Raw genomic sequence first — 144,179 nt, 5'->3', positions numbered from 1 at the left:
TTTCCTAACAAATGGGGCGATGTCATTCTTTCTGACAGCAGCATAGAATTCCATTGTGTACAAATACCACAACTTGTTGATCCACTCATCAACTGAGGGACATCTAGGTTGGTTCCATATCTTTGCTATGGTGAATAGTGTGCAGTAGCATTCTTTCTCCACAAACCTGCCAGCATTTGTCATTGTCAGAGTTCAGAAATTGGCCATTCCAAATGGGGCAAGGTGGTATCTTAGGGTTGTTTTTATTTCCTTTTTGGCTATGGATGATGAGCATTTTCTCATTTTCATCTTCTTTTGATATGTTTCTCTTTAGTTCCCTTGCCCATTTAGTGATTGATTTGTTGGGTTTGGGGGGAATTAGTTTCTTCAGTTCCCTGTAGGTACTGGATATTAAGTATTTGTCTGATGTATTATTGGTAAATATCTTTTCCTGGTTAGTTGGCTGTCTTTCTACTTCAGTAGCTATGCCTTTGTCTGTGCAGAAACTTTTTTTTTTTTTTTTGCCAGTCCTGGGCTTGAGCTCAGGGTCTGAGCACTGTCCTTGGACTTTATTTTTTGCTCAAGGCTAGCACTCTACCACTTGAGCCTCAGCACCACTTCCGGCTTTTTTTCTACGTATGTGGTACTGAGGAATCAAACCCGGGCCTTCGTGCATGCTAGGCAAGCACTCTACCACTAGGCCAAATTCCCAGCCTGTGCAGAAACTTTTTATTTTTAGGTAGTTCCATTTGTCGAGTCTTTCTCCAATCTGTTGTGACCCTGGGAATCTGTTCAGGAAGTTTTTGCCTATGCCTATGAGTTCCAGTGTTTCTCCTACTCTATCATGTAGCAGTTTCAGGGTTTCAGGTCTGATATGGAGGTCTTTGATCCATTTTGAGTTAATGCTTGTTCATGGTGATAGGCTGGGATCAATTTTTAGTTTTCTGCATGTGGCTGTACAGGTTTGCCAGCACCAATAATTGAATAGGCTATATTTGTTTCACTGTATATCTCTAGCTCCTTTGTTAAATATAAGTTGACGATAGATATGTGGTTTTATTTCTGGTTCCATTGATCTTCTGGTCTATGTTTGTGACAATACCATGCTGTTTTTGTTATTATGACTCTATAGTAGTTTGAAGTCTGGTATTGTAATAACCACCTCCATTGCTTTTGCCTAGAGTTGCTTTGGCTATTCTAGGTCTTTTGTTGTTCCATATGAACCTTTGGATTACATCTTCTATTTCAGTAAAGAATGTCTTTGGGATTTTGATAGGGATTGCATTGAATTTGTATATTAATTTTGGCAGTATGGTCATTTTCATTGTGTTGGTTCTCCCTACCCATGAGCATGGGATGTCTTTCCATTTCCTAGTATCCTCTTTGATTTTGTTCTTTAGGCTTTTATAGTTTTCATTAAATAATTCCTTTATATCTTTGGTTAATTCCTAAATATTTTATTCTTCTGGGGGCTACTGCATATAGGATCATTTTCTTGATTTCTCCTTCTGTTTGTGTGTTGTTGGTGACAGAAAAGCTACTGACTTTTGAAGGTTGATTCTGTATCCTGCCACTTTGCCACTTTAGTTCTAGGAGTTTGGGAGTGGAGTTTATTGGTTATTCAGGTGTAGGATCATGTCATCTGCAAATAGGGATAGTTTAATTTCTTCTTTCCCTATGTGGATGCCTTTGATATCCTTCTCTTGCCTTATTGCTCTGGCGAAGGGTTCCAGCACTATATTGAAGAGAAGTGGAGAGTGTGGGCATTCCTGTCTTGTTCCTGATTTTAAAGTAAATGATTCTAGTCTTTCCCCATTTAGTATGATACTGGCTGTAGGTTTGTCATATAAGGCTTTAATTATTTTATGGAATGTACCTCCTATTCATGTTTTCCCCAGTGCTTTCAACATGAATGGATGCTGTATTTTGTCAAATTCCTTTTCAATATCCAGAGAAATTATCATATGATTTTTAACCTTAGCTCTATTGATATGATGTATTATATTAATTGATTTGTGAATGTTCAACTAGCTTTGCATCTGTGGCATGAAGCCTACTTGATTATAGTGTATAATCTTTTAAATTTGTTTCTGGATTCTGTTGTGTAGTATTTTATTGAGGAGCTTTGTGTCTGTGTTCATTAGAAAGATTGGTCTGTAGTTCTCTTTTTTTGTTGGATCTTTATCTAGTTTGGGGATGAATGTGATATTAGCTTCATAAAATGAATTTGGTATGGCTCCGCTGTTTTTATTCCACAGAAGAGTTTCAAGAGTATAGGTATTAATTCATCTTTGAAAGTCTTGTAGAATTCTGTAGTGAAATCGTCTGGACCTGGGCTCTTTTTGGTTGGCATGTCTCCATTGTTATGTGTTTTTTTAAACAAAATTTGCATTTTATTTAGATGGAAATAAAATGTACAAAATTTATTTTCTTCACCAAAAATAACAGCAATCTTTTTCTGTATTATTTCTAGATACACCACAAAACATTTTATTTTTGTAGGTTTTTCTTGTAAATCAAGACGAGGCAGTAGATATAATCACGGAAAAAGACAGAAGCAAACAGACAAGTAAGTTCCCTGTGTAGCTGGCCTTGGCTTCTGTCTTGACCATGAAGCAGAAGTGTTCAACATTTACTTGCTGAAAAGCTTATGAAAATGTAGGCTCAACAAAGGAATGTAAACAGCAACAATTAGATGTAAAGCAGCAAGGGCAAGTTCTTCCATTCCCACTTCAACTATGGCTTGTTTCTCTGAGTTGTTTTGATACACAAAATCTACTGAAACCTTTGGGTGAGCTTACAAATTTCTCTCTCTGGTAATTCCTTTAACTATCCACTACAGATTTTTCACCTTTGTGCTGGGTATTGAACCCAGAGCTTTGTGCACGCTTAGATAAGTGCTCTACCCCTGAACTACATCCCTGAGCCCCTGTTTTTTTGAAACAGGATCTCATGTAGACCAGGATAGTCTTGAACTTGATATCTTCCTGCCTCCACCTACCTAGTGCTGCCAAAACAGTTTTAACTCCAATCAGTCAAAAGCCAACGATGAGCTTCCTTGTAACATTTTATAAAATAAATCCCTTTTTCATACTTCCTCAAATTCATTTTTCAACAAAAGATGGATAACTACCTGACAACTAGATCCATGAATGTTGTATCTAAAATGACTTAACTCAAACAGTTCCACTGTGACACCATCAAAAGTGATGGCACTTTCAATACCATCTCAATTGAAATACCATTTCAATACCAACAGGTATTCAAAGCATGAAAATTCAAACAGGCTCTGCTTACATACACAGATTATCAATGGCTAGTATATTCATTTGAGGCCTAGAGGCAATGAAAGTCAGTGATTCAGTGGCTTACAACACTTTAATGACTTTTCTTCCAAACAGCAAATATAAGAAAGCCCATTTTATAAATCTTTTAAGTATTTTGAATGGTCTCTGAATTCTCTGTAGGAAGCTCTGACTTAGTTGTATAAAGTTTGATATATGTATCCACCATTAGATCCAGATCATGTTTTATATCAAAATTTATATTAAGCAAAGCCAAGTTACTTGACCTTTGATTTGTCAAAGTGTTCCTTAAGTATGCTTTGAGACTTTTTTGTCCATTTTCATTACGCTCATTTTCAACCTTCATCACAGGAAGAATGCACAGGACCTTCAGCAAGGCATACACATTAGGAAAAATCTTGATGTCCGGCAGGTGGAGGGCTTCATAAATGGTAGATGGAAGCACTATATCTTTCCCTCCAACAATGAAGCTCAGCTGAGAGGATGTCAGGGTTGGGTAAGTCACTTCTGTACATGTCAACATGGTGTTCCTCTGAAGTGTTGGATTTGAGCTGGCCCATGACTGAGGGAACCAGAGATAAGCATTTAAGAGCTTTGAAGTATTGTTCTGAAAATATATCTTTACGTTCCTGAACAATATGTCTCACTGTTGGAACACTTAGAGTTTCTTTATAGTAACTCTCCGAGGTTAGCTGAGATTCCACATTACCTTGCTGGGCCCTTCAGAATTTTCCAGGGAGTTTCATTTGGATATCAAGCTTGGTTACCAAATTTGTAGCTTCCTCAAACCAAAATTCATGATAAACTTCAGTGTTTTCCATCAGTTCATTGAGTGAGTGAAGCAGTGCCGTCAGACTACTGGCTGCAAAGAAGACATCAGATGTTTGCCCCGGGAGTTTTTTCCCAAAGGCTCTTGTAAAAGATAAGACATTTTTAAGAACAACAACAGTAACAATAAAATCAAAATCTATCATTGCACTACAAAGGACAAATGCCCGGTCAGCTATACAGTTGTTCCATCTAGTATTTGTGTCATTATTTATATCATCTAAACACAAAACAAGTGCGTGCAGGAGATCCACTAAAATTTCAAAGAGAATGGCAAATTTCCTTCAGTTCTTTGCCTCGTTCTTCACTATTCTGGAAAAGAACGGAAATTACATTGTCAAGTTCTAAAAGCGGTTGCAGTGATTGATGGAAAAACGAACAAACTTCCTCAATTGTTCCTAATGCAATGGATACCCCCATCACTGAGACTGACTTTGCCAACCACATGTTTAAGGCACAGAAAGAACAAAGTATATAAATAGCTTGAGGATAGTTCTCTAAAGGTCTAGATGCAACCATCTTCATTTTGGAAGAAAATCCACTAGATACAATGTAAGCCTGACCACGACATTACTCCATATTCAGTCCCCACTTCTCAGTTATTGTAGTATGAACTTTCACCACCAGAATTTCTGCATTGGCTTCATAAGGCAGAAAGCCCACAAATTCCTGTCTTAGGTTATGTGATTGTCAACAAACCTCACCAACAGGTGCCCTTCCCCGGCTATGTCCACCACATCATCATTGATAATGGAAAAGAAATGGGAGTCTCTTACTTCCCTGAGAGTTTCTTCCCAGATGCAGCTCTCACAGATCTCTAGCATCTGTTTCTGCTGTGGTTTAGACCAAAACAATGTGTAGTCTCACAGCGCTTTCTCAGGACCTCCTCACCAGAATTTTTCCGGCACTCCAGCAGTGCCTGAAAGTTATCAGGAGTAGTGAAGAGACCATCTGGGATTTCATCAGCTTCATGCCCATCCACGGGAATGTTTTGTTTTCCCATAAGAATCAAAATTTCAAATAGAGACTTCAGGTATTCCTTGTTTTCCTTCTTTTCAAGAGTTGAAGGTAAAATGTCTTCCTCCTGCTGGCCACCTGTTCAGAAGTTTCATGAATTTTTTTTCTGTTTCAGTGTCCTGATTTCATCTTCACTCTATGTCTGCTATGTGGATTATTCAAATGACTGGTAAGATCAAATATTGTTGGTATTGCATGAAGAACTGTCCTGTAAGGACTGGTTCTACAGATCATGGAGGTCTCAAAGTGTTTGGCACATAGTGGATAATGTTTATTCAGTTGATTGGGTGTTGTATCTTCCAAGTCTGCTCTCCTACAATTCTCCACCCACTTCTGGCATCTAGCCGGGTCCCGTGGGAACCTGAAGAAGGCCAGGTCAGACTGTACTCTTCTTCATACAGTTGCCCTCCCCGCCCCCAGCATCATTGCCAGGGAGCCAGGACAACTGGCTGGGGCGGCAGGGCTACGTGCAGGGAGGGCCTCCATTGTTATGTGTTTTAAAGATAGGTTCCTACTATGTTTTCAAGGCTGGCCTCAAATTCCAGGGTTCAAGCAAGCAATTCTGCCTCAGCTTCGTGTGTGTGTGTGTGTGTGTGTGTGTGTGTGTGTGTGTGTGTGTGTGTGTGTGTGTGTGTGTGTGTGTGTGTGTGTGCTGGTCCTGGGCCTTGAACTCAGGTGATATCCTTGAGCCTCTAAGGTGTGTAGGGAAGTCCCGAGCCACATACAGGAGCTGCCACTGTGAGTTACTATCAGATGAGATAAACCTAACTCCTCCCTTCCTTATGTTTAAGCCCCTTGCAGCTCTTTGCCTCTTCATGATTTCTGTCTTGGAATGAACAAAGAAACCTGAGTTGAGAGGCTTTTTTTTTCATTAAATTTTAGTTCTATATTCCCTTTGAGCAATTTTCCAAATTTTAAGTCCAGATACTGATAACAATGCAAAACAACTCTTGTCTCTAGACATGAAAATCAACTCTGTCTGGTGGTAGTTGAAGTGCCTCTCATCCACATGTTTTAATCTCCCCACCTCAACACACTTGTGGAACAAATCAATTTCACATCCATTTGTGAATTTATTTGTTTCGTTTTCTTTCTTTCTTTTTTCTTTTATTTTCTTATCTTTTTTTTTTTTTTTTCTGGTACCAGTCTTGGGGCTTTAACTCAAGGCCTGAGTGCTATCCCTGCACTTTCTTGCGTAAAGCTAGTACTCCTTGGGCCACAGCTCCATTTCTGGCATTTTCTGATAGTTATTAGAGATAGGAATCTCACAGACTTTACTCCCCAGCCTGGTTTTGAACCATGAGCGTTGGGTCCCAGCCTCCTTAGTAGCAAGGATTATAGGCATGAGTCACTGGCACCTGGTAACATTTCTTTATTTTTTATAACTGTGTGATTCTTTGCCTTTTCCTTTTACTAATTATAACATCAGCCTGGTTTCCTCATATGACGATTAGAAACTCACAGGTCTTGGTACTATGTTATTTAAGGTAGTCTCTCACTGAGTGCTGGTAGCTCATGCCTGTAATCTTAGCTATTCAGAAGGCTAAAATCTGAAGATTGTGGTTCACATTCAGCCAGGGTAGGAAAGTCTGTGAGACTCTTATCTACAAATAGCCACCAGAAAACCAGAAGTGGCACTGTGGCTCAAAGTAGTACAGCACTAGCCTCAAACAAAAGAACTCATAGACAACACCCAGGCTCTGAATTCAAGCTCTGTAACTAACCAAAAAAGGGCTGGGAGCATGGCCTAGTGGTAGAATGCTTGCCTAGCATGCACAACACCCTGGGTTCGATTCCTCAGTACCACATACATAGAAAAAGTCAAAAATGGTGCTGTGACTCAAGGGGTAGAGTGCTAGCCTTAAGAAAGCTCAAGGACAGTGCCCAGGATCTGAGTTCAAGTGCCAAGACTGGCAAAGAAGAAAGGTGGCCTCTGTAGAAGGTGATTGAGATAATATATGGGCTCCTTTGGTAAATAGTGAATGCTGAATGGAGTCAGGTGTTCCTGAAATAAGACTTTGTTCCTTTTTGATCCTGTTTCTCTGTCCTGTGAGAAGGCAGTTTTGGAGTTGACATCATGAAAGCATGACCCTCAGCAGATAAGCAACTTTGTGTACTTTTAGCTGCAGAACTGTGACAGTCATGTTTCTGCTCTTTATGAATTAGAACACAAATGAACTGAAAATGTCTTGTTGTAATGAGGTGTACAAAACTTCTAGCACATAATAATTTTATGTCTGGTAAGAACCATGACTTCATCTTTTCTAAAAATTCCCTTTAACAAATATATCCATTTTTTCTCCTGTTGTTAGGTTTTGAGCATGTGTGCATGTGTATGTCAGTACTGGGATTTGAATTCAGGTTCTTGTAGTTTTGCGTGGATTTTTCCACTCAGGCTAGAGTTCTGCCACTTGAGCCACACCTTCACTTCTGGCTTTTTGCTGGAGTCTTTTGGATTTGTCTGGCTGGGCTGGTTTCACATTTCAATTCCAGATCTCAACCTCCTGAATAGATAAGATTACAAGCCTGACTTATGTTTTTGAGTCAAATAGTTTCCTCCTCCAAGTTTATACAGATATTCTCCATATATATATACTTCTAGGATCCTTTTAAATTTTAACTTTTCTTATTTATGACATCCAGAATAGAATTTTGCTTATGGTGACTATGGAGATGAAATTTATTTTCTTTTTCCTATACAGAGCCAGTTTCATAGCACTACTTACTGAACTTTTTCTCCTCTGATTAGTAATTCTAGCGCTATTTTGTATTAAGATCCCTCAATGTTTGAGTCTGTTTCAGGGGTCTCAGTTTTGTTCCATTGATTTTTCCATCCCTGAACCAATATCATATTAACAGATTTCCTATAGCTTTATAAGAAAGCATGCTATCTAGCTAATCCTCCCACCATGTCCTTTGTGTTTACAATTACCATGGCTATTATTGAGACTTTACTTGTCTGTCTAATTTTTTTTTTGCCAGTCCAAGGGCTTGAACTCAGGGCCTGTGCACATCCTTGGGCTTTCTCAAGGCTAGAGCTCTACCACTTGGGCTACATTACCATTTCTTTTTCTACATATGTGGTACAGAGGAATTGAATCCTGGTCTTTGTGCATGCTAAGCAAGTACTCTACCATTAGGTTAAACTCCTAGCCCCTCTATTTAGTTTTCTAAATCAACTCATGAAGAACCTTAAAATACCCATAGATTTGTTTTTACTGTATTCACAGATTGCAGTGGGGAGAATTAATTTCTTTAAGGTTGATTGATTGATGCTGGGGATTGAACCCAGAGTCTAGCACATGCTAGGCCAGTGCTTTATCACTGAACTAAATCTCCAGTACAACTTTAAGAATTTGAGTATTGTTCCCAAATATGGTGTCTTCATTTGTTTCAATTTCTTATAACATTTATTCTAGAGTTTCATAAACCTTACACATTACTTTGCAGATCATTCACTAGCTTAATTCTTAGGTATTTTGTAGCTTTGTTATCATAAAGGTATTTTAGATATTTACTATGGATGTATAATAATATAATCGATTTTTGATATGTTGATGTTATGTCATGTAGATTAGAATCTTAATGTATGATTCCCTCTTAGCCATCTTAGATACTCAATCCTTCTTAGTTAAAGGACTCATTTTTAATCTTACCTATGGAAGATATTTTTTTTTTGCCAGTCCTGGGCTTGAGCTCAGGGCCTGAGCACTGTCCTTGGACTTTCTCAAGGCTAGAGCTCTACCACTTGAGCCTCAGAACCACTTCCGGCTTTTTTCTATATATGTGGTACCGAGGAATCGAACCCGGGTCTTCATGCATGCTAGGCAAGCACTTTAACCACTAGGCCAAACTCCCGGCCCCATATGGAAGATATTTTTTAATATACTGCTTTGCTAAATGTCAAGCATGTTTCAGACATTCAGTAAATATCCATTAAATAATGCCTAAAGGGGCCTTTTCATTTGAATAATTGTGTATTCCTCTATGATATGCAAATTTCATATTCAATTATGTTCACTTAACAAGATGATCTATACGTAGCCTACCTTCCAATTTGGCATGGATAAAAATCTAGTTAAAATAAATACTTGGACTAGCCTTGAAAGAAGGGCAGGAAAAACGGAATATTATAAAAATGATATCTGGAGGGAGATGAGAAGAAGGAGTTGTTGCTAGGCAACCGACTTCATTCCTAGCTGCTCCTGACCCCAATTCTAGAAGGGTCTGCTTTCCTTGCCTCCCATTAGGAAAGCACATTGTTGGCATTAAGTTCAGATGATGATAGAATGTTCCTTCTGCAAGTGTAGACTTGGATTGTTGAGATCTGACAGGAACCCCCAGGACACATGGTGAGGAAGCTCTAACAGATTGCTTCATTCAATAGGTGTTTCTGAATAGCAGTGGTGGGTTCTGCTTGGGTATTTGAAATGACTGTGTAGCCAGATACAAATGTAAGAACTGTGGGACTAGAGGCAGCTTCACTATATGAAGTAGAGACCTAATTTAATGAGTTGGCCACAGTGAGAAGTGAGCAGGGCTGTGGCTGAGTTATGGCAGAGGGTTTATAGAGAAGAGATGCCAAAGGATTTCAAACCATTACATTTTAGGGCAGCCTAATGATGTTTTGTTGTTGTTTTATTATTTTTATTTTTTGCCAGTCCTGGGCCTTGAACTCAGGGCCTGAGCATGGTCCTTGGGCTTTCCTCAAGGATAGCACTCTACCACTTCAGCCACAGCACCAATTCCAGCTTTTTTCTTTTTTTTCATATATTTTTATTGTAATTAATAGAAGGGATACATTATATTCACCAGATAGAAGGTGCATTACTTCACATACATTGATACCCTTTCTCATATCTTGGTCCCATTTCCCTCCACCCACCCTGACCCCTCATCTTGTTTTCTCCCCCTTCCTATCTGATTTCAAATAACCAAATAAGCATATATATAATATATCAGATAACAAGGTAAAACACTGTAACAATAAGATAACCAAGAGACAGCAAAAGAGATGAGAGATAACATAGTGCATTAAGGACAACAATCATTCATTATATGGCTTTTGTTTCTATATCCTAGAGGTCCTTTCATTTAGTGTCACATGTATCTAGGTTTTGCTCTATTGTAAATCTCTGCTAGGAGAGCCCAAGATTTCTACTGATTATGACAAATGAGGGAAACCATTGAGCCTATGTTCCTTTGAGTCTGGCTTACTTCACTTAATAGGATTTTCCCTAAGTCTTTCCATTTCCTTACAAATAGGGCAATGTTGTTCTTTCTGACAGCAGCATAGAATTCCATTCTGCATAAATACCACATCTTGTTGAGCCACTCATCAACTGAAGGACATCTGGGTTGGTTCCATATCTTTGCTATGGTAAATAGTGCTGCAGTGAACATCATTGTGCTAGTGGATTTAGTATGCCCTTGTTTCTGGACATTTGGGTAAATGCCAAGTAGTGGAATTACTTACAGCTTTTTTTCTATGTATGTGGTACTGAGAAATTGAACCCGGGACTTCGTGCATGCTAGGCAAGTGCTCTACTACTAGGCCAAACTCCCAGCCCTTGTTTTATATTTTTTTACTCCACATTCCAAAGCCTTAGGTGAACCTCATATCAACTGAAGTTGCTCTCTGGAGATGAACAAGATTTTAAGAATTTTTGTTGTTGTTGTTGTTGTTTTGTTTTGGCAATACCTGTCTAACACTTGCTAGACAGGAACTCTGCCACTGAGTCATTCCTCCAGACTTTTTTTTTGCAATGGTTATTTTTGAGATAGGATCTCACTTCTTGTCTGGGTGATTGTTTGAACTAAAATCCTGTAATCCTGTTTTTTTGGTTTTTTTTTCTTTACTTCTTGAATCCTGGGATAACAGCTGCCTGCCACCACATCCAGCTTCCTCTATTGAGATGGAGTCTTATGGACTGTTTTTCCCCAAGAGATGGCCCAAAACTGTGATCCTTCCAACCTCAGGCTCCTGAGTAGCTAGGTCTGTAGACATGAAACACAAAGGTCGGGCAAGGCTTCAAGATTTCAATGTTTTAAAAGCAGCTCAGGTTGCCAGGTGCTGGTGCCTAGCTAATTGGGAAGCTGAATTCTGGAGGATCAAAATTTCTAGTCTGGGCAGAAAAAACCCTTTGCATCCAAAATAACAAGCAAAATTCTGAACTAGAGGCATTTGCTTGCTTGCAAGAGCCAGGCTCTGAGTTCAAATCCTGGTACAGAGTAGGGAAGGAAAATGTCCAGGTGATTATGCTGTTAGCTGCACTGAATAAATCTAGGACACTTTTCCAAAATTAAGCTTGTATCTAAATCACCTGGAGAACTTGACTGAAATTAGATGCCTGGATTTAGGAATTTGCCTTTCAAACAGTTTCACAGGTAATGCTGAAGTCACCACTGAGTGGGGGAATCACACTTGAGATGATCTAATCTTCAATAGTGTTCTCAAACATGGATGAGCCTGGGAAGTCTTTCTGAAATACAGATATTAAAGCAGTAGTTTTTGGTAGGATGTGAAATTTTGTACTTCTAATAAGCTCCCAAGCAATGGCCAATGCTATTGGTCTGAAGACTCTGCTTAGCACATATTCTCTGACACACATCAACTTGAGACCTATGGGATGGGAACAGACAAACAGTCTCGAGCAGAGATTGCATGGTCAACATGGGAGAGGTGGTTACAGCCTGGATAAGTCAATGCAGAGGGTTTGTAGTGTGAGAAGAGGAGACTGGGGCCTGAATTCTTGAGAATTCCATCCCTTAAAGGAACAGATAAGCCAGGCCCAGTGGCTCACATCTGCTTAGCTACTCAGGAGGCTGAGATCCGAGGACCGTGGTTCCAAGTCAACTGGAACAAGAAAGTCAGTAAGACTTTTATCTCCAGTGAGCCACTAAAAACAAGCTGGAAGTGGAGCTGTGTCTCAAGTGGTAAAGCACTGGAGTTGAGCAAAAAAGCTCAAGGTCAGTGCCCAGGCCCTGAGTTCAAGCCTTAGGACCAGCACTTAAAAAGAAAGGAGGAGGGCCAGGAGTTTGGCCTAGTGGTAGAGTGCTTGCCTAGCATGCATGAAGACCCTGGTTCAATTCCTTGGTATCACATACATAGAAAAAAGCTGGAAGTGGTGCTGAGGCTCAAGTGGTAGAGCTCTAGTCTTGAGAAAGTCCAAGGACAGTGCTCAGGCCCTGAGCTCAAGCCCAGGACTGGCAAATAAATAAATAAAATAAAAATTCCTTTTTAAAAAAAGGAGGAGGGGAGAAGTGAGCAGAGGAAGAGATTACTGTCTAGAAGTAGATACATGAGAAGAATGGGGATGCAAGGTGTTAGTATTCTCCCCACCTGTGGTCCTCAGCCCCTCCCACTATATTTCCCAGGGTAGCTTGTAACCCCAGCTGTGTCAGTGGAATGCCCCCCTCCAACTGAATTCACCCTGCCCTAGAACTCCCACCAGGATAGGAAGGACCCCCACTCTCCACCCACCTGACCTCCCACCACTAGCCCCAGTCTACCTGGATGGGCACAGATGCCATGTTTCTCCCTCTCCCATACACAAGATGGCCCTCTTAATAAACTTCCTTATAATTTTCCTTCTGTCCTGCCTCTGTGTAGTCCCCTGGGATGTTTGCCTCATACAAGGCATCAGTGCTTTGAGGAAGAAGTTGGAAAAAGAGGTCAAAGAACATCAGAATGCATTAGACTTCGTAACTGGCCGCTGGCAGCCATTGTAAGGCAGAACATTCTTCTCTGGTCTTTTTTTCCCTTGTGTCCTACATCCCTAAATGCTAACTGACTTCAGTGGGTTTCTGTTGTGTCAAAGGTACTTAGACTCTTCCTTTCCTTCCTTCTTCCTTTTCTTCTCTTTCTTCTTCTTCTTTTTTTTTTTTTGCCAGTCCTGGGGACTGAACTGAGGGACTGAGCACTGTCATTGGGCTTTCTCATGGCTAGAACTCTACCACTTGAGCCATGGAACCACTTCCGGCTTTTTCTATGCACGTGGTACCGAGGAATTGAATCTGGGTCTTCATCCATGCTAGGCAAGCACTCTACCAGTAAGCCAAACTCCCGGCCCCACTTCTTTCCTTTCTTAGTCATTGTCTTTCTTTCTCTTTCTCCTTTCTGTTTTCTTCTTTCTTTCTTGATGACATTTCTTTCTTTCTTTCTTTCTTTTTTGCTAGTCCTGGGCCTTGAACTCAGGGCCTGGACACTGTCCTTGGGCTTTCTCAAAGCTAGAGCTCTACCGCTTGAGCCACAGAACTATTTCTGGCTTTTTTCTATGTATGTGGTACCGAGGAATCGAACCCGGGTCCTCTTGCATGCTAGGCAAGCACTCTACCACTAGGCTAAACTCCCGGCCATAATGGCCTTACCTCCTTTCATCTCTGTCCTCGGTCACCTAATCTTATCTTCAGGAGCTTATCTGATAATCACCTGCTCCATAATTTCTGAGCCTCTCTCTTCAAACTCTTTATATATATATTTTTTATTGTAATTAATAGAAGGGTTACATTGTATTCGTAAGATAGAAGATGCATTACTTCCCATACATTGATATCCTTTCTCATGTCTTGGTTCTTTTAAGCTTTCAGTAAAAGGCCTTATAAGTACATCATCATCATAGTTATCATCATCATAATCATCATCATCATCATCATCATATTTGCCCCTTTGTGATTCTCACACTGTACCCTAAAACACTCTATGTATAAGCAAAACCCTCTGTAATCTCTTGTGAACTGAACTTACATTTTCTGAAAGTTAAGGGATCAATTGTTTTGTGTGTACTGGTCCTGAGCTTGAACTCATGACCTGGACACTGTCCCTGAGCTTTTTTGCTCAAAGCTACAGCTCTACTATTTCAGTCACAGTCCCAATTTGGCTTTTTGCTGGCTAAATGAAGATAAGACTCTCATGAATTTTGAGTCAGGACCCTCAGACCTCAGCTTCTTGAGTAACTAGAATTATAGTAAGAACCGCCTATGGCTGGCTAAGGGAACAAATTTGATCAATGTCTCCTGGAGGACTTCCTTAGAGTAATTCTGAAGTGGAGATGTTCAAGTGACCCTTCAGATTTCTCCAGGAAAGGATGCTGTGGTTGCTAGGAAACTAACAATAGGTGTTAACCACACCTAGCATGAAAATGTTCCCGACCTAAAGCACTGTAATTATACTGAGAAGAATTTTTAGCTACTGTTCCATTATCTCTTAAAAAGTGAATGTGACAAATATTTATGGATTTTACACAGGCACAGAACTTGAAAAGTACCAATATACTTCTGTCATCTAGCTTAAAAGCTTTCTGACACTTCCTTCCCCCAAAACCAGGCAGACCAAGGTGCTTAATCTGACCTGCCCAGTCCAGTCTCCTTCCATGCCCTTTGGTCTCACCTGGATCCGCTCTGTCTCAGCACTACACCCACTTGGATCTTCCGAATCCCACCCTGTTCTTGCTGCCAGAGTTCCTCAAAGCCCAGTTCAACGGTGTTCTTCGTTCCAGGCAGGCAGAGTGCATTGCTCACTTTGTCTCATTTGAGGTGTACATGCATTTATGAGAGAAACATTTCTGAAAACAGATCCTGCCTCTGATTTGTCTGCAAAGACAATACAAGACAGATGGCAGCCAGGGCATCACACTAATTCATGTGTTCTCCTCACATTGGCAGGCAGAGGCTTTTACTCTGTTCCTAGGGACCAGGCACGTTTGGGAGTCCATGCTGGAACCTAGACCAGAGCTAGAGTTGCAGCAGGAGTTGGATTTTGAGCAGGAGCTAGGCTGGACCTCTGCTCCCTTAAGGAAGTCATGTCTTTAGAGCTGGGTGTGGTGTCTCATGCCTGTAATCCTAGCTACTCAGGATGCTGAGATCTGAGGATCACAGTTCAAAGCCAACTAAAGAATCTTAGATACTTATCTCCAATTAATCACTAGAAAAGGAAAAGTGGGGCTGTGGCTCAAAGGGGTAGGGTGGTAGCCTTGAGCTAAATAGCCCAGAGATCATGCCCCACAATAGACAAAAAAAAGTAGAAAAGAAAGAAAAAAGAAAAAGAAAAGAAAAGAAAGAAAGTAAATCATGTCTTTTGCAATCAAGTTCAGGAGCTTGAACTTAGAGGCTGGCTGCTTTTCCTTAGCTTTTTCACTCAGGCTGATGCTCTGCCACTTGAGCCACAACTTCACTCTGAGCTTTTTGTTGGTTAATTGGGGGATAAGAGTCTGAACTTTCCTGCTCAGGCTGACTTTGAACCTGACCCTCAGATCTCAGCCTCTAGAGTAGCTAGGATTACAGGCATCCAGCAATCAGGATTTCTAGATACCATTTCTATGCCATTTTCAGAACTAGTTGTGCATTGTGTGTTTCTTGGACTTGATCCTGACTGCACTATAGTGTAACCCATGGCTGCCTCAGGAGAAATTTGTTTTTTGTCCCTGGGTCCTGGGTACATCTTGTTTCCCTTCTTCTTGACCAGGTGTAACCTGTAGCTGTTGTCGGCTTGCCTCTACCATACAGCTTCTCCATTGATGACAACACTATCACAGCCAGTAATCCTTTTATTTAACAAATGTGTCCCTGACTTAATAAGTACAGAGTTGAGAATTTTAAATTTTAAAAAGCAGCTATTAATTATCCCCGAGTAATATTTAATTTTTAGTACATCTGCTTTATTACCTAATCACACAGTGGGAGATGCTCTCCTATATTCAGATTCAGGCTTTATTCAAGTTTTATTAAATTAAGATCTTCCCTGAAGGCAACTTCTCTACATCAATGGAACCTAGAAAGAGGGACACAGATAAGAGAAAATATACTTGGCTCATTCAGTTAAGGAAGCTGAGAAATCCCAAGACAGCCATCTTATCTTCAATCTAGAGACTCTGGGATGCTGATGACATGGCTCAGTCCAAGTTAAAACATCATACCACTAAAGAACTTAATAGTGTTTGGAGGTCCTGGGCTGAGGGTCTCAGGAACCCATCAGTACAGGTCCTGAGACCAAAGGCATGGAGATCCTGAAACTGTGTTTAGAGGCTACTCTAAACCAGGAAAGATAGGGAATTTGCTTTACTATGTCCTGCCTTCCTGCTCCTTTCACACCACCCACTTTGACAGTGAATCTTCCCACCCATTCCATCAATTCACAAGGCAGACTCCTCTGGAAATACTCTCAAAGACATACTTAGGAATAATGTTTCACTAGCGGTATTCCTTGATCCAGTCACACTGACTCCTAAAATTAGCCACTATTCCTGTTATAGGAATAAAGAGTTGTGCATGTCAGAGAAGGCTCTGACTAGCTGGCTGATTTCTTTTGCGTTTTTAAGAAGCATCAGTGATTTTGAGTGTGATTGATGCAGAGCAGTTTATAATCCTGAAAGATGCCATATTAAACATGCTATCCCATTTCTTGTTTTAGGCTACAACATAAGAACAATCATCAGAACAAACCGTAGATTGTTGGGAGGATTAAATGAGATGATGCCTAAAGAACTAATCTTGTTGACTTGTAAATAGAAAATACTCTACAGGTGTCATATAAGTGTTGTCATCGGCATTTGAGCAGGATACTGTTTACAAAATCTTCACATATAGTTATACCTAGAACTACTATAAATCTGAGATTCGCAGATAAGTGATGAACTAGGATCCTTTTTTTTTTTTTTTTGCCAGTCCAGGGGGCCCTGATACTATCCCGAGCTTTCTTAAGACTAATGTTCTATGACTTGAGCCACAGCCCACTTCTGGCCTTTTCTGTGTATGTGGAATGGAGGACTCAACCTCAGTGCTTCATGCATGCTAGGCCTACTACTAGGCCACACTCCCAGTCCAAGGGGATTCTTTTTAATGGCAGTGATAGAATTAGTTGATGTGGCCTGGCAAATAGTACCTCTTCCTCCTTCCCTTTCACCTCTTCTCCTTTTTGTGCCAGTATTAGGGCTTGAACTCAGGGTCTTGTGCTCTGTCTTGGCTTTTTCACTCTACCACCTGAGCCACACCTCCACTTCCAGCTTTTTGGTGATTAATTGGAAATAAGAGTCTCATTGACTTTTCTGCCTCAATTGCTTTCAACTAAGATCCTCAGATTTCAGACTCTTGAGTAGCTAGAATTATAGGTGTGAGCTACCTGTGCTAGGCTCTTTTCTTTTTTAATTTTTAAATTTTCTTTCATTGTTTTTTCTTCCAGTATCAAACTCCTGAATGCTCACACTCCAGACATACCATCACATTGGTTACAAACTGTACTTTTTATTATGCAGAGACACGGGCTCCAAACTTCCCTGCCAACAAACTGGTTTTAGAAAACATTACTTAAAGCAGTCTCAATATTTGGCCAAAGTAAATAATAGTGATAATAGTAGTGCTATCATCTAGAGTTAATTTTAGAAGCTTACAAGAAGACAAAATGATGTCTCTTTTTAAGAGTGAAACTTGGATAAAAAGTACTCAGATACGAATTTACTAACCATCATATCACCTATTGATTAAATTTCACAATCTAAGCATTCCTTTGGATGACTGCTATAAGAATTTAATACCTCCAGTCTTCTACCAGAGCCTCTTGCAATTTGGTTGCGCAGCAATCAAGTCAGACCTTCCAAAGACATACATACTCTGTAGAGGAAGGAGTTGGAGGGGAGTTTCATTTAGGAAAAAATAAAAAGGGAGAGCTATGTTTTCATTCAAAACCTAACTTCAAAAGTGAGATGCCTCATCTTTGAAATTCTAGCTACTCAGGAGTCTGATCTGACGATCATGGTTCAAAGCCAGTCTGGGCACCAAAAAGTCCATGAGACTCTTATCTGCAATTAATCACTAGAAAACCAGAACTGGCTCTGTGGTTCCAGGGATATGGCAATAGCCTTGAGCTGAAAAGGTCAGGGTCAGCACCCAGGTGCAGAGTTCAAGCCCCACACAAGTCCCATAACCAACAACAACAACAACAACAAAAAGCTGCATTCTGAGCTAAGCTCAAAGGGATATTGCTAACCTAGTATACACAAGACCTTAGGTCTGTTCCCCACAAGATAGGCTGCATCCAAGGTCAAGGTCATGACTCCCAGCATAAACTAAAAAGCTCTAGGTTCTCAAGGTCAATCACAGTGTTTATGTGATTCACCAACTTATTTTCAAAGTTAGTAGCAAAAGTCTATCAGCAAAAAGCCAGCCAAAGCATCCCATGAGGAAGGAGAAAGAAAGCAAGGAGTACAACTTGATTGTTCTAGTGATTGAAGAATTAATTGTGACAGAACTAATCTTTCAGTCTTCTATTGCATCTTAGCATTACTCAACTGTTAGTGTATTTCCTCTCCTTTTCAATATGTACACATACTGAAAAACAATCTTTGCTCACTTCCCCAGTGCCTCTGCAGAGGAACATCTCTTTGCCATATCAACAGGACAGGCAAGGATTATAACAGGAGGTCTGGTTATATTATGAGCTCCCAGTTCCCAGCCTATTGGGGAAAGTTAGAGAGAAACTTGTAAAAATGGTGAGAGTATCAAGAACTTAAGCACAACCAAAAGGTCATGTTTCCCTTAGGAAAACTCTAGAAGCATTCCTGTCTCTTTCAAAACTACTCTCACCCTCCCCCTTCCCCCTCCCCCCTCCCTCCTCCTCCTCCTCCTCCTCCTCCTCCTCCTCCTCCTCCTCCTCCTCCTCTTCTTCTTCTTCTTCTTCTTCTTCTTCTTCTTCTTCTTCTTCTTCTTCTTCTTCTTCTTCTTCTTCTACTTCTTCTCCTTCTCCTTCTAATGAGTTGGTGTCTCACTGTGTAGCTCAGGCTGGACTTAAAATAGTAATTATCCTAATCATTTATGACCTGGTTTGGGACAGCTCAGGAGACAGGGTGTTATGACCGTAGGCATGTACTACCACATTTGGCTATTTAAATTTTTAATTGATTTTGGTATTTATCTTGGAGCCACTTCAAAGGAATAAATCCATCTCATTTTTTAAAGTTGACTTAAAAATTTCCAGCGTATTCATGCTTTAGTGGCAGTTTTAGGGCTAAAAGCATGGCTGATGTGGTTTAGTACCTATTTAGCCAGCTTGAAATGGAGTTTAAGGCTCAGTACTGGGGAGGGGGAGCAGGATGGGGAAGAGAAATTGTTTTGTACCCAAAAGATTTAGAAGCAGTAAATCCAGGGTAGTTTCTGCCACACTCTCCCCAGTCTTTATAAGTATACACTTTAAATTAATAATTGTATGAGGAAATTAAAAACCGTAGACCAGTGGCTCCATTGTGAACAAGTGTCCAATCTTCCTGCTATTGATCACATCCTAGCCTCAAGGAACTCATGATCTGGTTTGGGGCAACAAGATAAACAAGAAATCACAATTCCAAAGATGTCAAAGTGAGAGAGAAAGAGAGGAAAAGCCTGACTGGCAATCAGAAGAAAGCTTCTGCATCCTTCACCATGGCCTTGAGGAGTTAGCGCATGCAGACTCCTTGGTATCACATCATTGTCCATTGCCCATAGAAAATGTGCACATGAACAATGGATTGATTTAACCTTAGAGGTGTGAACCAGAATGGGCATGCTATGAGAGCTCATGCAGGCTCTGACTGGCCAATATGGTGACAGGCTGTCCAGCAATTTTGAGAGTCACAAGTCACATAGCTCACTCCTAGAGACTCATTATTAACCCCATGCTCAATGCATCCTAGGTTGTACCCTCTCTTGGGACCTCTTCTATGTAGCAGGAGCTGTGCTTTTTTTTTTTTTTTTTTTTTTTTTTGCTAGTCATGGGGCTAACTCAGGGCCTGAGCGCTGTCCTTGGGCTTTTCTCAAGGCTAGAACTCTACCACTTGAGCCACAGCACCACTTCCAGCTTTTTCTCTGTATGTGGTACCAAGGAATTGAGCCCTGGTCTTCATGCATACTAAGCAAGCACTCTACCACTAGGCCAAACTCCCAGCACCTCTACTTATCTTTTTAAGCAATAAATATTTTACTGCTTTACTTCTCCCTCTGTGCCTTTGGGACCAAACAATAACACAGATAGACATAAATGAGCCTAGATGGTAAGTAAGCTAGGTCACCGTAAGGAAGTATAGCTGTGGCTTGGAACAGACAGGATTACATTCCCAAAATAATGCGACCAGATTGCCAAAAAGGAGCACTTCCTGATGAACCAGAGGAGGTACAAAAGGGTATACTTGTGGAAAGTGCTGAACTGGGGACAGGAAAGTATATATGACCAGGCCTCATCGTTTGGCCAGGTCTTGATTTAGTACTTCATCATTACTTCTCTTTCCCAGCTGACATGCACATCCATCCTGGCCTGTCTTGCTTTGCCCTTGAGTGTTCCTGTGCTCTCAGCTCTGTAGTTTACCTGCTTCTCACTCTGCAGCTTAGGTCCTTGGACTGCTGTGCACTCTGACCTCAGTTCCCCATCCAGCTCTTTTGGTCAAAGGCCACCAGTATCTTGTGCTGAAATAAGCAAATGTCACTAGCCACACCTGGGCAAACAACTCAGATGTGTTCACAAGAAAGGGAATGAACATTGCCATTTTACATGGAGAAGAAACCCGATTCATACATTTTGTGTGTTTCATGTAAGCAAATCTAAGGAAAAATCTGTCCCAAAAATGTTCTCCATTTCTTCCTATGGTTTAATAAATTGCTTTTCAATTACTCATTTTTTCTTTTCTAAAAGAAACCAAACATGACAGAGAAATCCCCCGAAATGAATTATGAATGATAGACTGCCAATAGTATTGAGTAACAGTTACTAAACTATTGGTAAGTGAATCTTTAGACATAGGGTATCAGGAGTCAACTTTCAGTCTCTATCAGCATCATGGAAGTCAATAAATCTTCTATGTTCTATAAGGCAGACTATGATCAAAACAAACATATTTAGTTCATGTGCATGCGAGGGGTAGGTAATAATGAGAGTCTAAATTAAATAATCATACTCTCTCCAAAATAAAGTGAATCATTATGCTCTTCTACTCCTTGAGACATTGCTCTACTTATGGCTTTTTGGTGGTTAATTGGAGATAAGAGTCTCACAGACTTTTCTGCCCTGGCTGGCTTTCAGCCAGGATTGTCAGATCTCTGCCTCCAGAATAGGTAGAATTACAGGCCTGAACCCACAGTGCCATGTTAACCAAATGTGAGTTTCTAAAACTACATCATCATAATTCTTTTATACCTTAAGTTGTTGCCATCCTTGGTCCAGTAATAAACGATACCATTTTTCTTCTAAAAGGTAAGGCCTACTTCTTATAACCATACCCAAACAGATACAAATTAAGATGACTGACTAATAAAAAATACAGCCAATTGCAGGGTACACAAAGGTAGATGAGGAAATGGCAGACAGACCATTGTGCTTTGTCTTTGCTCACTGGCAAACACTCGCTCACTGCCAACACCATATTTGGATTTTTGGGTGTGTGCTTGCTTATCTGAGATCATGTTGACATAGGCATGCATATTCTGAAGTTTTGAAAGATATGTGTGTGTATATGTGTGCGCGTGTCTGTGAGCGAGAGAGAGGTGGGGTATGTAAGACAGATATGCTCTGCTTATTGGTACATATTCCTTTTTAAAAAGCCTTGATAAGCCATGAAAAATTGGTCAATAGACAACTGTTTGATAGCAGTTTACTTTTTTCTTATGTTGTGATGTTGTGAATTCTTATTCTTCGTAAGAGATTCTATGCGGATACGTTGTTCTAGCCTTTGCCTAGGAAGGGTGCAGTTTTGACATTGATTGTTGAGTTTTAGCAAGATTGCACTGAGCTCTTTAGTCTGACATTAATGGGGTTTTTTTCCACGTATTATATTGCTAATGCCAACGTAAATTGATGAAGAGATTTTTTTTGGATGCTAAACTAGAAAGAATGTTTTCCTTCCACAGAGTCCTAGGAACACAGGAGCTAATGAGTCTACCATGGTCTCTTCCACATCAATGGTTCTTCAAGTAGTCACTCGCATAACTGCTGATAGATCATTATGCTCAAAGCAGATCAAAGACTATTAAAAATGAATGGTGAAGCACAGGCTCTTCAATTCTCAAGTATAAGGAATTATATCCATTGCAAGTAAATAGACTTCTTTCTAAAATTTTACTTTGGTGGCTTAAGCTTTTTCAGCTATGCTTAGAGATTATATTGTCAACTCTGCATGGTCCTTTGATTCTAAGAATCATAAATTAAAATACATTATTACACGGACATAGCAGAAAAACATGAATTTCTGAGTGTGGTGGTGTATATCTATAATCCCAGCACATAGGAGACAGAGGCAGGAAGATCTTGAGTAGGAGGCCATTCTAGGCTACATACCTACCAAGATCCTGTCTCAAAAAAATGAAAAGCTGGGAATGTAACTCAATCATAAACACTTCGTTTGGCATGTTCCAGACCCTCGGTTCCATCCCCTAGCACTAGAGAACAAACAAAAGAACATGTGAATAACTGATGTTCATATACTTGATTTCTAACAGTCTCTGTGATCCGTGTCTCCCACGGTGGTTGTGGAAAGCAGGTCAACAAGCTGAGAACCAGTCCCTTTGGCCAGGCTGGGAAAACACTCCCTCAATGTGTTGTCTACAGCTCTGCTGTTTGTGTAGCTTCACCAAGCCAGCCACCAGGTCACGTCTGGGTCTCAGCCTACCAGGCCTTTCCCACTGTCGACCAGCCTGGAGAGACACTCCAAGGATGCCTTGTCCCATTGTGCACCAGTGAACTCGCATTTTAACTTCAAAACAAAGAACTCCCCAGTAAATAAAGCCTGTTTAAAACCATTCATTCTCCTTAATCTACTCAACCACAAGGGGAATCAAAGCAGAGTCAAAGCGTAGCTCCATTCTCACGCTCCAGAGCTGGCTAACTTTTATCAGTGACCTGGAATTCTCAGTCAAAAGCCAATTCCTATAGGAAGGTTTGGCACCTGCACTGATTCAGAACGTAAGAAAATAGACTCCATAACTCCCTTCATTTTGCTCCTGACTATTCTCACTTGAGAAACATGCTGGCAGATCATAGTCTTCACAGCTATAACTTTTTTTGGTGGCATTCCTGGGGCTTGAACTCAGGGCTTGAGCATTGCCCTTGGGCTTCCTCGAAGCTAGGGCTCTGCTACTTGAGCCATAGCACCACGTTTGGATTTTTCTACTATGTGGTACGGAGGAATCGAACCCAGGTCTTCATGCATGCTTGGCAAGCACTCCACCACTCGGTCAAACTCCCAACCCATTTTTTTTCTTTTAAGTATTGCTGGGGATGGAACCCAGCACCTTGCCCATGCTAGGTAAGTACTCTTATTACTGAACTACATTCTTAGCCTAACACACGGTCTGCAGTATGCTAGAAGTCTTCTTCGACTTCAGCTTCCATTTATCTCTGGAGAAACATTGGTCTGTTCATTGGTGCCAATGCTCATGGTCAAAGATGAGACATGAACATGAATTTGGAGCAGCAGGACTTTCGCTCATTGAAATGCTCTCTTGACTTTGTTTCCTCATTGACCACTAGCTACTGGAAAGGGTAGGAAGCTGCTGCAACCTCTCAGCCACAGAACATGGAGTTCTGACATTGAAAGCCCAGTAAACAAAGATCAAGCCAACTGGGGAAAAGAGAAGCAGAAGGTGCACCCCTTCCCTCCACCCTCAATTGTTGCTGCAGAAACTTTCAAGACACCGTCCTGATCGTTCACCTCTCTCACCAAAGTAGTCAATGATGAGTGGTTGTGTTTTGAATTTTATACACTAGTAACTTCTACCGAACATGACTGTGTACTTACACCCATACATACACATACGTGTGTGTGTGTGTGTGTGTGTGTGTGTGTGTGTGTGTATACCTTTCCTCATGGCCTTAGAAATCATTCTAATTACCAGAGCAGTGGATTTTTACAAGTACAAGATAATGTGAAATTTAAGCTTAAGGGGTCCTAGATGGAAAAATAATCTGAAATGTGGTAGGAGAAATTGGAAGCTGGCGACCCTGGAATAGTGGGCCTTGGATGTCAGTGGAGAAACATTTCCAAGTTGGTGTCAGCTGTTATTGCCCCTGGGTCTTTTTCAAAGAAAAGTAAAAGAGAGAGAGAGAGAGAGAGAGAGAGAGAGAGAGAGAGAGAGAGAGAGAGAGAGAGAGAGAGAGAGAGAGAAAGGGAAGGAGGGAAGAAGAGGTAGGGAGGGAGAGAGAGAAAAGAAGACAGGAAGGAAAGAGGGAAGGAAGAAGAAAAGAAAAAAGAAATAAGAAGAGAGAGGAGAAAGGAATGTAGCCAAGATCAAATGCTTCATACCAATGGTGCCTGTGCCCCTGGGAGCAAGAAGGGAGGCCTTTTCCATTACAACACACTAAAGAACTTCCTGGGAGAAAGGCTGTTTCTTGATCTGAGCCTAGATATGGATCTATCTCAGAATCTGAGAGGAGGTTGTGGTTGTTAAAGATGACTTCATCTCTTCCTCATACACCTTTACACTGTGTAAACTCTCCAAGCTTAGGAAGCCGGAAGTTTGGAGACTGGTTCTGCTACTTTCCAGGTAACTTCTCTAAGTCCTGGGCTTCTCATTTGTGGGCTAAGTTAGCCAGACACAATCCTTTTGCGCAATCACATTTAAGAGGGAGAATTCTGCCTATGCTAGTAGATTTGGGGAGGAGTGATTGGGAGAGGCTGCAAAATGAGAAGGGCCAAGGTTGGCTTCATTTGACATACTTAAAAAGTACTGACAGTTATTGGAGGAAGTTAGACAAACATACTGGAAAAGGATGAAGAAAAGTCAAAATTCTGAGGAGGCTGGTTTATGGGAAATTGGAGAGAGTGGAGGAAAAGAGGAGAGATTGCTGGGGTTGCTGTGAGACATGGAAACTAAATGCGGGGCTGGGGGGAGCTGAGAAACTTGTAGGATTACTAAATTTCCCTTAGCATTTTAAAAGAGAGTTCAGTTAAATAAGCAAGGCATTTTATCAAATAGATTCTAAGACCATTTTAATAGCTTGTCCAAGAGTAAAATAAGAACCACCCAGTGGCCTGTTCAATTTCTCTCCCCAACCAGATTCTCAGCCCCAGCTCTGGATACCACTGCCACCCTGGCTACTTACAGGAAAAGTTTTAGTCATATTTGTCATTGAATTTATTTTCAGTGTTGCCTGCAGGTTCCAACTCTGGAGAAGGTTATGAAAGAATTACAGCCTCCTGGCAGCCTCTGAGGTGATTACCCATAAACTCTCTAGAAGCTTCTGTACAAAGCTCATTTATGCCCTTTGAAGCTTCTAGAGCCAAAGGAAACTTTAGCTAAATGTTAGGTAAAACACGTGGGCACTTAAAAATATTTCCTGATCTTTGGATCCCGGTAAATAATAAACTAGAAAAATAGTTCTTGGAGTTGAAGGCAATGTCTTTGAGATATCTTTGAGAACATCTGGCATTGTAGGCTGACAAATTTAAAAATCTGAATCATGGGTCTAAACATACATAATTTTTTCCACTTCATACAATTTTTTGTATGTTTGTACCAGTGCTGGGGCTTGAACTCAGGGCTTGGGCACTGTTCCTGACCTTTTTGGTTCTAACTGGGCACTCCACCACTTAAGCCATAACTCCACTTTCAGCCTTTTGGATGCTTAATTGAAGATAATAGTTCCACAGACTTTCCTTTTTCTTTCCTTTTTTTTTTTTGTCGGTCATGGGGCTTGAACGCAGGGCCTGGATGATGTCCCTCAGCTCTTCAGCTCAAGGCTAGTGCTCTACCACTTGAGCCACAATACCACTTCCAGTTTTTCTGATGGTTAATTGGAGATAAGAGCCTCATTGACTTTTTGTGCCTGGACTGCCTTTGAAATGTGATCCTCAGATCTCAGCTTCCTGAGTAGCTAGTATTACAGGCATGAGCCACTGGTGCTCAGCTTGATGTTTCCTGTTTCATCTCTTAATTTTGTTGAGGTAGGTCTCTTATCTTCTTTTTTTTTATCAAATCACAGTAATTTTGTCAACCACAGTAATTTTTTTAAATATAATTTTTATTGTAATTAATACAAGGGTTACATGATATTTGCCAGATAAATGGTGCATTAATTCCCATACATTGATACCCTTTCACATGTCTTGTTCCCCATTTCCCTTCATAGTAATTTTTTTAAAGAACTATTTTAAAGCAATTTTTAAAGAAAAAATTTTTAAAGCTTTTTGTTTTATTGATTCTATGTGCAGATTTTGTCTCTCATTTCTGCCATGATTTTTACTATCCATCTGTCTAGTGTGGGGTTTTGTTTGTTACTATTTCTCTAGTTTTAGTTGCATCATGAGTGATTTCTATTCTCTTTTTTTGTACATGCTTAGAGTTGTGAACTTTCCTCTCAACACTGTTTTTGGTATAGCCCAGAGGTTCTGGTAGGCTGTGCTTTCATTCAACAGTATGTTATACAGTCTCCATGTATTTGAGTATTGTCTGTAGTATCTTCTGCTGTTGAATTCTAGTTGAATGCCATTGTGATCCAATGGAATACAAACTGGTATATCAATTTGTACATATTTTCTCAGGCTTATTGCTTGGCTAGGATATGGGCTGCTGAGAAAAATGTGTATTTGTGGTTACTGGGTGAAATACTCTATAGATGTCTATCATATCCATTTGGGTTATGGTATCATTTAATTTAGGGTTTCTCATTTTTAGTTTTTTGGCTGATCTTTAGTTCTGTGTTGACTTGTCTTTTGGTTAGAATGGAATGTAGATGTCTTCCACTATTATTCTATTAGAGTCTATCAGTTCTTATAAGTCCAAGAGTGTTTAATATATTTGGTTGTGCCACTAATAGGTGCATATATATTGACAACTGTAATTTCTTCTTCATGTATTGTCCCATTTATTAATATGAAGTGACCTTCTTTGTCTCTTCTTACTGATTTTAGCCTGAAATCTATTTTATCAGGCATCAAAATGACTATGCTTTTCTTCTTGAAGGATGCATTTTCTTGGAGAGTCTTTTTCTATCCATTCATTTAGATTCTGTGTTTTGCTTTCATTTTGTTTAGCTATTCATCTGATTTTTCTTGGTTTTCTTCTAGTGTTTTGAAGAGCTGCTCTTTTCTCTTCCTTAACATTGCTTTAGTGTATCCATTGTCTGGCCTTTCTTCATCACTCTCACGTAAATCCCTCATTGTGTCATTCATTGTTTTTTGAGGGTGACGTTGTCTTGTTTATGCACGAATTTCATGACCTTTCACTGAAATTGATACATCTTAGTTCAGTGTTCTTGGTGGCTTTGGTATCCGGAATATCTCCAGTGAGTGATTCCTTGAAGCGTGATTAAGATGAGCATGTGTTTGTGTGGGTGGTGCTATATGAGTGATAGTCAGTCTTCATGCTCTAAACACCATGGGGAATTCTTCTTCTCTGGGTTGTATTGAAAGGTTTATGTAGATTGTAAGCCAATATCTTGCACTTCTGTTAGGTTCAAAACAAGAGGGTTATTGCTCCTGCTGTAGTTTCTGGTTGAATTTAGGAACCACGGTGCATCTTTGTGTTCTAGGAGGACTTCTGTTACCAGAGCAGGAATGGTTTGGAGATTGTGGTGTTAGTCCTGTTGGGAATAATTCTATGTATTTTGTTATATAGAGAGGGGAAGGATGAGAGCTGGGTTTGGGGAAGATTTGAGGTTAATGGGAAGGTGGAGTGAGGTATGAACACTTTTTTTAAACTTCTTTTTCTGTCCTGTAATATTTGCTTATTTTAGTGGTCCCCAAAGAACAGTGAAATGCTTTTATATTGGAATTATATCTAGAAATAGAAGAATTCATAAAAGTTGAGCTATTGCTATATTTTATATTTTATTTTTGGAGTCTAGTCCCATCAGGTTTCACTGCATGATATTTTTTCTGTATTTGCATAAAACTGAGAGCTAAATAAAGGAAAAGATAAGCAAACTTTGCTTCCCTCTCACCATCCAACTTCTCACCATGTGGCATTGGATTCCCCTGCAGGACACTGCCATTCACCAACTAAAGCCCCGTGTGCCCACATGGAGCTAATTTATGTCACGCTTTCATTTCCGTTGCAAAAGAAGAAAGCAAATCTATTGGAGTTTTGCCCATGGAACAGAAATGTTTGTGATGGGTTGGAGTGACACTTAGATAAGTGGATCTTTCCACGAGACATGGGCAAAATATCAAAGAACCCATGTTCTCCAATTCTAGGGAGCACAGAACATGTACTTCCGCAGTCTTGAAGACTCACTGCAGGGATGAACTGTAAGTACAGTCACCAGTGTTCCTCCCATCCTCATTTAGTTCTCATGAGAGAATGGACTGTTAAAAATGTGTACCCAAGCCGGGTGCTGGTGTCTCACACCTATAATCCTAGCTATTCAGGAAACTGAGATTTGAGGATCATGGTTCATAGCTAGCCCAAGCAAGAAAGTCCAATTAGTAACAGAAAAGGCCAGAAGTGGTGCTGTGGCTCAAGTGGTAGTGTGCAAAAGAAGCTGTCACACACAGTGCTCGGGCCCTGAGTTCAAGTCCCAGGATGAGCATAAAAAGAAAAAAGAAAAGAAAAGAAAACATGTACTCATGAAGCTTACCAATGTTTTCCAAGGAAGCAGCCAAACTAGCATACCCAGTTCTATTTAAGGGGTAATTTCCATACCACCGAAAAGAAATCATGGTAGGTTTTTTTTTTCCTGGATAAAAAAAAGTAGTATAAGCTAGTGTCAAGCATTTAAAAATATAGAAAATAGACACTAAAAATATAATCACCAGAATCCTCAACTTTTATTGTGAATCACTGGGAGTTGATGATTCATACGTATATCCTAGCTATTCAGAAAGCTAATATCTGAGCATTGGGGCAAAGCCAGCCTGGACAAAGATTGTGGCTTATGTGGTAAAGTGGCAGCCTTGAGTGAAAAAACTAAGGGACAGCACACAGGTCCTGAGTTCAAGCCCTAGTACTGTTGCCAAAAAATATTATTGTAAATCATTGTAGTTTTTTTCTATGTACTTTCATGTTTATGGAGTATTCACAGATGGTAAAAAAAATAAAATAAGATTTGATGTCATACATTTGATAGTTCCTACCATTAACACTATAGGGTGACTGTGTTTCCACTTCATTATTTTATACCTGCATATGAAATGACTATACGGAGTGTGACTAATTGAACTGAACTTTCAATGGCTATACATGAATCCACATTTCCTGCTATTAAAAACAGCACTTCATGGGGCATCTTTGTGTCCAGATTTGGCAGACAGTCTTTGGCATAAATTTGGAAATGTTGAAATGCCAGGTTATTAGGCATGCTCACTTTAAAGGTTTTCGATGTGCAGTTTAAAACATCAATTTACAGTGTCCCCACGGTTAACAACATCACAGATTATCTTAAAGAATAATTTGCCAATTTGATAAAAGGAAAATGATGGTTAGTCTCAGTCCTCCTCCATATCTACACAAAAAGTTATTTTGGTGCAGTTTTAATATGATTTTCTATGATTTCTAATAAGGTTGAGGGTTCATTTTTCATGTATTTATTAACTATGTGTACTTGGTGTGTGTGTGTGTGTGTGTGTGTACTATTGGATCTTCAACTCAGTGCCCTCACATTTTTTTGCTCAAAGCTGATGCTGTACCATTTAAGCCACATCTTTTGTTGTTGTTGTTGTTGTTTGTGGGTCTTGAACTCAGGGCCTGGGCACTGTCCCTGAGATTTTGCGCTCAAGGCTATCACTTTACCACTTTGAGCCACAGCTCCACTTCCAGTTTGGGGTGGTTAATTGGAAATAAGAATCCCATGGACTTTTCTGCCCTGGCTGACTTTGAACCATGATCCTTAGATCTTAGCCTCCAGAGTAGCTAGGGTAACAGGTATGAACTACCAGCATCCAGCTTCCACTTCCTTCCTTCCTTTTTTTTTTTTTTTTGTTAGCTAATTGGAAATAAGAACCTCACAAAATGTTCTGCCTGGGCTGGCCGCATAGAGTTGCAAATCTGCGTAAATTTAAGACAGGGTAGTGTGGTATAGGAGTGGGGTATAGATATAAACACTTCATTAAGTCAGCTTTTTTTTCTATTAGGTTTATTTTGGCTCACCATTCTATATCTTTCAACCTGTGATTGGTTGACTTCATTATTTTGGAGCCTGTGGTAAGATGGTACACCAGGGTGGCAGCATATTGCAAAACCGCTCTCATCATGGTAAAGAGAAAAGAGAAAAAGACCAGAGTTTCACAATCTCTTTCATCTCCCTAGTGACCTATAAATTCCCATTCAGCACCCTTCTTTTTTTTTTCCCAGTCCTGGGCTTGAACTCAGGGCTTAAGCACTGTCCTTGGACTTTCTCAAGGCTAGCACTCTACCACTTGAGCCTCAGCACCACTTCCGGCTTTTTGCTATGTATGTGGGGTACCGAGGAATTGAACCCAGGTCTTCGTGCATGCTAGGCAAGCACTCTACCACTAGGCCAAACTCCTGGCCCATCAGCCCCCTTCTTAAAGTTTTTTGTTAACCACCTTCCAAGTTGAGGGAAAGGGCTTTAATGTATGAAAATTTGCGAACATTTCCAATCTAAATTGCAATAGACTCCTCCTCTTGATGGGAAGAGGGGGAGATCATATTAAAGAATAGACAGCATGTGGAATGAGAGACACTGCTCTGGCCATCTTGAAATATGCAACCCACTCCAGATAGTTCCTAGAGCCTTGAAGTTATATGAGATACTTAGGCAGCAAGTATAGACAGAGAAATCTTGGGCTGGAACATTTAGAGATGGGAAGAGAAGGGGCCAGTGGACAAAAGGAAGTCTGGAATAAATGACTGCCATGTCCTGCTGTTTGTTAGAAAGTGGAAATGGGATAGGTTCCTCTCTGGTTTGTGTGTGTGTGTGTGTGTGTGTGTGTGTGTGTGTGTGTGTGTGTGTTTATAGTAAAATATATGCATTAGAATTGCTATTTTAATCATTTTAAGTGGAATTCAGTAAAATCATAATGTTGTAGGCCCATCACCACCATCCATCTTCCTAACTCCTCATCTTATAAAACCAAAAACTTCCTGCCCAGCCAGTTAAACACTGTCCTCATTCCTTCCTCCTCCCATTCTCTAGGCATTATCATCCTATTTTTTATTCAGAATTTTCTGCCAGAAAAGAGACAGAGAGCCTACACAACCCTTCTGTCTTAGCAGCCAGCAGTGGCCACTAGGGTTGCAGCTAAGCAGCAGATAGTATTTGCCAGGGTTGCAGCTCTACTACCAGTGCTGCTAAGCCTCTGCTCTGTAGCCTCCTTCATTTCTTATCTCAGGAATTTAATGAATGAAATCCAAGACAGGGAAACATGAGTATAAAGAATTTTAAGCCAGGCATGGTAGCCCACGCCTGTAATCCTTGCTACTCAGGAGGCTGAGATCTGAGGATTGAGGTTCAAAGCCATCCGGGGCACTAAAGTCCATGAGACTCTTATCTCCAACTGACCACCAGAAAACCAGAAGTGGCATTATGGCTCAAGGAGTAGGGCGGTAGCCTTGAGCTGAAGAGCTCAGGCCCAGAGTTCAAATCCCACCACCGACAGAAAAAAAAAAAGGAATTTTATTCAGAAGTATCTCAGTTGAAGGTTGCTGCCCCTACTGCTCTTTTCTGTCCATCAGGTGTTCTCTCTGTCAGTCATCCATTTTCTCTTTCTCAAGGGGCACTGTCTGTGTCTGTCCAGGGGATCTGAATCTAAGGAATTTAATACCCTGGGCTGGGCTCTGATTGTCCCTAGTAGGCGTTTTGGAAAGTAATATTTATTGTGTTCACTTTTTAAATATTTTCATTGTTATTATAAAGGTTATTATTATTATTATATATTATATATTATTATATATATTATATTATATATTATATTATTATTATTATTATAATGAGGGGTCACATAAGTCAGGTAAAGAGTATTTATCTTTTTGGACAATGTCACCCCTTCCCTTACTCTCTCCAATTTTTTTTGGTCATTCTCACAATGTTTTTGTGATTGTTAGTTCCTAAACAAGTTGGTCCTTCCTACAGGCCCTTTCCCTGGGGTTATGAGGAAGATTATAGAAACTAGAAGAGGCTAAGATGCAATATTTTGAAAGAATGTCTCTGGTTTATCTGGTTTGGACCTGCTAGGCCAAGATGTTGTCTGGGAGCCTTAGGTCCTAACTTTACTCATCCACGTTGCCTGTATGATTTTGTATCTCAATAAGTATCTCATGTAAGTAGATTCATTCTGAATCTATCATTCAGTGACTGGCTTGTTTTGTTTAGCATAACTGTTTCTTGAGGAAGAAACATCTAGCTCTCCTGGAGTGGAAAGTGGCCTGGGAGCTCCAGCTTGATGGTCAGACAATACTCAGCCCCACTCCATCCTGCAGACACTCCATCTTCCCAAATACAAGGCCAGGGGAAAGGGTGGGAAGTGGGGGGAAGGGCCACTATCTAGCCCAAGCCCATTTTTTTGGGAGACTGCTTTTGTCCCTTAAGATCTAAAGGGTCATCCCAACTCTAATAGTAAACTTACCAGCCAAACAGTAGTATCTGCATATAGATTTTGCTTGACTGTTGTTTACTCTGAAAAAAAAAATAGATGGTGAATGTCGAACATTACTTTACATCTTAAAAGAATCTCCTGCAAGGCCAGGTGTGGTGGCTTGGGCCTGTAATCCTAGCTACTCAGGGGGCTGAGATCTGAGGATCACAGTTCAAAAAGCCCTGGCACTAAAGACCATGAGACTCTTACCTCCAGTTAACCACTAGAAAACCAGAAGTGGCACTGTGGCTCAAGGGATAGGGAGATTAGCCTTGAGCTGAAGGGCTCAGGGACAGTGCCCAGGCCCAGAGTTCAAGCCCCTCGACTGAGAATGATGTTTCCACCACGAGGAAACTAAAGTGCCAGAAGTTTCCTCAATGGTGGATCCCCGGTAACAAAACAAAATAATGAAGTCCCCTTTACAAAGCCCCTGATAACTACTTGAAATAAACAGCCTGTGTGTTAGAGCTAGAAATTCTGCTGTTATTTAGAGGTCCTGCTGAAAGGGGTTGTGACCTCTAGAGAAAATTATAAAGAACAAGCTATGTGCTTGTTTTTTTTTTTTTTTTTTTGCTCACATAAATGAGGCCCTATTACACCCACTAATGCTTAACTACTAAGTTAAAAACAACTACATGGTAATTTGGACCGATTCAGAGTCCTGCTCCCTTTTCATGGTTTTATGTAATTCCTGCATGGTATACAATAAGCTTTGACCTGGAGCAGGCAGCCAGAACTGTGTAATTAGAAACACTTCCCAAGGAAATTATGGTGACAAGTGGAGGCTTGAGGATTTCCGTGGGAGCCTGGAGCTAGATATTCATTAGAGGTACTTGAGAGGCACAGCTGCACTGCTGAAAACCATGTCCGATGGCTGGGCGGCAGGGTGCAGTCGTGGAGGACAGCCCAGAGCCTCAGAGCCAGAGCTCGTGTCCATGGCAACATACTCCCCCATTTTTAAACTTTCCATTGCTTATGAAATTGCAGGGGAGTTTTTCTCCCCGTTTTTCTACCCCTTCTTTTCCTTCCCACCAATTTCAGAGTTTTTACCAACAGTGAACACCCCCGCGGAGAGAACATCTCCTGGGAATTAATGACTAGCTGGGTTAAATGCCCTTGGCTTTACCTCCAGCGAGCCCTTAATTGCTACACCAGGAAACACTTTCCAATCAAATTATTGTTTAATCCAAACAAAAGAAAATGAACGATCATTGCTGTCAACAAGTAATGAGCAATTCTCCTTGGGAGTCTGGCAGTGGTGGAGGTTTTAAGTTGAGGGAGATGTGTTTTTCTTGGGGGGTAAAGCAAGTAGGGCAGAGTGAAGCTGTGTGGCGCTCCCTGAAGGACTGACTGCTCCAGCTTGGTGAGGAAGGGATGCCAACCCACAAGTGGGAAGATGAGGACGGGTTGCTCACAGCATCCCAGCCTCCTCAGACATCCTTCTTTGTCAGTGTAAGCTTGCCATGAAACCGAGTGCCCTAAAAGCTTCTATACAGAGTCTGAGTGGTGAGTGTGTGGAACTCATAAGCAACCATAGTCCAGCTTGCTGAGCGCTGAGAATGTGCCAAACAGGGGTGCTATCTCCAGGAAGCCAGAAGCAGCACCATGAGAAAGAACGCAATCAACACTGCTATTTCACAGATGGGGACAATGAGATGAGAGGCCAACCTGGAGAAGATGCATCACCCTGGGAATTAGCAGAGCCAGAAACCCATTCAGATCTTTCTATCAAGGTGTTGGCTCTCTCTTTAAAATAACTGCAAAATCAGTAAAGCATAAAATGTCTGATTTCCCAGTGTATAGAGCAGGATATTAAGTCTTACTACACTTGTGCAATTATTACCAAAATCCACATCTTGTAAAACTCTGTCCCCTCCCCCAGCCCTCGCCAACCACAATTCTCCTTTCTGTCATGATGAATGTGACAACGGTGGGTGCCTCATATAGAATCACACATGGTTTCCTTTTGGACTAGCTTATTCTACTTACAAGTCGCATCATGCATCAGAATGCCCTATTCTTTTCTTTTTGAAGGCTCTGTTACACTCTATCCTATATACATACCATGTTTTGTTTATCCATTGATTCATAGGTGGACATTGTATAGTTTCCATGCTTTTTATTGTAGAAAATACTCTGTGTTTAACCCTTAACCCCTAAGATACTCTAAGCTTTGGGGGAAGTGCCTGTAAAGGAGAGCATACAGCTCCTGCCACCTGGCCCTCAGCCTCTGTGGATGCACAGAGCAACCTTGGCAGTTAGTCCATCTCACTAGTTACCACCTCACTGGCCTGGAGAGCAATGTCTGAGGCCACAGACTTCATGCAAAGGGGACAGTTTGGGGCTCAGAATTTAGGTGTTTAATTCCAGGCTCTTTCTTTGAATCTTAGGTTCTAGAGAAAAACAAAGTCCCTCAGACCTAACTTGCTTGGTCTAGGGCTGGTAAAGTGCCTGCTTAGCATTCAGGGCTCCATCTCCAGCATACACACACACACACACACACACACACACACACACACACACACACACACACACACACACACACACACACACACACACACACACACTGCTTAATCTGAACTCAATTTGTAGTTTTCCCCCTAGACCATGGCCTTCTGCCCTGGTCTGCACACTGCCACCTACAAGGCTTTTGTGTTTGGCAGATTATTAGGGGAAAGAGTATTCCATGCCCAGGTGAGATCATGCCCACGAGACTGTGGACTGTGGACTGTACAAGAAACATCTGTCACTGCCCTGGGACTCTGGAAAGGTTTCACTGGAGGGACAGCATTTTGTTTGCAGTTTGTAAGACCAAGGAGAATCAGGCAAAGACATGTGTGCAGACATAGAGCTGGAGATGATTCTTTAGGCTGCCCAAGAAGGCAAATCCAGGATGGGGAGGGTGGGGAGGGGGTGCAGAACTAGATCCTAAGGCACTGTTGCTTCGTGATAGACAGCTTGTATCCTTAGTAACCTTGGGTTTTATCAGATGGTTCCACCCAAGGTCCCGCCTGGGCATAAAACACTCCTTAGCCACCAGATCTTGCCAAGGGAGTGGATACACTTCATTCCTCCCCAGCAACCAGTCTCATCTAGCTGAGGACAGAAAATCACCTTAGTAGAACAGTTACATTATGTGCCACTTTGGGAAGTTCTGGTTTCTTCAGAAGAGGGATTCTTGCTAGGAAGCCAGGAGAAAAAAAATCTCAGGATAGGTATGGAGCGTCTCCTAGAATGTTCATGTCAAAGATTACAAATGGAAAGTTAGTGTGTATGGGATATAATTAAAAACAGGATTCTTACGTCAAATCAATCATGTTACACTGAGTAGAATGCTAGGTGTACACACATTTTTCTCACATTTTTATTTGAATATGTAATGCAGGCTCATAATACAAAATGTGGAAGCTATAAAAGAGTTCAGAATGAATATTCATGCCTCTGCTTTCAACAGGCTTCCCTCCGAGTAAACAACCATTGTTTCCAGTTTCTTAAAAATCCTCAGTGGATAGTCTGCCCATCGTGTGTGTGTGTGTGTGTGTGTGTGTGTGTGTGTGTGTGTGTGTGTATTGCTGAGGATCAAATCCAGGATCTTGAAGATGCTAGAGAATCCTCTACCATACCATTACATCCTCAGTCCCTGTACTCAATCTTTCTGACATTTGCCAAAGTAACATGAAAAGTTATTTATCATAAGAGCTTATTTTTTTTTGCTTTTCTTGTGTTATAAAGGAGATTTGGTATCTCTTTTTATGTGAAAGAAACCTTTGTACTGCTTGTTCTAAGAACCATTTCTTCATATTGGTTGTTTTAAAAAACTCAGTACTTAGCATATCTTTAAATATTAAGGGAAGTAGTTGGGGCAGAGCTCAGTGGTACTGTACTTCCTAGAATGCATGGGCCCCTGAGTTGAATCCCCAGCACTGGTATGAAAACAATCAGGGGCAGGAGCTGGGAGCTGGTGGTTCACACTTGCAGTCCTAGCTACTCAGGAGGCTGAAATCTGAGAATCAGGATTCAAAGCCAGTCTGGACAGTAAAGTCCAGAAGAGTCTTATCTTTTATCACTTACAAGGCAAAGGACATATCTCTATTTTTACAACTGAAGAAATTAGGTTTAGAGACGTCAAGAAGAATGTCCTGAGGTCTTTGGGAGGCATATTATAAACCCTATTGGTATATTTGCACCATACATCATTTTCCCAGAAACTGTCCTCCCCTTCTTCCACCATCTAGAGGTCTGGTGGCCTTGGCTGCTCAGGGCTTGCAGACATTGGAGGAAATGCCAGCACAAATTCAAACACTACTTCTTGTTCTTAAGTGGTCAAAGATGGGTAAAACTGAGTTACTGTGTGACAGTGTGGAAAAGAACTTGTCTAGATTCGGGCTGTGTTTTCAACCTTGGATGTGATCTCTCCTTCCCAGAGTACTTATGGGTATTTATTAGGAATTACAGCTCACACACACACACACCCAGGTTGCAATTCTAAAAGAAAATGTTTCCCCATAATATCTTTGGCCTTTGAACCTACTTTTCCATCCTCACTGCCAAATTCAAGTTGGAGTGCCTTGGGCATGAATTGTTGTAAAGGTCGTAATGTTAATGCCCCTGTGCCTTTGCACAGCCTCACATGCTCTGTCTCACATGAAAACTCAAGTCTTAAGTTCAAATGTGGTTCTCCCTGTGGGTCTCTCTGACCTTTAGAAGTCATAGCCCACAGACTCTTACATAAACCTCCACCCTGACACAACAAATGGTGACCCCACCCCCTTCCCTGAATTCAGAGATCAGCTCTGTGACGCAGGCTCCTCACCATGCTTAGCTTTGTGATATTTTTTGGCTTTTTCCTTGGACAGAGGCTAAGCAGTGGGACTGAACTCAAAATGCAGAGAAACCATCTGCCTAGAAATGACTTTCAGAACTCAACACATACAAGGGAGTCTGGGGGTTCTCTTTGTTCCTGGACCTAGTTTCTTCAAGCGGCTGTTGACTCTCCAGTGCCTGGGCCCTCGACCTCCCCCTTGTGTCTGCCACAAAGTCTGGCTTAGAATAGGCCTTTGGTGGGTGAGTTGTAGGAAGGAGGAATGCATAAAAGGTTTCTTCATTTCTAATGTACTATGTTACTTCTCTTCTCTTTTGTTGCCCTTTGGTTAATCTCATATGGTTACAGTATCTGACTTTGTTACCTGGTATATTGTATATACATTTATTTGTTTATTTGAAATAGGAAAGGGAAGGGGAGAAAACAAGATGGTTGGGAGGGAGTGGAGGCAGGAAAATGGGGACAAAAACATGAGAAGGGGTATCAATGTGGGAGAAGTAATACACCCTCTATCTGGCAAATATAACTGTATCCTCTCTATATATTACAATAGAAATATATTTTAAAAGTTTCTTCATTTCTGCAGACTTGCCCTTCTCTTATTTCTGCATGTGACCAAATTAATATTACTCTACAGCATGTGTCACTTGTTCCAAATATCATAAGACAACCATTACTTTTGTATAAATAAGCAAAACTAAGCAAGTAAAAATCACATTTTCCTTACCAGCCAGTGATCTGGGCCTTCTAGATAGATGATTGATGATACATAGATTAGATAGATAGATAGATAGATAGATAGATAGATAGATCTCTGCGCCCAGGCCCACAGCCCAAGTCCCACGACTGACAAAATAAGTAAATAAGTAGATAGATAGATAGATAGATAGATAGATAGATAGATAGATAGATAGATAGATAGATGGACACATTAATATTTAAGACACTAACATTCAGGTTTTATTTTTGCAGAGTGGAGATTATTACCAATCTAGTTTCTAATCTGTTTTGTCTGGTAATTTCCTTCCCTCCCTCCTTCCCTTCCCTTCCCTCCCTCCTTCCCTCCTTTCCTTCCTTTCTTCCTCCCTTCTGCTGCCTCTTCCCCCTGGGCCTGGGCACTATTCTTAAGCTTTGTTGCTCAAGATTGGCATTATATCACAGCTCCATTTCTGGCCTTTTTTTTTTGGGGGGGTGCTTAATCAAAGATAAGGGTCTTGTGGACTTAGCTGCCTCAGCTGGCTTCAAACCTTGATCCTTAGATGTTAGTCTCCTGAGTAGCTACAGTTGCAGATGTGAGCCACTGGCATCTGGTTGATTAGTGCTATTTAAAAATTTTTTTTTTCACATTAACTAAGAAAGCCTGGGAAAGATTATTGTTTTAAAAATTGAAGCACAAAACTTTTTAGTTGTTCTAAGTGTATTTCATGTATGAAATATTGAATATTTATTTTATCATTGTTTATACAGTTATTATTAAATAATAAACAAGAAATCTAAACTACTTTAGTCAAGTTAATTAGAAAATATGCATAATGCTAATTTTATTAAACAAATTTTAAATATCTTTTATTTCCTATTATTTATGCTTCATCCAAGTGCTACAAATTTTAGACTTGCAATGATCACATTAAACTTTTCATTGTAAAATTAAGCAACTGACTAATTTGAATAAAAGCAAAGAGCTAGCATGTAGAGTACTGAAACATTTTAACAGCATTGTGAGGGAATAAATGATATAAAAATAACTAAAATCATCACATGTAACTGTTGAGGTGAAAATGTAAGTATTCAGTTATGAACTCTATCCATCACTACTAGTATCTTTCAACCATTTTTGGTAATAAAATTGTGAAATAATAAAAAATTGAAGCACAATGTCTATTTCTGGCTTAGAACATTTTATTGATTTTTTTATATTATTCCACATTTAGAGGCTTTTCCATTTTTCTTTATTTTAAATAGAGTTAACATTTAACATTTCCAAGCATCAGTCTTGGACCTAATTACCTTCAGAAGCCACATTGCTTGAGTGTTCACCTGTTCTGGCTTACAGACACCTTTCATGCCACCATACTTAATATCGTGCATTCCACACAGCGCTATGGAGGAAATGTTATTCCCATTTCACAGATGACCAACTGAAAGACAAATAGGTACAGGGAAGTGCATGATACCTCTAATCTGTCCTATGGAGTTAGCTCTTTTAGTCTGCTTTCTTTTTTTTTTTCTGGTTGCTTGTTGTTAATAACAATACCATGCTAGTCAAGTCATAAGGAAGGTTATTTTGGCTCATGGTTCTGTTTCAGGGTCAAGAGCTGGCTCTGGAGATCACCTTCTTGCTGGCAGTCTCCAGGCAACACAGGGCATCACATGGCAAGAGAGATAGAGTAGACATGTGTGTATATCCTCCTCTTTCTCCTTTTATATAAAACTACCAGATTTCAATCACAGAAGCCCCAAATCTATGGCTTCACTTCCAATCACCTTCTCAAGGCCCAAACTTTATGCTATAGTGAGATTTAAGTTTCCACTCTCTTACTGCTTTACCATGGGAATTGAACTCCCACATGAGTTTTGGAGAAGACACACATTTTAAACCATATCAAGAACCAGATGCTGGTGGCTCATGCCTATAATCATAGCTAGTCAGGAAGCTGGAGATCTGAGGATCATGGTTCAAAGCCAGGATAGGAAGAAAGTCTGTGAGACTTTTATCTCCAATTAATCAGCAAAAAGCCGGAAGTAGGGATTGTTCCCTGATTGGAAATTCCTTTCTCTACTCTTGGAGAGTCTGCTACTCCTAACTCATCTTTCTTTTCTTCTAGTTTTAAATAAAGTTGCTCTGTTTAAAATCAAGCTGAAAGTGGAGCAGTGGCTCAAATGGTAGAGCACCAGCCTTGGATGAAAAAGCCAAGTGAGAGTGCAAACACTTGTGTTCAGGACCAGCACAAAAGAAGAAACCCACAACAACAACAAACAATGCATAGCAGGGGACAAGTATAACTTGGTTCACTTATTCCATCCCTCATGCACTCAGTCGTGAGCAGTTTAAGATGCGTGGTTTATATTACTAAATGACTTCCGAGAGAGGTTGTTCTAATTTACCCTCCTTCTACAGTGAACTAGGATCAGCCACACTCATTTCTTCTTTTAAGCCATTGCTCATCATTTGTTTCTCATTTTCGGGAGCTGTCAGTCCATGCATATTGCCTACTCAACGGCAATGGCTGCCATGGACCACTGTTAGGCTGGCTGGGCAGCCCAGTGACAGACCAAGTGATCATGTTTTCCCCAGAATCTGACTCCATCTATCCATTCCACTCCAAAGTGAGAATGAACTGAGATGAAGACACTGTAGAACAAAGCTGTCGTGCTGCAGGATACAGAGCCCAGGAGGCAGGCCCTCCTCCTGCCTGGCCATTGCCATTTCCAGGGGCTTGCTTACAGACCTGTGCACACAGGCCATCTGTGGGCATGCTTATGAGCTATAATTCCACGTTTTCCTTATGGTCTGTAAACTGGTTATTTGTACATCCCAGGTATTTGCTGTGATTTCAGTACTAAAGATAACACAAGAAAGAAAATTCATTGGTTTTCTTACATCAGAATCATTTGAATTCTGCAGTTGGATTATGTGTAGACTTCTGACATGAACAATCCTCTCTGGAAGAGTGACAATATTTCCGTGGAAATATCTGAAATGTATTTCCCTTGTTTGCTTTTTATCTTCGTTATTATTATTAATGCTTTTTGAGATGGGGCATCTCTAAGGTAATTCAAGCCATCCTGGAATTTACTGTGTAGTCCAGGCTGCACTTGTCAGAATCCTCCTGCCTCTGCTTCCTGAATGCTGAGACCACAGGTGTGTATGACAATGTCTTGTTCCTAATAGTGTTAATGCTAGATTTCTGGGAGTTAATGGGAGTTAATGCCATAGGCAGTGTGATATACTAAGAAAAAAAAATATATATATATGTACACTGTGTCTCTACCTTGGTTCTTAGCACAGAGTGCCTCAAACCTTCATAATTTCCAGACTGAAATGGTGCGAAGAAGTATGTTTTATTCTTTTTTTAACACAACAAAGTTTTTATTTTTATTATAAAGGTGATTACATGAATAGTTATACAAGTCAAGGAATGAGTACAATTCCTTTTGAATGATGTCACCCCTTCCTCATTTTCCTCCCAATATCTCTCCTGCTCATTTGTGTAGTTCATTTCCAATGTAGTATCTAGTAAGTATCACTGCTAAGTATCACCCTTGCTCCCTTCATTTCTGTGCTTCCCTTTCCTCTCCCCAAATTAGAGCAACTTATCATACAGAACAAATGGATTTTTATTCTTTTATGTCTGATCTTTAACTTCTGATAGCTACTACCTTCCTTGTTATTTCTTGAGTGATAAGAGCATCATATGTATTAACATGGTATAGTCTTTAAAATATTTTTTGCCAGTTTTGGGGCTTGAACGAGGGGCCTGGGCACTGTTCTTGGACACATTTTGCTCAAGGCTAATGCTCAGCACCTTGAACCGTAGCACTACTTCCAGGTTTTTCTGTGTATGTGGTACTGACGAGTTGAATCTGAGGCTTCGTGCATGCTAGGCAAGCACTTGATCACTAGGCCATGCTCCCAGCCCCTAAAACATATTCTTAAAAAAATGTAGCTGTCCTCCTTACCCAGGGGTCATGCCAATCTCTGGATTGTCCTCATTTTAGTACATGCATTGGCAAAGTGAGTAGCCAGCGAGGCAACTCTTGACAGAACCTGGATAGATTCAGGAGGGGAGCCAGGCATAAGAAAGACCAAACCATAATTAGAAGCATGGGGCTTTCAGCCCGTACCCCTATCCTCTGGGGCAGTGCTGGAGACTGCTGGTTAGTCATTCCTGTGTGGTACAGCCTTCATAAGTGTCCCCAAGAGACAGAGTGAGGGAGTGTCCAGACTGGTGAATACATCCGGGCTCCACAAGGACAGAGCTCCTCATGACCCTTTGAGATCTTATTCAGCACCCTCATTCCCTAGCTCTCGTCTGAACTTTTTTTTTTTGCCTGTCCTTGGGCTTTTTTCTCAAGGCCACACTCTGCCACTTGAGCCACAGCATCATTTCTGGCTTTTTCTATGTATGTGATACTGAGGAACTGAACCCAGGTCTTCGTGCATGTTAGGTAAACACTCTACCACTAGGCCAAACTCTCGACCTCATGTGAACTCTTTAACAGATCCTTTCATTAAAAAACATCTGTACTCTCTTTAAGTAGTTGTACAAAGGGGTTGCCATTCATCAAAGTACTTTATGAATACCGGCCATCTTTATCACTGCCACCCCTTTCAATATTCCCCCCCCCTCCCAAGTCACCCTTTGCTTATCTTAGGTTTAGGTAATGTATTGGATTGTTTTGCCTTTTAGCAAAGCAGCTTCTGTGTATATCTTGCATCTTCATCTGTGTCACCTCTTCAAAATCTTCAAATCCCTTTCCACTTTGACCCAATTCTACACTACATACAATGAATTCTTGTACCCATTTCCTGATACTTCATTGGATTAACTTAGTTGTGTTTATTTTTTCTTCAAAGAATTACACCATTTGCTCTCTTCATAGAGTCTCATACTTCAGTGAATTCATTTGTAACCACTTGCTTATCACGCTGGCCATAAAGGAAATGCAAAGCAAAACAACACTGAGACTCTCACTCCCCCCAGTTAGAATGGCCAATCTCAAGTAAACTAACAAAAACAAATGCTAGCATGTATATGGCCAAAAGGGAATTCTATTACATGTTCAACTATTCTGTAAAGAAGTCTGGAGGCTCCTCCAAAAACTAAATATAGAGGTACCTTATGATCCAGCAATTCCTGGGCATTTATCCTACAGAACACAAACAAGACCACCCAAAAGCTACCAGCACAACCATATTCATTGCAGCATTGTTTACCATAGCCAAGGTATGGACTCAGCCCAAATGTCCCTCCATAGATGAATTGATCAAGAAAATGTGGTATATATACAAATGGAATTCTACTCATTCATCAGAAAAGATGATATGGGTACCATATTCATAAGGAAATGGAAAGACTTGGGAAAAATTATGTTAAGCAAAGTCAGACTCAAAGAAACATAGGGTACATGGTTTCCCTCATTTGTGATAGCTAAAATGTGCCTGTAAATCTGTAAACTAGCGAACACACAAATTACTGAACTTGATAAGAAGCTTGCTTACCCTGATTTGTAGCCAAGAGACAGAAGTGTGAGTAGCCTGGGCCCCCTGCTTGCAATGGGTACCGGAAGGGAGGTGGAAACTCTTGAAGAGTTGAGCCCTTCCAGGTAGATAGTGTCAAGATTAAACTGAGTTGAACTTAAGACATCCTACTGGTATCAAGAGTTGGAGAACTGGTAGGTAGAGAAAAATCCCCACATATACTTGCTGTTAGAATTGCTTGGCGTGAGTAGAGGAAGCAGACTTTTTCCTACATGGACCATGGGAACAGACATCTATTACTGCTTACTGCTTAGCAGCATGCTTCTCTAATCTGCATAACACGCATACAAGGCAGGGGAGGTGTGCTCCAGCTTGGACATGCAGAAGTTGAGGTGTCCCAGAGTTAGTGAAATGTGAAAACCCAGGTTGGCACCCTCATGCTACGAAGGACTTCGTAAAGATCACTTGGTGACTGGGCCGCTACCTTCTGGATCCTGCTCCACCTTTTCCACAGCTGGCTAAGCTGCATCCAAGGGTGAGTCTCGATGAATCCAAGGAAAACTGAAGTCTAAATGCATCTGTATCATTGTCTTTGGAGATTTCCTCTAACAAACTGTGGAAACAGTATTTCCTGCCACAGATGAGTATTGAAATCCTTTCATAGCGCGAACTATTGCCCCTGACTAATCAATCACACATGTTTATGGGGCTGTTCATTAACTTTTTTTTTTTGCAGCTTCTCACATGGATTATAAAAGCTCCAAGGTTCTACATTTCCCTTGGTAGTAGAGCAGCAAAATAAATAAATAAATAAATAAAACAAACAAAATTCTTCTTCTTTTCTTCCCATAGTGTCAGTGATCCAAAGACAAAAGTAGTTCTGTCTGAGCCTGAAGTTGGACAGGGTTGCTGGTGCCAATACTGAGGGGAGGGCGGGTACTCAGTCTGAAAGAACTATGGCAGGAAGTAGCAAGGACAACACTGAAGGTGTCCTAGACAGTGGAATGAAGACGAGCTACTCTAGGTGGAATGCTGGGGACCCACTGAGTCAAGTACTTTTCTTTTTCAATACTTAATTTGCTAAATGTGCAAATGTTAGCATGACTTTATTTACTATTTGCTTGAAGGCTCCAGGACAGGACCAAGTCTTGTTCTCCTGAGTATCTACAGCACCCAGGCTAGAAGCTGGCACAAGATTGGCATTCAGCAGATAAAAGGATGAGGAGTTCAAGTAAGGCATATTCTGCAAGTTGCTTTATTGGGCTCTATATTACTCACTGAGTTTATTTCTTCATCTCATATCCCTAGCCTCCTAATCAAGTATTATTGAAATGAATTTCATCCCAGAAGTCCTGGGGATATGAAAGGATTTATGCCAATAGTAAAGAGGTTAAGCAAAAATCCCCCTCCCCTATTCTCCCTTTCCTTCTCCCTTCACCCAAGTCTACAGAAGTGATCCCAAGTTCCCATGGAGAAAGCAGGTTTCTAGAAGAGCTGGGCCTTGAGAGAACCCCTCTTGACAATCCCTGCTTCTAGTCATGGAGGCCCTAACTTTTATTGGGTTAAGGAGAAGGTTTCTCCAGGAACAATGCCTGTGCTTTAGATCAACTCCTCAGAGTGCCCCAGCAGTAGGCAACAGCCCACGAACACACAGTGAAATAAGCTGATCTGAACTGGAGCTCACAGCTAGTTACTCAGGTCTTGGCTGCCTGGAAAAACTACTGAAAATTACAAAAAAATTTCTGGCCTTTCTTATATGTACCTTCTATATTTTGTACTTTCCTAATAATAGCAACTCAGCGAATGCCAGACTCTCTGCTGCTGGTTACATAATTTACATCATCAGCAATCCTTACAACTCTGCAATGTAAAGTATTGCCAAATCTATATTTACAGAAGAAGGCTCCAAGACACAGAGACTCTGCCCAAACAGGAGACCTTTCAAGATCACATGCTGGTGAGGGCCTAAGCTGGCACTGGAATATGGATTTCTCTGAGTCCAAAGCCATATTTCTATGATATCAGAGAATTCCTGCTACCATCTCTAAACTAATTTTCACTTTTTTTGGTGCCATTCCTGAGGCTTGAATTCAGGACATTGAACTCTGGGCATTGCCCCCTACCTTTTTCATTCCAGGCTGGAACTCTACCACTCAAGCTACACCTCTACTTTGTGCTTTTTGTTTGTTTGTTTTTCCATATATTTTTATTGTAATTAATAGAAGAGTTACATTATATTCACCAGATAGAAGGTGTATTACTTCACAAACATTGACAAACATTGATACCCTTTCTCATGTCTTGGTCCCTATTTCCCTCCTCCCACCCCACCCCTCATTGTGCTTTTTTTTTTGGTGGGCGGTAGTTAATTTGAGATAAGACTGTCACAAACTTTTCTACCCAGGCTGGCTTCCAACCATGATTCTTAAATCTCAGCCTCCTGAGTAACTAGGATTACAGGTATGAGCTATCAGCACCCAATTAAATTTCACACTTTTGATTGACTTAATTACTATTTACGGGCTGATAGCTCTAATAGGGTTCTTTTAATTGACTCCTAGGACCCTGTGTGTCAATTTAAACAGAATATGAATTTCATGTAAGAAAAATAAAGGTCAGATTGGGAACTTGAAGGAAACAATATGAAAGTGAAGGTAGGGGTAGGTTCACATGGCAGATCAAGAAGCACATTTTAAGGTCTAGTCCTCTATGCCTGCTATGCACAAGTAATTCAAATGTGTAATGTATGTTAAGTCAGCTACCTGTCACTACAACAAATGCCGTCGCTGATCAGCCTATAAAGGGAAAACGTTGGTTTGGGTTCTGCTTTGGAGGTGTCAGTCTATCTCATTGGCCTGCTTGCTTCTGATCCTCCAACAAGGCAGCATATTATGGTGGAAGCAAAACCACTCAGCTCCTGGCTGGGAAACTGAAAAGAGAAAGGAAGGAACCAGGATTCCGCAATCTCCTTCAACGCGGATGCCCTTAGTGACCTACCATCTCTCCACTAGACCTGTCTCTTAAAATGTCTCCCATAATAGTGGCTCTCTGAGGACCAGGCTTTAGCACATGGGCTCTTATAAGATGTTTAAGATAAACATGACAGCAGCCTCCTCTTCTCTAACTGTTCTCCCTGTCTCCTTCATCTCCAGGTCAGCTCAAATCCTAGCTTCTGCCTAACACCTTGTCCCTACAAGCCTCACTTCAAATAAAAAGCTCCTCTTTCATACCCTGATAAACACTTTGCTGACTTGACTCTTAATTGGAGTTGGCCTTGGAATTCAGTTTCAATGTCCTGAGCTTGTTTTCTGCTCATTCTAATTATCAAGGGCACAGGCCATACTTCTTTCATCCTGTTGTCCCAAGATGGAACTGCACACTTAGAAGTTTCTCAATAAAACAGATAGTAGCTGAAAAATGAGTTAATTTGGAGAAATTCAGGGTCTAAGGATTAAGATGGAAGAATAGCAATATTGGAAAGTGTTGTGAAGGTTTATAAAGCACTCCTCATTTGTACCTCAGGCTACCCCCACAAAGGAAATGGGCTGCAATGTAATGTTTCCTTTGTAGTTGACTGAAGGATGAACAGAGGCTGCACTCTGGAAACTGGACTTATTGAAAAACATTCTCACCAGCAGAGGGCGCAGGAACATTCATGGGCCCTGAGACAGCCCTTGGCAGGCAGGCCCAGCCATTGTGCATTTCATGGCTTGGGGTACTTTATTCCATTTTTCTGAGACATGTCTATTAATGACAATGCCCCCATTACCACCATCACAGAGAAATCACAAAGATGAGAAATACTCTGTGGCTGGTACACAGTTGGTGAACAATAAATGAACTTTCAGGTCCCCATTAGGGGACCACAAGGGCATATGATTCAAATAGACATTGGTTTGGGTTTGACACTTTAATAAATATTTAAAAATAGTCTTCATAGTAGACACTTAAAGTAGGCAAAAAGTTATGTCAAATGGGCTAATAGCAAGATACTGACCATAAATTTTAATACTTGGAGGAATATGTGAGACACAGATTCAAACAATTATTTTTTTTGGACAGAAAGCCTTAAAAACACGCCATGTCATCGGCTCCTGCAAGTACTTAACCTATGAATCTAATAGCAAGGTAGCAAGGGTGGGGAAAAAAATCAATACCACTCTTGTTATAATATCAAAAATGAAAACGACACACTTATTAAGCATGCTATTTTAACAACTTAGCCTCCCATCAAATTGAATGCTGTGCCATCAAATTGAATGCGCTACTCCAGAGGCTGAGGTCTGGATCATTTGAAGCCATCTTGGGGAGACAAATCTATGACACTCTTTTTTTTTTTATTGTAATTAGTAAAAGGGTTACATGATATTTGCCAGATAGAAGGTGCATTAATTCACATACATACATTGATACCCTTTCACATGTCTTGGTACCCGTTTCCCTCCACCCCCCACACCCCCCACCCGTCTTGGTTTTCCCCCCTTCCCTATCAAATTTCAAATATCCAAATACAAATAAATTCAATATATCAGATAACAAAGTGAGATACTATACCAATATGAGATAACCAAGGGACAGCAAAGGAGATGAGAGACAACATAGTACATTAAGGACAACAATCTTTCATTATATGGCTTTTGTTTCACTATCCTGGAGGTCCTTTCAATTAGCTTCACATTATATGTCCTTATGTATCAAGATTTTGCTCTATTGCAAATCTCTGCTAGTAGAGCCCAAGGTTTCTACTGATTATGACGAATGAGGGAAACCATTGAGCCTAAGTTCCTTTGAGTATGACACTCTTTTATTTCCAATTAACCAGTAAAAGCCAGAACTGGAGGCATGGCTCAAATGGTAGAGTACCAACTGTGAGGGAAAAGGCATAGGTCTGAGGTTCAGGTTCCAGTACTGGAACATATACACATGCATCTGTGCATGTGTGCACATACATGCACGCACAATCGGACACTGCAGTCATGAAAGTGATGCTATGCAAGAATATTGCAAAAGACTGCAACACAACAGACAAAATCACAAGCTATAAACAGTTTTCACTTTTGTTTTTTTAAACATACAAGAAAAAGAAATCAATCTATTAAGGTCATTGCTTAGGAGATAATTGTTCCTCTCCTCCCCCCGCCCCCCATACACACTTCTTGTCCTAACACTGACCACATTTTAAGCAAAATAGCTTTGTTAAAAAAACAAAAAACAAAAAACAAAAAAAACAGGGGCAGAATTGAAGTCTTTCATTTAACACTACCTGTCAGCCCAGCCAGGATAATTAATGGTCATGTAAATTAACTTGATTGTTATAAGACAATTTAGAAGTTTCCAGGTAGTCTACAAGTAATTAAAAACCTGATGAAATTTCCAGGAATTGGTTTCCACACTCTGAACTCAGCAACTCTTTACAGTTAATAGGCACCAGCACCATTCTTTTTAAAAAGGCCTAAAATCAGCACAAAATAAAAAAACGAACGATTTGTTCATGTAAAAAGCCATGTGAACTGTTTGTCTGGAACAAATGTAATCAGAAACTCATCCTATCTCCTGCTCCGGGTTAGCTGTACTTCTTTGGACAGTGTATCTGCCCTCCATTACTTAATTTACTTTCCTGAACTTGAAATGAGGTGGAATTTCCATGTAGAGTTACCCATTAGTTCCAGGGCTAAATTTAAACCTTTAATTAAATCAATCCGTTGATCTTAAATATATTGCTTCCCCCTGTGAGTAGTGCAGCAAGGACTCTTAGGTGCCACCGACCTCAATTCAGTGTAACAATTGTTCCACGTAGCATTTAAGTCCCCCAAAGGGCCTAGCTGTAGACATTGTGGGCCAGCATCTTCCACCCCTCACCCCGCCCTGGCAAGTGGGCCCTGGTTGGGAGTGGGTCTGAGACTGTTCCAGATCTAGACTAGGCGGGTCCTTGCTTGCTTAGACAGGAGCTGATCTTTCTAGAAGGCATGGTAGGTGTCAAGCGGTTGTTGATGATAAACATACAAGAGAGTGACTGACTGCCATCAAGAAGAAAAAGAGACAAATCACCAACAATGTGCAAGACTGTTTGACCCCGCTTCAGTCTTCATAGAAAACAGAGCCAAAGCGTTCTTTAAGTCGCCCTGAGAGTACTGGGAAGAGGGGGCCACACAGACACAGATGTCCAAGCACCCTTGTCCTAGCGACGAGTGTGACACTTCACTCAGCGGTTAGAGACACTTTCCGTGGGCTGTGGACCTGCTCGCGCGACTATGAACGTCGAGGTGCAGCCACAGGGCCAGGTTCAGATCTCCACCTGGCTCCCAAGGACTATCCCGCTGACGCCGACCTGCCCCCCAGGCGGGGAGGGAGCCCACCTCCCCGCGGTGCCCCTCGGCTCGGGGGAGGGTGCCGGGGGAAACGCGCTCGCCGCCCGCACCTGGCTTCCGCGCGCCCGGGGAGCCATCGCACCCCCTCACCCCGCGCCGCCCCGCCGCTCCCCGCCCCGCCACGCGCCCCTTCCTCTTCCTCCCGCCCCCCGCCCCCCGCCGCCCGCCTCCGCCCGCGGCTTTGTTTTCCTCCCAGGTTCCACTCCCCACACGTGATACCGTGTTATTGCAAAGAGCGCTCCGGAGCGCGAGCGCGGGGCGCGCGCACCTATAAATACGGACACGCGGGCCCGGCGATCGGCAGGCGGGCCGCCAGCGAGCTCCCTCCTCAGGCGCGCGAGCGGGGCTTCGCGGCGCCCCGAGCCCCGAGGGGCGAGTATGGCCCTGCCGCCGGGCCGCCGGGCCACCGTGCACGCCGCCAGCGCCCCGCGCCCTGCCTAGCCCGGGTCGCCGCGGCTCGCGCCCGCCGCCGCCACCGCCGATCGCTTCTCCCGGCACCGGGGAACGAACGCCGCAGACGGACACAATGGCGGCGGCCACCGCCACCGCCCGCACGGCCGCTTGCAGCAGAGGCGGCGGCGCCTCGGGCACCGACGCCGTGGGCACCAGCGGGGCGCAGCCGCCGCCGCAGCCCCAGCCCGCGGCCGCCACCACGCGGGCCCAGCCGCCGCACGAGCCCCCCCGGAAGCCGCGCGTGGACCCGCGGCGCCGCCAGGCTGCCCTCTCCTTCCTCACCAACATCTCGCTGGACGGACGGCCGCCGGTGCAGGATGCGGACTGGGGCGGCGGCGAGGAGGGCGGCGCGGCCAAGCCCGGCAGCGGCCCCAGCAGCGCCTGCGGCGCGAGGACTCGGCTCAGCCTGCCGGCCGCGGGCGGCGGTAGCGCGCTCCCCACGCCGGGCACCGCGGCGTCCACCGGCCCCCACTTCCCGCAGCCCTCGCTCCCGCCAGCCCTCGTCCCCGGCGGCCACGCCACGCTGCCGGGCCCCGGGGCCGCTCGGGGAGTCGTCAGCCCCCTAGGCGCGGGTCGGGCAGCAGCGGGAGAGCAGTCGTATCCGCCCGACGGAGTCGGGGGCTCTGGGCCGGAGGACTTGGAGGAGGACGATGCGTTTATCAGCGCGCAGGTGCCAGCGGCCGCCTTTTTGGGCTCCGGGACCCCCGGGAGTGCGGGCGGCAGCCGTGGTCGTCTCAACTCGTTCACTCAGGGGATCCTGCCCATCGGATTCTCCAGGCAGACCTCCCAGAACTACTGCTCCCTGGAGCAGCCGGGACAGGGTGGCAGCGCCAGCGCCTTCGAGCAACTGCAGAGGTCCAGGTAAGTGTCCCGCGCGCCCCGCCTCCCCGCCTCGGGGCCGGAGGACCCAGGCCGCGGCCGCCTTTCCTCGTCCGGCTAGATCCTGGGCTCCCCGCCCGAATTCGAGACCAGCGGGGCACCCCAAAGAGGAAGAGTCCTGGGGAGCGTGTGGTTACACGTGGGTGCACAGCAGGAGCGCCACGCTGGTGCCTTGGCTGGGCCGGTAGGAGTTGCAGGAGCTCCCTTCCCCCTCCCCCCCAAAAAGTGACTCTCCCCAAACCACCACCATAAACTTCCTGCCACCGAGTCCAGACCCAGGCCGGGGTGGGGGTGCGGGGTGAGCCCCGCTCGGAGCGAGCGTCTGAAACCGCGGTGGGACCCGCGGCCAGGCGGCGCGCAGGAGCCCGAGCTAGGGGCAGGCACACTCGTGAACCCCCTCGCTGAAGTTCCTGCGGCCCAGGGAAACTTGGCCTTTCCTAAGAAAGTGCAGAGCTTTCCCACTAAGTTCCCTTGAACTCCCGCCCAGACTGAGAGTTCAGGGGTTCTGGGAGGAAATTGGGCTTGAGGATTTTGTTTTCCATTAAAGGAGGATTTTCTTTGAGTTAAAAGCTTCTTGTATTTGCTAGCTTAAGTTGTCTGCAGGTATTTGGCATTTTGTACAAACATGAGGGAACGTTGGATTGTCTAGAAATAGCTGGAGTTTGTCAACACTTACGAGGAGACAGGACTGGCTGGGGGAACAGACAGGTGGGGAGTGTTGATTCTCATTAGTTAATAAGGCCTGATGACCACCTGGGGCCAGTTAACTTAGTGGGCCGGGCAGTCAGGAATACTCCCTTGTCAGCATTCTGCTGGCATCAGAATGGGCAGAAAAAAATAGGTTCCAGTTTCCTTCCCATAAGTAATGCTTTTCTGAAGGCTAAAGGTTGGCCTCCTAGAAAACTGAGTTTCCTTCCTTAACCAAATGGGGAAGAACAAGTCTGGTGCAACCACCTTTGGTTCTTCCTAGCAGGTGTGAGGTGTTGAATTTGCCATGTTTCTGGGCCACAGGCAAGGGTGTGTGGACAGTGGAAGGAGCATCAAGATGGCATGAGTGCATTAACCACATTGGACGCTGGTGACAGCCCCGTGCTGGTGAATCTTGTCAGAGCAGGTATCTCTCCCTGATGGGTGAGTGCACACTCAGCAGGTTCTGATCAGCTCTTGACAGCACAGCACACTCTTGAGGGAGTGGCTGTGCACTTGTACCTTGAGTCCAGCAGTCAGGGGGTCACGCCAGGCATGTAGTAAACAGTAAGAGTTAGGCTAAGCTGCTATGGAAGGCGGGCCTGTGTTACCTGCAAGACACAAGTGCTGACAGCAGCTGGAGATGAGATGACCTCCTTGCTTTCTCAAAAAAAAAAACACAAAAAACTCATTTCAGGGGTTGTGGTGGATCCTGTGTGTTCGAGTTGGAAAACATCCTGACCATACTTGAATCATAGCACTGGGTATCTTTGGGACACTTTCTTGATCTCTGGTACACTAACACATTAAGATGAGTTAGTAGCTATTTAGGTACATCCTTACACAACAATCAGGAGATACCTTACTGTTAATGGTAGGTTGTTTTGTTTTGTGTCAGTGCTGGGGCTTGAACTCTGGGTCTGGGTTCTGTCCATCAGCTTTAGTGCACAAGGCTAGCTCTACCATTTGAGCCACAGTACCACTTCTAGCTTTCCTAGTGATTCATCGGAAATAAGAGTCTCATGGACTTTCCTGCCCTGACTGGCTCAAACTACAATTCTCAGATATTAGCCGCCTGAGTAGCTAGGATTCTAGGCTTGAGGCACTGGTGGCTGGCTTATTTGTTTTGGAGACAGGGTCCTGCTATGGAGCCCAGACTGGCCTCGAAGTCTTCCTTCATCCTGCTCACCCTCCTGAATGCTGGATGCTGAGACTACAAGCATGCACCACTAATCTAGCTCATTTTACTGTTTGAGTAGTCCACATTTGGAAACTTCATAGGCATTATTTTTATATGCAGCTATCAATAGAAGCAGCATTAAATTTGATGCGGTGGGAGTAGGTAAAACTGATTTGAGAAAAGCTAGGCCAGCCTAGGACGCCTAATTCCCAGCTCTGCTGCATTTAGACCTTTATGTGAGGTAAGCTGCTTTGAGATGCCTGAAGAGAACTTCGACTTGTCTAGGCCAGGTGCAAGTCAGAAAGTACACTAAGGCCTTTGACTAAGCCCAGGTCATTCCAGCTCTGCTGGTTTTCCTTCCCCTTCCTTTCCTTTAGGAAGCCCAGACATACTTCCTGGATGTGATTTGTTAATTCACCTTTTCTTTGGCTCCTTTTCTGTTGAAGAAATTCCATACAATTTTGCTTGGCTTCCAATTGTGGTTTCTGGGCCCGTGGCCTCCCCTGCAACTCTTATGAATGGTTCCACTCACACATGGCTTTGAGTCCAGATCTGGCTTTGAGATCCCTGAGTGTTTCAATGCCTGGAACCAGCTAAGTGCTGCCTTTTTGAATCAAAAGGTGCTCTTCCACCATCACTTCTTAAAAAAACGAATTTGAGATTTCTTGTGTTTGACTTTTTTAGGAGTATGTAAAAATCAGAATTTCTTTTTGTGGTTACTTTCATCTGACCAGTTGCAATGACTTGCTTGGACTTGAGTCTTGGACGTAGAACAAGAAGGAACATTCTGCACCACAGCTGAACAAACGCTGATGTTGCAGTTACTCCATCTCTATACTGGGCTCATTCTAATGTCACATATGACCCATGCTGGGCCAGGATAGGAACGTGGGCCTTTGACAACCAAGCCTGGCATCTTTCCCTCGGACCCAGCACTGTATCACTATGCACTGCTTATAGTAGGATCACAAGTAATTCTTGAGCTGCTGACTGTAATATAAAGATCTAGGATACAGCGGGCCAGTTATATTGAGGTGATTCTACGTGCCATTTCCAAATCCCCTGCCCCCAAACCCTGCCCCAGTTTGGCCTCTTTGGAAACCCCAACTATGTGGCTACTTCTTGGGCTCTGTTCTGTTGCTGTGTCCAGGGCTCTAGGACTGTGGCCCCATGGATCCTTCCAGCCTTGTGGGGCTTCACCCAGCCCTGGGGTTTGCCAGCCAGCAGGGGTGTGCCTTTAACTCATTTCCTGTCTGTTGAGGAGTAAGCCTCACATCAGGAAGGGGTTAATAGGTGAAAGGGAGTGCAAATCCCTTGCACTAGGGCAAACTCCTAGCCCCTGGTAGACAGGTTTTAATGGAAGAGAGGGAATGTGGTAGAAAAGGGTCCAAGTCTTGGCTTTGAATGCTGTGTGATTCTGGGCATGTAAATCAGCCTTTCTGGATCTTTGATTTTTGAAGTCTAGGTGCTAAATGTGCATGAGGTCTCATAGTAGCGTGTTTATTATAGTCACTTGAAGGTTTCTTAAGAAACAGATCATTTCTAACCAGCATCTTGTGATACAAACAGGCCAAGCAGCTGAGTGCTTTTGGCTCACACATAGCCTAGCCATTCAGGAGGCTGAGATCTGAAGGCTCTCAGTTTGAGGCCAGCCTGGGCAGAAATTGTGGTGAGACTTCATCTCCAGAACAACTAGCAAAAAGCTGGGCTGAAGGTGTGGCTCAAATGGTAGATAGAGCACCAGCTGAACAGGCAAGCCAAGTTAATTGCTTGAGGCTCTGAGTTCAAACTCTGGAACTTGGGAGAGGAGACTAAAGGAACCAGAACTTAGAGAGGCATAAAGAGGCTTGCTCAAGTTTGCTCGCTGTTGTGTTACTGTCAGATCTCAAGTACCCCTGAACTGCTTGCCTTAGAGGCCTACTGCCTTGGGGCAGAAACTGAGTTCCTAATGCATGCTGTAGTCTCAAAGTGTGAAATGCCAGGTTGGAGAGATAGCCTTTCCTAGCCAGTTACTGGCTTGCAGTCAACCAGTCACATGGTACAAGAGCCAAGGCTGAGTCCCAGGCTGGGCCCTGCTCTGGTGGGACATGAGTTAGTGGTGCTTGCTGGTAGCTGAGGTGGCTCTAGAATGTGGGTGAGCTCTGGAGACAGGAAAATGGGAATACACTCCTTGCTGACAAAGGCCCATAGAAGGTGTGAATTCAGGGTTTGTCCTCTGGGAGGAGTAGGGGAGACCTGCTCAGCACTGGTCCCCAAACCTGCTAGTGGCTGGACTCTCCCACCCCCCCCACTCAATGGAGAATTGTTGGGTGAAGGTCCATAGGCAGAACAGGAGAAGTGAATAAGAGGTAAGTCAGGAAACCTGCTGTAGGTCAAGAACTTAAGACCCTGGGTTTGGCGCCTCCGTTTCCTCATGGAATTAAATGGATGAGAACAGCTAAGCCTAGCACCTTTCCAGGACTCGTTCTCTGAGGGTCTAAGGCCCACTGTGGGGCTAGGGATATGTTTACCTTGGAGAAATGAGGAAAATTTAACCATGAAACAGTGGCAATGTAGTTGATAGGCAGTACCTCCACTGGCCAATGGATTGGCTTTCCCGAGTATAGGATGCAACTGTAAAAGCCACTCCAGCTGTGCCCTAGAGAAGCACAGCTGGACAGAGAACTTTAGGAGACTGTGCTGGGAGTCTCTGCTTGCCAAGGTGGTGAGTCCCCGTGGACCCCTTTCCTTAGGTGCTTGGTTGTGTCAAGTAGCAGTAGAGGATAGTCTTGTAAAGAGACTTAATGCTTGTACCACATATTCCTTCAACAAACCCAAACATCATGAATATCAATGATGAGGCGCCACTGTGCAAATCCTGGCAGCAAAGACATAAACCCTGGGCCCCGATGACACCGAGAGACCTATGGAATGGGGGTTTACTTAGAGGTGAACTCTTGTGTTTGAGTCCCCATGGGACCTGTCTCAGGGTACTGTACATAGTATTTCTATATGAAAAGCATGGCGGACTTTATTTTGAGACTGTTAACCCCATTTTTCAAACAGGAGGAATTAACTTGCCTGGGGTCCCTCAAGGGACTGGGTTTGGAGCCAGACAGCCAGGCCCGCAGAGTCTGCACTGGCACCACTCTCCCTCTGTGGTTTGTGGTTGGGGTGATCAGTGCTTGCTAGATTGGCTTCAGCTGAACCTGGCAGAGCCCATGACCTTGGAGGCCCCTGACTACGCTGGGCCTAACTTGAGGGTCCCATCTGTGTGCATGAGAACTCCAAGAGTGTCACAGCTTCCTGTGACCCCAGTAGTGAAATTCCACCCCAAGCCTGCCTCTACACCCCCTCTTCAACCTCACCGTGCTTCAAGGGTCAGGAGCAAGGATGAGGGTGCCGAGTTAGGTCCCTAATACCACAAAAACCAAACCTTCCTACTAACTGTCAGGGGCCTGTGTCCCTCCGTGGAGGAAGTGCTGTGTGTAAGAACCAGCGCTGGCCTATGATCCACAAGCACCAGATGGAGGAGGAGCTGGTGCCATCCATGCTAGGAGAGTAGGTGAAGGGTGTGTGTGTTTGTATGTGTGTATGTATGGGGATGGGAACGTGTGTGCTGGGCAGAGTATCTGGAAGGAACATCTTGTGAAGACAGGTTGATACACTGATAGCCTTCTCAAGAAAGCTGACATGAGTTGGTAGCTCACATACCTGTGCACCTAACCCCAAAAGGTTGAGACCTGGAGGATCTAGGTTCAAAGCCAGTCTAGAAAAAAAAAAGTCTGAGACTTTTTCCAGTTAACCAACCAAAAAAAGTTGGACTGGAGGCATGGCTCAAGTGATGGAGCACCAGCTGTGATTAAATACCAAGCAAGACCTCGATGAGGTCCAGAGTTCAAGTGGTGGCATGAAAAAGTGAAAATGGGAAGCTGACAACATGGCAAAACAGAGCAGGTGACAGCAGTGACCAGAAACCAGTCAAAGGCTGCCTTGTGAGAAATAAGACTGACCGGATCAGACAGGATCCTTTGGCAGGAGAGGGAGAAGCATCTACAGAAAGCCAGGGGCCTCTCAGAAGGCTACTGCCTCGCTGGGAAGGGATCTGCATATGCTAGTCACTGCTGTCCCATTCACAAGGGATATTGACAAGACACCAATCAAACCTCTTAGAACTCTTAAGGACTTTTTTATTTTTCCTCTTGCTGGTCACTGCACTCCCCTCACCCTCAACTTCTAGGCTCTTTATTTTTTTTCCAGCAGCAATTCATGTCCCGTTATTTGCCATCTGCTTGATGGCCCCTGTTCTGGGGTAAAGCAAGGCTGATTGTGTAAGCTGTACCTGAATGTGTGCATGCCTCACCCACTGAGGTAACACTGATGGGTGCTTGCTCTACCTCGCAGGTGTGCATGCTCCCCTAGAGTGGGTTTTTTTGTTTTGCTTTTTAATCTGCTTGGCAATCCTGTATAGCAAGACTTTACCCATTTGAGAGCTGAAGTGACTGAGGCTGGATGGGTTAAGGAAACTTGTCTAAAGCACTTATCCATAACCATGAGTTAGAGCTGAATCCTAGTATTTTTTGCGGGGGAGGGGAAGGTAGCGGGGTTTCTGGTTTTCTGGCCTTGTAGGCTGGGATTTTGCTAGATATAATAGGGTGCCTGTGGATTGGAGATGGTAGAAGTGTCTGAGCTGGCTAAGATGGGAGTCCTGATCTCAGGAATTGGCCAGGCTGGTAGTTCTAGCCTGGTAGTTCCTTCTTCCTTCTCCTTATTGGAGGTATATACCAAGGGCTGTTTCCCACATTTTTGTCTATTCCCCCTTCTTGGGCTATGTAAATATCCCTGTCAGAGAAAGCATATTTGAAAAACCTGTCTTTAAAGATCTTGTTTAACGAAATGATGTTCTGTTCTTCCAGGCTCTCAGCCACTCATTTTCCCAACTGAAACCCCAAACAAATAAAATTCCCAAAGCTGTTCCCCTTGGGTTTCAGCCTGTGTACATTTTTTTTTTTTTTGCCAGTCCTGGGCTTGGGCTCAGGGCCTGAGCACTGTCCTTGGACTTTCTCAAGGCTAACACCCTACCACTTGAGCCACAGCACCACTTCCGGCTTTTTTCCATGTATGTGGTACCAAGGAATCGAATCTGGGTCTTCATGCATGCTAGGCAAGCACTCTACCACTAGGCCAAACTCCCGGCTCTGCCTGTGTACAGTTTAAGAGCAAATCTGCTCAGATGCTTGAAGCTGAGGCAGACTGCTCAGAATTGCAGATAGGAATCGTAAAATCCTTAGCTATTACTTTTACAAACCGCAATGCTGTTTTTGTTTTTGTTTGCTTTTTAGAAGCCTCCAAGAACATAGACTCAGTTTCTGTGCTAGCTTGGATAATTGCACACTAGTTTATATTTAACAAGGTTATCATTAATGTGGCTTGGAGTTTATTACTGCACATTTTAGTCACAAAGACAAAAGCTTACAGAGCAGAATGGGCACATGCTAGTGGTTTAGGACCTGGGATACTGCAATGTGGGGCAGGAGTGTGTAAGGAGCCAATCTTCTCCCCAATTTAAGGGGCACTGTGCGATTTCAATTTAAGGTTTATAATAAACAGATTTAAGAAAATTCACCAAGAGACTAATAAAAAGTTCTGAGAATGCCAAAGATTTACATGTGCCCAGCACATTGATTTTTATTTTAAATCTTTCTTATTTATAAAGTGAAATGTTTGCTTTGTAGTTTGCTTTTAGGATGGCAAGTTATGAGGAGTGGAAAACAGGCAAAGTTGAAGAAGTTTTTTTGCTCAAAGCATGTGGAGGGGACAGATGGCTGATGTAATGTAGAATGTTAAGTTCTCAGTGAGTTACTATATTTTATTGAGTTGAATACAGTGTGCTTTGGGGCCAGGTTCTGGTAGCTCATGCCTAGAGTCCTAGCTACGCAGAAAGCTGAGATCTGAGGATCAAGACCTGAAGCCAGCCTGGGCAGAAAAATCTGGCATCAGACCAGAACATCATCACCAAACAACCATCTGTGGCTCAAGTGGTAAAACATCAGCCTTGATGGTAAAAGCCCTTGATGCTCAAGGCCCTAAGATCAAGCCCTAATACCAGCATACACACAAAAACAAACGAGAAAAATGTAAGTGTGATTTTTTGGCAGGTAAATAGTGCAAGAGGATGAGATTGCCAACAGCTAGTTAATTGTGAGATTTCATCTATTGGTCTACTCTCACAAACCTAAAACTGATAACTTCTAAGGCTTTACTCATCGGGTACTTTATAGCTTACAGTGTTTTGTGGGTTTTTAAATATCAAAAAGGCAGTAGAGGTAGTGCAGATTAGAAAGTGGCCCTGTGTGGCAGAACTGGAGTTTTGAGATCTGTTTTTCCACAACTCTGTTACTTAATGAAGGTTCTTAGTTGAGTTCAGTAAAGCTTTATTCTGTCCTGCCCCAGGTTCTCATTTGTCTACTGGTTAACCTCAAAAGAACAAAGATCACAGTCCTCATTCACTTCCAAACTGTGGACCAGACATAGTCAAGGTCAGTGTGGTAGATCACAAAGCAGTATTGTGCTGTGGTCCAGGCAGCCAGCACCTTCCACCACAACCTTTCCATCTGCTGATGGACACATGATAACCTTGAGGGCTGCCCAGCAGAACTCTGGGCTGGGCCCAGTAATGGAAAAATCTCCCCAGAACCTGAGAAGGTCTGCTCTCTCCAGAGAGAGAGAGAGAGAGAGGGAGGAGGAGAGGGGGAGAGGGAGGGAGGGAGGGAGGGAGAGAGGGAGAGGGAGAGAGGGAGAGAACATACGTACGTATGTGTGTGTTTGTACGTACACGCACACTCTCATTCCTCCTCCCATAGGAAAGGGCACTTTCTCTGCTCTGTTTCATGGATTGGGCCTCTTAGCAAAGTAGTTGACCAGGTTTCAGAGGGGGAAAGACAGGCTTTGAAAAAGCCTGTGTCCTCTGTAGAGTGGGGAGGACTCCTGCTTTTGGCCAGAGGTAGGTAAGAATGCCACATTTAGCATCCAAGCAGGGGCCTGACCCTTAGTGACTGCAGTGAAACAAGAGCTGTTCTTTCCATACACAGCCCATTGCACCCAATTGACCACACTCTGCACCTTCCCCCTGCCCTTTTCCCTCCTCTCTTTTTTTCTTTCCCTCTCTCTTCTCCTTCCCTTCCTCTCTCCTCTCAGCTGCAGAGAAGTTGGGTGATCCTGGGGCTCTCATGCTCCTGTGCCAGTGCTTGGTTCTGAGTGGATGATTCGCTGCAGGGTTTTAGAGTCACAAAACGAGTAGAATTAAAGCAATGAAGGAAAGTGGGGTCTCCATAGGTACTGATATGGCCCTGCCACAGATTTATTGCAGTGACCAGCTGTGCAAAGTGAATTCTCATGTCCTGCAGTAGGGATGCAGGGAAGCAAGAAGCAACAGCTGTCTTGGTTGTACAGGTGCAGAGCACATGGATAGATGTGGCATGCCTTAGGGGTTGGGAAGTCCAGTCACCCTTCCCTGGGTCATCTGTGGGAGGAATGCTCCTTTGAAAGACACTGCTACTCCCTCTTGCACAAGCCATGTTCATTCTGCCCGCTCAGCCTCTGGTGTCTAGGCAGGAAGCTTTTAAGAGTGAGATATTCCTTGGGGACCACAAGGCAAGTGTGGCTGTGATGCATGGAGTCAGAGTGACTTGATACCACCTCCTTCCTTCTACTCCAGTTAACTGGGCTTCATCTGGGGCTTCTCAGGCATACCCCATGGGGCTCGGGATCTGTGACGAGTATCAATTCTGCACACCGTGTGTGGGCACGCTCTACCCAGGGTTGGTGAAGCTCTTCAGAGGTGAATGGGGCCCAGGCTCTGGTCCAGGGGAGAATTGTGCAAGGCAACTGTTTTTACCTAAGGGAGGGAGACTAGCAAGGAAGCTGGCAGCGGGATTCCAGATGTAGGAGCAGGTGGCTGTGTCCTCAGCACCCTCTTACATCTCTGTGTCGTCCAGCCTGAGGGAGCTGAATTTTGTACTCACGGTGTTTGTTGGGCTGAGTGGCGTCTCCTTCCAGTTGATGTCCATTTCTAATCTCAGAATGTGACCTCGTAGATGTAATTAGGTGAAGTCATACTGGGCTCTAAATCCAAAGGTGGGTGTTCTCCCCTCCTCCTCCTCACATGCCGGATGAGAGGACAGTGAGGGAAGACAGAGTCTATGACGATGTCAAGGAAGCTTAGAAGAAGCAGGATCCTCCCCAAAGCTGGGAATCAGCCCTGCTGATATATTGATCTTGAACTTGTAGCCTCCAGAACTAGAAGCAGCATATGTGGTTTGGTCACCCATTCAGATGTTGGGAATTAGTTATGGTGGCCCCAGGAAAGTAGCACATGTGGATCCAGATCTACACAGAGCTGCGGGCCTTCCTCCCCAGGCCTAGTAGGATAGACAGAAGTCCAGTAGTACTTCTGGGGGCCATAACAAGTACCAGAAACAGCCAGCTTATGCTCTGGCGGCTCACTGTGTTTGGAGGTTTCAGCCGGTGGTTCCGATTGCTTTTGGGGCTGGTATCGAGGCAGCATGTGATGGGGCAGAGCCACTCACTTTGTGGCCAGGAAGCAGGGGGAACGGAGGAGTTATTTAGATCCTGCTGTCTCCTTCCAGAACCCACAGAACCATCAGCAACTCTTGACAGACTTCATCCCATCCACATAATGCCAATCTGTGGGCTGTAAACCTTGAATATGGACATTTTCAGGGGTCAGTGCAGATCAGACTCCAGCATGTCCTAAGGCTGAGCCTGAATTGCAAGGAGCTACCCCTGAAGGTCACTGGGTCACCATCGGACTTTGGAGAAAAAAATCTAAATTCTCTCCTGGATCTTCCTGCTGCCTTCTCTCAATGCTTAGGTGTGATTGTAAGTCTAGTAGCTGTGAATCATTCTGCAGACCTGCAACACCAAGTAACTTGTTAGAAATAGTTTCCTCTAGTAACCCCAGCACTCCAGAGGCTAAGGTGGGAAGATTACAAGTTAGGAAGCCAACCTGAGCTTCATAGTAAGACCTTAATCTTTTCCTAGCCTCCTCAGAAATGCTGGGACAAGGCTTAGGAATCTGTTTTACTTAGTTCTCAGACATGATCCTCATGACCATTTAAGGTCTGGAAGCATTTACTTAAGACAAGACCTCATGGCCTAGAACATTACCCTGCCTCTGAAGGACAGGGACAGTGCCTGGTGATTTCAGGGTATTTTTATTTTACTTCAAAGCATTTATTCTCCTGCAGGTTGGGAGATGTAATGCTCTGCAGAGAGCCCAGGTGCGTCACCCAGGAAGGCTTCGTGTCTCCCAGTATAGATTCATCTCTGCTTTTCTGTCTCCCAGGCCACGCTGTATAGCTGGTGAATTTCTTCTAGTCTTGTCTCTGCTGGGTTTCTGTCACCTTAGTTTTCCCTGCCTTCTGTCTGGCATTTCTATTCTTTCCTCTGCATCCTAAAGTGTTTTGTATTTACTTTTATTTTGAGTTCTTAGCAGTTGTTTCAAGTATTCAAGCAGATTTGTTGAAAATGTTCTGCCTTGTGCCAAGCCCTGGGGATACGGTGGTGTCCTGTGAGAAAAGGCCCCTTGTCATGGTGGATCTTGGTTCTGGCGTGGGAGGTGGGCAGAGAAAAGACACTCAGAAAGCAACATAAGAAATTCTGGAGGGTAGTGTGGAGATCACTGGGGTCTGGTTGGGTGTAGTGGGCACAGTGCTAGGCCAGGCCTTCTGAGGAAGACAAGGAAGTTATTCAAAGTGGCACACAGGTTTTGGGTCCTGGGAACCATGCATCCTGGGGCCCTTATGTGAGCTTGTAGGATAGAGGAGGGAGCTGGGGCCTGAGCACTGGCAGACTCTATACACACCTAGAAATGTGAGGGACTTTGGGAGCCTCTTAGATTCTGAGAGACACAGAGATCTGGGTGGGTAGAGAGGGAAAGGGTTTGGTAGATCAAGGTATACATTATAGATGACATTGATACATTACATAGAGCTTATGTGCAACTGGAAAGACTGTGCATGTGCGTGTGCATGCACAGGCATGTGTACACGTACACACATATGTGAGATCCTGAATTCAAACCCTAGGACTACCACCAACAAAATCAGATTTCATTTGTTTAATTTTAAAGACAGTTTTCTGTTTAGAAAACAAAATCATACAAGATGATTATATTTTTCAAACAATTCCCTGTTCATGTGCATCTCAACTGTAAGGAAAAGGAGAGATGACTTTGGAAAAGGCATAATGGTAGGCTGTGGTAATTAAACCAGTACCATGTGAGTGTGTGTGTAAGCCAAGGGGCTTACTCTGTTCTTACTCTGGTGTTCAAAGTAACTTTGTTGTGGTCTCAATACCACAAGACACAATGTCTTTGTCTTGTTTTATTGGTGGTGTTTCTGTAGAAATAGTGTGCTTTATTGATACTCCTTTTGTGAGCTTGTGTAGCCAAATGGAAGCTGCGTTAGATTCCACACATGCCCTTTCCTGGGCCTGTGGCATAAGTTCTTTCCCTCCTCTCTCTGAGCCTCTGAGTCTTCTGAAAGGTAGAGATGGATCATCTGAAAGGTAGAGATGGATCATGTTTAATAATCCAGTTGGACTGCAGAGAGCATATTCAATCATCTCCGAATTACTTATTCCCAGATCCTAGGATGTAGCTCTCCCAGGTTATGTTGTGACCACATATCAAATTATCTTAACCATATTTTGCAGATTTTGTAGGGGGATTGAACTTGAGAGATTCTTTTCTTTTTTCTTTTTTGTTGCTAGTCCTTGGGCTTGAACTCAGGACCTAGGCACTGTTTTGGGGCTTTCTTAAGGCTAGCGTTCTACCACTTGAGACACAACACCACTTTCGGCTTTTTCTGTGCATGTGGTATCAAGGAATTGAACCCAGGGCTTCCTGCATGCTAGGAAAGCACACTATCACTAGGCCATGCTCTTGGTCCTTGAGGATTTTTCTGCGTGCGTGTGTGCGTGTGTGCTGCACATGCCAATACTGAGGTTTGAACTCAGGGACTGGGTACTGTCCCTTTCCTTTTCACTCAAGGCTGATGCTCAACCATTGATCCACTTCTCCATTTTTTGGCTTTTGAGTCTTGTAGACTTTGCTGCCTCGGCTAGCTTTGAACCACAGTCCTCAAATCTCAGCCTCTTTAATAGATTGGATTATAGGCGTGAGCTACAAGTACCTGGCCACTTGAGGGTGTTAAGTTTTCTTACCAAGAGCCAGCTGAGCTGGGATGCCTTCCCACACTGCTCTCTTACCATCAATCTGGGCAACACAGCTACACTAGTTCAGTCAGTGACATTCCTGGGCAAGACAGGTGCTTACTCCTTTTGCAATAGCCTCAAAGAAAATAAAGTACCTAGGAATTAACTAAGAATGTAAAGGAACTTTTTGATGAAAACTTTAAAACCTTGAAAAAGGAAATTAAAGCAGAACTGAGAAAATGGAAAAACCTCCCATGCTCCTGGATTGGAAGAATCAACATCATGAAAATGACAATCTTGCCAAGGGCTATCTATAAATTCAACGCAATACCCATCAATATCCCAATGTCATTCTTTAAAGAAATAGAAGAGGCAATCCAAAATTTTATATGGAATAATAAAAGACCCCGTATAGCAAAAACACTTCTTAGCAGAAAGAACAGTGCAGAAGGAATTTCAATACCAAACTCTAGACTCTATTACACAGCTATAGTGACCAAAACAGCTTGGTACGGGCACAAGAACAGGCCTGAAGACCAATGGAATAGAACTGAGGACCCAGATATTAAACCACAGACCTATGGCCACCTGATCTTTGACAAGGGAGCCAAAAAAATAGAATGGAAGAAAGACAGCCTCTTCAACAAGTTATGCTGGCAGAACTGGTTAAGCACCTGCAGAAAACTAAAGTTGGATCCTTCTTTGTCACCCTGCACTAGACTTAACTTCAAATGGATCAAAGACCTCTAGGTAAAAGCTGACACACTGAAAACTTTACAAGAAGAAATAGGAGATACACTAGGTCTCCTTGGCACAGGTCGAAACTATCTCAATAAGGACCAAGAAACACAACAAATCAGAGAAAGGCTGGATAAGTGGGACTGCATTAAACTGCAGAGCTTTTGTATGGCAAAGGACATAGCTAGTAAATTAGGAAGCCTACAAAGTGGGAGAAGATCTTCACTAACCATACAACAGACAAAGGCCTAATATCTAAAATATATCAGCTCAAAAAATTGAATCACTCCAAAACTAATCTCCAAAGACACAACCATCTCATTAAAAGATGGGCCAAAGACTTAAAGAGAGTCTTCTCTGAAGACTATAGACACATGAAGAAATGCTCAACATCTTTGGTCATAAATGCAAATCAAAACAACTCTGATTCCACCTCAGTCCAGTTAGAATGGCCAGGATCAAGAAAACTAATAACAGATGCTGGAGGGGATGTGGCCAGGAGGGATCACTACTACACTGTTGGTGGGAGTGCAAACTCTTTCAACCACTATGGGAAGCAGTATGGCAGTTCCTCAAAAGACTAAACATAGAACTCCCCTATGACCCAGCAATTCCAGTACTTGGCATTTACCCAACCGTCCAGAAACAAGGGTATACTAAATCCACTAGCACAGCGATGTTCATTGCAGCACTATTTACCATAGCAAAGATATGGAACCAACCTAGATGTCCCTCAGTTGATGAGTGGATCAACAAGATGTGGTATTTGTACACAATGGAATTCTATGCTGCTGTCAGAATGACTTAGAAAAAACTATATTAAGTGAAGTAAGCCAGACTCAAAGGAAATAGGCTCAATGGTTTCCCTCATTTGCCATAATCAGTAGAAACCTTGGACTCTTCTAGCAGAGATTTGCAATAGAGCAAACCTAGATACATAAGGCCATACAGTATGACGCTAAATGAAAGGACCTCTAGGATATAGAAACAAAAGCCATATAATGAGTGATTGTTGTCCTTAATGTACTATGTTATCTCTCATCTCTTCTGCTGTCCCTTGGTTATCTCATATTTCAGTATTTCACTCTGCTATCTGATATATTGGATATAAGCGTATTTGGTTATTTGAAATTGGATAGGAAAGGGGGAAAAACAAGATGAGGGTAGGGGTGGGGGGGAGGGAAATGGGGACCAAGACATGAGAAAGGGTATCAATGTTTGTGAAGTAATGCACCTTCCATCTGGCGAATGTAATGTAACCCTTCTATTAATTACAAAAAATATATATGAAAAAACACTGAGAGGGGGTTATCGGAATAAAGCATTTTTTACTACTTAAAAAAAAGGTGCTTGAGGATCTAAGTGTTTCTTGACACTTATGCTACTGGCTGCCCACTTTCCCATCTAGAATGTGTGCTGCTGTTTTTGTCATTGACCAACCCAGCCTGGTTTGAAAGAAGACTGTATCTTGTCTAAAACAACAGTGTGATTTTTAAAATTTGATCCTGTTTGCCACCAACCCAAGTAGGAAATGTAGACAAGAGTGGGGAATTGGTACAAATGGTGTGTTTCGTTCCACTGGTCCTGAAAGCAGTATTTCACCGAGCTGGAAAGAATTGAGCCTTGTAGATGTTGTTTAAAGAGGTGTGATGTTCATTCAATATAACTTTAGTAGCTGTTTTGGAGCCAGGAAAATAGAAGTCAAGGCTGAACTATAAGGAAACAAATACAATAACGTGCAGGCTGATGGAATCTGCCATCTAAAGAAATATTTACATGGTTGTTGTGAACTGATTTTTTTACATTGTCACAAAAGAGTACCAGATGCCTGCATTTCAGACAGTCCAGGGTAGATCTGAGATTGGGAGTTGGGCAACAAATTACATTGCCATGTAGAATGCCCCCCTCAACAGTTTGAAGGTTTCTTTCTGTTCTTGAAGGGGAAATGGATGTGAATCACAAACCTGGAAAACAGAACTTTTATGAATTGTAATTAGCAGAAGATGCCCCAAGGGAAGTAGTCTCCCATTTCTTTTTATAACCCTGGCAGGAGTGGTTGAGGTGGTAGTAACATTTCCATCTCCTATATGCTCTGCAAGTTGGTACACCATCAAGGGACCGGAGCTCAGCGTGTTTCCATCCCTTCTCCCTCCCTTCAAGCTGGGGCACAGGAGAACCAGCAGTGTGGGGCAGTCATGCCGCAGGAGCTGAGGAAGAGAAGCACTTTCCCCCTGTGTTTTTCCTTTTGCCTCCTCACCCTGTGGGTCATTTCTCTTACTGTCCTTTGAATGCTTCATCAAACCAGGATCTGGTGCCTCTCCCTGCTGGAGGCCCTTCTCAGGCACCATGCCCTCATTTGCTCAGTAATGGAGAATGTTGGTCATCTGAAGCCCCGTCTAGAAAAGGGAGATGTCCACAGCTGGAGAGTGGCACAAGTGGACTGGAGCCATGTGGGATGGAGAAGACCTGCACACAGTGTCCTCTAGGAACTTAAGTAGGCTGTGGTCACCTGCCCTGGCCATGTGCATTGAAATGAAAGGATGGAGTGTTTGTCTCTGCCCCCTGGCTGCTGCCACCCAAAGCTTCTGGCTCTGGACAGGAGACCACAGTGTGTGCCAGGTGTTTACATTTCCATGCCAGAGTTCTGCTTGTCACTGTCTGTTTGTACTTCATCTTCCTATGGTAGCCACTTCTGCTCCAGGGAATAAATTTGTGTGTGTGTGTGTTTGATTTGAATTTGAACTCAATGCTTTTTGAGCCATACTCCTAGCCCCTTTTGCTTTTTTAGTTATTTTTCTGGTCATCTTGGTGTTCTTGCCTAGGCTAGACTTGAACCCTGTTCTTCATATCTAAGCTTCCTATTAGCTAGGAGGGCAGGTGCCGTACCAAAAGCTTGGTTTATTGAGATGAGATCTTGTGACTTTCTCAGACAGGCCTCAAACTGCAGCCCTCCCTTATCTCTGCTTCTTGAGTACCTGGTATTAGAAGCAACAGTTACCACACTTGGCCTTAAACATTCTAACTAACATGAGTTCCTGTTGCTCACATTTTCTTATTTATGACAACACTGAACTAGAGGACTGAACCATAGCTTTTAGGAAAATAGAAGGCCAGATTCTCATGAGCCCCTCTGCTCATAGCACCACCACCGTGCAATCTGTGCACAACCTTGGGTGTTCCCTATCTCCCAGTTGAGACAAGCTGTTTGTATGGTGGAAGGCAGCTCATGCCTGAAGGAAACTTCTCCAGGAGTATTTCGTCCCTCCACCCTGGCAGAGCTGTCTCCGCTAGGAATACAAGACAGCACTTCTGCACCATCCTTGGATCATTTTAAACAGTGAAATTACAACCAAAACAAAAAAATGAAAAAAAAAAAACCTGGCCGCACAAAGTGGGACGAAACAGACACTTGGCAATATGAAATAACAAGGCAGAGTTGCCTTGTTTCCTGAGCTTAGCCCAAGGAGTGACATTGTCTTGCCACAGTGCATATTGTGGTCACTCACAGTTTGTGTGTGACTCGGGTTGACAGATTTTAATGAGTAGGCATGCTTAGAAATTGCGAACTTGTCAGTAAGGAGAGTCCAGTGTGGTTGGTTCATTAACATGTCCCTTCTCTCCTGGGGGGTGTTCTACAAGGAGGCCTTTCCTTTACAAAGGCCTCCCTCATCTGTCACATGAATCCTTGCTAACCCCTCGAAACAGGAGGGGAAGGTGTGCTCTTCCTTCGTGTGTGAGGAGTTGGCACCATGAATTGGAGGTCACATGGCTAAGGCTTACGGCCGAAAGAATCTGATCTCCTGGCTCTAAGTGCCTTCCCCACCCCCACTGCCATGGTGCGGTGCCAAGGTCTATCAAGAACAAGTGCCTTTAATGATACGTTTAAATGTTCTTTTTCTTTGAAGTTTAAATGTTCTCATCCTTTGAAGATGTGATCTTATGTCGCCCAGTCTAGCCTAGAAAACTCTGCCCTTCTGCTTTAGCAATCCCAAGTGCTGGAACTACGGGTGTGTTCTATCACACATGGCATTGGCACTGCGTCTTCATCTAAACAGGATCTTTCTCCTTAATGATATTATGTCTGACTTAATTAGATGAGAAAGAGTGTGGTTTTGTGATGAAGAATGTAAATTTAGAGCCAGACTTCCTGGGCTTCACAGCTAGGGTTTGTTGCTCCCTTCCTGAGGGACATGGAGCAATTTAGAAATTGGGTAGAAACTTTTCTGACTCCTGGCTTCCTTATTTGTAAAATGAAGATAGTAATTAACTGCAGGGCTCATGTGACTCCAGGGCAGTGAATCTGTGCTTGGCATGCTAGAGATCCTGTTAGCACTTTAGAGGAGACTGGAGTGAGGGCTCTGCTCTGTCCAGCAGTGACGGCTGAGTAAATGGGGGAGATGATATAGCATGGGCTGTGATTGCACAGCCCACAGCCAAGAAGGGATTTTTGTAACTTTCCAGTCTTTATGACCCGCTTGGGCTACACAATGTGAGCCAGAAAATCTGTATTGAAACTTGATTGACTCAGTATGACTGTCATCGTTTTGGATGGGTGGACTGCTCTGATGGGATGAGCACGTTTGAATAGCCCTCCCCCAAATGTAGGCAGTGGAAGGGGTGAAGGGAGCACCCACAGAGCAGCGAACCCTTCCACTATCCATCTGTGCAGTAAGGGAAAGTTCACCTACCCTCCCAGGCTGGGTGGGGAGAGAGAGGGTCTCCAGCCTGAAGTCTGTCCCAGATGCAGACATAGCTCCAGCAGGCAGTCCACCCGCTGGATGCAGTGCCTTTCATGTCGCTCACAGAAGGTAATTACAAAGGGCGTGATTACACCCTACATGTGTCATTAGGCCATGTTAGTATTTAGGAAATAGGCAGCTTTTTCTTTCTGGAAGTTGTACTCTGCATTTCTTCCCCTCTGCTGAGACCGCATTCACAGTCCAGTGACACAAATTGAATCCTTTAGAAGAAGCCTCCACGAGGGACAAGTGAAAAGGGCCTTTATAGACATAGGAAATTGCTCTTAGGGGCACCGAGTCTTCCGGTCCTAGAGAGACAAGGGAACATCTGTGACTTCCTTCCACAAAAATCACATGGACGTGCACATTCGCCTTATTCCCTAGTGTTAAACTTTGCCTAAATGGTATGTCCTTGAAGAAGAAATTTTTTTGAAGATTGATATTTTTTTAAGAGGGCATCTTTCCCACAGCAGATATTTAAGTGACACATTTAAAGTAGATCTTGGATCCTACATGTTTTTTTTTCCCCCATACTGTATATATTTTCTGTTGTTGTTGTTTCAGATTGGTGAACAAGTGATTCTTTCTTCTGTGTCTGTTGATTTTGCCCAGAGCGATGGTGTGGGATACGCTGCTAAATAGATTCCAGTCAGATGATCCGGGCTGTGTGAGCTTATAAAAGACATCTGTTTAAGTTTAAAAATAAATAATTAACACACACGCCTAGACAAAAGGTTGTTGCTTTGAGCAAGAGTAGAATTAGTCTGCTGTTGCAGGGGCTTTTGTATTTATCCCAAAAGAGTCTTTTCAGTTCACTTGGGGAAAGTTGAGGTAGAGAAAATGATAAAAGGTGTTGTTGGGTTTTTTTGGTCCTTTTTAAATTTTCTTTTTCTGTTCGATACATTGACAAGTGACACCATCAGGACACTCTTTCACAGCCCCAGGACTTTTTCATCTCTTTGAGAAGTCATAAAGCAACCATGACTACAGTGTAGTTTATCCTACATAAGAAGAAACTAGCCTAGGCAAGAACTTTTGAAGATATGTTGATTTTCAAGAAACTGGCCTGATAGATGGCAAAAGCTCAAATTTAGAAATGGAAGAGGTATAGCCACGTTGTTTTCTGCAAGCCTGTTCCTTGCTCATCCAGTGCCTAGCAGAGGGGATGCAGAAAGCAGGGCACAGCTGTTGCAGTATGTGAGGGCCCAACAACCGCTGGCCGTGGCCCACTAGACTGCCCAGGACCTTCTTAGACCAGAAACATAACTCTGTGCAAGGTAGAAACAGGTGCCTGATGTTTCCATATTCCTTCTAATAAGCCTGCAGGTGGGAGCTGGTGGCTCATGCCTGTGATCCTAGCAAGTCAGGAGACTGAGATTTGAGGACCATGGTTCAAAGCCTGTCCTGGAAAACAAACCTCAAGAAACTGTTACCTTTGGTTTACTACCAAAAAGCCAGAAGAGAAGTTGTGGCTCAAATGATAGTGGCAGCAGGCACCCAGGTCCTGGGTTTAAGCCCCAATACACTTAAGGGTTTTTTTGGTTATTGTTGTTTTAAAAAGCCTGCAGCTGGATGCAATGTGCACAGCAAGCTGTGAGCAGGAGAATCCCTTGAACCGGAGTTTAAAACCAGCCTTAGCATCATAGCCAGACTTTTTTTTTTTTTTTTAGGTAAAAGTTAAAGCTGGCCCAAGGGGTGTGATGACATTCTGACTTTGAAAGTGTAGAAGAACAACAATGATGGCTCTCCCTTTATCTGTCACAGCCTGTCTTGTTTGCTACTGAAAGGGTAGCATGCTTGTTGCTTGGTGCATTGTGTGGGGTGCTGTGTTATAGAAAGTGGGCATCAGGCAGGGAATGGTGGCACATACCTGCAGTCCCACACTAGAGGTGGAGATTGGAATATCACCATTTAAGGCCAGCTTGGGGAAAAAGGGGGTACCCCTGGTGCACACATGGGGCCCCAGCAACAGAGGAGTAGTAGGAATGGGGGTGAAAGTCTGAGGCTAGCCCTTGGCAAAAATATTTGACCATATCAAAAAAAATTGTTTTTAAGAAAGGGCTAGAGATGGGGCTCAAGTGGTAGAACTGCCAACCCCCCCAAAAAAAAACCATAAATCCACTAAAGACAGGTGTCAGTAATCCCAACACTGCTAAATTTGGCTTATGTTTACTCCTTTGTGGAAGCCCCTTGATCCAGAAATTCATCTGTCCCTTCATAGACCAGATGTGTGAGATGAGACACCAGCTCTCCCTGTGGAGGTGGAGGATTAACACGTTTGCACATGTGGACACATGGCTGTTTTGGAACCCTGTTAAGCTTTGTACAAGGTCTTGAAACAAAGGAAGACCACTGTTTGGGCAGGCAGGTACTGGGGATTGAACCCAGGGCCTTGTGCCTGCTATCACTCGCTATACTACTGTACTGTACATCTGGCCATGACCACATTTTAAAAAGTACTAAGAAAACCAGGCATGGTAGTGCCTGCCTATAATCTCGGCACTGAGGAAAGTTGGGTAGGAGCTTTGCTGAGTGCAAGCAAGGCCAGCTTAGACTACATCATGAGATGGATTTGTTCAAGTCTTTTAAACTTAGATATTGATAGCTTAGATAACTGAATGTTTACTGTCCTGTTTTGTTGTCCTGGGGCATGGCCTTCCCAGGGCCTCGATGCTGTCTCTGAGCTGCTTTTCTCGACTAGTGATACACCACCTGAGCCTAGCTCTACTTGCCACTTCTTTTGAGTAGTAATTTTTTCCAGTTTTTGTGGTTTTTTTTTTTTTCTTGTTTTGAGATAAGAGTCTCACAGATTTCCCTGTGGGCTGTCATTGTCCTCCGATTTCAGCTTCCTCAGCAGTCAGAATTACAGGTGTGTGCCAGCCTGCTGATTTTTAGGGGGAGGGTGTGGCGGTGGGGAGGAGACTGTTGGAAAGGGTTTTTTTTGGTTTTTGGTTTTTTTTAATATGCACACTAAATTTTTTGGTCACAGCCTCTTATTTTTTAGTCTCAACTTTTCCTATTTCTTGCCCTTCTACTTCTGTTAAACATGTTACCAATTGGCTCTTTAATGCTACCCAAAATGTCATAGTAGTCTGTGTGCACACATACATAGTCCATCTTGTTATATTCTGTGAGAACATCATTATTTAAAATGTTTCTTCTCCTTCTGACCCACAGACAAAAGTAAAAAAAAAAAATTTGAGATGTCCCAAAAACCTACCTCACGGAGGTGACCAACTGGTACTTCAATGTAGGATGTGTGAACACGGTGAATGTGGTAGATGTTGTCAGTTACATTTTAACTAGTTGTAACAAAAGGGTTTCAATTCAGCATACCAATTTATGCATCTCATGTTTCATAGTGTTTTTAAGAAAATTAGAGACCAGGCTTCGTGTACTTTGCTTTGTTTTGTTCATTGGCTGTTTTCATGTGGTACCACCTGGTAGGTGTCCTTGTGTGGCTGCACAGAGCCTCAGTCCTCAGAAATGAAGGAAATTATTTCCCGAATCTTCTGGGAGTATGTTTTAATATCTTCAATTCCGATTCTGTTTTTATTTTTGTTGTTGGTTTTTTTTCCTCAAAAAAGTAAAGAAAGCTACGTTCCAGTGGTTAATGCCCATAATCCTAGCGACTCAGATCTGAGGATTGTGGTTCAAAGCCAGTCCAAGCAGGAAAGTCCATGAGACACTTTTCTCCAATTAACCTCCCAAAAGCCAGAAGTGGAATATTAACTCTGAGCACAAAAGCTAAGGACCAGAGCCTGGGTCCTGGGTCCAAGCCCTATTACTAGTGCATGCACACAATGCACAGAGGGAGAGAGGGGAAGAAAAGAAAACTTCCCAGGGTTTTTCTGGAGACTTCCTGAGTCTTTCCCTTGCATGACTGAAACTCACATAGTCTCATGACCCAGCTTTGGGATGGGCTCAGTGGCTGGGGCTTCTTTGCCTCCATTTGAAGAATTGTCTAGCTGTGCATTCGCGCTTTTCAAGAGCTGTTAGGAATTGTGGATCTGTTTTATTTGCCACATGCCTCTCTTCTGTGTTATCAGCCCTTCAGAAGGGCTCCAGCTAGGCTCTGGGCATATGGAATTGTCCTGGTTAGATCTGTTGGTTCTAACTTGTATAGCACTAACTTGATACCAGTAATTTTCAGAGTGTTGAGTACTGTGATTTGTTCAAGCATTCATCAGGCATTACTTTGTTTTCCTCCCTATGTCCCCAGGAGAGGTAACAGCAGCTCTGCCCACATGGAGCTGCTATGCCCCCTGTGTGGTGTGTGTGCAGGGAGGGGTAAGAGAAAGGTGAGGAGGGGAGATGTCATTCCAGGCCAGGGTTTGCTGGGCTCACCAGTAGCCCTTGGGGACCTCAGCTTTTACCTCATTGGAGAGAGGGAGCCTGTGTTTAGGGACATGACTCCAGCCTGGCCTGGAGAGGACACAGAGACAATGGGGACTGAAGCCATCCCCTTGCTCAAAGCAGCACTTTGCCATGGAGGCTGAGCTGGTGGATGTCAGGCACCTCCTGCTTCTGGGGAGAGACGAAACAGTGGAGTTCTGGGACTGTTCCTTCCACATTGGAGACTGCTCAGGGCCGAGCTGGGGCATCCCCAGCCCCTGGGCAGCTGCTGTGATAGATGGAAAGTTGCCCTGAGAGAATGAAACAGACGGTGTGGAATTTGTACACCTGTGCTCGCTCAGAAAGGTCAAAACAATCCGAATGTCCACTAAAGAATGGATAGATGAAAATAAAATGAGGTCTACCTGTGCACTGGAATATCATTCAGCCTGAAGAAGGAAAGCAGGTCTGACACATGTTACAGTGCACATACACATTGAACATGATTCTGAGTGAAATGAGCAGGTGCTGTGATTCCCCTCAGGTGAGATGTCTGTTGCAGTTGACTTCTCAGAGGCAGGGCATGTGACTGTGGCCAGCCAGCAGTGCCTGGAGGAGGGAAATGGCAAGTTAGCTTCCTCTGGGTACAGATTAGAAAGTTCTAGGTGATAGACGTTGGTAATGGATACCACTAATGAGGAAACTTAAAAATGGTGAAAGTAAGCCAGGTGCCAGTGGCTCAGTCTTGTATCCTAGCTGCTCAGAAGGAGGCTGAGACCAGAGGAGCATGGTTTGAAGCCAGCCTGAGCAGGAATTTTTTTTTTTTTGGCCAGTCCTGGGCTTAAGCTCAGGGCCTGAGCATTGTCCTTGGACTTTCTCAAGGCTAGAGCTCTACCACTTGAGCCTCAGCAAGATTTTCGGCTTTTTTTTCTATGTATGTGGTACCGAGGAATTGAACCCGGGTCTTCGTGCATGCTAGGCAAGCACAGTACCACTAGGCCAAACTCCCGGCCCCCTGAGTAGGAAATTTTGTGAGACACTTATTCCAAAGCCAGAAGTGGGGGTGTGGCTCAAGTGGTAGAGTACTAGCCTTGAGTGGAAACGCTAAAGGGCAATGCCTAGGTCCTGAGTGGCCCCAGTTCTGTCGCTGAAAAAAAGGTTTAAAATGTTGTAAATATCTTACATAATAAATCTGAGATTGGAAGGAGGCTGTAGCCCAGGGCAAGGGCAGTCATGAAGCCTGGAGTTGGACTCCCTGCCACTCCTCCTGTCTCAGGAGGGGCCCCAGCTTAGTCAGCACCCTCTCCAGACCTGCCCAGCCCCTCTGTAGTAGGGATTTCCGTGGAGCGTTTCTCCAGGGGTCTGTGTGTATTCTCTCCACAGACCCCAGTCACCTGAGACAGATGGACTGCTGCGTAAACGCTTTCCTCACGCGTTCTCAAGTGATCTGCCGGAGGTGCAGAGTCATTTCTCATGCTCTGAGTGAACTCCTTCAGTCGGGCCCAGGTTTCTGAGGTCTATATTTTAAAATCCAAATCATTCTCATTGAAGTAAAGCTTTTTGGTTTGTTTCTTTAGCAAACGAAACAAAAACAAACAAAACCTTTCACTTAAAAACAGGCTTTGAAGTTGAGGCTAAAAGAGCTTCCCTTCTTTTGCAACCAACTTGATTAGAACTGTTGAGACTTTGAAAGTCCTGGCAGGACATCAGCAGGACCACTGGTGCCTGTGTCCAAAGTAAGTCATAAATTGCTCTGAAGGGGGTACGAGACCTACAGAGGCCCCCAGGCTCCTTTGGAAGGTCTAATGTGTGAGCGGTGGAAATGCTACTTACCCTGATGGGATCATTAAACCTTGGACACATACATCAAACTATTGCATGGCACCCCATAAGTAGGTGTACGTTTTGTATGTCCATTAAAAAGGAGGATAGTTGAGACTTTTAATAGCTGGAGCTTGCTCTCTGGGCTGTCCTAAGCAATTAGGGTGTGGCTGTACCATGGCCTTCTGGCAGTAGAGCCATCTGACTCTGCCAGCTCTTTTCATCTGGAGGATGAAAAAAAGCCTTCATTTCTTCACCATGCAGTTAGCTGCTGTCTCTGTAGGTTTATATGTTAAAATGTGGGGGTTTTTTAGGGTAAGGTGCTGATACTAGGGACACTGTGCTTGCTGGACAGGTACTCTACCACTCGAGCCATACCTCTAGTGCCTTTTTGCATTGGTTACTTTCAAGGCATGGTCTCAACTAATGCCTCACTATTCTCGGCTTCCTCCTATCCCAGGGGCTGACTGGAAAGCACCACTGCATCCAGCATCATGCTGCCACTGTAGCTGGGATGATAGGTGCTTGGCCATGATGCACAGCCATTGGTTGAGATGGAATCTCAGGAACTTTTAGGCACAAGTGGGTCTCAAACCATGATCCTGAAATCTCTGCTTCCCAAATAGCTAGGATTATAGGCTTAAGGCAGCATACCCAACTAAGAATGTGGTGTGTGTGCATGTGCCAGTGCCTTCCTGCACATTTATACCAGTCCCGGGGCATGAACTCGGGACCTGAGTGCTCCCCCTGAGTGCTCTCACTCAAGGCTAGTGCTCTACCACAGCTCCATTTCTGGCTTTTGGATAGCTAATTGGAGATCAGAGTATCAAAAAGGAAAAAGACTTAGCCTCATCCACTTACCATCTATTGGCACTAAAGTTTTGGACAAATTATGTACCATGTTGGAATTCAGTTTTCTCCACATACAAAGTGGTGGTCAGAACAAGACTCAGGAATATTTGAAGAACTTAAATGTATCTGTGAAGGCCTTAGTTCATATTGTTCCCCCAAATTACCACAAGCATGTGGCCTGGGCCTGCCTTTTTTTCCCCTCTGGGATTTGAGTTCAAGGCTTCTCATTTCCATTCAGCTTGCTCACAGCTGGTACCCCAACACTTAAGCCACACCTCCACTTTTGCCTTTTTGTTGATTAATTGGAGCTGGAATCTCATAGATTTTTCTTCCTGGGTTGTCTTTTTTTTAAAGATTTTATTAACACCGATTTTTACATCATATTTTAAATGTCATATTTAACAAACAAGTATTCAAGAAGGAAATCTCTATATGTAATCACTGGCCCATAGATTTTAGAACATAATTAAGCTGAGGGTTTGTATATCATAGATACATATTAATCTATTTAATAAAACATATCTATAAGTATGTATCCCATCATAGATATTTATGTCTACATAGATATTTATGTCTACATAGATATGTTTATCTCCAAGATCATGTCCATAACCTTGGGCACTCAAATATTGAGTCATCGCTTTTGTACTATTTGGATCTAATATCCACATATTAAGGAGACCATATGCCTTTTGTTCCTTTGGTCTTGACTTAGCATGATTCATTCTGGTTTCATCCACTTCCCAGCGAATGCCATTATTTTATCTTGTCTGTTGGCTCTGTCCAATTCCTGTGTGTGTGTGTGTGTGTGTGTGTGTATGTATGTGTGTATCACATACACATCTGGGTTGTTTCCATCACTTGGCTATTGTGAATAGTGCAGAGATGAAAGTGGCTAAGCAGGTGTCCTTATCATATCCTGTGTTATGATGCTCTGGATAGATGCCCAGGTATGGCGGGATAGTAGGGAAGGTCTATTTTCAGTTTTTAAAGAAACCTCCAAACTGCCTTCCAGAGTGGTTGTACTAGTTTACATTCCCACCAGCAAAGCAGTAGGGTTCCTCTTTCTCCATAACCCTGCCAGCATTTGTCATTGAGTTCAGAATATTAGCCATTCTAATTGGAGTAAGGTGGTATCTTAGGGTTGTTTATATTTGCATTTCCTTTTTGGCCATGGATGATGAGCATTTTCTCATATTTTTTGCCATTTTAATATCTTATTTTGATATGTCTCTCTCTTTAATTCCCTTGCCCACTTAGTGATTAGTTTCTTGAGTTCCCTGTAGATATTGGATATTAAGCATTTGTCTGATATATTATTGGTAAATATCTTTTCCCAGTTGGTTGGCTGTCTTTCTACTTTAGTCGCTATATGCCTTTGTCTGTGCAGAAACTTTTTAGATAGTCCCATTTTTCAAGTCTCTCTCCAATCTGTTGTGACCCTGGGACTCTGTTCAGGAAGCTTTTGCCTGTGCCTATGAGTTCCAGTGTCTCTCCTACTCTTGGCAAGTAGTGGTTTCAGGTCTGATAATGGAGGTTTATGATCCATTTTGAGTTCATGCTTGTGCATGGTGATAGGCTGGGATTAATTTTTAGTTTTCTGCATGTGGCTGCCCAGTTTTCCCAGCACCAATAATTGAATAGACTATGTTTGTTCCACTGTATATGTCTGACTCCTTTGTCGAATATAAGTTGAAGATAGATATGTAGTTTTATTTCTGGATCTTCTGTTCCATTGACTATCTGGTCTACGTTTATGCCAATACCATGCTGTTTTTGTTATTATGGCTCTATAGTAGAGTTTGAAGTCTGGTATTGTAATACCACCTCCATTGCTCTTTTTGCCTAGAATTGTTTTGGCTATTCTAGGTCTTTTGTTGTTCCATATGAACCTTTGGACTACTTCTTCCATTTCAGTAAAGAATGTCTTTGGTATTTTGGCATTATGGCCATTTTCACTGTGTTGGTTCTCCCTTATCCATGAGCATGGGATGTCTTTCCATTTCCTGGTATCCTCTTTGATTTTGTTGTTTAGGCTTTTATGGTTTTCATTAATTCCCAAATATTTTATTTTGGGGGAGCTACTGCATATGGGATCATTTTCCTGATTTCTCCTTCTGTTTGTGTATTGTTGGTATACAGAAAAGCTACTGGCTTTTGAAGGCTGATTTTTGTATCCTGCCACTTTGCTAAAGTGATTCATTGATTCTAGGAGTTTGGGGAGTGGAGTTTATTGGGTTGTTCATGTATAGGATCATGTTGTCTGCAAATAGGGATAGTTTAATTTCTTCTTTCCCTATGTGGATGCCTTTGATATCCTTCTTTTGCCTTATTGCTCTGGAGAAGGGTTCCAGCACTACATTGAAAAGCAGTGGAGAGAGTGGGCATCCCTGGCTTGTTCCTCATTTTAAGGTAAATGGTTCTAGTCTTTCTCCATTTCTCCATTGCTTCTTAAATTTGTAGTTGTTGATTTCTTAAGATAATTGGCTCCTGGGATTCCCTAATTCTCTTTTTGTGTGAGAGAGCTAGGCTGGATCCCTATTGTTTCAGCGCCATCTTTGTCCCCCTGAGTTGAGTCCCTGGTTTGTCTTTGAATCATGATCCTCCAGCTCTCAGCCTCCTGAGTTGTTATAATTATAAGTATGAGCTATCAGCGCCCAACTTGGGTGCCCTGGGTTTTGATCTACTCTAAGCCTTCCATGTAACGAAGAAATGTCTGACCACACACAGAAGTTTTCTTTCTGCCACACCAACCCTCCTGTCCCCAGAGGTTTGGTGGAGAGAGTTGCTTATGAGTGGTTTACCTGTGTCTGGGTTTGCCCTGCTTTTATATTAGTTGTGTAGAAGGGGGCAACGTTTTCCATTTCTCAAGACCCATGATTGAACATCAGTAAGGGAATGGACAAATGGGCACACACACACACTGGCATTGAAGGCTCCCAGGGCCCCTAGTAGGTCCAGGGACCCTGTTGCAGGATCTCACTATAAAAAATGACATCATATGGAGGCCAGGAGTTTGGCCTAGTAGTACAGTGCTTGCCTAGCTTGCATGAAGACCCAGGTTTGATTCCTTGGTACCACATAGAAAAAGCCAGAAGTGGTGCTGTGGCTCAAGTGATCGAGCTCTAACCAAGGAGAGTGCTGAGGCCATGAGTTCAAGGCTCAGGAATGGCAAAAACCCTAGGGCCTTACTTCTGCCTGGGTACAGTCTCTGATATTCTTTTTGCTCAAAGCTATCACTCACCCACTTGAGCCACAGTACCACTTCTAGCTTTTGTGGAATTGAGTAGTTATTTGGGGAAAAGAATCTCATGGACCATCTTACCTGGGCTGGCTTTGAATTATGACCTTCAGATCTCACCTTCCTAAGTAACTAGGACTACAGATGTGAGCCTCTAGTGCTGGAGGATTGCATTTATTTTAAACTTGTTGCTTTCTGAAGACCTGGGTTTAAAATGGAATATCTATCCCACACCCTCCGCAGTCATTATGAATGTATTCTCTCTCCAACCACAAGATACCATACCAAATGGCCGGCATAAAATGTCATCTCAGCCATCTGAGGTGGGCTGTGAAGGCCAATCAACAGAACCCGTAGAGACAATTCACATGGCTTAGGACCCAGGTCTCTTGTGGAAGACTGACTTTCAAAACCTTTCTTGAACCTCCTGGTAATTAGACTGTGGTTGCTAATTACGTATCGGGTGATGCTGTTGCACTAATAATATATCTTCAAAAGGCTTTAGGCGAGATGTTAAAAATTAAAGTGCCCTGCAGACGCTGACAGAGCATCCTGGGTTGTGTGTTGTCTTCCTTTGCCCCCTCCCTGGACACCTCAAGGTGCTGGTGGGTGCTTTCTGAAAAAAAAACCGTAGCTTTTCAAGAGAGTCACAAGTAGTGTTGTCTCCTCCAGAGGCCAGGAAAGGGAGGTAGAGGATGAAATCCGGAGCCCCCTTCCTATTTGCTCAGGAGAGGTGCAGAGTGAGAGGGGATAGAAGGGGCAGAGACCAAGTGGATGGCTTATTTGTTGCAAGAGATCTGTGAGCTCTGTACATTTTACCAGCTGACCCTGCTCTGTTGCGAGTCTGCCCACCAAGCTCTGGAAGCAACTACCCATAAAAAAATATTGACCCTACATTTTGGGGGAGCAGTGGGGTTTTGTACTTGGAACTTTACATTGTTTGAACCACACTTCCAACCTGTTGAGCTCCTGGAGGTTTGATAAGATCTTGCCTTTTGCCTTGGGAGGCCAACCTGAGCTGTTATCCTTCTATTTTAACATTTCTCACTGTTTCTGGGATAACAAGTACTTTGAATTTGTAATCTTCCGAGTCTTAGTCTCCTGAGTGTAGCTAGGATTGCAGGCATGGGCCTTTAAGTGCCCCAGCCAAACCCATAAAAAGATAAACTAGAAATGTGACCGCTGGTCTTTAGAACTTGTCATTCCCCCCCCCCCCCCCCCCCCGCTCTAGCTCTGATCTGAGTGTGTTGTTCAACCTTCATAGTCTTTGTAGTCTTGATAAGAAGAGATGGAGCCACATAACACTTTTCACAGTAAGGCTGGTATTGCAGCCAGAGTTCTGGAAGTTCTACAAATGTTTGATTCCTTTCTACTGTTTTTTCAAATACACTTTTTTTGCACACATAGTTTCTATATATCATTTGTAAATATTTTAACAGCTTTATTGAAATATAATCCACATGCCATCTGTTCAAAATATACTGTTGAGTGGTTTCTAGTGAAGTCACAGAGTAGTACAATAATTACCACTGTCTCATTTTAGAAAGTTTTCACCACCTCCTGAAGCAGCCTCATGGTCACTGGTAGTCACTACTCATTCCTCCTCTCCCTTCCTTGCTCAATGCATCCAGTAATGTGCTTTTTTCTGGGTTTGCCTTTTCTGGACATTTCCGGTAACTGGAACCATATGCTTTGTGCTGTGTGGTCTCCTGTGACGATCTGCTTTGGTATAGCATAATGTTTTCTAGTAGATACCAGCAGTTCACACCTTTGTGTGTTATTTATCAGTTGGTAAATAGTTGAGCTTTTACCTGTTGGCTATTATGAATAGTGCTTATGTGTGGTTTTGTGTGGACATATGTCTCCATTTCTCTTCCATTATGTCTCCATTTCTTTTCCATTATGTCTAGGAGTAGATGGAATTGCTGGTCATATGAGGTCGCTGTTTAACATTTTGAGTTTTATCAAACATGCATATTGTGTAAAAATATATGCATGTATAGTTGTATATAAACTGGTTTTTAATATTTATGCAAGTACTAGGGCTTGATTTGGGGACCTGGGCACAATCCCTTAGCTTTTTCACTCTAGGCTGGCATTTTACCATTTGAGTCCCAGCTCTACTTCTGGTTTTTTGGTGATGTATTGGAAATGAGAGTCCCACCAACTTTCTTGCTCACACTAGCTTTGAACAGTGATCCTCAGCTCTCAGCTTCCTGAGTAGCTAGGATTTCAGGTGTGAACCATCTGCCCAGCTTAAAGTGGCTTTTAAACTACAGTAAAATAAACAGTAAAAATATGTTCTGTAGAAAAACCCTATACTCATGTAACTTGTTAATTAGTGCATAGTTAAATAATTAATGTGCATTGCTGCCAGGGTAAGTCGCTTTTATGTAATTAAGCTTAACCTGCTGAGTATTACATTAAATGATGTATAAAAAATGGCAATGATACCATAGGCACCTGCTTCTCTCTGCCAACGAGGACTATATCTCTATTGTACAAGCAGGACCACAAAACCCAAATGAGATGCTTACATTAACCTTCAACTAGAAATGTCATCCATCCCTTCCGAGTCTTGTTTCTATGATCAACATAGTTCACTGGCCAACAGCAATTGAAGTATAAGTAAATAGAACACTCTCAAATTTATAAAGTTTGAAATTTCAATCTTGTGTATTTGGGGACTTTGTTTCAGATTTACTTTTTGGAAAAGAAGCATTTGACTGCCTAGAAGAAGTTTGAACACCAATGTCCCAGATGATGTTTAAACTCTTGTTTTGGGATTTTGATCTGGCCTGAGAAGTCATACGAAAGACTCCCCAGGAATATTGAGTTCTACCCTTGCCCCTTCTGAGCCAGCTGTTCAGGGGTTTATTAAACATCTGCTGTGTCCTATGTAACACACTTGTCATTGGAGGCATTTCATAGCAGGTCCTCAAGGTACCTACAGCCAAAATGGCTGAATGTAAAATAATGATAAGAAAATGATCTGGCTTACATGAATTTAGATATTTATCACCCTAGGGCATCTCTTAACCCCTGAAGCCATTTATGAAGCCAGCAACTGCGCTGTGTCCAGTCCTGGTTCGGCTTTTGATAAAGGCAATAAGGCTGGGTAGCCAAGAAGAAACATGAAGCCTTTTGATAGCAGAGAAACCCAAAGGAGCAATGTCTACATTCGTCTTCATATGTATTTTTATATAAAACAATACATACGTTAAAATGAACTCCAAAATGTGGGAAAAGATGTCTTTTTTAAAATTTTTGATGAGTGTTTTCTTTATGGTATATTCAAGTGTGGACCTTCAGGAAGGTGTTGGGGAGGGTAGAGAACTGAAGAGCTTAAATAAGGGGAAAAAAGTGCAGCAGTGGAGCTCACGACGCAAATGAAAGTGAACTATTCAACTCTTGGGTAGAAACAGGAGGGAGGAACTGGGAGAAATGGAGGGAAGAGAAGACACTGGCAGGAAAGTCATTACCTCTTTCATTCTCCAATAAGACTAGCAGATTGAAACTAAAAACAAAATCCATCCAATGTTTGCATTCCCTTTTGGGTTATTTTTGAATTGATTAAACCTTCTACTAATTACATGTCTTTTAATCTATTACCAGAATGCCACATTTACAGAATAAATGAGATACTTATCTCTGATCTCAAGTAAAAGAATTCAGATACAGACATTTGCACAAAATAACATTCTCAAATATAAAGAACCATCAAGAACATTATAAAGGCCATCAAACTAACTTAGAATAGAAAACAGATTTATTGCAAAAGAAAAAAAAGAAACACAATCCCAAGCATAGGGTCCTTACTTCCTCCACCACCCCACAAATAATAATAGATTTCTCTCTAGGAAGAGTATCCCTTGTATACTGAAAGCCTTCACTCATTTTAGCTTTTTGATGTATCCTCTTATTATCCTAATTACAAAGATTATACATTCCTGAATATGAATACTAACTGTAATGTGTCAGAAGGAAAAAAATTCCCTAAACTTTTTTTTAAAATGGGATTCCTAGTATGCTTTAAAAAAAAAAAAACCTCTGGATGCAAATTGGATAATCTAAATATAGACACTAAAGAAGCATTGTTTTGTTACTGTAAGCTGCTGTTTGGCGTGGATCTGGTTTGTCTAAAAGACTTCTGGAAAACAAAGATTTATGAAACTCCATGAATCTCAAGTTTGCTATGAATAATTGCATGCTGTTTCTAAGCCGTCAAAACCCATTGCCACCAAAGGCCCTTCAGAACAGAGAAAGGTCAGGCTGGAAACCAGGAGGGGAGACTCTGGGGAGCAGTTAATGCCAATGTCCTTTCAGGAGAGCAGCTTTCTAAAGGTCCCGCAGCCTGACTGGGAGCCTGTTGACTCTAATTAAATTAGCTCCCCCGGACCTGCGCCTTCCTGCCCTGGAGTGAGGGGTACGAACTTCCTGGCAGAGTTTCTCTCCCCTCTTTCCCTCCCCTCTCCCCCCCCCCACATCTTCCATCTTTGGGCCACAAACCCCATAGGGTTGGGTACCTGATGATATATAAATGTGTGTTAGGCTTAGGAAGTCTTCAGCATATACATGCATTCTTCCAATGACTGTCTCATCTGTGGGGAAAAAAGGTGATGTCTCCAAAACAGCTGTCCATTGCCTGGCTGGGATGCCTAAGAGACCCCATTCTGATGTCTCTTTCCCATCCTTACCCTTCCCTGGCTTGGACCCCACTTGTACTTTGTACCCACAAAGGGGAAATCTAGTATATTCTTCAGCAAGATGAGTGTCATTTCTCAGCCATGCAAATCCTTTCTAGATCTTGGCTGAAACTATCTCTTTGGTCCTCTGCACACTTGCAGCTGAGGCTAACGTGTGATTTTGAATACAGCATTGTGATTCAGCTGGTTGCCCTGACCTGGCCTTTGGATTTCCTGATCTTCACCTGGGAGACTGACCAGGTGCATTCATGGTGGCCAGGTGGCCATGTTTGTGTGTTCCCTGGCTGCCTTCTGGTTTTCTTCTCAAAGGAGCCTGAACTTGGTCTGGAGGGAATTGTGGAACTTGCACTGACAGGATGGGATTTTGTCCGCAGAGCTGCAGTGGACACGTGGGCTGTGCAGGTCAATGTATGGTCAGTTAGTACATGTGCTAACACAGCTCAGCAGCCCAACACACTGGCAGCCCCACACCTTAGCTTTCCAGGATTTGGCATGTCTGATTTATTTTATTTTTTTAAAAGCCTTAAAACAAAAAAGAACTTGAGCCAATGGCTTTTGTAATTTCTGCAAACATTTAGTCTATATCTTGACCTGCCTACAATAATATAGAAACAGATCTTATTTGAACAAGTGGACTACCCTTGGCGTATTAAGTTTATTTTTTTTTACTCTGACTCATCAGCAGGAGGTGTTAAAATGGCCAGATTTAAAATGAGTTATGTTGCTTTAAAAATACTTTTTTTGGTCTTTCTAAAAATCTCTACCACTTCTTTTCATAAAACTAATTCTGTTTCCCTTCCTTTATGAGGAATGGCAGTCCCTCTGTGACTCTGTATTCTGGTGTGTTTTCTTCAGGTGAGTTGCTTGGCGGGAAGGAGGTTTGCCATGCAGAAGGGAAGCCAGCCAGGTGCTCTTTGCCCAGACACCTGGTGAGTGTGGGCGTGTCCTAGTGACACAGTGCAGCCTGTGTGTCACCGAACTGTTGGATCCCAGGGCTCTCCTCTGAGATTTCTACTAACAGCGTCTCTTGCCATGTGAGGAAGTGGGGGCCACTTTCAAGTTCATTTCCACCTTTGCTGTCAGATGAAGCTTTAGGTCTGTGGGAACATGGCCAAGCCTGTGTCACCGAGGCCATTTTGTTTTAGAATGCCATGTTATCTGCTAGGATCTGATGGTGGGCTTCATTGCGGATTTCATGACTGCTAAGGCATCATCTAGAATCTTGGCTTTCAAGTGCACAATGCTACCTTAAACCCACTTGTTGAATGTGAAGAACAAGTTCAGGAGGCTATGTCCCTCAACAGCTTAAACACTGTTAGAAACAGACACTAGTGGCAGAAGTGTGGACAGAGCAGGATAGAAGAGCATGCATGGAGCAGAAGGTCCTTGTTTAGAATAGTTACATGAAATGAGGCCCCCCCAAGGGTACGTCCCATCTGGAGCCTAGACATAAACACTTAACATCTGATGGTGTCCACACATGAAGCTTTCGCAGGTCTATTACTAAATGTCTGTTTGGTTAATAAGATGGCTGTTACTTCGGTCCAAGGCAGTCATTAACTCATCATCAGTCATTAAAACGAGTAGATCTCTGCTTTGGTAACTATGAGAGATAAGGAGATGGCCAAGCTTAGCCTGTGAGATACACTGCAGAATGAAAATGACAGTTAGGTCCCCTTAGCTGCCTCCTGCAGGGCAGGTGTTGCAACCAAAAGGTAAAGGACAGACACGGTGATAGATTTTGGAAAGATCTAGTGGGGTAGGGAACTGGAGATGAACAGCACTGGGTTTGCACTGCTCTGGGGCACTCTGTCATTACATGGTGCTATGCCAGTTTCTCTGTACTGATGGTACTGTTCCACCTCGGTCTCCAGCTCAAAAGTACATTTATTCTACATGGTTTCATTTTAGTAAGAAGGGAGGGCTGTCAACTTACAGGTGAGCATTTAGGTTTTAGATTCTTTGTCCTTTAAGGAATCTTAACAGATTGGGGAAGAGAGGAAAAGGGAGTGAGAGGGAGCTAAAGAAAAGAGGGAAGAGGGTAAGAGGGATGGGAAGAGAGGAATGAGAATTTATACCTATTCACCTCATGAATTGATTTTTTTTGTTGCTGTTGTACCATTCCTGGGGCTTGAACTCAGGGCCTGGGTGCTATCCATGAGCCTCTTTGAGCCCAAGGCCTAGTGCTCTACCCCTTGGGTAGAGTGCTACTTCTAGCTTTTTCTAAGTAGTTTATTAGAAATAAGAGTCTCATGAACTTCATTGTCTGGCCTGGCTTCTAACCACGGTTCTCAGATCTCAGCCTCCTGAGTAGCCAGGATTACAGGCGTGAAGTCATTGTCACCCACTGTGATACTTCCTTTTTTTTTTTTTTTTGCCAGTCCTGGAGCTTGAACTCAGGGCCTGAGCACTCCTTAAGCTTTCTCAAAGATAGAACTCTACCACTTTAGCCACAGCACCACTTCCAGCTTTTTCTATACATGTGGTATCGAAGAATCGAACCCAGGTCTTTATGTGTGCTAGGCAAGCACTCTACCACTAGGCCAAACTCCTGGCCCCTCAACTGTGATCTTTTTAAAAAGCAACTTCTCGCTAGATACCAGTAGCTACTTAGGAGCTATTGTGAGGGTCATGGTTTGAAACCAGTTCAGGGTAGGAAAGCCAATGAGACTTGAATCTCTACTTAACCACCAAAAGAGCCAGAAGTGGTTCTGTGGTCAAATGGTAGAAGGCTGGCCATGAGCCAAAAAACAAGCAAAAAAAACCCTCATGAACAGCACCGAGCCCTGAAGTTCCAGTCCCAGGATCTGCACCAAGAAAAACAACACAACAAAAACCTTCTCATTATTATACAAAAAAAGAGAAATTCTCATTTTCCAGATAACCCCCTTCCTTTCAGTGTGGAGGAACTGGAAATAGCTTCTCCACAGGGGAATCCTTGGATTCTGTGCTTTTCTAGGTAGACCTGTTTTTCTAGAGTAAAAACCTGCACAGGACAATAGATGGACCTGTGTTGTCCCAGGCTACCTGGCAAGGATGTCTTGTGCATTTTGGGGAACTGTTTGGGGTGCTTTCCACATGGCCCTGCAGGAGGGCAGGCCCACAGGGCAACAGAGCATGGGGGATTCCAGTGGCCAGGCTTCAGTCACACTGGTTGAGCAGCTGGCCATGGGCATGTGTGAGGATCAAGCTGCCTAGATTTTGCTGAGGTCTGGATTGTCTTTTGCCCAAGTAGTGACCATAGAGCTGACTGGGACCTGCTTAGGGTGGCAAACAGTGGGCAATTCTTGAGCTACCATCACTACGTCACCTGGTGCCAATATAATGCCCAGAAACTTGAAGCCCCCCAGAAGGATCACCAGAGACTGAAGATCAATGCAAATTGCAGTGAGTCATTTATTGACAAGCTCGAGCACGGGTCTCTGCGCACTGATAGTCGAGTGCAGACCAGAGGCCACGTGCACAAAATTACAGCACCTTTAATACATTTTTTGGTAGGGGGCAGGTCCCAGTAAGCACTGGCACTACGATTCCATTAAATGATTGGCACAATACAAAACGGGAGGAGGGTTGTGACTAGTCATTGGTCGGTTTAGCAAGCTGTCATGCTTTGAACTGATTGGCTAATGGGTGAAGGGACAGACCCAATATGTGACCAGTGGAGAAAACCTGCGGACAGGCTAACAGGCTTGTGCCTAGTTCGCTGGCCCTCGCAAGTCCGACCTTGTACAAGTATAAAGATACAAATGAAGACAAGTATAAAAATACAAATGGCTAATCATAGGTTTATAGAAAATATATATTTTCTACGCTCCTCACCAAAACATAGTGGCAGATGCAGTTGAGGGTTCTGGTGTCTGAAAACATAGCATTTTTGCCTGTGGATATGTTATCTGCAGTGACAATTTAGGTGCACATATGTAGGCTAATACCTCACTTTCTAATTTAAAACTCAAGATGCTATTCTGAGCTACAGAAAGGAACTAAATGGCTATTTACTGTTTTTCCTCTTTGTGAGTCTTAAGTAATTTAAACTCAGTAAGCCTTCTCAATGCTGGGATTCTAGGCGTGCACTACCATACTCAGCTCAGAAATGACTGCTTTTTTTTTTTTTGCCAGTCCTGGGGCTTGAACTGAGGGCCTGAGCACTGTCGTTGGTCTTTCTCAAGGCTAGAGCTCTACCACTTGAGCTACAGCACCACTTCCAGCTTTTTCTATGTACGTGGTACTGAGGAATCAAACCTGGATCTTTATGCATGCTAGGCAAGCACTCTACCACTAGGCCAAACTCCCGGCCCCTGAAATGACTGCTTTTTTAATCGTTGGGAGACAGGGGTAATAGAGTAGAGCAAGTGGGCTCTAGGTAGGCCCTCGTGTTACTGGTCAGTGCCCCAATAAGTGTGACTTGTGCTGCCAAGTACGCTCTGTTGTAGATGACTGTGGACTTAATTGTACATAGAAATAGGCTCAGGAGGCATTTGGAGGTGACTGCTACTGGCCGGGATTGCAAGGGGGATGGGTGCTAAGATCATTTTCCCCATTGCCATCATTCGTTAAACAGTTTTACAGATGAGGAACCTGAGGAGCTTTTCAAGGCCCCCAGAGCCTTAACCTGTAGGCGTGCCCCTTTGTGGATTGCCCTGCCCTATGCTCCCAGTAGGGAGCCTCTCCTGAGTGCTGTAGAGGGTTGATGTGTGAGTGGGGATGATGGCCCAGTCTCAGCCTGGGCCTCCAGATCAACCAGACCCAGCACCCAGAGAGGCTGGAGAGTGCTTGCCAGGTGTCTCCATGATGACCTGAGATTTCAGAGGGCTGGGCCTGGACTGGTAGTGCAGATCCTTAGGGTATTATGGCTTGCAGGCTGTTTCTTGGGTTGCTGGGAACACCTTTCTTCCCCTGCCCCCAGTTACCCTGGTACCCTGGAAACAGGAATATCCTGTTTCCTGATGAATGGGCTTCATTTAACATCAGATCCTACCCTCTCAGGTTCCTGCTGCATTGGCCCACTTAAGATCTGGGTCTGTCCGACTGTATGTCTGACAGTTCTGACTGTGTATTGTGAGACCCTGCACTATTGTGCTCATGGCAATTCCATGTGAGTTACCTGCAGAGTGGAACTGCAGATCTGCATGCAGACAGTGGCCAGGATGTGGGAATGCTTGACACAGGCAGGAACAAACGAGGGTCTGAGATTAGACCATCAGAGGAGAACCAAGAAGGCTGAGGTTAGGTGAAGGGGTGTCGTTAAAAGGATTCGAATGTTGAAAGATTAAGAGAAACTCCTGAAAATTTGATGGGGGCCCTTTTTGCTTGTCTTATGAAGGGTAATATACTGAAGAAAAAAGTTGAGGAGTAGCTGTTGAAGTATACACAGTCAAGCACCAATGGCTCATGCTTTATGCTGAGACCTAGAAGATTGCAGTGTGAAGCAGTTTTCTTTTTATTTTTTTTAATGCCAGTTCTAGACTTGAGCCACAGCATCACTTCTGGCTTTTTTTTTCTATGTAGTACCGAGGAATCCAGCCCTGGTCTTAGTGCATGCTAGGCAAACACTCTACCACTAGGTCAACCTCCCAGCCCTAGTATGAAGCCGTTTTCTTGGCAGAAAAGCCCAAGAGGTTCCATTTCCAGTTAGCGAAAAGCTAGGCTAGAGGTATGGCTCAAGTGGGAGAACACTAGTATTGAGCAAACAAGCCAGGCTTTGCATTCAAGCCTTGAAATTGACAAAAACCAAGAGGGAGGGAGGAAGGGAAAAACAAGAGTGTGAGTACATGGGCACCTCCCCCCATGATTACTTTAGAACAGTCTAGAACATAAATACATGCTCTCAACCTAAATTTTGTTAAACTTAGTCCCATAAGTCCTATTTTCTTTTTAAGGTAAAGACCTCATCAAAATTTTCCATCTATCCTCCTCCCCCGAGTAATTTGCTATGAAATGGTTTTTGTTATTTAAAGCTACAACCACCCTCCACTGCTTCTATACCATACATTCCTGACTTATCTAGGACTATTCTTGTTGCTGCCTCGCAGGAACTTGTTGAGGGGGTTTTAACAGGTGGTATGCAATCCAGAGAAGTTACAGCTGTGCACAATCCTATCTAATATTCTTTTTCCCTGGTCTGAGAAGTTGTCCTAAAAGGATCTCTCCCTCCCTCCCCCCTTCCTCCCTCCCCCACTCTTGTTTCTAGTTACTTTTAGAATCATGCACTTCCAAATTTAAAAGCAAAACAGAAATCAGTTTTACTGCATCCTAAAGATTTTGAGGTTTCTTTCAGTGTTGCTGTAAAATTAAATCAACTGGGCTGGGCACAGGAAGTTTACAGCTGTAATCATAGCTACTCAGGAGATTGAGATCTGAATATCTTAGTTCAGTGCTAGCCCAAGCAGGAAAGTCCATGAGACTCTACCTCTAGTTACAAAAAAACCCAAAAACCCCACACCCATCCCACCCCCCAGAAACAGGGGAAGTAAAGGTGTGGCTTACGTGGTACAGTGCTAGCCCTGAGCAGAAAAGCGGAGAGCCAGGGTCCAGACTCTTAGTTTCAAGCCCTACAACCAACACCAAAGAAACAAAGCAATAAATCAGTTGGAATTCAGTATACATGTGTGAAACTGTAGCAGTGAAATTGTACCCTTCCCTGTGTAACTAATAACCACTATACGTTTATCAGTTACGTGGTTTAGATAACTGATACTCAAATCCTTAGCAGTATTTTCTAATGTTCAAAAGCCATCTACCCAATATTCAAATCATACTCTATATTACCAGAAACATCCTTTTTTTTCCTTTTTGTCTTTTGGAAGGAATTGAATCCTAAAAAGAATGGGTTTTGCCAGGCTTAGTGATCCTAGCTACTCAGGAGGCTGAGATCTGAGGCTCGAGGTTCAGAGCCAGCCTGGGCACTAAGGTTCATGAGACTCTTATCTCCAATTAACCACTAGAAAACCAGAAGTGGTGCTGTGGCTCAAGGGGTAGGGCCTTGAGCTGAAGAGCTCAGGGACAGTGCTCAGACCTAGAGTTCAAGTCTCACAACTGACCAAAAAAATGGGTTGCTTTTGTGATCATCCTCAGAGGCTCCATATTCTGGATGATGCTCGCGAGGGCCTGAGGGCGGGGGCCAGGCAGCCTGTTGAAGACAGCTTCTGCTGCCCTTTGTGTTCTTGTCCTCATGGACTTCTTTTGCTTAGGAGTCTTTAGGTTTGTGGGGATGTCTGTTTAGTTCCCCAACGGGAAGTTATGACTTACAAGGTCTTGTTTTTTGCTTTTGCCTTCTTTGCAGACGTCGCCTTATCTCCCAGAGATCATCTTTGGAGACCCTGGAAGATATTGAGGAGAATGCCCCCCTCCGGAGGTAATTTTTCCATGTTATACATATGTAGATAGTGGGTGGAACAAGATTGTTCTTTTTAAGTTCTTGATGTACAGAATTAAACCTTAAAAGCAACCATCTGTGTCTCAGGGACTGAATCCTGGAGTAGCCTAGTGTGCCTGCAAACTTGGATCCTTGTGGTGGTTTTCCTTTTTTTTTTTTTCTTTTGTCCTGGGCATCAAACCCAAGATGTTTTGCAAGCACAAGCTGACTGCGTCCCCCAGCCCTCCTTTTCATTTTGAAGGCTGCCATTTAGTGGAAGAAGAGGCTAATATTATCTGAGTGATGATTATTTAGTAGAGATGGTCTTAGACTTGATTTTTAGCAGAAAAAGCAACCAGAACTTGACTGTGACATCACTCCCATCGCTGGTTGCCGGGGAAACCTGGTGAGGACAGTTGCAAGTACTCCCTTGGGATGGAAGACACTCCCCTTTCCCCCTGGGAATTAGACAATGCTGGCAATGCATCTTCTTTCTGGGTGACAGCAATTGCTGAGCTGTGCCATGCAGTGCCGGCAACCAGCAAGTTCCCATCCTCTAATCCTGCCCCCTCCTTTGGCCCACATCTGTATGGCAGTCAGCCAGGCTACCATTGTCTTTGCATCCTCCCTGCAGCCTTGAGCTGAAGGGGGCTCAGCTCTGCAGAAGGAGCAGAGGTAAGATGGAGTAGGAACTGCCAGGCTAGCAAACCTGTGAGAATGTCAACTCCTATAGACTCTGCCTGCTCCTCTGCTTCTGCCCTAGCTGGGCTTAGAAAGAAAGTCACTAGATTCCCCACTGAAGTGCCAGTGTGGAGGGTAGACAGAGGCTCCCTCTCAGGTAAGGGTATGCCCATAGCCCCACATGCCTGAGGAGCAGAGGGCAGAGTAAGCTTGCCATCATTCAACCATAAATCTGGTCCTTGACATTATCCCAAAAAGTCAGCCAGAGAGTGCAATCTCCATTTTTGAAGTCTCTGGAAATGTCTTAGAGTCCCAGGCTATGCGTGCTACATGGCCTAGAAGGCACTGCTACATGTTGGGAGGCCATTTCCTTGCAGGAGTCATATGGCAGCTGCAAAGAAGAGTCAGAAGCTAAGCACAGTGGTACACACCTGTAATCCCAGCACAGGGGAGGAGGAGGCAGGATGATTGAAAGCTTAAGGCCAGCCTGGGCTCTGGAGAGTGAGGTGCAGTCTCAAAACCAAAACTGAACAACTCAAGATTGAGGCCATGCCCCAGGCTGGGACTGCAAACACAAAGCCTCACTTACACAAAAGTCAAGTGAGAATCTCGCTTTGGTAATGGTGAGTGTGGAGGAGCGGTGTTGTCAGGGGTTGGAGCTTTGGCCTTTGCCCCAGCCTGTCCCTCCTACGACAGACAGGAACATCAGTAACTAGGGCCAGAAAACCCCTGGATCTTCCAAAAGGCTGCCAGAAGCCAAGGGCTGCAGCAAATACGAGCAGGATGCTAGGCGGTCAGTCCACTGGGGCGAGGCAAAAACATGAGAAGGGGAGATGGGCCTAGGGTCTGTGGTTCTGGTCCATACCCTGCCCCTTCCTTTTGGGGAAGGAGCCCAGGAAAATGGCGTATGTGCCTTAACTACAACTGCATCCAGCTTTTACGCATAGAACAATGTCCTGAATTTCAAACAAATCTTACATAAATACAAACTTGTAAAAAGCAATCAAGATGTTTGTAGAAATCTTTATTTCCCCAGATGAACTTTTTTTTTTAACTTGAAAAAGTTCTCCTATTTGGAACTTACAGTGTGATATTCAGGATTCCTTGGGGAATCTGAGGACCTGAGTGCTTGGCTTGATTTTCTTTTTAAATGGCATACAGTCTCTGTGTTCCCATCTGTAAAATGGGAGAGCTAATGCCCGTTCTTCCCATCCTGCTAAATGGGAAAGGACAGATAATAACAGTGAGGTATTTGGGGAACTGTGGGGGTGGAGGGCTATTAGCCCAACTTGCTTTTAAGCTTCGCATGTACAAACAAATGCGTAATTAAGTCTATCCTATAATCAGTGCTAACAAGAAAGAGCTAATCTCACATTGAATTAAATTTTAATTTAATTATATCCTAATTTAATTTCACATCCCTTAAAATACATGTTTTCAAATGGGGGTATTTACACGTTAACGTAGGCAGCTTTGGAATTAATTTGTTCTTTGCTTAACCTTCTGTCACCTGATGGAGCCCTGTATTCCAGTTTCCTTGGCAATTGTTGCTAACCCCACAGTTCTCCTGAAGCAGTTCTTAGATCCCCTGGTGGTTTCGTTGAATGCTTTATAAAAAGGAAGACAACAACCAGCTTGCAGAATAAAGGGCTGGATCCATAGGGTGTGCCTTTAGAATTGAGAGCTGCTATAGAAATAAGACTAAGTTCTGTCAAAAGTCTTCTCTCCTGCATATCATGGTTTGTTAGTATTTTCCTCTTTCTACCCAGAGCTATTTAAGAATTGGGGGGACCAAGACATATGAAAGGGTATCAATGTATGTGAATTAATGCACCTTCTAGCTGGCAAATATCATGTTACCTTTTTATTATTACAATAAAAAATATTTTAAAAAATTGAGCATTTACCATTATGAGAAGACTTGGAGCAGTTTTCCACCAGCCTCACCTGCTGGGTTCATGGAATTACAGAAATAGGATAGGTAGGACATCTCTCCTAGGTGCAGAGGAAACCCTTCGTTGGTCTGCTGCAAGTATTGGGGGACGGTAGTTATTTGCTGCTGCCTCCTTTGCCAGCTGGCATGGACCTTTTGCTCATTTCCAGTCCTGCTGGAAAGTAAAGGCTCTTGGTGCTCCTCTTTCTGCGGAGATGGGAGACAGGGAGCAGCTTGGCTTGTCCTTGGCATCTGCTGGTATTGATTTCTCTTCATAGAGGTGGAAGGAGAAAGGTGGCAGAAGCCGTGAGCTAACTGTGCCTGGCTCTCTTTAGCAGTCTCGCCCCACCGCCCTCTGACTGGCTGGCTCAGATTTGGGGGTAGAGTGAGGTAAGGTATGAAGTCATTCCTGAAACCTTACTTCTATCCAGAAACCACTGGAGGCTTTTTTTTAATGCTTCTAGAGGGTTTTTACAGCAATCCTGTGTCTCTAGAACCTTCTAATAGGAAGATTCTTAGGAACCTTGGATGGTCTATAGACTTAGGTGGCTATTCTCTAGCCAGAATGAGAAATAGTTTGGGATTCTGAATCTGCATCCAGAGAGTTGGCCCCAAGAGGGAATAAGCAGGCTCTACTCTCTGGAACCCCAAACTGATTATATCTCCATTGGGAAGTCTAGAGTGGGAGAGGGCTGGTGAGCTCTGTCTCCTAGCCTAACTCCCTAAAGCCCACAGGAAGCGCCAGTATATTCTCAGGCAGTGCTCTGCAGGTTTGCAGCAGACTCTTCGACAAAAGCCAAGAATCCAGGACCCTAAATAAGAGCTGTTGTTTTGAGATTAGAAAGCAAATATAACCAAACAGGTAACCTTTATAGCTCATGGTCATGGCAATAACAACAAACAGGACAGAAAAATGGACAATAACAGCAATCAGGATCCTTGAGTGGCCTTCAGAGTCCAGCTGTCATGGGTCAGGAGCAGTAAGTGTCAGGGTATAGGCAGGGAAGAGAGGCATCTGCCCCAGCTTCTAGCTCTATTGTAGTAGAGAAGGCTGGAAGAGGAACCTTTCTCCTTTCGACCCAAGGCCTGTGGGGGAACCTTTCCCAGTGAAAGCCATCAGTAAATAAATAGCTGGTAGCATGCCTTTGCTTTGGTCTGCACCCATTGCTGCAGTGGTATTTGGTTAAGATACATCGTGCTCGGTGCTCTAGAAAAGACTTACTAGATGGGGGAGTTGGGAATGTGTAGATCTCTGGGCCTGACCTCCCTAGAGGGCAGTGATGTGGTCTGTACCCCTGCCCATTCCCTAGACCAGGTGGGGGAACCCTCAGGTGCCCCACACCATCTTAACTCCCATAACTCTGCCTCTGGCTGGCTCATCCCTTGTTACCTCTTAACCCAGAACCTCCAAGTTAGACCTGACAATTCGGGTGATATCCAAAGCCAGCTGAGCACTGCTTTTCTCGAACTCCCTTTCTGAGTCATGAGGTCATAAGCACCCACATCCAATGGAGAGAGTCAGTGCCTGGGACCCAGGGCCAAAAAAGACTTTTGGTGGCAAAAGCCACACCATAACTCCCCTTTGTCAAGAAGAGATCAAATGCCGTTGGGTGTTTTGCTTGACAGTTATATTGTGGTTTTATAACTTGCTATTTACGAGGTAATTTTGAAAATACTGTTGGCCCATGGCCAGGACAACAGTGCAAGCAAGTGTCACGTACTCGAAGGGGGAAAAAAAGAATACCTTAAATCCAACTTAATTTCAGTTTAACAGGTATTTATTTAAAACTTACCTCGAAACAAACAAAACCCAGCCACTTAAGTGGGCCTCTGACACTCTTCAGGCGTAAGCTGTGATTTCCAGGCAGTCAAGTCTGGACTTGAGGCAACGGTCCAGTAATTGAGGCCAAAATCTTGCTATGGAAGAAAAATGATTCAGGGTTGTTTTTAAACTACATTTTCAGTGTTCTTCCCCCAAGCTCCACATCCTCTACAATTTATAACTTTCTGTTCCCTTTACCCATGTTGATTCAGCGGAGATGCTTTTTTTTTTTAAGTGAAGAGTAATGCCTTTGTAATCTGTTATGGTCAAGTTATGTTATTGTAAGCAGGGACAGTCCTTTTCATTCTCCAGCTTTCTGGAGACCCACATAAAATATTACCGATATGATCAAGGAAGTTTGTCTGTCCCTGCCTCCAGCCGTATTGTCTGCTTTAGTCCTGCAGCCTTCTGCTTGCCCTGGGTGATTCAGGCCATTCCTCTGGTCTTTCCTTCCTGTCTTTGTGTAGAGATCTCGCAGCTGTCCAGCAAACGGCGGACTGTGTTTTTGAAATGACTTTTATTTTTCAGATGCCGGACTCTCTCAGGCTCACCCAGACCAAAGAATTTTAAGAAGATTCATTTCATCAAGAACATGCGGCAACACGATACCAGGAACGGCAGGTACTGGCAACCTTAACACAAAATTGCCTCTGAGGCCAGTGGGGAGGAGAAGGAAGGGGAGGAACAGAGGACCATTTTACTGGCTAGAGCTGATCAGGGCTAAGCCCACACTTTTGACAATGAACAGGATCTCATGAAACCTCCCTACCCCACTCACTCAAGATCTGTAGGGAGTAGTGATTAAGTGAGAGACTTAGACCAACCACAAACTGAATTTAACAACAAAAAAGTCTTTACCCTTTGTGCCTTTTTTTGTGGGTCATGGGGCTTGAACTTGGCCTGAGTGCTGTCCCTGAGCTCTTCAGCTCAAGGCTACCGCCCTACCCCTGTGCCTAGGTATTGTCTCTGAGCTCTTCAGCTCCAGGCTACCACCCTACCCTTGAGCCAAGCCCCATTTCCCGTTTTATAGAGGTTAATTGGAGATAAGAGTTTCAGGTCCTTTTGTGCCCGGGCTAGCTTTGAACCTTGATCCTCAGATCTCAGCTTCCTGAGTAGCTAGGGTTACAGGGGTGAGCCACTGCACCTAGCTTTTTTGTGCCTTAAAAAAAAAATCACTACCTATACACTAGTCAATAAATAAATAACCCTGTTATCTCTTGTGCCTGAACTTGGCTTTGGCCATGGTGTTGGCAGTCGAGGAGGGCAGAATCGGCACTGGGCCAGCAGATGCTTCCTGAGGGCTGGTTTAGGTTCCTGGACCCATAGATGTTTGCTACAGCATTATAGCTATTCTTGTGAGAAATGCCATTAAATAAGCATTATCATGGTTGGAATTTATATGACCTTGACATTGGTACTTTGTAGAGGATGAGTAGAAAGGAATCCAGGTTGCTGACATGTATAGGGTTTGCTAAGCCCATTAATCTTGGTCCAGTGGTAATAGTAGTAGGAACAGAGCTCTGGGACCTCTGTGGCCCCTGATGCCTTGTAAAGGGAAAATTTATGAAGTATCCTAGCCTGGGTGAGTTAGGGACACCAGCCTGGCATAGAGGTCCATGTTTGTTTGACAACCAAAATTATAGAAGACCACATAAGCCCCAGTACTCTCTAATTTTCCTAAAATGAAATTGGCTGAGACATCTTTGAGTGAGATCCATTAAGGCCCAGAATTCCTATGATTCAGTGGTGGAAAAATGTGCTTTACAACCTGTATAATAACACCAACGATTATGGTTTTTCTTGAAGTGTATACCTGCTATAAGTACAGCACTTTCAGTTGAAATTTGCCTAAGTGGAGCTTGGCATGGTGGCTCACACCTCTAATCTCAGCACTGGTAAGGTGAAAACAGGAAGATCTGGAGTCCAAGCTAGCCTTAACTCTGTTTTAAGATGCTATCTCAAGAACAGAAACAAAAGCAAATTAAAACAACCAGCTTCGCTTAACTGTTTATGTTCAGTGAAACACTCCCATTTTCTCTGTCTCACTGGGCCTTGTTCATTTAATCACCTTGTGCATTTAATTTGTTTTTCTTGAGACCATCCCTGAGGCCATTTTAGTATAATTAGCATTTCTTTTTTGTAATTATATATATTTTTTCTTTAAGCAGTTGTACAAAAGGGTTACAGTTCAACACAATTATCATTTCTTTAGTGTCTTTTTAAAATAACTATAATATAAACATACGAGGCCTTCATTCCTAAATAAAATTGATGGCAAAGCCAAAGAAATGAGCCAAAAAAAAGCATTGCCATTTCTGGATGCCACCTATTCAGGGCACAGAGTCAGAATTCCCTGGCATGGTTAGATGGAGATAGGAGATAACTGATGACAGAGTTTGGATTAATGGGATTTCCAGAGTACAATAAGAGCTGCCTCCCTTATGCCCTTGACCTATGGGTGGCATAAACAGGCAGGGGACACTGCAGTGGCCAGCAGTTTTGATGGGGACTTTTCAGGGGGCATTGAGGAAGCTTCTTTTGAAGATCTGGGGACTGGGAATTCGAGCAGGAAAACACTGTAGGTGGGCTGAACCCACACAGGTGAGAACTAGTTTTCCTGTGCAAACAGAACATGACAAGGCCAGAGCGGCTCCCTTCTTCCTATGAGTTTAGTAGCAAGGGTAACTTGTCTTTAGATGAAAGAGAAGACAAGAAGATGGGATTTCTGAGGTGACAGGAGGAAGTTACAGTCGGGAATTAATGGATAGGAGAATGGCACCCAGCCTTGCTGAGAGGAGAATGGCAGAAGCTTTGTTCCAAGTCCACTGGCAGGTAGCATGTGATGGGCTCCAGTGCTAGCAGTGGTTGGTAGATGGATCCTGGTCAAGTTTTAGAGGGAGGGTCCTATGTGGTGTGGAGGCATCTCCAATGCCCCACCTCAGGAGCAGGAGGAGAGGGTGTGACCTCCGAGGTCCCCAGCCTCCTCACCCACCCACACCTCTGTACCACCCAGGTCTCCTGTGGCTACTTAGTCTGTTTGTCTGTAGAACAAATCCAGGATCTTCTTCCACAAAGATCCTGTTGTTGAGACACCCCCCTCCACACACACACACCCTGCACTTGTCCTCCAAACTGGTGATAAACTGTGATAAAGCATTTGTGTCCCCTGTGTCACTGAAGACCAGATAACAGGTCACAAAACAAGCAAGGAGTATCATGGTGAGACTCTGACCCACCCAAGAGTTTCAAGCACAATTTTGAGATAGAAAGGAAAGCAAGGGGCTGAGAGCCAGATGAAATGAAAGACCATACTCAGGGCATTGAAACGCAAACCAGAAAGCATCAGGAGTCCTCGTGATTCCTAATGGCAAAGATGCAGTCTTCCTATGTTCTTCGGTGCCTGAGGAGGCTCCACATTGCCTGTAAGAAACTGCTGCCCCCTGGGACTACAGATGAATGCCAGATGGCAGTGAGGCATGGTGAACACCTCGGATAGAAGCAAGTGGTTGCGACAGAGAATGGAATTGCAGTCAGGAAACAGCATGATCATCAGTGGATCGGAAGGCTGGCACTGGGCCTGCCAGAGGCCTTTGTGGACAACATGCACAGGAATCAAGCAGACAGTCGTGCTTCGGCCACTGGACCATTTCCTGACCCAGGGCATAGGTCAGTCAGTGATGGGTTTTAAGCCAAAGCAAGCGGAAAGCCTTTGCTTGGCCTTGCTTGGGCTTGTCCCTAGCAAGTAGGGGAAGCATCTGCTCTCAGGGTATGTGTTGGCCTCAGTGCAGGGGGCAGGTTGGTGCTTCAGGCTGGTGGAAGGGGAAATGGGAAAGAAAGCAGAGCTTCCTTAGATTTTAGGAACACAGACTAAGAAGTAGTGCTGGTGGCTCATGCCTGTAATCCTACCTACTCAGCAGGCTGAGATCTGAGGATCGTCACTCAAAGCTAGCCCTGACAGGGAAGTCCATGAGACTCTTACCTCCAGTTCTCCATCAGAAAACAGAAAATGGAGTTATGACTCAACGTGGTAGAGCACTAGCCTTGAGTAAAAGAGCTCAGGGACAGCTCCCAGGCCCTGAGTTCAAACCCACAACCAACAGCAATGAAAGGGAAAACAAGTAGATTCTTGTAGTCAGAAATGTAATGCCAAAGCTATTCTATTATGAGTATCATAAGGTGATAATAGGTTACAGATTGAGTACTCCTTGGAGGAAGAAGAGACAGGCTTTGTTTCCTGAATTCAAAACTCAATAGGTGTTTGTCAATGCAAAAGTGCCTGTCAGTGAGTTTCAGCCTTGAGGATTAGGTCTTGAGAAATAGAATTCAGGAATACAAATAATACTTGGAGCAACTCTATCAAGAAGTGATATCGGTCAGGGAGCATGGCCCTAGTGGCATGCATGAAGCCCTGGGTTTTATTCCTCAGTACCACATACACAAAAAAAGCTGGAAGTGGTGCTGTGGCTCAAGTGGTAGAGTGCTAGCCTTGAGAAAGCCAAAGGACAGTGCTCAGGGCCTGAATTCAAGCCCTAGGACTGGCAAAAAAGAAAGGTAATATCCTCCAAGATGTCCACACCCTATCACTGGATCTGTGAATGTTTAGTTACGTGACACTGAGGTAGTACAATTGCTTCTGAGCTGACCTTTATATAGGAGGTTTATGAGTCCAATATAAGCACAAAGTCCTTCATAGAAGAAAGAAGACAGGCTAAGCATTGTCAGGTGATGTAATAAAACTCAACTGACCTTGGCTGACTCTGAAAATGGAGTCACAAATAAATATACATGTTAGATTTCCAGAATTAGGAAGAGCCTTGGAAACATATAGTAATAATGTTTGCATACATTGTGCATTTACTTAGTGACATTGAATTATACAGGTAAAAACTGTCTGGGCAGTCCTGGTGACTCAGGCCTATAACTCTAGCTACTTAGCAGACTTGAGATCTGAAGATTATGGTTTGAAGCCAACCCAGGCAGGAAAATCTGTGAGATTCTTCAGTTAACCAGCAAAAAGAAGTTGGAGCTAGACTCTAGTGATAGAATGCCAACCTTGAGCAAAAAGGTTAAAGGACAGCACCCAGGCCCTGAATTCAAACCTCAATACTCACACACCACCACCACCTAATTGGCATGTCTTGTTTATATATATCTATCTATATATAGATAGATAGATATATCAATCACATAATATCTGTTGTGATATATAATATATTTATACATATACACACATATATACATACATGTATACATATATATTGTATATATCATCCATGATAATCATGGTGTTTTAAAATACCAAGATTAGAAATGAAAGGGAAAGGATAGTGTTCTTTTGGCATTTAATTGTTCAAGGTTAAGTAAGGTCAGCACTCTCCCCCAAATAGAACTATAAAGTGTAGGCTAGGGACTCAATATGTGTTGAATAAATGAAGAGGACACTTTTTAAATGGGTTTCAGTCTTTAGATCTCAGGGGATGGAAAGAATTTAGAAATACAAGTGATTTTTCAACCTCCATGGAGAATAGAAAAAGTTCTGTGCCTAATGCCAGGCACGTGTTGCTTTTATACAAGTCAAGCAGAGCCTGCGGTGGCAGCAGAGGGTAAGTTCTTACAATCAACCCAGCAAGTCTTGGGCTGATGGCTTACAAAGATTGGGAACAGATGGTTTGTGTGCACTGAAAAAGCGTGTGGAGGTTTGCTAGCAGTCAGCATGAGTTCACTAAGGAGAAGTCATGTTAAATTAACTTGATTTCCTCATTGACGGAATAACCAGGTTAGTAAATTAGGAAACCGCTGTAGGCCTTACATTTCTTGATTTCAAGAAGATGTTAGCTGTTCCTCATTACAGCAGATCCCAGTGGGTAGAATATGAGGAAGGCTGGCCCCAAAGGTGGAATGACCTAAGTTTGTTAGAGGACCATCCTTGGTGTTGAAGAACACATGGTATCTGGTCAGTGTGATCTGTGGGCACACAAGGTACAGCAGACACTGGGAAAAAAGCCTGGAAGCTTCCCTGTCAGCACATGGAAGGGCAGAGCAGGGAGAGGAAGAGAGACTTGCACATGAGCACTGAAAGTGCAGTTACACTATCAGCTAGAAATGCTGGGCTTGACCTGGTGCACTAAGATGAAACTAGGGAGAATAATTCAGATAGACTGCCTACTATAGAACAGAAGGGGGGCATTTCATCTTGACACCTCAGGGGGTAGCATGCTCTATCTAGGCCAAACATTTCATATAAGAACAGTGTACCCTAACTGGCCTGTTCTAATAGAAGACAAGGATCAGAAAGTTGTGGCTTTGTCCCTACCAAGAGTTGGTCTCATCTATCCTTCGTCACATCTTAGATTCTGCATTTGTATTCAGTTGACTTCGTAGCCTCCGTAGCTACGAAGGTACAGTTGGAGGGTTTTGGTCCTCTTCTTTTCTTTCTACCTCTAGTTTATTCTGAACTCTAGCCTCCCTTACACCATTGTTTCACGTTTGCTTAAGCCATTTTTTCCTTTAGCTAGTGATTTATACACACACACCCTTACCTCACCAGAGCCAGGTGTCACGCCTGTAATCTTAGCTCTTTGGGAGCTCTGGATCTCAGTTGAAGACCTTAGAGTTAGCCAACTCTAAACAGGAAAATCCACAAGACTGCTATCCCCAATTAACTCCCAACAAGCAGGAAGTGGAGCAAAGCCTAGCAAGAGTTCAAGGCCCTGCCCTTCAGCCCCAGTACTGGCGCCAAAGACATTCCTCACACTTCACCATGACATGCTGTGTTCTACTGTGTGCATTTTTACCTCTACCATTCCCTTCAGTTGAGGTTGAGGGCCATGAACATGATCAGTGTGTGATATCCACACGTATGACAGCATCACAGTGAAACCTGTTTGCATAATTAGAGGCAGTTCAACCTCTCTTTAGCTAGCAGTTAGTTGACTACATGGAGTGTATGGCCTATTCCATTCATGTTACTGGCACCTACTCCATGTTGGGTTATATCAGTGAAACACAAGGTCCTGCTTCAAGGAGTTAAGAGACTATTTGGGGAGCCTGTTGAATAAATGAGTAGAGAGGCTTTTTAAGTGGGTTTCAGTCTTTATAGCTCTCAGGAAATGGAAAGAATTTAGAAATACGAGTGATTTTTTTTTCAAACTCCATGGAGAATAGAAAAGGTTCTGTGCCTAATGCCAGGCACGTGTGCTTTAATAAAAGTCAAGCAGAGCCTGCAGTGCAGCAGAGGATAAATTCTTACAATCGACCCAGCAAGTCTTGGGCTGATGGCTCACAGCGATTGGGAACCGCAATTGCAGCTTCTGGACAGGACCAGAGCCTCCTGAGATGAAGGTGGTTAGAAGAGCTTCGGCTTGGGTCTTCACCCCAAGTGGCAGATGGCAAGTTTGAGCTTGAAGAATGAGGACAGCCATTGGCTTTCATGACGTGTATGTCCTGAAACATCGTAGCATTAAAGACAAGACCATCCCTCCAGACATTTACAGTCTGGACATTCACACACATCTGTTTCTGGGAGACGAAGGAAGTACCTGGCTTTGAATGTCTTCCTGACACATGACGCCTGCCATGAGCCCTGGAAGTGCCACCTCCTGGACTGCTGGGAAAATGAGTTCATTGTGAACAGTGAGAAGAGTTGGCTCGCTAGTGCATAGTCTGGGCTATGAAGCTATCTTGTCCTTAGAGAGTTTTCAAAGCAATTTGTGACCATTTAAGATGGAATACAGAATGGCTTGAGCGGGTGTGTACTTGCATGTAAGTGTGTACTTGGTGAGAAAACGTCAAGCATTCTTTTTCCTCTGTCTTTTTAAAGAAAATAAAAGAACTGAATTGTTTTGTCCTGAACTTTTTTGTACTAAAAAGTTTTGGGAGGAGAAGAAACAAAGCCATCAACTTGTGATCTCATCACTTTCCATCCATCACCCCACTTGAGTGTGAAAGATGAGTTGGGTGACATAGCACATTGCTGCCTTGAAGGACGTTCAATGTCATTGCTTTTCTGGCTGCAGCAACTCTGTCCAATGTGAAAGAAAATGGTAATCTTCGAAGAGGCAACTGCAACATTTGTGCTTTCCCAGTAAGCACAATTGGCCTTCTTGGAGCTTTGCTTTTTTTAAAAAAATTGTACCAGCAGGGAGGCATCTTCATCCCTGTCAGTGTTTACCACTGATATTCCGCCAGAGCTCCATGCAAGGGGACAGTAAATGGATAGCCTAACGGTGCCTCCAGCTCCCAGCTCACCAGATCTCCCAGCCCGCAGTGCTCCCTTTGCTTGCCTCTGCTAATAGGTGGAGAGCAGCCGGTGGTGGTGGGGGTCTGGATGGGCTCTAAGAATACAGATCCCACAGGGTCATAGCATGCCTGTGTGCCAGGTCAACACCACACGCACAACAGGCTTTCTTACTCATGCTTTGTTAAACAGCATAGAAATAAGCAGGAATGGTAGGTAGAACATGCCTAAATCCCAGCACTCAGGAGGCTGAACTAGGAGGCGCTGGAGTGTAAGGCCAAGCCTGGTTTACATCATTAGATATTTTCTCCAAAGAAAAGGAATAGAGTTAGTCCATGCACAGTGATGCAAACCACTAGGCCCAGTTACTTGGGAATCTGAGGTAGAATTGCAGGACTCTAACCAAAAAGACAAAAAAAAAAAAAAGCCTATGAAAATCGCATAGGTAGCCAAGTATCCATTGTGCATGCCACCTAGCTACTCAGGAGGCTGAGATCTGAGGATCACAGTTCAAAGCCAGCCTGGGAAGAAAAGTTATCTCCAATTAACCACCAGAAAACCAGAAGTGAAGCTGTGGCTCAAAGTGGTGGAGTGCTTGCCTTGAGCAAAATCGGACAGTTCTAGGCCCTGAGTTCAAGCCCCCATAACCAAAGAAAAACATGCAAGTGATGCTAATGCTGGCTTTTCCCATAGCTTTTGAGAAATCAGTGTGTGTGTGTGTGCGTGCATGTGCATGTGTGCACATGCAAACCATGAACTTTTGCAGCAGTGTGTACAAGTCCTTTTGGCTGTTTTCTTCCAGTGATTTATAGGCAATATGACAAGTTACATAGGAGAGAGATTTAAGGGGGCGGTGGAACCAGTTCCACTCAGCATCTTCCCCAGGTTTTTGTCCTTGTTGTTGATGTGTTTTTTGAGACAAGATTGGACAGTGTAGTCAGCCTCGAACTGAGATACAGGAGCTGATGGTACACCACCACTCTCAGAGGGTCATCGGTTATAATTCACTCCTTGACAAAAAGAATTCTGAGTCAGGGGAAAACCAGTCTTTGATTCCCACCAGTAGTACTTAGGGCTCAGAAGAGAAACATAATTACTGCTAATGGGTGGTTGAGGACCAAGCCCAAATTTGATATTAGTATACCAGTGCTAGTCTGGAAAAGCAGGAGACTCTCCCTAAGGCACTTCTAACTTACATGACGCCATACTTCGCTCTTTTTGCCCTCCTACCAGCTTGCTCTGAACTGAATTGTATCCCTTCTAAATTTATATGCTGGCCTGTAATCCCTGCACTTGGAAGTGGAGGCCAAAGCCAACTTGGGTCATAAGACCTTGTCTCAACAATGTAGATAGATAGAGGGGAGAGGGAGGAGGATGAGGGGAGAGGGAGGAAGATGAGGGGAGGGGAGTCAGTCCTGTATTGAAGTTCTAATCCCTACCATCTCAAGATATTACTTAAATGGAAATAAATCATTGCACTCAGAGCTGTTTAAGATGAAGTCATTCAGGAGTAAGGTGGGTGTCTAATCCAAAATAATTTGTTGGTGTTCCCCCCCGCCCCCTACAAAAAGAAAGGCACTGTCAGGAGTGATGTTCTACCACATGAATTTGAGTACTTCTGCAAGCTAGGAACCAAGCTAGAAAAGCCTGTTCAGGCCTTCCAAGAGACCGTGACCCTGCTAGCCCCCAGAACTAGGAGCCAACCAGCAGATTTGTGTTGTTAAAGCCACCTGGTTGGGCTTTGTCACGGTGGTCCTAGCCGAATGCATGCTCTTGCTCTCACTGTCTTTGAGCTTTACTGCCATCCTGAGCCTCCTGGCTTCTCGCAGTTCCATGTTCTTTGCAGAGGACCCTGGTCTCTGCTCCAAGGCCTATAGAGGTGCAGGAGGACTTCTGCAGCCTGACTTTCCTCCAGCCAGCCATGCTCAGTTGTTGTTATTGCTTAAGGAACAAAGTTAGTGAAAAAGTACAGTCGCATACAGAGTTAGCCCGGTGCTTTATGGCCTATTTAGTGATAAGCCATTGAGCTGATGCCCAGGCTTTTCTTTGCACAGGAGTTCAAAGTCAGCATCTGTTCATGTGCCTCTGGCTTCTCTGCTTGTCATCTCCACTCATTCCTGGGCCCAGGAGCCTAAGTACAAAATCCTTGGGGGCTCTTGCTAGTTCCCCTCATTTTTTACAGTTGTCTTGCCTGTACCGGTATCCAACTGCAAGGTTGTTGGTTTGTTGTTGTTACTGTTTTTCCCAACTGGCCTTGCTTGTATATTTTTCAAAACATTTAGTGATGTTTGTATAGAAAAAAGAAGTCGTCTTTTTAGTTTGTTCCAGCTCTCATGAACAAGTGTAAAATAGAAGTGATGAGTGCAGCTGACATGACAAAGCTGATGTAGTTAATGTCTAATTCAGCATGGGTGTGGTTGGCATCCAGGCCAAGCATTGCATGTGCCAGGGGTGTTGGCTCATGCTCCACAGAGGAAGCGGGACCCTGCTGAGTCAGGCGAGGTCAGTGAAGAGCCTTGTGCTCTACTTTGGTTCTTTGTTTTGTTTTTGCCAGTCCTGGGACTTGAACTCAGGGCCTGGGCACTATCCCAGGATCCTCAGATCTCAGCCTCCCAAGTAGCCAGGACTACTGGTAATTCTTTGGTTCTTGCATAAGTCCTACATTCTTCAGTTACCACTTCTTCAGGCCTCCAGGCAGCCTGCCAGGCCTCCTTCAGGCTTGGCTACTCCAGTCTTATCACTCACCATCGGATTCCCAACTCCTGGTGCCAGGTCTGGCACTGAAGGAGTGCTCAGAAAATGTCTGCCAATGAGAGAAGGAGAAAAAGATCATATAACTTGTTTCTGGGAAATCTGCTACTCCTAGATGGTAAGATAAGGTGCACCTTCTTAGCCCAAAGTAGAAGCCAGTGCTATAGTAATGCTAATACTAGCAGGGATAGAAGTAGTTCTTAGAGAAGATGCTAGTAGTCATTTCCAGTTAAGACAAACACTTGGAATCCATTATGCACCCACTCTCCAACCCGCTTACTTCTGAAGCCTTGGTAGGTACTTCACCTATCTCTGCGTTTGGTCCTAGTCTCCTGATGTCCTGAACTCGGTAGTCTTCTTTCTCACCTGTGGGAGCCTCCCTTCTCCAGAGCCTGACTAGGTACCAATCTTGTCCAGGCCAGCTGCATGGCCACAGGCTGCTTGTTCTAGGGCCCTCTCTACCCAGGCCTCTCCAGCTCCCACCCTGGAACACCCTCCCCAGCCTACTCCAGGACAGAAGGAACAAACTTCTTTTTGTAGAATGTCCTTGGAAGCCCCACAGACCTCTGTGTTGCCCTTATACCCAGAGGAGGCTCATCCAACCATGACAGGAGTACTGCCTAAACTGGGGATGTACCCCCAATAGCTAATGAGTGTTAAAATAGAGTACCCAGGAACATGATCCTCTTGTTGTTGCCATTTTCGTTCAGTTCTCATTGTGTGATTGCCAGCCCTTTGCGTGAGACAGAAAGAGGCCAAGGCCCTCTTTGTGCCCACTTTAATGAAGTATTATGAGAGGAGGAAGAAGTGGCTGTGGGAAAGAGGGTGGAAGGAGCTGGGAGAGAACAGGGTTTCCAGATTGCATCCGTGTGCTGATATTAGTTTTCTCTGTGCACAGTGAGCATAGCTGCTTTACAAAGTGCCACTAGCTGAAAATCACATTCAGCTCTAGAGGCTGGAGACCATACAGGACCATGTTCTGCTAAAGTTCTGGGAAGAGTCACCCCCTTGTTCTTTTGGCTTCAGGTAGTGACTGACAGCCTGGATGGCTCTCGCTTGTGCATCTCAGACATGTGTTTGCTTGTTCTCAGAGCGTGGTCTGGTCCCCTCGGTTGTGTTTGGGGATCTCTGATCTCATGCCACATAGTTGCTGTTCAACTTTAATATCCTGAAGAGAATATTTCTGCTCTCCTGAGATAGTCCACCTTGATGAGATCCAGTAGATGTCAAATGCATGAGCCAGTAGATTTCCAGAGCTCTAGAACTGCAATGCAAAGACCACTTTGGGGCAAAAGCTGAATGCTGGAGGATCCTATATTCCCTGGTAAAACGTCGTAGGTGCAAGGGGTGAGAGAAACTTTAATACTGATGCAGTGCTTTGCCTGCTGGAGGAGGGGGCAGTTGTGTGTCCCCTGGCTGTTCTGAACAGCCCAGTATTTTATGAGCTGAAAGGGAAGGTTCTGGAAGCTCTGCGTTCTAAAGTGACCAGATCAGATCTCTCCTACCAAATGATATTTTCTTAAGAGCACGGATGCAAAGCTATGTGAGCAGAGCGCCTAGCCGGTATCCTTCCAGCTGCAGGCACATACATGCGCTGCTGCCTGGAAGTTTTGGAAAGCATTGTGTATCCAGCCCATGTGGGCGGCAGCCCTCTGGAGCTTTTCTCTTTTGTCTGGGTGACCCTCACCCTCTGCAGATGTTTTTGTGGAACTGTGACCTTTTTGTTCCTTAAAGACCCATCTCCCCAGAGTTATTTCTTTTGAAGTCATAATCTTTTACGGGTTCCTTCCTGGCCATCTTGATTTCCAGGGAAGTGTTATGTGTCCCAGATGGGGAAAATGAAGTAGGCTTACACAGGCACCTGTGGGGCAGGACAGAAGGTGCTGGTGGCAATGGCTTGAGACCAGTTAGCCTCTGATGCCCATTGGTAATGGAGTTTGGTTGTTCCACATCAACACCAGACAACATCACAGGATCTATTGTTTGCGGAAACAAATAGTGAACACTCAAAGGAAGCCAATGTCCTCGAGAGCATCTCTGTGATGAAGCACATTCCCCCAAGCGTTGAAAAAAGCTCCGAACTCCCATGAATCCTCTCAGTAGGCCACATGCTGACCGCTGTGAGAAGCACACCGCTCTCACCAGCATAGGAAGCTGAGAAGCCAACACTCACCACTTGTTGGTTCTTGCCTCCTCTGGCTAAGGCCTGTAGGCCCTCCCGGGTGCCAGAACTCCATCAGGAAACACAGGTGTTTTTTGTTTTGTTTTCCTGGGAGGCCTGTTGGCCAGCTGCTGTGTGGATCTCTGCCGTGGCCGCCGCCTCCAAAGTTTGTAGAGTAGGAAGCAGGAGATTGGTTGGACCAGGGAGTAGCGGGAAGAGCTTGAAGACAAAGTGCTCCTCCTGGCCCCCCCCCCCCACCCCGCTGAAGACTGGAGAGCCAGAGAAGAACCATCCTAGTAGAACAGTTGGGAAGCCGTGTGTGTTTGTGGTTGCTAAACTTGGCCTGTGCGGTAAAGGAGCATGTTTTTGAGAACAATATCCACTGCCTCTCCGAGACCCCACCATGGGGACCACCCAGCGCAAGCAGTCACCCCGGAAACAATGCAGACCATTTACTGACCAGCTCCTTGTGGTCAAAATGCTAGAAGAAGACTTGGACCGCACTTGGCATTGATAGTCACTCATTTTTTTTTTCATTCTATTAAATATGTCCAAACAAGTTTGGTGTGTGGGAAGGAAGGGCACATTAGCACCGAGGAATAAGAAGGCAGTAACATTAAGTCCGATTCCTTCCACACCCTTCTTCCTGGGCACTGCCAAGAGATCCCACATCAAGCCATGTGAGGACTGAGCAGATCCAGAATTTCCTGCCAGCTGGATGGTGAAGATGGGGCTAGGATGTGGAGAACCTCACTCCTTCGTCTGGAAAGTGAGAGGCCCAGGCTGAGCAGAGACCAGCCTCCATACGGTGCTACCAATGGCTCTAGCAATTCTGTTCTTGGTACTCATGTGTTCTGTCCTTCCTCTGGGTGACCCACAGGCCAAGCTGGAAAGCTTCACTTAGGTGAAGGCAGATGTATTGGGGTACAAGAAGCCTAGTGTACCCAGGTAAGTCCCATCCCTTCATACAGCGCCCCCCAGCAGTTCTTCCCAGCAAGTAAGCAAGGAGCCCTCATCAGAGAGGAAAAGCCCAAGTTCAGATCCCTAGTCTGCCACCTGCTGGTGCATCACCACTGCCTTATCTCTTATTGACTCTTGCTAAAGCATTTAGAATGAGACATATTATCCATACATGTGTCAGCCATTATTATGCCAGCTTAATCTACACAGGCACTGGAATGTGGGGATCTTTTTGTTGCTAGGTTCCCTGCATGAGGGCCCAAGGAAGCTGGCTGGTTTCTGAAGATTTGCTCATGATTTCTGTGACCTTTGGTGGCCCCCCCTTGGGTGTAACACGTCCTCAGTATGCTGAGTAGGGTGGCTGCTTGTAGTATCTGAGGGAAGCCTCATCCTTCAGTGACACAGCTCTCTGTGTCATGTCATTGTAGACAGACCACACAGCAGCCTGGATATTTAGCACAGAGTCCTGAGAGGTTCTGAACACAAGAACTACACTGCAGGATGCTGGCCTGCAGTGAAGGGAGTTGCTATTCATTGCATGCATTCTATAGGCACCATTCCAAAGATTGTCCCAGGAAGGACCCATTTACTGTAATATTTCAAAAAAAAGTTACTAAGCTACTCAGGAGGCTAAGATCTGCTGATCTCAGTTAGAAGCCAACTTAAGGAGCAAAGTCCATGAGACTCTTATCTCCAGCTAAACACCAAAAAGCTAGAAATAGAGGGGGGGGGAATCAAGTGATAGAGTACGAGTCTTGAGTGAAAAGTGAAAGTACAGCACCCAGGCCCCTGAGTTCAAATCCTAGTACCAACGCACACACAGAGATACCGTTTATCCTAGTTTTTGTTGTTGTTGTTTGATTGGTTTTTTTAGATGAGGAAACAGGCTTAGCAGAGTTAGTAAGCTACCTCAGGTCAGACCAAGATTATAGATCTGGTCTGAGGAGTGAGAGCAGGGCCATAGTTGGTTCTGTTGGCTTCTGCAGGTAGGAATCATGGGAACTTATTGATCACGTGCAGCCCTGACCCCCTCCTTGCTGGGTACCCTATGCAGCTTTGTAGCCACTGCACAGTGAGCATTCACTGACTTCTCACTGGCATTCGTGGAGGAACCTTAGTGTGCTAAAGCCTTGGACTCGCTTCCCAAAAGATGATGCAGGCAAGTAGTTGGCAGCAGCGACCACACCAGTGCCATTACACGATATGTCGAGGCCACAGAAGAGGGAGAACGGAACTCCTCACTGAAGTGATAGAAATGATCACTAGAGAGGTCACTTCCAGTCAGTAGATCACCAGAAGTTCCAGCGTGGGCTATTACAGGCGAAGGAATAGCACACACAGGATTTTAAGTTTGGTTGCTGTAAGTACTTTAGCACAGGTGCATGATAAAGTTGCATGGGTTATACCATGCCGCTAAGACTCGAGAGACAAAAGCCAGGAATGGAAGGTAATATCTACCAACCTTGATGTATTTGGTAATGCTGTTCCCATTTTTATTACGATGATTCTGAAGGAAAAGATTGTGAAAGTAAATAAGCTTGATGTGTGATGAGTATTGACTTTGTGCTAAAAGGGCCAGATTTTTTTCTTTGTTTTTCAACTTGTTAATTTCTCCATTTTTTTCATTAGCAATTCCCTTTGGCAAAAGTTATTCTCAAAGGCTAGGATAAGTACTTTTGAGAGTTTTTGTTGGTAATGATTTTTTCCCCCCAAGTGGCTTTTGATTGCATAAGAACATCATGTAGAACAGTTTCCAGTAGATTCTTTATAGCAGGAAGGGAGACTAAGATTATGTAATTGTTCCCTTCATCTATTCTCAGAACCTAACATATTGCCAGCATATTTTTTTAAAGTCCCAAAACAACAACAACAACAACAAAAACCCAACTAATTATGGTAAAGCCATCTGAGTGTCTTTCGCTCATGGTTTCTGGCCACTCTTGCTCTTGCATTGTATACTGCAGAACAGAACTCCATACTATAAATATGGCATGACTGTGCCCTCAGCAGTGGCCACTGCAGCCTGGGTGCTGTTTGCTCTGTCTTGCAAACACTTCAGCAAGTTCCCTTGCAGAAGTGGAGTTGCAGGTCCACTGGCAGTACAGGTGATGGTATTTGGGTGCGGGGAGGCCGCAGTTCTGCGGGACTGTGGCTGCCTTTTGCAGAGGGCAGAAAGCCATCTGTTGGAGGAGGTGTCAGGAAGATGCAGATGCTGCTATGAATTCCTTGAATGGTTAATTGCTGTAGAAGCTCTGGTCTAGTTTGTTGTTTGTTTGTTTGTTTTTTTCAATTTAAGTCTTTACATTTAGTTTGTTGTTTTTGTTTGTTTTCTGTTTGTTTTTAACTTTTTAGAATAGTCCTTATCAGTGGCAGAAGATCCTTCTGTAGTATATTTTCCGTGCTGCCATATCGAGACTGTACCCAAGCCGGGTATGTATATGCATGCATGCTTTCTTTCTTCCTTCCTCCCACCCCAGGTGAAAAGTTGAGACATCAATGTGCATAATGGGCTTTCTGTGCTCATGAACTTAACCTCTCTTTGATGCTACAAATTCAGTATTTATGAATTTGATTTAGAGAAAGAAAATGATTCCATTTTCTTTTCAGCAAAGGAGCTTCTCGTGTGTGTGTGTGTGTGTGTGTGTGTGTGTGTGTATCCACACCTGACTGTGTTTTGTTGCCTTGTCTAATACTGTATTGTAAGAGCAATATGGGGGTCTACCATATTGCACAGGGTCACACTAGCATTTGGACAAAAAGGTAGGTTAGAGAATCAGCCTAAACCGTGTGATTGTCCTAACTCTTGAGTCTTGGGCTGGAGTTTGAAAACTGACCAACAAGCTGGTCAGTTGCCACTTCTGGGCAGATATCACAACCTGAGATAGGCATCATTACCTCCTTTAGAAGAAAGTGAGTTATAAGGGCACTGTCTTTATCTGTCTTCTCTCCTTGCCATCCCTGTGGCCCGCATTCATTTCCTCCTACGTGTAGACTCTTGCCCTGTCCCCATTCGGTGGCTTTACGTCTAGTATGTAGGACATGGCAGTTGCATCCAGAGGATTTATGGAATATCATTGGGTGTCTGGCAAGCTTGTAGAATTTCCTTGTGGTCGTCATCATCATGACCATCTAACACTGCAGACCTCAGCCCTTGAGGAGGGCAATATGGCCTCTGATGCTGAATTATCATTTGTCTGTCTTGTTCAGTCTCCGTGGTCTCTGACCAGGACTTACCTCCCACCACAGTCTTTATATCACCTTTGTCTGTCACATCTGTCCCATTCAACTCACTTGCTTCTTACCTGGTCTTTGCATTATAAGGCCCATAGAACAGACTGTCTCTCTTCCTTCTTGGAGGGCTAGAGCCTCCATGCCATGTATCAAGCATGCACTTTTTATTATCTGTGTCCCAAGAACCACCTTGCAAAATTATCATTCCAGGAATAAGTAACAGCAAATCTTGGAGCTCAGGAATTAAGGACCAGCTTGGGGTGACCATTGAGTTAGCCGGAAGGACACAAGCTGGCTGCATTTGAAAAAAAAGACCCATTTTCCAGAGAACTCAGTTTGTCACAGGTCTTTAGCTTGAGGTGTGACGGTCCAGAGAGCCAGCCTAAGGGCAAGTGGCAGCCCCAGGACCTAGAATATCTGGATGTGAGCAGCCTGGACATACACCTTCAGAGAGATTGGCAGCATCCGTAGATGCTGTATAGTACTAGTCAGGGCTTAGGGGCTCTGCAGTGGCCATCTAGTTTTCTGGGCTTCCTTCTGACTTATCTGATGGCTTTGCTTTATGCTGAATTATTTAGTCATGTATCGAGTGTTTACCCATGACCTAGTGCTGGGGGCACATACAGGGACTGAGGATAGGTCTGGCTCCTGTCCTCCCAAACTTACCACCTAGTAGGAGAGAGACACAAAATTACACACAGGATTAGCTACAATTTTCAGCAAATGCTAAAGATATCCCAACAGGTAACTGCCAACTTCTCCTGGTTGTTTAAGACAAATTGGCTTCTTTGTGCTCCCATCTTGAAGTGTTTATGTTGGGTTTATTCTCAAAGGATGATCTAATGTCCATATTCTGGGACCCCTTCACTGTGGTGCCAAGTGCTTTATCATTATTTGTAGATAAGATCTTTCAAAACCAGGAGCCAGTGACTTAGCCTATAACCCTAGATACTTGGGAGACTAAAAACAGGAAGATTGTGATTTAAGGCCAACTGGATAGAAATGGTTGTGAGGCTGGGACTAGTACCTTGTCATCCTAAGTTACATAGGAAGCTGAAGTTAGAAGAAGTATTGTAGGCCACCTTGGGCAACCAAGTCCATGAAACTTGCCATGTTCCTCCTTCAAGTGCCTCCATGTACTTAAACCTTCATGTAGAAGCCTCTACCAGGATGGCCTGTTCTTCCAAGACTTGCTTCCAAGCTGAACAGCAGCTTCCCGAACCCCTCCACTTCCCCGGCCCTGACTCACCTTCCACTGTGGCCTCAAACCTTGGCTCTTGGTTTTTAACCTGAAATGAACACTGATTTTGGCTCCCAACATCGTTCACTTGAGCAGATCTTAGGAGTGGATCTCACCACCTATTCATCCTTCATCATGTGTGTCCTGGTGAGTGTGGGACCCCTGATAAGGGCTAGGGGGGACAGGTGCCATGGAGGCAGGGATGAGTTTCCTGGAGAGCCCCAAAGCAGCACTGGAAAAGATAAGACCATCCTTGTAATTGTTTTCCAGATGGAAGAGGTTTATGTACATTTAAACTGGGGATATAAAATCCCATTACCACCCCCCTGGACCCCTTCAAATACTGCCCCCTACGTGCTCCCCACATACACCTCAGATAGCACCGCCACACAGGACTTATTCATGCTATGGAACCCGTAAGAACCTACTGTGTGCCAGGCACGGTGGAAGGCAGTGAGTAATGGCAAACATGAAGATGTCACTTTGTCGTGGAGACTAGAGAGAAATCAGCTAGAGACAAACTTACCATCAAACAACAGCCTGCACAGTGTGTGCTCCAGCCACAGGAGGTGGCTGTGCTGCTACCCTTAGAGGTGAGGGGCGCTGTGTGGACTTGAGAAGATGTCAGAGGATGATCCCGCTTCCACTGACCTCCAGCGACATGGCTGGCCTTGCCTGCCCTGTTGAGAGAATCCAGCAAAGCCCGATTCAAACTAGAATCCAGTTCCAATGCTGCCATGTCCAGCCCTGTGTCAGGGAGAGAGAGAGAGCCAAACACAGAAGAAAGTGGGCTCTGGGAAGAGACTGGCTCCTAGGATGTCCTCAGCTGCTGCAGGGCCACCAGACAGCCATTGGTCCCAGGTCCCTCGTCTGTAGTGGAATGTGTGAGTCACCATCCTGCAGAAGATGGCTGTCGTGCTGCTCATGTGGAAGCGGTAAGTCTTGCTGAACGAGGACTGTATGAAGAAGACATGCTCTTCACACTTCCACTCTGGTGACCACCGGCATCTAGTTTGTGCATACATGCAATCATCCAGCCTTCTAAATGCTGAGGTTTGTAAGAATGCTCAGATCTGCTGGACATGGCAGTTGTGTTTGGTGCCCTGTTGTCTGCAGGATGGGGGCCTAATTGGCCTGGGCTAGAGAATAGTGTGAACTTGAGTCTCCACGCACAAAGCCTGAATGAAGGTCAGGGGTGATTCCCCAAGTGATCCCAAGTTCAAACTCACCTTCCCAACCTTGATCGAGGGGGAAAGCTATCTGAGAGACAAAGGTGTTTCCTTCGGATTCACTGAGGGTATAGTCCTCCATTTGTGTAAAGGTGCCAAGCAAGAGGTATTAAAGCTAACGCTGGGATACTGCTCAGTGTGCTAGGCTCTGTGCCAAATGCCTTTTAGCAGTTTGCTTATTTCTTACAAGTCTTTATAAATTGAATACTTAGGTTATCATTTAACTTGAGGAGGCTGGACTGGAGACCATGCTGTTCAGCTCACAGAGGCAGCCCTGCCCACTGATACACTGTTGAATCCTTGTTTTCCCCTTGAGAGTTGGGCTGGCTTAGGGACCATCAGTGTGCAACCAGTGCCAACTGCTGTGCCTCTCTGGGTGGTGGTAGAGTTGAACCAGCAGGACCAGCTTGGTTCTCATAGGAATGCCTATGCCACCACAGGAGGGGGCTACCTCCTGAGGGTCCTGGTGGCTGCATTTCAGAAAATTTCAGAGATTATTGGTTTACCCTGCCGCACTGGATCATCCGGTCTGAAATTCCAAGCATCCATTTTTTAGTTCCTTCTTGCAGTGCTAAGGATTGAACCTAGGGCCTCACACATGCTAGGCAAGTGTGCTATGCTGAACTAGATCTCCACTGCTGTTTATTTTCTTTGACTTTGAGACTGGGTCTTACTTAAATTACCTAGGCAGGAATCAAACTCAAATAGTTGAGATTACGGGCCACCACAGCCCAACTCTGGATAGAATATTGCATGAAAAATGATTTGTAAATTCCTCCATCTGGGTTTTTTGTGGTCATCTTGAGTGTGTGAACATGGGGTGGCATCTATTTGATACGGACCCTCTGAGGTACATTACCACCATGGTGATAAAGTGCCACCCACTGGAGCCTCCCTAGCTCCGTTCGCTTAGTACCTGGGCTGCCCCTCCACCCAGAAGGAGATTTAGGGATAGCAGAGGCCTTGCCCAGGTCTAGATGCAGTGCATGAGAACAATAACAGTACCTAATAGTTCATGAGCAGATCAGTCTGGTTGCCAGGTGTGTCGTCTTCAACGGTGGCAAGTGACAGGGTTCCTGACATACAGAACAATTTTTTAATACCTGTTTTACTTTTTTCATGGTATTTCTTTTGCTGTTATTGTTGGACTTGTTTTTGTTTTGTTTTGTCTCCCCATTCACAGTACAGATAAGGCAGAGGGCCTGGGTTGAAATACATGGGAGTAGGTTTACTCTGCCTTCTGTTTTTCTGCAGTATAGGCAGGGCCTTGCATTTAATAGGCAGGGTACTCTTGCTGCTGAGGCATGCCTCCAGCCCTATTTTTTGCTGGTGGTTTTTTAACGGTAAACCTCACTTCCTGATGGGATGGGGTTTATGCCTGGACCAAAATCTGCCTATTGTAGACTTGTTGCTGTTGCTGGGATGACAGGTACACACCATTGCATCCAGCTCCCCTCCGTTGACATGGAGTCCAATGGACTTTCCTGCCCAGATTGGCCTGAAACTCCAGTCTTCCCAATCTCAGCCTACAAAGAAAGCTAGGGTGACAGGTACACCACTCCACCCAGGTGTGAGTTGAGAAGGGCTGTTGTGACCTTTTCTGCTTGGCCCCACTATGTAATCAGTCATTGGGCATTGCCGTGTCAACCCTGTCATACCTGGCTTCTGCTGTCTTTGCCTGGACTCCTTTACTTGTCCCAGTTGCTTACAAAAGCCTAGTCCTTGAGCAAATCAGCTTGCCCATCACTTGAGCCAGCATCATATGATCAAAGTATGAATAATTGCACAAGGCCCTAATTTAGAGCAAGTCACCCAAAATTTTCTGTTTAAAGGACAGATGTGTGTGGAGTCTAGGTTAGTTGGATCGAAGCTTGGCACTGTGGGAAAGAGGGTATTTCACCCATTGTGTCTCCAGTGAAGGAGGCCCACCGCCCCCCCCCCTTCCCCATCACACATGCTCTCTAGTCCACACTGCCCACCCCTGGAACATGGCCATTGTAAGTAGGTGCATGCCGGGAGATACGCTGCACTCATTGGATTGCTTGGGTTGAAGTTGGGCTATAGGTTGTATCCATTCCTTTGAAATTCCACAGCCAGGAGCCTGCAGTCCTACCAACCATTACTCTGGTGGATTCTATCTCGGCAGCAGCCTACAGGCAAAAGCTGAGGCACAAACTGTTCTCCTTGGCCCCAGAGGCCCTTCCTGATCATAGGGCACTGCCTCTTCTCCTAGAGATAGCCCTGGGCTCCTTCATTATATGGGGTTTGAAGCTGGGAAGCCATGGCTCATGCCTCTAATCCTAGCTATACAGTAGGCTGAGAGTAACCAGGATTCAAGCTATCCCTAGCAGATAAATCCTTGAGATGCTTATCTCCAGTTAACCAGCAAAAGGAAGTGGAGCTGTGGCTGTAGTGGTAGAGCATCAGCCATGAACAGAAAGTCTAGCAAGAGCACAAGACCAGCACCAATTAATTATTTTTTATATAATTTTTATTGTAATTAATAGAGGGTTACATTATATTTGCCAGATAGAAGGTATATTAATTCACATACATTGATACCCTTTCACATGTCTTGGTCCCCATTTCCCTCCCCTACCCCTCATCTTGTTTTCCCCCCTTCCCTATCCAATTTCAAATAACCAAATACAAATATATCCAATATATCAGATAACAAAGTAAGATACTGTAACAATATGAGATAATCAAGGGATAGCAAAAAAGATGAGAGATAACATAGTACGTTAAGGACAGCAGTCACTCATTATATGGCTTTTGTTTCTATATCCTAGAGGTCCTTTCATTTAGCGTCATACTATATGGCCTTATGTATCTAGGTTTTGCTCTATTGCAAATCTCTGCTAGGAGAGCCCAAGGTTTCTACTGATTATGACAAATGAGGGAAACCATTGAGCCTATCTTCCTTTGAGTCTGGCTTACTTCACTTAATATGATTTTTTCTAAGTCTTTCCATTTCCTAACAAATGGGGCGATGTCGTTCTTTCTGACAGCAGCATAGAATTCCATTGTGTACAAATACCACATCTTGTTGATCCACTCATCAACTGAGGGACATCTGGGTTGGTTCTATATCTTTGCTATGGTAAATAGCAGCAATTAATTATTAAATAATTTAAAGATCTTAGAAATGACAACGCTATGGACACAACTACATAGACATAAAAATTTGCAGCTCTATAGACATAATGTTTTGATACATAGATTAATATGTATCTATGACATACAAACCCTCAGCCTAATTTCAACTATGTTCTAAAATCTAAGTGCCAGTGATTGTATATAGAGATTCTCTTCTTGAATACTTGTTTGTTAAATATGTCATTTGAAATATGATGTAAAAATCAATGTTAATAAATTCTTTAATAAAAAAAAGATCTTAGAAATGAGCACTAATTTGAGTTACGCCAGTTCCAATGAGTTCAGTAGGAAGGGAACATTTTGGCTCAAGCAGAGACTTTCGGAGCTACCAAGAACTCAGACTGTCTTGTCTTGTAGATTTCTCACTTAAAGAAGAATAAAAAAGCCACTCGTCCAACACAAATTTATGGAGCTCCAGTAAATAAAAGGGCAAAGGATAGAACTGCTGTGGAGAACTGAGGATGAGAACCAGAAGCCTTCTCTTCCTCACTCTTAAGAGGGCTCAGGCAAAGCCTCTGTTCTGGTGTAAATTAACCTGTCTTCCTGGTCTCAGGTTTACTCAGCTATGAAACTGACTGTAGCTTCAAGCTCGGGAAGCTCGTAGAGTACTAAATGAGGTATCGCTTGGGACAGCTGTCATGATATTTGTGTGTGTCACCTATGGGTCTGGTTTTACCCAATCACAGAGCTATTTCTTAGCTTTTTCTAGATACTTCCATATGGTTCATAATACGTTAGGAGCCAGCAGGGGAGTTTCTATAAACACGTGGATTTGTCTTCAGATTTGCTTTTATGTAATCTTTAATTTTTGCACGTATTAAGGCAAATTTGGGATGAGTGTGGTAGCTCATCCTGTCATCTCAGCTGCGTGAAAAGTAGAGATGAGAGTATCTCTGTTCAGGGTAAAATTAGTCAATGAGACCCTATCTCCAAGGACACGTCAGGAGGCGAAGTACACATCTAGCATCTAGGTAGGGAGATTGTGATCCAAAGCCACCCTGGGCACTAAAGCAAAAGGGCTGGTGACATTGCTTAAGTGGTAGAGCATCTGTCTAGCAAGCAGAAGGTTATAAGCTCAACCCCCAGTGCTGGAGACAAAAAAAATACCTAAAAGTAATGTGGGGCCTGACCTCAACAGAGCTACTGTTGGCATCTTTCTCTTGACCTCATATGGGATGTGAAGATAGTTGTTTGGCTATTTCTTGCCAGTGCAGGCTGGCTGAGCTGGTTATAGGGTCTGGAGAACAGATGTTGCCCATCCTATCCTTTTCCTAACTGTGACATCAAACCTCCCATCGCTATATGCCCCTCTCAGACGAGGCTTCTAAACCGTAGCACTTTCTAGAAGCATCCAGGTCTTAAACCCGCCCCTCTTCCTCTTCCCAGTTGCCAAGGCCAATCTGTCTCCTCCTGTCTCCTGCCAGCGTTAGTCATCACCTTCTCTGTTCTAGCATGGCTTTGTGATTTGGGCGACCCTCAGCACATAAAATGACTTTCTGAACTCTCTCTACAGAGCAAACAGCTGGCCCAGCATCTCTATGAGAGACCACACTCCTCCTCTCACCCCCCCCATCTCCATCCTGTCCCTAGGACCACTCCCCCTCCCTCCCCATGAGACCAGCAGAGAAATGAATGAGCTTAGCTGGAGACAAGGAGGAGGTGCTCTAAGCTTTCTCCTCTTCTCTGCCTTTGTACCCTGCAGGGCTGGGTGCAGTTATGGTGTAGGCGAAGGGGCACTATGGGGTCTGATGTCCACTTATACCTCAGCCTCCATGAAACAGTATTCTGCATTCCAGACTGCCAGTCCCCAGATGAGAACATTTGCCACTGCAGGCATCATGTTGAGGTCTTGTCCTGGAAGTGACCCTGTGCATAAAGAACTGGCACCAGTACCCAGTGTTCTTTCCTGCCTGAAATGTTTGGATATTGGTTGACAATTCCATCTGTGGATCTGACCAGAGGAAAGTAGGGATGAATCCAGCTAACTTGTGAATGTGTGTTGTATGGGTACAGACCCTTTCGGGGAATAATTCTTGGTTAAACAGTAGTTTCAAGTTCATTTACTACAAATGCATGGAAGACTGCATATAGTCAGGTGTTGGTAGTTCATGCCTGAAATCCTAGCTAGTCAGGAGGCTGAGATCTGAGGATTGAGGTTCGGAGCCAGACATATCCAAGACTTTTATTTTTAACCAACAGACTGGATGCATGGTTCAAATGGTAGAAACCCAGCTGTTCACCAAAAATTTCAGCATGAGCCTGAGACCCTATGTTCAAGCACCAGTGCCAGCTTAAAAAAAACAACACAAAGAGGCTGAGTGTGGCACTCACCATGTGGTGCAAGGTGTCTCTGGGGGTGTGTTTTTAAATTGTTAACCCTCTCCTCCCCCCCCCCCCCGCATGATGTGTGTGTCCTTAGCTCTTGGCATTCAGGGCATCCAGATGAGGTCATCCACTTGGGTCTGTTTCCTGAGCCTTGATCACTTTGTGACACAGAGAACAGCGTCTTCTATTCTTAGAGAGAGCCTTCAAGCCTAAATGCTCCCGCCTGGCCCCAGGCCCATCCTCCTTCCTCCCCACCCACTTTCCCCAGAAACATCTCTTTTCGTGGTGGAAAATTACACTTTCACAAGCTGCATTTCTTTCCTCACACCAAGCATATTCCCACACAGAGACCAATTCTGGAATGATCTCATGGGCGAATCACGCATTATTGGGCTGTTTGTAGGAGCTCCTTCAGACAAAGATTTTGGTGTAAGCTACGTTAAGACTCCTTCATTGTCTGCCAGCTGCCCTTGTGGGATGGCTTGTCCATGAAGTGCTGAGGGAGGGAGGAGGGTTTCTAGACTAAAAGCGACTTTGATTTCATGTTTCTTCTGTTCGCTGTGTGCCCTGTTCACTGGCTGTGAGCTCTGGAGGTACCACTCTGATCAGCTGTATTGTGTGGGAAGGGGCAGTGTGTTGGGTGATTCTGGCACTATCACCATGACCAGAGTTAGTCGATATCAGAGAGAAATGGATTCTTTTGGCTCTGGTTTTAGAAGTTTCAGTCTATGGCCTGTTAGCCATCTTGCTTTTGGGCCTGAGGAGAGGCATTATGTCAGGGTGGGAGCACGTAGAAAGTGACTCATGGACCACTTGGCTGGCATCACAATATCCCCTTCAAGGTCATGCCCCTTAACTTATGACCTTCTGAAGCTTCCATCCCCTCTCAGAAACATACAGATGATGGACCAAGACTTTAGTAACCCAGATCCAAACGCCAGCAGGCAGCAAATGGGGCTTCTTTAACTAAGATAAATACTTGGATCATGGAGTCCTAGAGTAGACATGTAATCTCTTAATTCAAATTAGTTCACAAGTGGTATTTCCATCCCTAATCCAACTTTCAAGCTTTGCTTTGTGTGCAGCCACCTCTATTTCTTTTGAAGAGTCTAGAAATCCTGTTAATATTTAATTGGCTCTTAAATTATTTACACATCAAAGTGTTTGAGCCATTGTTGTCCTTTAAAGAGCAAGTACCCAGTGGAGTGGCTGGATGGCGTTTGAAGGGTTTAGGCTTAGGACACCATTAGAGAAATGGTTAGATGCCAGGACAGCCCCATCTTGAAAGCAGAAAGCACTGGAAAGTAGTTCATTGGATCACATACATTTTTCCCCTATCTACTTCACAGGAATAAAGTATTTAGATTATATTTTAGGAGAAAATATTACTACATTAATCATAGTACCTGGGGAAAAGGACCATACCTGGGAACTTCTTGATATTTAGCTGGGAATCTTGTGTTCCTGTCCAGTTCAGTGCTATGCATTATAGTTCAGTGAGCAGCCAGCTGGGACTTCGCCAACAGTGTTGGAAGAGGAAATGAAAAACCACTTTGCTTTTCACAAAAGATGAAGTCAGGAGTTGGCCATTTTATGGTTAATAGGGTCCTAGGTAACTCCCACTTTGGGCACTAGAATATGTGGATGACCTGTCAGCTTTTGACCAGATGACTTCAGAGTGGCGACATCACAAACATTTGCTTTTTTATTCAGTAGAAGCCAAGACTAAGAAAAGGCCCAGGAGGTTTCATACCATGAAATTGCAAAATAAATTGTGCTGCCATCTTATAAGGGAATATTATCCTCCTTAAAATGAACCAACCTGTTTCCCTGCTCCTTGCCTACGGGTAGAACTACTTCTTGGCTGTCTCCCAAATACACTTTCATCTCTTATTTTTAATTCCTCTTATTATCCCAGACCTCCTCCCCCAATTCCCCTGCCAGCCACCACTACCACCTCTCCTCCCCCCCCCCCCCACTCTGCTATTGACCAGGTTCACACATCAGACTTTGTAAAGGAGGAAGAGAACAGGAAAGAAAACAAGTCTTTGTGCTGGACTTGCAACTTGCACTTGTTGCATGTCAGGACTCTAGCTGCATTTACGGGTAATGTGTGCATGTAATGATGTGCAGAAGTTAACAACGTTCTGAACGAGAACTGAGCTCCTGTAGGAAAAGCCTTGAGAACTTGTGCTGTACCAAGCTACAATGGCAGCCAGAGCTATGGGCAATGAGGAATGTCTGGAGCTCCTCCCCCGCCTCCACTCCCCCCCCCCCAACACACACAACAGTGGTTCAGCTCCAGCCCCTACAACCTGCCCAGCCATGTTGACCTCTGAGGGCTCTAGCATTTGCACCTAATACAATTTAGAGGCACTGCCCACAAGTGGTTATTTGAACTTACCCTTTCGTTTTTAAGAGATAGAATAGAGGGGCTGGGAGTTTGGCCTAGTGGTAAGAGTGCTTGCCTAGCATGCACGAAGACCAGGGTTCGATTCCTCAGCATTCCACATACATAGAAAAAGCCAGAAGTGGTGCTGTGGCTCAAGTGGTAGAGTGCTAGCCTTGAGAAAGCCCAAGGACAATGCTCAGGCCCTGAGCTCAAGCCACAGGACTGGCCAAAAAAAAAAAAAAAGAGAATAAAGTAATATCAAGCTATAGTTGGGGGGGGGACAGAAATAAGCCTCCAGGCTTTTCCAGTAAGTTGAAGCCCAATTTCAATATGTTCTTGGACCATTTGCCGCTTTTCTGGTACTAGGAGTGGGGATGCTGGCACGTGAGTGCATAGATAATTTTATTTTTATAACTGACCTATGAGAATTCCCCACAATGAATCTTAGAAAATGGAGATTTGTATCGCTCTCCCCTGGGACTTCTGCTTAACTACTTACTAGAAGTTTTTTGTTGTTATTATTTGTTCATTTGTTGTGCCAGTACTAGGGCTTGAACACTTCCAGCCTTTCGGTGGTAATTTGGACTTTCTTGCCTGGACTGGCTTTGAACCAAGATCCTCAGATCTCAGCCTCCTCCTGGGTAGCTAAGACGACAGCATGAGCCACCAGTGAGTGGCTTTGTTAGAAGTTTTAAAGGACGCTTGTGTGGGAAAACTCTACCACCCATGCCTCCTTTCGGCAAGCAGCTTCCCACGTCTTCAGGCTTCTGCAAGGCACAGCCCTCCCTGTCTTGCCTGCTCTGCACTCACATGTAAGGCCTGGGCAGTTGCCTGCAATATTAGAAGACATAGTGTACAATTGCTGTTACTGTTACTGGTGTCAAATGTGGCCAAAAGGTGATTTCCTGAAGTTTGGATTACTGTCAGGTTGTAGCACCAGTGCTTAGCAAGAAAAATGAACCCAGAGAAGTTTTCAGCATCTCTTATATTTTCAGATGCAATCTTAAGTGTTAAATATGGTACCCAACCACTGGAGCTCATTAGAAAAGGCCTTTCTACTTCTGTTCTCTTCTGTGAAGCAGCTATGCAAGTAACTATCGGTGTGTACACATGTGCTGTTTTCTCACACCCACTCACAGATGGCAGCAAGTCTTCTCCCTGAATGCAAAGGAGGAAGGGTTCAGGTAAGTGGGACCCCCAGGCACCACAAATCAGTCAGGATTCGGGAGTACTTGTGACTTTTTTAATCAAAGCAGTAAAGTTTTTCAACTATGAAAGTAGCAGCTGCCATCGCACCAGCTAAATTGCAAGAAATACCTCACTTCTGATTGGCTCCATGAGGAAGATTTTCCTCTACCCCTCCCCCTTCACTCCCTGCCCCACACCCAAGGCTAAAGGAAAGCTCAGATTGTTAATCCAGAGTGGCACCCCTCCACTGCATTCTGCCAGATGCTGTGATGGAAGGCCTGTTGGTGCCTGCAATGCCTTGGACTTGGGGGTTGTGTGCGGATCACTGCCAACAGGCAGGCCCACTTCTCACATGTGGTCTAGGAGTAGTGATGGGGCACGGGGTGATCTTCCTCTCCTCTGAGTAGTCCGGTGGCATCATTTCTTTCAGTCTATGGAGCCTATAAGGGAAGCACTTCAGAGGTGGCAGGCAGAAAGACTATCTGAAAAATGAACATGGAGGCGCCAAGCCACATCATTAAACTAATCCTATGTGACTGGGTGGGGTAGGTGGGAGTGACCGGTGAGTGCAGCCACCAGCGGCTACTTAACACTTAAGATTGCATTGGGTTAGACAGGGGACTTCTCATCTGCTGGGAGACCCCCTTCATCACAGGGGCGGGGCGGGGGGGGGGGGAGCTGCGATGGTCTGCCCTGAGCCAGGCACAGCCTCCTCATCTCACGCAGCTCAACTTGAGCTCTCTGGAAAGTAGAATAATAGGGGAAAACCCAGCAGGAAGTGTGACCGCAGTGTCACACCAATTCTCCAGAGAGAGGATGAGGTGCAGCCTGGCTCGGCCCAGTCTTCCACATGATCCCGTGTCCTGAGGCGCTCAGACAATCCACTGGGTCTCTGAATCCCCGCAGGGCTGAGGGTGAGCTCATGGAGAAGAATCTGGGACTGGATGTGAGCACATTTTGTATTTTTTTGTTCCGGCTTCGTTTCCCTTGGGAAGAACATGGAGAAAGGCAGTATGGGAAGAGACATGGTTCGTTTGCTTTTGTTAACTGTAATGTGTGCGGCTCACAGTAAATGGACAACTGTCAGGGACAAAGCCTGTCTGGCAGAGAAGAATACTAGTATATATGAAAGTAGTTCTGCTCAGAACATTCTTGAAGGCTTTCTTTGGATGACTTGCCTATTCTGGCTAAGTGTTGACAATGTCATAGTCTATGCTGAAATTACCTGAAGTCATTTGTGTTCGTAGGGTCTGAGCAGAAATACTGGGGGAAGCACACTGATTAAGAGCACTCAGGGCTGGGGGTGGAGGTGTAGCTCAGGTGGTAGAGTGCCAGCCAGAGGAGCGAACAGATCAGTTACTGAATTCAAGTCCCAGTCTCAGAGAGAAAATAGCAATTAGCATTAAGAAATGACACTAAAAAATTACAAATACAAAGATGGAAGGCTTGGGTAGATGGGTGGCTTGTTTGCTTGCTTTGTTCTGCATAACTGGTGGTGGGTTTGCAGATGGCAGTGCCAAGGCTTCCCAAGAGACTGCATTCCCAACCATACTATGCACTTAAGGGTTATCAGAGATCCATTCTATCTTGCAATGTCATAGATGAGGGGGCAGCTAAACAGGATCCGAATCCTGGTGTTCCTCTACATATGAAACAAGCCTTCTTTATCTCTCTCCCCCCCACTTTTCCTCCCTCCCCTCCCCTGTCTTCCCCTAATCCATCCCTTCCCCCTCCCCTTCTCTTCTCCTTTCCATGTTCTCTCTCTCTCTCTCCCTCCCTCTCTCCCTCTCTCTCTCTCCCTCTCTCTCTCTCTCCCTCTCCCTCTCTCTCCCTCTCCCTCTCCCTCTCCCTCTCCCTCTCCCACTCTCCCTCTCTCACTCTCCCTCTCCCTCTCACTCTCATTCTCATTCTCCCCCTCCCCTCCCTCTCTCATTGTTACAACTCACCTGTCTTGCTTAGGTCTTGGCCCCTGAGTGTGGCGCCTCTGTGGAGGTCTCATAGTAAGAATGCTATGGTGAAAGGTGGCCCCTTCTAGAAGCACTGAGTACTATAGAGATAAAAGGTGGAAGCCTAATGTGGCTGCAATTTAGAATTTGTTAGAGGTGACTTAAACCTCTGGCTGCCCAGGTTCCATCTTCTACAGGTTGCTTTGGAGTGGGAGCTAGACCTCAGTAGATTATAGGAATCCTGGACAATGCTCACTCACATTGAGCAGAGCTTGAGAAACTGCTGGAAGGAAGACCATTCTTTGACAAGCACATCGTGACACACTGGGAACATTGGATACAAAACCAATCCTATACTATCTTGATGACCTTGGCAAGCTACTTTCCTACTCTGGACCTGTTTTTCTTTTCTTTAAAATGGATTATTAATAGTATTTCCTGTCTAACAGTCATTTTTGTCTTATTATGGTTAATATTGAATCCAGGGCCTTACATATGCTAGGCAAGCACTGAGCCATAGCCTAGCCTTTGAAGTTATCTTAAATTAAAAAATAAATAGAAAAGTCTTTAGAAATTGCACAGTGCTATGTAAGAGGCTTAGTATTCCTGGGGATTATTCTTTTATTGAAAAAACACTTCTTTTCTTGGGCTTGGCAAGGTTTTTGGCCTGAATATTATGGTATCTTTTAAGTGCCAGCAGTGAAGATGGGCATTTAGGATATTAATTGCTTCTGTCTGGTAAAGGGAGTGGTTTCATCTAACAGCTTTCAAAAGAACTCGGCATCCCAGCATCCTGGGCTACATCTACACTTCTTGGTGACTGGCTTTCTCTTGCTGGGTGACTATTGGCTTCTGAATCTGGCTTTCATCTTTATGCTTGTGAAGGGAACAAGATAGAACATCACTGACAAACCCTCAAGAAAGGAGAAAGGGACGTCTCGCCCATTACAACCCCCCCCCCCCATGGTCCTTGCATCAGTGTGACTGTGGTGTCTCATGCAGTCAGCATCCTGTTTGGCTCTTTGGGAAGCATGCAGGAGTATTCTCCGTTTGGTTTGTCCTCTCCAGGGATCTGAAGTTGGATGGAGGGAGACAGTCAACAGGCACCATGAGCTTGAAAGAGATCATTGGTCTGGAAGGTGTGGAGCTGGGTGCTGACGGGAAGGTAAGACTGCCTGCTTTAATCCCCAGGCATTTGCAGATGCCTCAAGGCAGAGGCAATGGGCTTAGACCACGAGATTCATCTGAGAAGAAAGAAACAAAGACTAGGGGCAGATTTCCAGCCATGTATGCCAGCCAGAGTAGAGACAGAAATTCCACTGAGAACCCCCCTGGTTTAGTAGCAGTGGGCTGGGGGTTCCCTGGGTACATGCTTGGTATTTCTCTGTCTATAACCATTTATAGCAGCTTGTGCAATACCAACACACTCATGCACACACGTGCATATTGCAGGATGGACTGGGTGGTTTGAGCACCCTTCATGTTGGACCAAGGTAGTATAGGATTGAGTGTCATAAACAGCATCAACTAGAGGAGCAAGAAAGAAGCCCACTGTCCTTATCAGAACTCTTCTGGCCTGTTTTGTGTATACAAAACACAAGGCCAGGCATGGTGGCTCATGCCTATAATCCTAGCTACTAAAGAGGTTGAGATCTGTGGATCACAGTTCAAAACCAACCCGGGCAGGAAAGTCCATGAAACTCTTAATTGAAATTAAAACCAGGGGGGGAGGGAACTAGAGTTCTAGAGGTGTGGCTTAAGTGATAGAGTGCTGGCTGTGAGTGAACAAAAGTCAACACCCTGAGTTTGAGCCCCAGTACACACACAACAGAGCATGTGCCCTTTGTAGGTTTTAAAACCATAGCACAGCACCTTGTTGTCCAACATGTTAATATTTCTGTCCTATAACAAGAACAGGTATTCCAGCTTGGGTCAATTAGAACTATATGTGATCTCAGGTCCACATAGGTGAGGTTTTGCACAGTGATACCAAAGTAAACTTGCTTTGATGATTTTTCAGATCTCGTTTGAGAACTGTACACTTAAAAATATTAGACAGCATTTGAAATTGCAAGATAGCTTGGTGAGAATGCAAGGCTTCACCTTGTCTGGGAACAATCGCTGATACATATTTTTACCTTCACCTTTTAGACAGTTTCTTACACCCAATTTCTGTTACCCACAAATGCCTTCGGAACCCGGAGAAATACCATAGACTCCACCTCCTCCTCCCAGTTTCGTAATCTGAGCCACCGCAGCCTCTCCATAGGCCGGGCCAGCACCCAGGGGAGCCTTGACACAGGTAACCTCAGCCTGGTGGGATGTGGTAATGTGTCTGCAGTGTGGGTGGGGTCACCCTATGGGGACTGGGGGATAGACAGATCTCAAGCCATGTCATCTCACAAACAGGCCACAGGTTATCTTTCCAGAAAGAAAACTGGGTCCCACCAACATGGAGAAAGCCTAGGCCATCTGCCCTAACTTTTCCTGACCCCTTAGTTCTTCCTTCACCCAGTTATATCCCCCAGTATCATGATGTATGGCTGAACCCCGCCAAATAATTGGGCCTTAAAATGCAAGATCAGGGTAGGAGGTTTTGTGTGTGTATGTGTGTGTGGTTATTATAGTACGTGAGCAGAATCAGCCATTGAAGGAAGGTTTGTGTACTTCCATAAGAATCAACATGAGGGACAAAAACTCCTTAGGAAGCCATAATCTCTGTTCTCAGCAATTCCAGGTGAGTGAGCTGTTCCCCAGGTCAGTTGGCCTCTGTGCTAATACCACTGGAGTTGTTTATAGCTGTGTGTGTTGGTGGCTGCTATGGTTTGAGTTCATTGCCACGTAGTGGACTGCCTGGAAGCTTTCATCCCAACTTACACTCCTGGGTGGTGCAACCAAGTCTCATAATTGGTTTCCAAGTTTAGAAAATGAGCTTTCTCTGGGTTGTGCTGAGTCTCCAAAGTTCTGTGCATGTGGTCGGCTGTGAGACGTTTTATGTTGTTCTGTGTCCGGGTTTACTAAAATGGAAAATGTCAGAATGGTAAGAATTCATTGAGCTTGTTTGTGAGGGGATCCACCTCAGTGAAAAGCCAGCTTTAAAAAAAAAATGCCAGCAGTGTGACATTGAGCCCTATGTTCTGAAGCCAGCCTGTCTTCAGAAACTGTACCTAGCAACCTCTGCCGCAGGTGGTCCAGAGCCCCTAATTATCATTCTGCATGTGATCTGCAGGTAGTGACCCTGGAGACTTTATGGACTATGACCCAAATCTCTTGGATGACCCCCAGTGGCCTTGTGGCAAGCACAAACGAGTTCTCATCTTTCCTTCTTATATGGTGAGTAGCGATGGATGGATAGATGGTTGGTTGGATGGATGGATGGTTCACTCATCCTAGCAGCCACAGATTGGGGCTGTCTGAGGCATCTTGTTAAAGAGCTTTCAATGGAAGTAACTTATGGCAGGACCAATCTGGTGTCCAGGATTCTGTAGGTCCCCTAGCCTGCAAACATTACTTCTGGGTATTTGAGAAGATTGGATTGCCAGTGTGTGTGTGGAAACTACCAGCTCAGGCTGGGGTGACCGGGATCTTACCCACTGACAGACCCTGTGAGGAAGACCCACCCATCAAGTAGAGCCGGGTCTGCTCGCACGCCAACCGATCCTTTGGCACCAGGATGGGGATGACAGAATTATCTCTTGGGAAAGTGAAAGTAGGACACTGTGGGTGTTAAATGCAAACGCTCTCCTTGCTGTTTTTACTTCAGACTCTTCCTGTTTTTCCCTTTGAATAATTTTAGTTTCTGCTTTTGTTTGACCATTTTTCCCGCCGCCGATGGCTGCTGTTTCTGCAGACCTCAGGAGGGCCTGCTGGAGCCCTGTGTACTTTCTCTGGGCAGATGTGCTTTGATTCTAAGACTAGCAGAGCAATGGCTGCTGTGGGGGGAGGGAACAGCCAGTGTGTCGTGCACAATAGGAAGACTGCCAACACAGTGTGCCCTCTATGCTTTTTTCCCCTCTTGCCAGGATGGCAGGGTGGGCAAGCTGATTTCTTTCTCCTCTGGTTCCCTCACTCCCAGTGCTCTTCACACACTCACCATGCTTTAAATAGACTGTCCTTGTTCTGGAGAAGAATCCCAATTAACTATTAACCGGAAGTAGAATTGTTACTCAAGTAGAAAGCTAGTTTTGAGAAAAAAAAGGGACAGTACCCAGGCCCTGAATTCTAGCCCCCCCCCCCACTTCCTCTTTGTCACCTCTCCCTCCCTCCTCCCAAGTAACTGGCTTAGAGTCTGAGGCTCTGAGTTAGTTGAAAAGACAGGAAGTGGCCATCAGAGGCAACAGCTCTTGGCTTAGGCCTCTTTTCATGTAGACCTTTTCGGAACATGTCTGCACATTATCCATGAGCGGTAGAACTATCCCCAAGGGCAGGAGGGAGGGCAGTTGTTTGGGTCTATAATATCTAGGTGACCAAGAGGCAGTGAAATGCACTGCTCCTCACTATGGGCGTGTTTTGTCTGTGATAACACTGACTTCCCCTTGAACAAGCCGGGTAGTAGGCCAGTGCCAAATCCAATGGTTTTAATGATTTCGGTGTGAACTTTGAGGTTCTGGCTGTGGTGAACATGTGTATGTCCATCCATGTGTGTCTGCCGTAGTGTTTTGGACAACTTTCCAGTTTGAATATATGTCCTGTCCTCAGTTTATGTTCCCAGATGGGTCACTTGTATGGGCTGTGCAGTCTGTGCTGCCGTGAGAGTCCATGTTTTAGAGACTGTCATTACTGATCTGATTTTCCTGGTCAGCTCTGGGAGACCGCCATCCTTCTAGCCTGGCCACAGATGTCAGGACTGTGCTAAAGGCAGTAGATGTTCTATAGGTTATGTAAGTTGTCAACAATATCTGTGACAAAAATCTTTTCCCTGCTCCTCAGAACCCACAGAAACAGGTGTATTTGGGCATTTATACTGAACTTAGTAACAATATGGAGCTTTTGGTCTGTTTAGTTTTGTGTGCTAGATAACAGAATTTGTATACTCAGCAAGTTTGGTTGCATCTCCAGTGTGCCCGGCTCCCAAGGTATCTCCTTGTCCAGCAGACAATCCCTGCGACCCTTATGCTCACCTCCTGTGGTGCCTTCCTTCCTCCTCCTCCAGTCCTCCTTTCCGTCCTCCCCAAAGCCACTGTTCTTCTGACTTCTGCCTCTGTGTTTAGTCTGACCTATTCTGGAACTTCATATAAGTGAGATAGTTATGTACCTTGGTTCACACCTTCTGAGGTTGACATGTTTGGTTGTTTTCTTCTGTGTATGCTAGAGGTACTTCCACCCCCACTGTTGAGGGGCGTTTGAGTTGTTTCCAGGACAGGTTATGACAAACACTGCTGCTGTATGCATCCTTGCCCAAGACTTTTTGTGGGACTATATTTTCATTTTTCTGGGGTAAACCCCTGGGTGAATGATGGGACTTGAATCATAGGATATATATTCTCATTGCTTCCATAGTTCAGTCATGCCTAAAGTTGGAAAGTTCTGGAGGTGAAACCTGTGGTTTAGAGTGGAAATGGTACCCTTCTTAAAAGTGGCTTTGCACTCAAAGTGGCAACATCCATGCATGTCACTCCTATGATAGGCCACTGTGGGAGATAGACCTTGAACTCTGGCAGGAGTGGAGACCACATTGCAGCTGCCCCTGTGGCTTGGCCTGCCAGGGTTCCAGAAGATGACCACAGAAGGTGAACATGTGCTCATAGATTCTTTCAGAGAGGTATTTAGTGTGTGGCTGGAGGGCAGGGGGCCTCTGAGTCATAGCCAGATGCTTCCAGCGCTCTGCCCTACCTGGCATATAATTAAATTGCGCTAGAGCGTGGTTATTTATCATTAGGATGTGGCAGGTAGGGTAGGTGGTGGTGGTTTCCACTTTCTTTCCTCCCTTTGTGGGGGTGGAAAGCAATGGGGAGGAGAGAGTTGCATTGTTGTAAGGCCAAAAAATTTAACCCATTTCCAGAGAGACATCTCCTTTCTTGCTTTGAAAGAAGTCCTACTGCAAACCCTCCCTGATACCTCTGTGTGTACACACCTCAGAAAACCATCTGCTGGTTTGGTCTCCAGCACCAATTGCCTGCTCTTTTTATGTACTTCCTAAGTGCTCATGGAGAAAGCCTGCCCTGAATCCCCATCCCTGGCACTGTGGAAAAAAATCTTTTCAGTACACTATGAGATACTCAGCAGGGGAAATAAAATGACTCCGTAAATGAAAGATTAAGTTGAGAACTGATAGCTCATGATTATAATCCCAAAGATGATGATCTGAGGCCAATCTAAGCAGAAAAAGCCATAAGACTGTTCTCTAAAATAACCAGCAAAATCTAGCCTGGAAGCATGGCTCAGACGATAGAACATGAGCCAAACAAGTCAAATGAGCACAAAATCCCTGAGTTAAAATCCCCAGTATTACCAAAAACACAAAAGGAAAGTGAATTCAACCTATCGTGTTTGGTGTTACACTCCGTTTTGTTTTAAAGTTGGGTTGATGGCGTAGGCTTACTTTGCTTGGGCCCTGAAAAGTTTCAGACTGCCTGACACATCCATTTGGGAAGGGGGCTGCCTTGAGAAAATGAATGCCACCTTACAACAGCACAATTGCTGGATTTGTCCAACAGTAACACACACTGTGGTTTTTTAAATCAATGGGTTTTTGTAAAAATGTCAAGATGAGCAGAATCTATCAATACTTTCCCTGATCAATGCCTCAGGTAGCATGAACCTCAAACCAGTTCATATCAGTGAAGGAGCTGCAAGACTGCTCCCCTAAAAAGGGAGAAAAAGTCAACCTAGAATTCTAGGTTGCAAATTTGAGGGGTAGAAAGAGCAGCTAATGCAGCCGCAGGCTGGGTGGGCGCTCACTCAGTCCCATCGTTTGTCATTACTGTCCTAGAGAAAAGGATTAAATGCATAGAACAGCTGAAATGCCCATCTGTTGGTGGTTGGAGAGATTTAGTCCAGTGCCGCCCCCTGTTTAATTACCTGAACAAGCACAGAACGTCTGCTTTCCCAGTGCCCAGCTGAGCTGAGCTTGCTGAGGACTCTGGGAGAAGTGCAGTGGAAGCGGCAGGGTTGGGGGTTTGCAGGGCTGCTGGTGGAGGATCTGCCCACTTCATGGCCTTCAAGTCCTATCACAGGTACAGGAGGGAAAATGAGGCATGGAGAGAAGATGTGTGTCTAAGTCCCCAGCTAGCACCTGGGTGTCGGTTGTCCGGAGACTGAAAGGCAGTCTGGTGGGAGAGAGTGGGGGGGGGAGTGGCTCAGGCCCCCTGGAGAACAGCCTCAAAGTCTGCCCAAGCCTGCTCCCCTTCAGAACTACTTGTGAGCATTCCTGTGGAGGATGGAGGCCAGAGCTCTACCCGTGCGTGTGTGTGTGTGTGTGTGCATGCGTGCACGCAGGGGGCATCTTTCCCATTTCTGTTCAGAGCACTGCTCCCCATGCTGTCCTCCAGATCTGCACTGGTGCCTATGGTACCCCTTCCTCTGCCACTGTGCCCCCTCTTTCACAACACTACAGTCTGGACTGGGGGCTGGCATTCAAGTTTGGTTCCTCAGAGGCCTCTGCTCTCCCTCATGCTGAGTCCAGCTAGCTATGCAGTAGGCTTGGGAGCTTCTAGTTTGATAACCAGAAGTCGAAGGCTTTTCTTGCAGAGTATCCATGCCCCTACCAGACCTTTGTTTCCAATATCTAGCAGGGCAGGCCAGGTAGGGCACCTTTGTGAATGGTGTATTTTTCCCAGCCAACTTTCTTTCCCTTCTTTTTGTGCTGAGCACACAGAGCTTCCCTGCATCCAGGCAGCTTTGAGGAAGTGAGGTCAGGTGACACCGGTCCAAGAGCATGAGCGCCACCTCTGCACAACGCAAGGGCAGTGTGCTGAACTACCCATCCATCAAACACTGTGGCCTGCTGCCTGCTTCAGCTGTAGACGGAGGGGAACCCTTCATGGGGCGAATCTCTGGTAGCAATTAATCAGACCAGGAAAGGACCAGAGCCTGGTTTAATTATACTGTAAAAGTGTTACTCTGGCAAAAACCCAGGCATTGCAAGCTTGCACTCATATAACTGGAATATAGTAAGTAAGCAAGCTCATAGCATTGGGCCTTGGTTCATCTAGTCTCTCTCAAGTCAGAGTGGCAGTGGTGGTGGTGATAATCTCACCTGCAGCTCAGTTCCCCCAGACTGCTTCTTCCCTCTACGTAATGGCCTCTGTACTCCAGAGTACATTCCTCGTACCAGCTGTCCAAGCCAGGTTTGGCCTTAAGATGCTCAATGTTTTCAGGAGGGTAGATTATCTGATTTTGTGTCCCCAGCAGTTAGGTCTGAACAGGACAAGGCGCAGCCCTGAAGATCAGGTGTTCTCAGAAGCCAGATAAGGAAATGGAGGCCCAAGTGCTTAAACAGGTTGCACTTGGTCACGTGGATACTGCTCTCAGCAGAGCTGGGTTTAAGCTCAGGGGTCTGGCTCAGAGTGGCGAGGACAGCAGAAGCACTGAAGAGAGCCATGGCTGTAAACCAAAGAGGCAGGGAAAGGAGGTTCTCATAAAGTCCTCCCTCAGACCAAAGTTAAAGCTGTGCCAGCTCTTCTTGTGTGGCAGAGTTGGGGACCCAGAGCCTCACTAATGACAGCTATGCATCTGAACGGAGCTGTAAACTACTGCAGTGGGCAGACGGCTCCCCTTCTGAAGATGTCCTCACCTCCTTAGATACCTTAGAATGAGTCGGTCTTTCCTGGGGCAGAAAGATCATTGCAGATGTAAATTAGTCAAGATGAGGTCAGACGTGGTGGGACGTGATCCTGTATGATCGTGGCCTCATCCTGCCTATGGTGGTGACTAATTCCCCAATGCCTCTTCAGGCTCCTGGACTCGGCCAAGCCCATGTTTTGGCCATGGTCTGACTTTCCACCTTGTGCCATGTTTTTCGAAGTTGTGAATTGGCTATAACCCTCCAGTGTCATTCATATACATAACCTTTACTACATAATGACTTCTTTCCTGCTCTGTTCTAGACCACAGTGATTGACTACGTGAAGCCCTCAGATCTCAAGAAAGATATGAATGAGACCTTCAAGGAGAAGTTTCCTCACATTAAGTTAACACTCAGCAAAATAAGGAGGTAAGGGAGGCTCGCAAAAATTGAACTTTCCCCTGGACCCTTCCCCAACACAAACTAAGCTCAGATACATTGTACAGTGGTCCAGCCCATAGGCCCTGTCCAGCAAAACCTCTCCTGATGCTGGCTGGGCGTGGTAAGAGTGTCTCGGGCAGCAGGACAGAAAGCCAAGCATCTGCCCCCTAGTGAACACAGTGGGGGAGACCTGCATGTAGCTTCCCAGGTCAGGGAGACTCAGGTTGTGGAAGAACTCAATCAGCTGAATTCAGGTGTCTGCTTTCTCAATCATAGCTGAAGAGAGCCAAGTCTATCTTAGGGTATGAGATAACTTTACCACACCATTGTCCACTGGGAAATAGCAACAGCAAGGCTGTCTCTCAGGAATCCTAAAGCAGTCCAGAGACAAGCCTATATATACCATTGAACTGATGGGATTGGCTTAACGGTGACCCACTCACAATCAGTGAGGAGCTGACTTGTGTTGGTGCAGTTTGCACCAACAGGAGAATCCCATTAGGGAGTGGAGAGGGAAACAAGCCAGGCTGTATAGCCACTGATGCTGGAATAGGTGCCAACATCAACACCAGTATGAGTCCTCATACAGGGTAGATTCTGACATGTTTCAAGCCCAAGAATCAAGAAAACAAAGTACTCACCCTAGTGTCTGAGAATCTTATTGATATTTGGCAGAGGTTAGAGCAGGTTCCTGTGCAGTTCCCTCTGACTTTGGACAGCACCTCTCCTAGCCTGCATGGTGTTTCTAGGACATCTGTGTGCACTCAACTGAGTCCTTCCATGTCCCGTATTACATTCATGGTGCCCAGGCTTGTCCTTTGTTATTCTGGACATGGCAGTTTGGCAGTGCTTGGGTCTGGGGCAAGAAGAAAAGTAATCGTGGTCATGAGGGATGGTGGCTCACCTCTGTCATTCTAGCTACTCAGGAAGTGGAGATCTGAGGATCACAGTTCAAAGTCAGACCCTGGAAAAAAGTTAGTGGGAGACTCTTACCTCCAATTAATCATCAAAAAAAAGAAGAAATGGAGCTGTGTCTCAAGTAGTAGAATGCTAGCACGGAGCACAAGAGCTAAGAAAAAAGGACCAGAACGTGAGTTCAAGCTCCAGTATTGACACACACACAAATAGCCCAAGTAAACATGGTCTAGACAGCCAGACCAGCAGAGGAGAGCCCCTGCTCCCGTGTCTGTTTTCACTAGTAATGCAGCCTGCACAATCTGGGGACTTTGTTCCATTTTCACCTTCCTGGGTGAGAGAGGCTTTCCATATAGAGCCGTCATGTTTTGGGGCCCCTGCACCTCCTCAGCACTTCAAACGGCATTGCTCCCTGCTTCTCCTTCCCTAGTCTGAAACGAGAGATGCGGAAGCTCGCCCAGGAAGACTGTGGCTTCGAGGAGCCCACAGTGGCCATGGCGTTTGTCTACTTTGAGAAGCTTGCCCTCAAGGGAACACTAAACAAGCAGAACCGGAAGCTGTGTGCAGGAGCCTGTGTGCTGTTAGCAGCCAAGATTGGGAGTGACCTCAAAAAGCATGAAGTCAAGCATTTAATTGATGTAAGTATATGTTTAGCTGTCTTACAATAGAGGGAATGTTACACTTGGATGAGACGAAAGAGCCCCAGCATTGGGGCACCAGAACCCATTCTTAAATGCCGTGGGTTTGGAGTCATTCTCTCCACCGTGACTGCTTCAAGGGATCTTGTGAGCATCTGACAGGCACCACGCCTACCATCTTGTTCTTCTCCCCTTTGGGAAAGGCATGGTTTTGATGGGTTGATGTCTCCTTTAAGTGGAAAGTCCCTCAAAGCAAGAAACCCTTCTAGGGTAGATATGTGAGTATCTGTTTAAATTTTTTAATTTAAAATGACAAGCAGTAAAGCTAACACTGTCATTCAGGAGTTATCATTAAATAATGTTACTCACCCCTCCCAAGAAGCAGCATAACTTGGGACAGCATAACAGAATACTGTGCTCATTTCTTGTGCTTGTAAAGGCTGGCAGAGCAGAGGTCAGAAGACTAGCTTCTTCTCTTCCTGATGAGGCCTCTTCCTTGCTCACAGATGTCTTCCATGGAGAGAGAGACTGCACTCAAATCTCTTCTAAGGACACAAATCCCCTCAGAAAGACCCCTCATCCTCACTGACCCCACCTGAACCCACTGCCCCCAAGAAGCCTATATCCTAATACATTATATTGCCATGTTCTGGGTATGACATACTGGGTATGATGTGGAACTATTAGGTTAGGCCAGGAGGCTATGAGCAAGATCCTATATTATAATTTCTACAGAAAGGAATGATTGCAAGCAGCGCAGCTCTCTGGTTATTGAATACATATTCAGGAGGTGGTTTGCGAATGTGAGCACTGGATTCATTGGTTTGCATTTTTAAAAGCATGCTGGCGTGGAGTTGTTCACAGAAGCATTGGCTAGGAAGGGCAGTTACTCTAGGTCATCAAGATTTCACAACATCTCAAAACAGCATGCTAAGGATGGTTACACAGTGTTCCGTACATCCCACTGCCCGCTATCTTTAGTAGCAGAGAAGAAAATGCAGAAAGGGAGCTAATGTAAGGACGCCATATTTCAAGAAAAGCACACATGCATTTTAAGTTTGTGTGCCTTTCTGAGAGGCAAGATGAAGCCTCTGCTGTCCCTCCCTGAACACAAATGAGTCAGCTTTGTCCAGCACATCTCCACGTTGCTTCACCACTTTGATTGTCCTGTCACAGACTTCTACTCTTTACTCAAGCAGTGGTAGCCTACCACTATCATATGCCTCATTCATCTCACATCACCCAGAAGGGAAAGTACAAGGCAGTAAGACACTAGCAGAGTGAACATGTTCCCATAACTTTCGGTGCAGTCTGTCATTCTGTCGTCAGTGCCTTGTTTATAAATTAAACTATCATAGTATGCAAAACACCATACATTTGCAGGGTCTGGTACTATCCATAGCTTCAGACTCCTGCTATGTGACCTGGAAAATACCGCCCCCTTCAAGATAAGATGAATTCCTGTGTATTTTTTGCACTAACGATAAAATTATCACTGACACACATTTAAGCATGGTGAATATATCACACAGCAAAAGCCCATTGTATTAAAACTAAATCTCTAACAGTCAGGTTTTGGCAAGCAGCAAAAGATCCTGTCCCAGTGAGAATCTGAGTGCAAGTCAACAACTAACTGTTCTGTTGGGGAGATAGCTTTTGGCTTAATGAGAAAGCAGAGTGGAAGCTGGAGCAGACTGTTGTAACAAAATGAGCCCTTCCTGTCCTCCCTTCCGTTCTTTCCAGCAGCCTCTGCTGTGTAGGAGATGCTGTGGATGTGGAAGCACCTAAGCAGGGCTGGGTTCCCTGTGAGGAAACTGAAAAGCCTGAGTTACAAGCTAATCATCTCACCCGGTTCAGGACTCACGTGGGGTTGCTAGGGGCGTGGTGAGCTACTATGTTAGTTCTACCTCTGTCCTATGCAGTTGATCCAGTTAGCTTCTGTGCCAGCATTGTAATTTTCCATCCACATGACCTTGGGCAAATGATCTTGACCTCTGAAGCTTGTATTCTTATCTGTAAAATGGAGATAAAAGGAAAAATCAGCCAGTGGTGATGGTTACAGAATTAGCTGAATCTCCAAGGCAGACCCAAGGAATAAATGCCTCGGGACTGAAGTTAGAGGTGCAGTGGTTGGCTCTAGGGAAGTAAGCAACTGAGACAATGAAAAGCTTCTATCTTGGTCTTGGAGTCGAGTTCTCCTCCTGGAATCGGAGTGGTTACCATGCAAACAGGCGGCTGGGAAGGGAGGCCATCCTCTATCCTTAGGCACGCGCCCGCTTTCACTGTGAGCGCAGATGCTGGACCCTGCGTGTCTTAGCCTCTACCACCCCTGATTCTTTGTAAGTCACCAAGTCTTTCTTCAGACACAGATTTGCCAGTGAGTTCTCCATCAGCATTCATGAGCTGATAAAAGAAATGGTGCTTGAAGGAAACTGAGGCTTGTCCTTTCAAAAGTGAACACACTTTTTTTTTTTTTAAATGCAGAAACTGGAAGAGAAGTTCCGGCTGAACCGACGAGAACTGATTGCCTTTGAATTCCCAGTGTTGGTGGCCTTGGAATTCGCACTTCACTTGCCAGAACATGAGGTGATGCCTCACTACAGGCGCTTGGTCCAGAGCTCCTAGCACAGGGGCCACGGCCCTCGGACCTCTTCCTGTGAGCAGAGAAGCCGCACTCACCACTACAACTGCAGAAGCAGAACTGCGACTACTAAGCTGCTTTTCCTCTCTGGGTGTTCATAAAGAAGAGTTTCAGGACTAGAACTTCAGGGCATCTTTGGCCAAGCTTGCCAAGGGGAGGAGAGCTGTTTACTACTGAGAATAAGAAAGAGAAGATGCTTGCTGAGGATGGCTGAGATCCACCCAGCTACCCGAGAGCAGGAACTCATACCTGCGTTCGGGGTCTCACCCTCCTCGGCCAGGCACACAGCCATGCCAGCATAAATGCTAGAGCCCCATTATCTAATGGCGAGGATGGGGGTAAAGGTGGATATGAAGGAAGGATTGTGAAAGGTCTTCTCTTGTGTGTCAAAGAATGTGCCAATCTGTTTTTGTACCCTCGTTGGAAGTGCACTTTCCCCAGAGGCACATGGGTGTGAGCCTTAGGAATGTGTAAGTGTCTCAGACATGCCACGTCCAGCCTTGACCCCCAAAGCCAGCTTCTCCTCCCTCCTCCCCCACGCTTGCTGGAGAGGGACTTTGGCAGTAATCACTTCTGAATTGAGATCCTAAGCTCTTTGGAAATGACCTTGTTTCTGTGACTGCTTCTGACCCCAACTGGGCAAAGAAGACAGTTTAAGTGGTGGACAAATCACAAAAGCGTGGAGTACAGCACGCTCTGTACCTTCCTCCGTCCCACCATGTGCATCTGTTTAACCCGCACCTGCTGCCATGGAATGACAGCAGGGGAGGTACACGCCCCTGTGTATATGCCTGTGCTCTATGTTAGAGTGCATAATAAGCACATTCATTGTGCTGAATATATATGTGTATAGATATGTATAGATGTAAGTGTTTTATAAAAATCTGGTCTTGGGGTAAGACGCATGATTGGTGTTTTGTGGCTTTTGCAACTGGGACAGATGCATTCAAGCTGTGGTTGGGTTGAAGGATGAGACAGGGGCTCTTATTTCCACATACTCAAGGTCCTTAGCACAGAAACCTAATTGTGGCTTGTCATGACACCCTAGGACACCCGTATCCTTGTCACCACACGTTAGAGGTACAGCCGTACTGCAGAAAGCTTGTGACCATTAAAGAGAATTAAAACATGTTATGGTTTTCTATACATACAGGTTCATGTATATGTAGATTGTCTAACCAGCCATTCTGGCCCTCCATGGTTAAGCCCACGGCCTTTATCCTTCCCAGGTGAAGCCATAGATGGATGCCACAGCCCTGGACAAAGACAGGGAAGGGGTGCAGATATACATGGCTCTCACCTAGCAGAGCTCAGAGGAATCCCACAGAATAGGGTTTTTTGTTTTGTTCTTTTTTTTTAGGTAGAATTTCATATTGTTGCCCAGGCTAGCCCCATGTGATCCTCCTGCTTCAACCTCCGAAATAAGACTGTAGGCAACCATACCTGGCTCCTACAAGATGGAGAAACTCCAGCCACAGCTGGTGAAAGAACATGGCCTGCTTAGCTTCTCCCAGACTCTTAGATTTAACTGAATTTGCTGCTAAATATTTTGCTAACAAATTTTTGTAGCCAAGAATCAGTTTTAACTTGGAGATTTTGATGAGTTTTTGCTATGTGACTCATTTTTTTTAAAGGAGCACATACCATTTACAAAGAATGCACAGTCATCCAAAGCTTCTATCTATTGACCCACAAATGCTGTTGACCTTTAATATGGCTCCCTATGGGGAGCCATCTGTCACCTGGGCCTTTGGCCAGTGCCCACAGCGGGGCACTGTTCTGAGAAGAGCTCTGGGTAGAAATGGCCCAGTGACCTCCTCAGCACCCAGTGGCATATTCATATGTCCTGCCAGGCCCGGGCTAGGTGTTTAGAGAGTGTTTAAGTCCTTCCTTGAGCCTTGAAATCCGGCTGGTATTCTTGGATTTGGGGTGAGTTGTTTGTCCTATGAGATGAACTCAAAAGTCACTGGTCTTCTAAAAAGATTCAGTTGTATACGGTTTTGGCCAGTGAATCAGTGGAGTAGGGAGTTGTTTATCTGGCTAGGAAGGGTGTCTTACTGAGAAGACAGTTTGTATGCAGATCTGCTTTAGTGTAGATAACACCAGTGTTCTGGTAAACAGATGAATATGAAGGACACTGGTCACTTGCAGTGCCAGCCCTTGATGCTCCAGCAAGGAATCAAAGGGAAAGCCTGAGCTTATGGGACAAGAGAGTCCCTAAACCTGCTTCTGGAAAATTCTGAGGCTTTGCTTTAAACCTCTACCACAGACAGCAGTTCCTTGTCCTTCTAGGCCCTGCCCTTTGTCAGGACTGCCCTTAAGCTTCCCTCTCTAGTTCTCCAAATTGACATTTGGAGAACGTTTGAGGAAACACTGGCAGGCCTTCTACCTGGATCTCCCTAGAGCTGGCCTGGAGCCTGGCTCCTCTCCACTCAGCAGCCTGGCAATTGAGAAACAACAACAATAGAAAACCAAACAGAAAAAGTGGTATCCAACCGGGCCAGTGTCTACCTCCCACCAGTCTGCCTGTGCCAGCCAGCCCAGCAGTGCATCAAGTTACCACCTTTTCTTTTTCCCTTAAAATCCCTGTTCAGTCATGAGGTTCACACAGGCACCAGTGGCTCATGCCTGTAATTCTACTCAGGAGCCTGAGATACGAGGATCACAATTCAATGCCAGCTCAGGCAACAAAATTTATGAGACTCATCTCCAACTAACCATCAAAAAGCTGAAAATAGAGCTGTTGTTCGAGATACAGTACTAGCCTTCAGTGAAAAAACTTAAGAGATCACCCAGGCTGAGTTCAAGCCCCAGGATCGGCATGTACACACATTGAAGTCCATACCAAATGAGAATATGGTTTGTTTTCTTTGGCTTTTTCTGATCAAAAAAATTTTGTTATAAGCCAATAGGCTCTATGTGGAGCTGTCACTCCACACACAGTACCACCACCTTAGTGACGGAAGCAGGAGACGGGATGGAGGTTTTTCACTTATTCCTTCCTGTCCCATCACCCCCCCCATAGCACATGGGACTGTTTATTTTTCTTGCTGCTGAATTCTTAGACATTTCCTGTTCAGTGCTGAGTGGTCAGCCACCTGCAACCTCATGAGAACCTGGGCCCTTTCTGCCCCTTTTGCCAACTATGAGCCAGGGAATTCAAATAGACTACGAAGTTCCGGTGTTTTCCACCCAGTGAAGGAAGAAACCTTTGAAAGCAGTAAGTTAACAGTAGTGTCTCAAGGCCTTCTTCCTGCTGAGGAGAGATGTAGCCAGTGCTCCCCAGCTCGCATGGCTCCAGGGGAGTGCCGAGGGCCAGAGAAGGGACTGCTCAAACCTGCCGTTATGTACCTGTTCTGAGCT

The 144,179-nt window shown here is 44.3% G+C and overlaps 1 protein-coding gene, 1 long non-coding RNA gene and 2 pseudogenes across 3 annotated transcripts; 1 reads left to right on the top strand and 3 right to left on the bottom strand.

Moving 5' to 3' along the window:
• Positions 1 to 3,411: 3,411 nt before the first annotated feature.
• LOC150049842 (52 kDa repressor of the inhibitor of the protein kinase pseudogene) lies at positions 3,412 to 5,130 on the bottom strand (annotated as a pseudogene).
• A 45,163-nt stretch (positions 5,131 to 50,293) lies between these two features.
• On the top strand, positions 50,294 to 141,962 carry Cables1 (Cdk5 and Abl enzyme substrate 1). 2 transcript variants are annotated; one of them, XM_090353342.1, is made up of 10 exons: positions 50,296 to 51,314; positions 92,131 to 92,202; positions 97,167 to 97,259; positions 113,099 to 113,176; positions 128,525 to 128,621; positions 129,608 to 129,758; positions 130,686 to 130,789; positions 136,504 to 136,610; positions 137,968 to 138,175; positions 140,660 to 141,962. In XM_090353342.1, exons 1-10 carry the CDS (start codon positions 50,527 to 50,529, stop codon positions 140,798 to 140,800), a joined length of 1,839 nt encoding a protein of 612 aa, XP_090209468.1. In that variant the 5' UTR covers positions 50,296 to 50,526; the 3' UTR covers positions 140,801 to 141,962. The 2 variants fall into 2 exon arrangements, with proteins under 2 accessions (XP_090209469.1, XP_090209468.1); XM_090353343.1 differs by lacking the exon at positions 113,099 to 113,176 and having other exon boundaries at positions 50,294 to 51,314.
• Positions 117,610 to 117,729, bottom strand: LOC150049841 (small nucleolar RNA SNORA51; annotated as a pseudogene).
• Positions 137,324 to 140,182, bottom strand: LOC150049840 (uncharacterized). The gene is made up of 3 exons (XR_016538830.1): positions 140,083 to 140,182; positions 138,545 to 138,720; positions 137,324 to 137,478 (listed from the first exon to the last, which is right to left on the bottom strand). It is a non-coding gene; the product is annotated as an uncharacterized LOC150049840 (long non-coding RNA).
• Positions 141,963 to 144,179: the final 2,217 nt, after the last annotated feature.

The sequence above is a fragment of the Megascapheus bottae genome, chromosome 19 (genome assembly GCF_031878675.1).
Source record: "Megascapheus bottae isolate mThoBot1 chromosome 19, mThoBot2.hap1, whole genome shotgun sequence".
Taxonomy (NCBI): Eukaryota; Metazoa; Chordata; class Mammalia; order Rodentia; family Geomyidae; genus Megascapheus; species Megascapheus bottae.
This window is presented reverse-complemented; position numbering and strand designations above follow the sequence as displayed.

What these genes read in the sequence shown, in the direction of transcription:
- Cables1 (XM_090353342.1), top strand. Translation starts at nt 50,527, where the DNA reads ATGGCGGCGGCCACCGCCACCGCCCGCACGGCCGCTTGCAGCAGAGGC. An exon ending in GAGCAACTGCAGAGGTCCAG is followed by an intron (nt 51,315 to 92,130) that starts GTAAGTGTCCCG and finishes CCTTCTTTGCAG; the next exon opens with ACGTCGCCTTATCTCCCAGA. An exon ending in CCAGGGGAGCCTTGACACAG is followed by an intron (nt 129,759 to 130,685) that starts GTAACCTCAGCC and finishes TGTGATCTGCAG; the next exon opens with GTAGTGACCCTGGAGACTTT.